Here is a 121,896-nt window from a genome sequence, read left to right as displayed (position 1 = left end):
TGGGCAAATTTAAATCCGAAAGATGAGAAAAGGAAAAATGGTGGGAGAGAGGGTGGAAGGGTTGTGGTAAACGTCTAGATAGGAGGAACAGCAGGAGTGAAACCCCGTGGCAAAAGATGGGAGCCTGAGACATTTTAAGTACGTCCCTGTTCCTGGAACATCCCCCCAAGGTACGATGACATAACAATGTACGCGAACGTATTACGAATACGTTGCTATATAAGTTACGATTAATAAACTCAGACTTGTGCCTAGTGATCACTCATGACCTGATAGTTTCTAATGTTCAAAGAAAAAGGAAAACATTTCAGAGGACTTCGAGTGAAGGCTTCTGAAAGATCCCAGGGCTTTATCCCCACCGCCTTACACTAGCTGGGTACACTCCCCGTTGTTGGACTGAGTTGGCGTGGTGAGGGGGCGGGCGCGTGTTGCCTTGACAACGGATCTCACGGCCTGTCAAAGTGAAACGGTTAGACGATTGGCTGCGAGGGTTTCCAGAGGCCCGCCCCCCGTCGCTGATTGGATGGGGCGGCCAAGCGCCACAACTTTCCCGCAGGGTCTTGTTGCTTAGCAACCGATTTGCGACCTCCCGGGAAGCGGGCGCCCGGCGACACCTGTGAGGCGTAGCCTAACCGCGCTCCCTAACATCAGCGGTGCGGCCCTGCGCTGCGCGGGCAGCCCCCGCGTCACGCACGAACCTCACGGGTTGGCCCAGGTGCTCCCCCACGTCTGCCTTGAGGCTGGGCTGTGGGCTGGCGCCGCGTGACACGCCGCCGTTGGGGAAGTTTGGTGGAGTCAGAGGAGAAAAGGAAAGTCACTGTTGTAAGTCCAGCTTAGAGCCGCTTCTCTCGGAAGGACAGCGTTCTGGTGCTCTAGAAAACAAGTCCTTGTGAGCTGGCCAGATGTGCCGGAGCGACCCAAAGTCTCAGGCATCTGTCTCCGAGTGAAGCCTAGGAGTGTGGGGACGGGTGCCAGAGCCTTATCATGCACTGCAGAGCTTACTTCTTGCTGGAGAGAGACATCCAAGAGTTGAAGGAGAACAATTTTAAGGTGAGTGTGGGAACCTGGAGAGGTGTATTTTGTTGGGAGTACGAGGTTGTTTTTTTTTTAAGATTTTATTTATTTGTTCACGAGAGACACAGAGGCAGAGACACAGGCAGAGGGAGAAGCAGGCTTCATGCAGGGAGCCCGACGCGGGACTCGATCCCAGACCCCAGGGTGACCACCTGAGGCAAAGGCAGAGCAGCTCAACCTCTGAGCCACCCAGGTGCCTCTGGGGTACAGGTTTTTAAAAGCATTTTTGATCCGTGTTTATTCTGTAAGGCATAATTTAGTTAGACCTAATTTGCCAGGCAGTATTAATGAATCGATTGCACTTTTTATAATAATAATAATTATTATTATTTTAAAGAATTTACTTATTTACTCATGAGAGACACAGAGAGAGAGAGGCAGGGACACAGGCAGAGGGAGAAGCAGGGTCCATGCAGGGAGCCCGATGTGGGACTCAATCCCAGGACTCCAGGATCACGCCCTGGGCTGAAGGCGGCGCTAAACCGCTGGGCCACCGGGGCTGCCCAGATCTACTTTTTAATAATAAGAATTATTACTTCATAATCATAATAGTTAAAAATATGGAGCACATTGTGATAATTTGTGTGTATTTAAACCTCGAATATCAGGTAGTGATCAGTAGAGACAGGGTGTGCTCATGAATTACATTATTAAATAAGTAGTGTTTGGTTTTATCTACCAGAAGCCTAAGTCCCAGAAAGAAAGGCTCAGTAAAAATTTGGCCCCAGGATCCCATCCCAGGGTTTTCTGATCCCAAAGCCCTTGCTCTTAAGTTCTGCTACTCGCTGTCTAAGGCACTTTTTTTTCCACCCAAGGCTATCAGATATAATGCCTAGGTGCATTTCCTTTATAATTACAACACAGAGGAAGGCTTTGCCGGGAATGCCACCACAGTGAGGTCCATAGGTGCGACAGGCTATGTGTGTTGCTTATGGTGTGGAGAATAAAAAAGGGAAGGCGGGGAGGGAGTGCTTAAGAGAACAGAAAGAAAGTCACCTTGGAGGGAGGGCTTCGAGGGCTACCAACACTTGCTTCAGGTGTAGGTAGTTCACGGCACTGTTCTATTTCCATCCCTGCTATAGAAGTGTTGTCTTCACTGGAGATGTTAGGAACAACTCTTGAGTCCAACAACAAACATCCAAGATGTTCAAACCTAATACTTAATGTTGTTTCTGCTCTACCTGAACTCTGTGGTTCTCTGGTAAAAGAGAATTTGCTGAAGGGAGAACGTGATATGTAACTATAAAAAATGTAGATAATAGAGATAAAATGTTTATCCAGACTAGCATTTAATATACTTTTAAAATTATTATTTATTCATGAGAGACACAGAGAGGCAGAGACACAGGCAGAGAGAGAAGCAGGCTCCATGCAGGAAGCCCGACGTGGAACTCGATCCCAGGACCTCAGGTTCACACCCTGAGCCAAAGGCAGACACTCAACCACTGATGATCCACCCAGACGTCCCCAGCATTTAACATACTTAATAACTATGTTGGTTGCTCAGAAATATTTGCTGACTGTATCTAACTGTATCCCTCAGCATAAATGATAAACTTTTCCATGAAATAGATTGTCATCCCTCCATTGGGACATTAACTCAAGCGAAGGAAAATTTTATTTTTATACACAAGAGTAATTTTGGAGTTGTATTTTTCTTTTTTTTTTTATTTTTTTTTTAAAGAAAGCTTTTTTTTTTTTAATTTTTATTTATTTTTGATAGTCACAGAGAGAGAGAGAGGCAGAGACATAGGCAGAGGGAGAAGCAGGCTCCATGCACCGGGAGCCCGACGTGGGATTCGATCCCGGGTCTCCAGGATCGCGCCCTGGGCCAAAGGCAGGCGCTAAACCGCTGCGCCACCCAGGGATCCCGGAGTTGTATTTTTCTTAACGAAACTTTTCTTCATGCCCTCCATAGAGCATCCATATGGTTTTTTGAAGCTTTGAAGATGCATCTTTCCAACTATTTCCTTCTTTTCTGTTTAGAATCTTCAGTTGGCTATTGATTTATATAAGCCACATCTCAATCTTGGCTTTGTAGTCCCAGTTGTGATTTTCATGCTTATGATTTATTATGAATTTATTGTTGTATACATTTCTTGGAATCTACCTTAACTTCTGCATAATCAGACAATATAAAATATATAACATCTTCCCAAATCAACAAATAAATTTATCAGGAAAAGAAAATGTGGAGTTTCTGGAATTCATTATAACTTGACATCTGATTTTCAAAGCTGCAAAATTTAACGTTTACTTCTACTTTGATTTTTTTTTTTAACTAAAGGGTATTACTGCCTTTCCTGTAAGTGAAGATCTGATGGAATGGGGAGCCGATATTGAAGGTCTACAGAATACATTTTGGCATGGTCTGTATTTTCAAAACCAATTTACTTTTTAAAAGTCTTTTTTTTTTTAAAGATTTTATTTATTTATGATAGATGGGGGCGGGGGGCAGAGACACAGGCAGAGAGAGAACCAGGTTCCCTGCCGGGAGCTCGACATGGGACTCGATCCCGGGACTCCAGGATCACACCCTGGACTGAAGGCAGGCGCTAAACCACTGAGCCACCCAGGGATCCCCTTAAAAGTCTTTATACCATTATTAGCCTATCTTCTTTACATGTATAATAAGATTACGGTATATAAATTCTCTAGATTTCCAGAGGAATTCACGTTATTTTTTCATCATGTGGCTTAATTTCTTGCCACTTGTCAATGTAGATGGGAATTTTAGGTTTGAATTTTCCCTTATGCCAAATTTTAATGTCATTACACTTTTTAAGAAGCAGATGCAATAAAGCATATCATTTGGGAATATAATGTAAGTCTTCCATGAAATCAAAGAATAGGTATAAAAATTTCTACTTGCATAAAAATCCCACCGTTATCTCTCATTTTTGTCCTTTATGATTTTTCCCAAAATTTTCATAAATCAAATTCTCAAGAAGACTGGGCCACTATAAACTTTAATGGCCATGCACTCTTTCTTTGTGGATTGACAAAATAGAGTTGTTGAGTGAAGTAGGGGAGAAAAATGTCAGTGGCTAATTACAGTACATCTAATATGTGCAATTAATGGGTCTTGAATGCTGAGAAGAAAGTGGATTAGTTAATTTTGCCTTGGAAAGTCAGGAACCGGCTGGCTTCTCAAGGCAGTAACATTTGAGTTGAGTCCTGAAGAACAGGTAAGAGTTTGTCAGATTTAGAAGGGAAAGGAAATTCAGTCTGAGTAAACAGCATGGCAAAAGCTTATAAACAAGAGACGGTTCTGGAAGAGTGAGTTCAGCAAATAAGAGCAATACAGTGAAAGGGGCGGGTGTTCAGGGATGGAGTTAGTGGATGAAAAGGCCTGGTGGGAAACAGGCTGAAAATACAGATTAGACTGTGAGGAGTCTATGAAATTATCTAGAGGACTCTATGTACCCTGTGATCCAATTTACTTATTAATAAAACTCTCGGGACCTCAGAGGCTAAACTATAGAGAATCTTCAGGTTTCAGTTAATCGGTACAACATGATGCTTTAGTGAAAATGTTTGTTTCTTTATTATAGGATTATTCTTCCAACTGACAATAAAATTTACATCACAGTACAATTTTGTCCCTCCAGTTGTGAAATTCATAACAATTCCTTTTCATCCAAATGGTAAGGACCAAATGAGATTTTTATCATTGGGGTTCTGTCCCTATTATCCTTGTTCCTTATTAGTGTTTAATAATGTTTCTTTTTGGGGCACCTGGATGGCTGAGTTGGTTAAGCATCTGCCTTGGGCTCAGGTCATGATCCCAGGGTTCTGGGATTGAGCCCTACTTGGGGCTCCCTGCTCAGTGGGAAGCCTGCTTCTCCCTCTCTCTCTCCCTCTGTTCCTCCCCACTCCATCTCTCAAATCAATAAATAAAATCTTTAAGAAATGTTTCTTTTTAACAACCTTGTTATGGTTATATTAGTAAGCATGGTTATTGGGGAAAATATAAAAAGACAGAAAAAAATTATCACCTTGAATCCAAATTCAGAGAGCTGTTCCTCTTAACCTTTAAACAATTTTTTTTTTTACTATGTATGTATTTCTTTTGGATAGTTTAAGTACTACATGTGAAGTTTATAAAGTGACATGTTTATTTCTGCATTACTAAACATTCTTCTATCAAAAGGTTATTTTTAATGACTAAATGATAAACTTAACTATTTTTGTATTCAGTATTCTCATTGGCTCTGATTTATCCAATGATAAAAAAAAATGCACTGACAAATTAACATTAGAAAGAAATTAGTTAGGTTGCTATTGAAGTTATACACAAAATGAATTCCTGATGTATCAAAAAGTCTAAAAGTTTTAGATACTAAAAAAGAAAATTGAATAAAATTTTTAATCAACTTGGTGAGGAAGGCTTTTCTAAATATGATAAAACCTAGAAACTATGAAAAAAAGCATGACAACTACTAAACTTTTAAAAAGTTCTACAGCCAACAATATTATAAACAGACAAAATACATCGATTTTTTCAAACCAAGGGACAATATTTGCAATGTGTAAAATAGAATACTTACAACATGTAAGGAATGCTTAAGAATCAATAAGAAAAAAATAAAGCGATAAAAAAGCAGGCAAAGATTATAAACAAACATTTGATAGAAGAAACATAACAAAAATAAACATAAAGATATTCAGCCTCACTAGTAAGAAAATGAATGCATATTAAAACAATTATGATTCATCGTTTATGTTTGCAAAATGTTAAAAACTCTGACATAATGATAACCTTAGTGTGACCTTTTTGGGAAGCAGTTTGGCAGCTTCTAATCAGCTGTAAAATGCAAATAGCCCTAAATCCCTGTAATCCTGTGTTTATAAATTATTCCATAGATAAACTAGCACAGTGTGGAAGAGTATGTTTCATATTTAAAGATGCTTGTTCCCAGTAAAAATTTTGAAAATAGGGAAAAGGGAAATAATCTCAGTGTCCATTAATATAGGAATTTTTAAGTAAAATATCTTAACAGCTATATACATAACAAGGTGGATATATAAAGCTAGACTTTTTGGTCACTGCTGTATTCCTAGTATATTCACTACCTGGCATAGAGCTGGTGCTCCAGTATTTTTTCATAAATATGTCTATAAAAATGCTGATGTTTATTGTTAGATGAAAAAAACTTCAGAGAATATGTAAGATATAATTCCATTTAATAAAAAATGAAAACAATACAGTTATACACGTCTATATGTATATTTGTATAGACCAACTGGTAAATTTATTTTTTTACAGATTTTATTTATTTATTTTGGAGAGAGAGAGTGCATGAATAGGGGGTAGGGGCAGAGGGGGAGTCTGATGCAAGGCTTGATCCCAAGGACCTGGGATCATAACCTGAGCTGAAACCAAGACTCAGATGCTTAACCGACGGAGCCACCTAGGCACCTCCAGGCCAACTGATAATAACTCACTCTAAAGAGTGGCATAATAGGCAAGGGAGGTTTCATATTTTACTTTATGTATATTTATATAATTTTTTTTCCAAGTACATTATTAGTTTGTAACTAAAACTTATTTTGGGCGCACCTGGGTGGCTTAGTGGTTGAGCATCTGCCTTCTGCTCAGGGCATGATCCTGGGGTCCTGGGATCGAGTGCTGCATCAGGCTCCCCGCAGGGAGCCTACTTCTCCCTCTGCCTGTGTCTCTGCCTCTCTCTCTGTGTGTGTCTTTCATGAATAAGTAAATAAAAATCTTAAAAAAAAAAAACACTTATTTTTAAGGGATAAAATTAAATTAATGGTACACAATTTACTGTGTACATTTGCTATTACTTGCTTACCATAAACACCTGTGGAGTTACCAGTTAAATGTAGTGAGAGGTCAGTGCTCTCATCCCTGAGTCCTTATACCTTCCATTTCCACAGAGTACAGAGAACCTCTGTCTCTAGAAGGGAAAGTACAGAAAACCTGTGATTTTTCTTCTTTCCCTCCCTCAGTCCTTGAGTGACTTACTTGTTGGGGAAATAGGAGAAAAAAGTGAACATTTGTGGCTCAGCACTTTCTTTCCTACCAGTCTTCCCTTAGAATGGGTGCCCTCTCTCTTTCTCCAGGCAGGACACAGGTAGGCCATCAGTTTGGGTGTTTAGTTCAAAGCGGCGGGGGTGGGGGGGTGGGGGGGGAGCTTTTGTGGAGCTCAATGAAGGCCACAGATCACATGCATTTTCCAATTCAGTCTTACCTACAGTAAAGCTGATATTTTTTCACTTCCATCTTTCAACACTTAGGTCTGTCTCCTTATCCATAAGCTTGAGAGGAGGGGAGTATTATTTATTAGCCCCCAAACTGCAAAGGATGGCTCTATATAGTTCTCTTTAGAGGCCTAAAGCCAAGTTCCCTTTCGGGATGTTTTTTACACTTCTACCAGTCACTGTGTCTAAAGTCCTCATTTTAGCACTCCAAATTTGAGCATTGAAACTTCAAAGACATTTTTTTTTGCCAATTTGATAAGAATCTCAGTGTTAATTTTAACAAGCTCATCTTTGAATACTTGTGAGTTAAACATTTTTTCATGTCGCAGGGAGCCCGACGTGGGACTCAGTCCCAGGCCTCCAGGATCAGGCCCTGGGCCGAAGGCAGTGCTAAACCCCTGAGCCACCCAGGCTGCCCTTGCAGTTACCTTTAAACTTAGATGATTGTTTCCCCCAAACACAATCAAATCATCATTTTAATATTCTTTTAGTTATTATATAGTCTTATTTTCCCATTTAACTCCATTTAAAAAAAATACTGATTTAATTAATTGTATTAGGGCATAGGCCAAGCTTCTATGTATCTTTCTGCTCTGTGTATAATAGAACAAAGCTGGCAGGGAGGTTTCACCATCCTCAATGTGCAGGTATCATTTTTGGATGTAATACTTTTACTCTGTGGCCATTTCCAGCCAGTGGGAAGAGGAAAAGACAAGGCAAAATAGTTTCCTTCAGGAAGTATGATCTAGAAATTGCACACTTTCCTTCCGCTGAAATCCCACGATTACAACATAGTTACATAGCCACATCTTGCTGGAGGAAAGGCTGGGGAAAATGTGGGCAACCACGTATTTATCTAAAACCACAGGGATTGAGACTGGGGGTGAGGGTGGGGGCAGGCATAGTGCTCCTTATTCCAGAAGAGATGGAAGAAAGGAAGCCTAACCTGAGGACAATGAGTAGTTTGCACAACACTTGTTGTTTTTAAAGATTATATTTTTCCATTCATGAGAGACAGAGAGAGAGAGAGGGAGAGACATAGGCAGAGGGAGAAGCAGGCTCCCTGTGGGGAGCCCGATGAAGGACTTGATCCCAGGACCCTGGGGTCACACCCTGAGCCAAAGGCAAATGCTCTACCACTTACTTAACCACCCAGGTGCCCTCACAGCACTTGTTAATGCCATTTGTTGATACTCTTCTTTTGCTGCTGAGTCATCATTGCACTTTGAACATACAACAATTTTATTTTATTTTTTAACATACAACAATTTTAATACATGCCAGGATTTTTTTTCTTTTTCCTTTTCTTTTTTCTTGGCCAGTATTTGTTTCTAAAGGCTCTTACCACATTGCTTAATCTCATGTCCCACGCTGCAGTTATCATTATTGTAGTTTTACAGTACAGTGTCAAATCCAACACCTCTCTTTTCACCTTCTCAAAATTTTCTTTTTAGTTCTTAACTTTTTATTGCAAGATTTTCCTATTAGAGTAGAAATGTGGGATGCCTGAGTGGCTCAGCGATTGAGCACCTACCTTTGGCTCAGGACGTGATCCTGGAGTTCCGGGATCAAGTCACACATCAGACTCCTGCATGGAGCCTGCTTCTCCTCCCTCTGCGTGTGTCTGTGCGCTCTCATGAATAAATAAAAAAAACTTTAAAAATATAGCAGAAATGTTTCCCTTATTCATTTGTTGAAGTTTTTTTATATATCAATAAGACAGTTATTAAAATGATACCTATCACTTGGGGGGAAGTTGCTACACATCAGGTATTCTATTAAATATTTTTAAGTTCTTTTCAGTGACGGAAGGTACTTTCATCATATCCCCATTTCACATATTAGGAAAGTTAGACCTAGAGAAGTGAAGTTAAATTGCTCAACATTGCAGAGCTGACAAGTCAGGGAGTCAACATTCGGATCTCTGTGTATCTTATACTGAAACCCATGCCTTTAATAGCTACACTATATCAGCTATCCGTCATCTTCACTGAAAATACTTTTCTGCTTTGTCTTTTGCTTTCTGATTTTGCCTATGATATTTTGATGTTCATAAATCTTAAATAATTTTATGACACGTGTCAATATTCATGTGTTATTTTAATGCAGTAGATCAAAATACTGGTCGAGTCTGTATAGATTTTTTGGATGACCCTGAAAAGTGGAATACAAACTATACATTGAGCAGCATCTTACTTACTCTCCAGGTAAGAAGAGATTAATATAACACTCTTTAATTCTGTCAATTATCTCAGTTACTCAAAATATAAGGAATAAGATGTGCAATGAATATTTAAATGTTTGAAGGATTTGTTTTTTTGTTTGTTTGTTTGAAGGATTTGAATAAGCTTTTTTAAATCAATAGAATTTTTATACCAAGGCTATAGAGTGGAACTTAGAAAGATTATTATTTTAAAGTGAAATTGATAGTTAAGGCCCTTTACAATGAAAGAATACATATTTTATTTAAAAAAAGAACTGGATAGGGGCAGCCCAGGTGGCTCAGTGGTTTAGTGCCACCTTCAGCTCAGGGCATGATCCTGGAGACAGACAGGAGACTCAGGATGGAGTCCCACGTCAGGCTCCCTGCATGGAGCCTGCTTCTCCCTCTGCCTGTGTCTCTGTCTCTGTCTCTCTCTCTCTATCTCTCTCTCATAAATAAATAAAATCTTTGGGGAAAAAAAAAGAACTGGATGGTTTCAATTTTAGAAATATAGTCTTAAGTTTTCTTTTGGCTTCTAACTTCATAATATTGGAAGTGGATCTTTCCTCATTCATGAGTGTTGCCTTCCTCAGAAAGGTGAATCAGATAGCTACAATTTAAAGTGTTCAGCTTTATCCTTTGCTACTTGCTCTTTTGTAAACTTTCATATCAAACCCAGTGAACAATTAAAGCAGGGATTGTGTCTTCCTCTCAGATTGATACTGTCTCTGGAATGCTCCTTTGCCCCCTGGATTCACACATTGTCCTTAGAAGCATGCCTCAGTGTTGTGTTATTTCTGACCCTCAATGAACCTCCTTTCTCATCTGGTCCTAAAATAAATTATTTTAATAGCACTTGCTTTGACCACCTATAATCCAGCTCAGTAATGTTTCCATGTACCTACTCATTAATATTATCTGAAGATAATCTATTAAATTTTGATTATCTAGAATACTTACATATTCTGGCTTAACTGAATTCTCTCAAACACATAAAATTATAATACAAATCCCACCTTTTTATTTCTGAAAAAAAATTTCTGTCTAGTCATCTTAGTGCACCGAGGAAAGCAGTCTTTTTTAAAGATTAAGTGTTCAAATGTATTCACTCATTCACTCTGCAAATATGTGCTGAGCACCTACATGTGCTAGGCCATGTTTGGGAAGAGACATTTGAGCAAAATCTAAAGTAAGTGAACATAATTTGCAAATATCTGGGGTTGATCTTTTGGATTCCTTCAACTTGAGTCCTATTTCTGTCTATTCCACCTAAATTAGAATCTGCCTTAAGAATAGTAAAACTGAAGGTTCCTGGTAGCTTAGTCAATTAAGTATCTGGCTCTATTCCAGCTCAGGCCATGATCTCAGGGTTGTGAGATCAAGCCTCAAGTCAGGCTCTGCACTGGGCATGGAGCCTGCTTGAGATTCTCTCTCTCCCTTTGCCCCTCCTTCCCTCTCTAAAATGCATAAATAAATCTCTTTTTTTTAACTTTTTTTTTTTTTTTAAGATTTTACCTGTTTATTCATGAAAGAGACAGAGACACAGGCAGAGGGAGAAGCAGGCCCCATGCAGGAAGCCCGACATGCGACCCAATCCCAGGACTCCAGGATCACGCCCTGAGCCAAAGGCAGACGCTTAACCGCTGAGCCACCCAGGCGTCCCACATAAATAAATCTTAAAAAAAAAAATAATAGTAAAACGTTGTTTCACAGCTCTGTGCTCAGCAGGGAGCCTGCTTAGACTTTTCTCTCTTCTTCCTTCTCGCTTTCCCCTCCCCACCCTCGTGCACTGGTTCATTCTCTCTCTCTCTCTCTCTCTCTAATTAAAAAAAAAAAATAGAAAGGAAAAGAAAATCACTGAAAGTTATAAAGAAAAACCCCAACCCTAATGTGATTAGCATTTCCCGCTAATATTTTCTCCCATATTTTTGTGTAATCTTTCAGTTGCCCATTCACTGCAAGGTTAATGTCAGTTCTATTTCCTGACACCTGGGCTTCAGACTCTCCCTAACAGCACAGTGCAGCCCCATTCCTATTATATCTTCATGCTTTTCTTTACTCACAGTGCTTGGTTCAATCCAGGTTAAAAACAGTATTTATAGAGTTCTCAATTCTAAAGTTACAAACCCAAGTGAGTCTTGCACCTTAAAAAGTGCTCAGTCCAGTTTCTGACTGGCAACTCATTTTCTCCTTCCCTTTTGCTCAATCTGTCCGGGAAGCAGCTGCCTACATTGGAAGAGTCAGGGCCAATGAGTCCTCCACTGGGATGCCTTTCCGGACTTTCTTCAGAGGTAGAATTGATGGCTTTGGTATTTGAGGGATTTCTTTTGTCTCCCACCCATTGCGTGGTACTCGAAGGAAATTTCTATCAGAGGGATATAATACTGTAGCGCACATACTGTTTTCTTACCTGTCTTCCCCTATTGGATTACAAGCTTCCCTTACTGGACTACAAACTCCTTGAGGTCAGGAAGCAGGTCCAGTTCATCTCCAATACCCAGGACAATGCTGACAGTAAATGCTAAATAACATTAATGAAAAAATGAACCTGAATTTTTTTTACTTTGTTCCAATTATGGTTTATATGTATAAGTTATTTAACCTATTTTTCACTGACCATTTTATGCCAAGTAATTTTCCTATTGTTGAATCTAATATTTTAATTGCTATCTAATAGCCCTCTCAAGGCCAGTGCTTCCCAGTAGAACTTTCTGTGCTGACAGAAATATCCAATATCTATGCTGTCCAATACACTAGGCACTAGTCACTTGATTATTGCGCCCTTGAAATGTTGCTAGTGTAACTGAAGAGAACTGTTTTTTTCATTTATTTTGTTTAATTTCAATTTAAATAGCCACATATGGCTGGTGCCCACTGTAATGGACAGTACACGAATAAACCATAATTTCTGAGTACTTTGCTTTGAATAATAGATGAGACATAGGGATGCCTGGGTGGCTCAGCGGTTGAGCATCTGCCTTTGGCTCAGGGCATGATCCTGGTCTCAGGATCAACTCCGACATCGGGCTCCCTGCGAGGAGCCTGCTTCTCCCTCTACCTGTGTCTCTGCCTCTCTCTGTATCTCTTTCATGAATAAAGAAACAAAATCTTAAAAAAGAAAATAGATGAGATTATGTATAATGATCACATTTTTTTTCAGGGGAGTGGCTTTTTGAAATGGTGTGTAAAAAATTTAAAGTCTAAATATACTAATCAGACTGGGGGGAGGGGCAAGATGGCGGCAGAGCAGGGTCTCCAGGTCACCTGTCCTCAACAAATTACCTAGAAAACCATCCAATCATCCTGAAAATCTACGAATTCGGCCTGAGATTTAAAGAGAGCCCAGCTGGAACGCTACAGTGAGAAGAGTCCGCGCTTCTATCAAGGTAGGAAGACGGGAAAAAAGAAATAAAGGAACAAAAGGCCTCCAAGGGGGAGGGGCCCCGCGAGGAGCCGGGCTGAGGCCGGGGCGAGTGTCCCCAGGACAGGAGAGCCCCGTCCCGGAGGAGCAGGAGCTGCACCGACCTTCCCGGGGAAAGGCCTCCCGGGGAATTGGCGCAGGATCCCCAGAAAGGCGGGGACGCCCTCGGGCTCCCTGGGACAGTAACAGAGGAACTGCGCCCCGGAGAGTGCGCCGAGCTCCCTAAGGGCTGCAGCGCTCGGCGGGACCCGGAGCAGCTCGGAGGGGCTCGGGCGGCGGCTCCGCGGAGGGGGCTGCGGGGCTCCGGGAACAGCTCAGCGGCGGCGGCTCGGGCGGAGGAAGAAGCTCCGCGGAGGGGGCGGCGCGGCTCCGGGAACAGCTCGGAGGGGCTCGGGCGGCAGCTCCGCGGAGGGGGCTGCGGGGCGGGAGCGAATCCAACAGCGCAGGCCCCGGAGCACAGGGCGCCGGGACACAGCCCAGGATCCGGCCTCCCCCCAGGGACAGGCAGAGGCTGGGAGGGTCCAGGACAGCGAGGACGCTCCTGCCTGGAACTGAGCAGATCAGCGGCCCCGCCCGGGAGCCCCCAGGCCCTGCAGACGGAGAGCCCCGGAGCTACTGCGGGGGCTGGATCCAGGGTCCCAGAGCTGCCCCCGCCACTGTGGCTTCCTCACGGGGCCTCACGGGGCGAACAACCCCCACTGAGCCCTGCACCAGGCAGGGGCAGAGCAGCTCCCCCAAGTGCTAACACCTGAGAATCAGCACAGCAGGCCCCTCCCCCAGAAGACCAGCAAAACGGACCAGTTCCAAGGGAAGTCAAGGGACTTAAGTACACAGAATCGGAAGATACTCCCCCGTGTTTTTTTTGTTTTTGTTTTTGTTTTTGTTTTTTTTTGGTTTTTTTTTGTGCTTTTTTTTTTCTCTCTTTCTTCTTGATTTCTGATTGCTTCCCCCACCCCCCCTTTTTTTTTCTTTTTTCTCCTTTTTTCTTTCTTTTTCTTCTCTTTTTCCCTTTTTTTTCTTCTTTCTCTTTTTTCTTTTTCTCTTTTCTTTCCTTCTCTCTCTTTTTCTCCTTTTCCCAATACAACTTGTTTTTGGCCACTCTGCACTGAGCAAAATGACTAGAAGGAAAACCTCACCTCAAAAAAAAGAATCAGAAACAGCCCACTCTCCCACAGAGTTACAAAATATGGATTACAATTCAATGTCAGAAAGCCAATTCAGAAGCACTATTTTACAGCTACTGGTGGCTCTAGAAAAAACCATAAAGGACTCAAGAGACTTCATGACTGCAGAATTTAGATCCAATCAGGCAGAAATTAAAAATCAATTAAATGAGATGCAATCCAAGCTAGAAGTCCTAACGACAAGGGTTAACGAGGTAGAAGAACGAGTGAGTGACATAGAAGACAAGTTTATGGCAAAGAGGGAAACTGAGGAAAAAAGAGACAAGCAATTAAAAGATCATGAGGATAGATTAAGGGAAATAAATGACAGTCTGAGGAAGAAAAACCTACGTTTAATTGGGGTTCCTGAGGGCGCCGAAAGGGACAGAGGGCCAGAATATGTATTTGAACAAATCCTAGCTGAAAACTTTCCTAATCTGGGAAGGGAAACAGGCATTCAGATCCAGGAAATAGATCCCCACCTAAAATCAACAAAAACCGTTCAACACCTCGACATTTAATAGTGAAGCTTGCAAATTCCAAAGATAAGGAGAAGATCCTTAAAGCAGCAAGAGAAAAAAAGTCCCTGACTTTTATGGGGAGGAATATTAGGGTAACAGCAGACCTCTCCACAGAGACCTGGCAGGCCAGAAAGGGCTGGCAGGATATATTCAGGGTCCTAAATGAAAAGAACATGCAACCAAGAATACTTTACCCAGCAAGGCTTTCATTCAAAATGGAAGGAGAGATAAAGAGCTTCCAAGACAGGCAGGAACTGAAAGAATATGTAACCTCCAAACCAGCTCTGCAAGAAATTTTAAGGGGGACTCTTAAAATTCCCCTTTAAGAAGAAGTTCAGTGGAACAATCCACAAAAACAAGGACTGATTAGATATGATGACACTAAACTCATATCTATCAATAGTAACTCTGAACGTGAACGGGCTTAATGACCCCATCAAAAGGCGCAGGGTTTCAGACTGGATAAAAAAGCAGGACCCATCTATTTGCTGTCTACAAGAGACTCATTTTAGACAGAAGGACACCTACAACCTGAAAATAAAAGGTTGGAGAACCATTTACCATTCAAATGGTCCTCAAAAGAAAGCAGGGGTTGCCATCCTTATATCAGATAAATTAAAATTTACCCCAAAGACTATAGTGAGAGATGAAGAGGGACACTATCTCATACTCAAAGGATCTATCCAACAAGAGGACTTAACACTCCTCAATATATATGCCCCGAATGTGGGAGCTGCCAAATATTTAAACCAATTAATAACCAAACTCAAGAAATACCTTGATAATGATACACTTATACTTGGTGACTTCAATCTAGCTCTTTCTACCCTGGATAGGTCTTCTAAGCACAACATCTCCAAAGAAACGAGAGCTTTAAATGATACACTGGACCAGATGGATTTCACAGATATCTACAGAACTTTACATCCAAACTCAACTGAATACACATTCTTCTCAAGTGCACATGGAAGTTTCTCCAGAATAGACCACATACTGGGTCACAAATCGGGTCTGAACCGATACCAAAAGATCGGGATAGTCCCCTGTATATTCTCAGACCATAATGCCTTGAAATTAGAACTTAATCACAACAAGAAGTATGGAAGGACCACAAACACGTGGAGGTTAAGGACCATCCTGCTAAAAGATGAAAAGGTCAACCAGGAAATTAAGGAAGAATTAAAAAGATCATGGAAACTAATGAGAATGAAGATACAACCGTTCAAAATCTTTGGGATGCAGCAAAAGCAGTCCTGAGGGGGAAATACATCGCAATACAAGCATCCATTCAAAAACTGGAAAGATCTCAAATTCAAAAGCTCACCTTACACATAAAGGAACTAGAGAAAAAGCAACAAATAGACCCCACCCCCAGCAGAAGAAGAGAGTTAATTAAAATTCGAGCAGAACTCAATGATACCGAGACCAAAAGAACTGTGGAACAGATCAACAGAACCAGGAGTTGGTTCTTTGAAAGAATTAATAAGATAGATAAACCATTAGCCAACCTTATTAAAAAGAAGAGAGAGAAGACTCAAATTAATAAAATCATGAATGAGAAAGGGGACATCACTACCAACACCAAGGAAATACAAACGATTTTAAAAACATATTATGAACAGCTGTACGCCAATAGATTAGGAAATCTAGAAGAAATGGACGGATTCCTGGAAAGCCACAAACTACCAAAACTGGAGCAGGAAGAAATAGAAAACCTGAACAGGCCAATAACCAGGGAGGAAATTGAAGCAGTCATCAAAAACCTCCCAAGACACAAGAGTCCAGGGCCAGATGGCTTCCCAGGGGAATTCTATCAAACGTTTAAAGAAGAAATCATACCTATTCTACTAAAGCTGTTTGGAAAGATAGAAAGAGATGGAGTACTTCCAAATTCGTTCTATGAGGCCAGCATCACCTTAATTCCGAAACCAGACAAAGACCCCACCAAAAAGGAGAATTACAGACCAATATCCCTGATGAACATGGATGCAAAAATTCTCAACAAGATACTAGCCAATAGGATCCAACAACACATTAAGAAAATTATTCACCATGACCAAGTAGGATTTATCCCTGGGTCACAAGGCTGGTTCAACACTCGTAAAACAATCAATGTGATTCATCATATCAGCAAGAGAAAAACCAAGAACCATATGATACTCTCTTTAGATGCAGAGAAAGCATTTGACAAAATACAGCATCCATTCCTGATCAAAACCCTTCAGAGTGTTGGGATAGAGGGAACTTTCCTCGACATCTTAAAAGCCATTTACGAAAAGCCCACAGCAAATATCATTCTCAATGGGGAAGCACTGGGAGCCTTTCCCCTAAGATCAGGAACAAGACAGGGATGTCCACTCTCACCACTGCTGTTCAACATAGTTCTGGAAGTCCTCGCCTCAGCAATCAGACAACAAAAAGACATTAAAGGCATTCAAATTGGCAAAGAAGAAGTCAAACTCTCCCTCTTCGCCGATGACATGATACTCTACATAGAAAACCCAAAAGCCTCCACCCCAAGATTGCTAGAACTCATACAGCAATTTGGTAGCGTGGCAGGATACAAAATCAATGCCCAGAAATCAATGGCATTTCTATACACTAACAATGAGACTGAAGAAAGAGAAATTAAGGAGTCAATCCCATTTACAATTGCACCCAAAAGCATAAGATACCTAGGAATAAACCTAACCAAAGAGGTAAAAGATCTATACCCTAAAAACTATAGAACACTTCTGAAAGAAATTGAGGAAGACACAAAGAGATGGAAAAATATTCCATGCTCATGGATTGGCAGAATTAATATTGTGAAAATGTCAGTGTTACCCAGGGCAATTTATACGTTTAATGCAATCCCTATCAAAATACCATGGACTTTCTTCAGAGAGTTAGAACAAATTATTTTAAGATTTGTGTGGAATCAGAAAAGACCCCGAATAGCCAGGGGAATTTTAAAAAAGAAAACCATAGCTGGGGGCATCACAATGCCAGATTTCAGGTTGTACTACAAAGCTGTGGTCATCAAGACAGTGTGGTACTGGCACAAAAACAGACACAGAGATCAATGGAACAGAATAGAGAACCCAGAAGTGGACCCTGAAATGTATGGTCAACTAATATTTGATAAAGGAGGAAAGACTATCCATTGGAAGAAAGACAGTCTCTTCAATAAATGGTGCTGGGAAAATTGGACATCCACATGCAGAAGAATGAAACTGGACCACTCTCTTTCACCATACACAAAGATAAACTCAAAATGGATGAGAGATCTAAATGTGAGACAAGATTCCATCAAAATCCTAGAGGAGAACACAGGCAACACCCTTTTTGAACTCAGCCACAGTAACTTCTTGCAAGATACATCCACAAAGGCAAAAGAAACAAAAGCAAAAATGAACTATTGGGACTTCATCAAGATAAGAAGCTTTTGCACAGCAAAGGATACAGTCAAAACTAAAAGACAACCTACAGAATGGGAGAAGATATTTGCAAATGACATATCAGATAAAGGGCTAGTTTCCAAAATCTATAAAGAACTTATTAAACTCAACACCAAAGAAACAAACAACCCAATCATGAAATGAGCAAAAGACATGAAGAGAAATCTCACAGAGGAAGACATGGACATGGCCAACATGCACATGAGAAAATGCTCTGCATCACTTGCCATCAGGGAAATACAAATCAAAACCACAATGAGATACCACCTCACACCAGTGAGAATGGGGAAAATTAACAAGGCAGGAAACAACAAATGTTGGAGAGGATGTGGAGAAAAGGGAACCCTCTTACACTGTTGGTGGGAATGTGAACTGGTGCAGCCACTCTGGAAAACTGTGTGGAGGTTCCTCAAAGAGTTAAAAATAGACCTGCCCTATGACCCAGCAATTGCACTGTTGGGGATTTACCCCAAAGATTCAGATGCAATGAAACGTCGGGACACCTGCACCCCGATGTTTCTATCAGCAATGGCCACAATAGCTAAACTGTGGAAGGAGCCTCGGTGTCCATCGAAAGATGAATGGATAAAGAAGATGTGGTTTATGTATACAATGGAATATTACTCAGCAATTAGAAACGACAAATACCCACCATTTGCTTCAACGTGGATGGAACTGGAGGGTATTATGCTGAGTGAAATAAGTCAATCGGAGAAGGACAAACAGTGTATGTTCTCATTCATTTGGGGAATATGAATAATAGTGAAAGGGAATGTAAAGGAAGGGAAAAGAAATGTTGGGAAATATCAGGAAGGGAGATAGAACATAAAGACTCCTAACTCGGGGAAATGAACTAGGGGTGGTGGAAGGGGAGGAGGGCGGGTGTTGGAGGGGAATGGGTGACGGGCACTGAGGTGGACACTTGACGGGATGAGCACTGGGTGTTTTTCTGTATGTTGGTAAATTGAACACCAATAAAAGTTAATTTAAAAAAAAATATACTAATCATCTCCTAAAACTTTTATAATCTTACAGAAGATTATAAGAACACTTGTACTTAATGCAAAGATAAATAGCAACACCATCCGTAAAAGGAATTCCAAATTCACAGGCCTTAACTAATTGGAAATTATAAATAGTACCTATTGTTGCCGTTGTTTACTAATGCTCCAGTTTTTTTGTACTTTTCCTCTGGAAAGCTGCTTTGTTGTTCCATACTATCACATGACATGGCTCATTTAAAAGTTGGACCTGGGACACCTGAGTGGCTCAGCGGTTTAGCGCCACCTGCAGCCCAGGGCATGATCCTGGAGTCCCTGGATTGAGTCTTGCATTGGGCTCCCTGCATGGAGCCTGCTTCTCCCTCAGCCTGTGTCTCTGCCTCTCTCTCTCTCTGTGTCTCTCATGAATAAATAAGTAAAATATTAAAAAAATAAAAGTTAGACCTTTTCTTTTTACTATTTTAGCAGGGTTTCTGACTCATACATTTTAATATATTCCAGTTATTAAAAATCATTAAGTATACTTAGTAGCTTGTGTACACATAATATCAAAAGGTCTTAGGCACAGTGTCAATGTGAAGACTATTGAATAAACTTTACCAGATGTGCCTCTCTGAGTAGGATTATCACTCCAGCTAAAGACCAAAAACTTGTTCTTGAAGATAGATTTCATCTGCTTCCTACCCACTTTGAAAAGTTTGGTGTAATCCACACTGAATCCTTATTTAAGCAACTTAGAATACTCTTGGAGATATAGCTCAAATGTGTTTTCCAAACAGAAAGCTCAAATAACAGCAGTAAATTCTTACTGCCTTTGAAATATCAGACAACAGATTATTGCTTTCATTAGTGATGAGTGTCATCATTTCCATGACACTTAAGTCACAGTTATCCATTTTGACCTTCATCTATGCTTAGGTGTTCTTGTAGTTATTATCTTGGCTGCATCTTATCTAATTTGCATGTTATATTCAGAATACTGAAATTATTGAATACATATTTGCAATTTGGGCAAATAATAATTTTGAGGTGTTAGATAAACAAGATCATGGTCTGGCCGAAAAGTTTTGGTTACTCCAGGACCCCTATTTAGTCTAGATGCACATGTACTATAGCAGGCAGAATTTTAAAGATATTGCTCCAAGACTTCCATCCTCTGGTTATTCAATCTAATCTACTTACTGCTGTTAAAGGGTTTTGCAGATGGAATTGCAGTTACTAATCAGCTGACCTTAAAATAGGAAGGTTATCCTGAATTATAGAGGCGGACCCAAAGTAATTATGTGACCCCCTTAACAATAGGAGAGGAAAGCAGAAGAGTCAGTCAGAGAAATAGAGTGGGAGGAGAATGTATGTGGCAGGAGGAAACATCAGAGAGATTCCAAGCATAAGAAGGATTTTTCATACCTTAATTGCTGTGAGATGTTGGGGTCCAAATGTAACCTGCGAGAGACCTCTTGGAGCTAAGAATGGCCCCAAGCTAATAGCCAGCAAGGAAACAGTGATCTCAGTCCTACAAAGATAAGGGACTGAATTCAGCTAAAAACAACTTGAGCTTGGAAACGTTCTTTCAGAACCTCTGATGAGAGTGTAACCAGCTGACACTTTGATTTTAGTCTTGTTAAATCTGGAAAAGAGAAACCAGACTAACCACCTTAGACTTCCTGCCTACCAAAATGTGAAATAATAAATTTGTATTGTGTTAAGCTGCTAAATTTGCACTAATTAGTTACAGCAGCAATAGAAAACTATAGATGCCAAATTAATCATTCAATAATCTGGAGGGATGTTGAAGTATACATAGCCTTACTACATATATTTGTTTATCCATGACCTAAATAATATGTTAAAAATTACACTTATTTTTTTAACGGAAATGTTTCAGTGTTGCCTAATGTCTAGTTTCCTTTATATGTAAATCAAATTTAAACTCATGTGATAAAAAAGAATAGGCTAGAGGAAGGAACTTGTAGCTTGCTTTGATCCTAATGTTTGGCTCTTGAATATACAACAGTATAAAGCCAAGATAGAAAACAAATTAAAAAATAAAAAATAAATAAAAAATAAAACCAAGATAGACCAAGAGTTCCCTGAGAGTAAGGGCCATGTCTCATTTGTCTTTGTATCTGTCTCCAGATGGATACAGAGTAGGCATGTAATAAACGCTTGTTACTGTTGGATGTGTTGGCTTGTCTTTTTGCTCTAGCAAAAGAGTTTAAGAATGTTTATATTTTTTCTTATAGGTTATGATTTCTAATCCAGTTCTAGAAAATCCAGTGAATTTGGAAGCAGCCCGAATGCTGATTAAAGATGAATCTCTGTACAAACAAATAGTTCTAAGACTTTTCAGCCAACCAATACAATGTAAGAACTGCCTACTTATTGTTTTTGCCAATTATTAATTATGCATTTATAGCAAATAAATGATCTAGCAAATAACTGTTATATAAAGTATTTTCTGTATCCATTTTCAGTAATGAAATCATCCTAAGATTTCTCCTACTGTACCTGTTTGTCAAGCCAATCAGTTATCAAAAAAAAAAAAATTAAAAAGTGGTTCTTTAGAGATTATCAGCAATCATAAGCTTAGTAGTTTTAAATGTTCTAATATGGATAGATGGTACTGACTAAAACTTATTTACCCATCATAAAGATATGACATCTGATTTTAACTCTTTGTTCTATGATGGATATTTCCCAGATTTCACCTGCAGTACCCCAGATCTTACTGAACTGGGACTCCTTTCCTCTTGATTAGCAAAGTGTTCAGCTTTTTGTTTGGAAGAGATCACCCCTGAAGGTATTCCTTCTAAGAGTCCATGTGGAAATGATACCTGAGGCTCTTCAATCTTTCTGCTTTCTTGACTGATGGTGGTGGAGTAGTTTTTTGATACCCTAGTTTTACCTCTTCATGATTTAACCCAGCATTTCTACTGCTTCTGTGTTCTCTTTGTAGTTAGCAGAATAATATTGTTGGCTCCTTATGCCAGAGGAGTTCATCACAAATGAGGATTGGGCCCCCAGTGACATAGTTCTTTCCTCTATATCCCGCCCAGCTGTGCACAGCAGCCAGGCATAGCGGCTGCTGTCATTATCTCCCTAATAGCAAGCCTTGCTGTTCAGACCCATTCTGCCAAAGGGATCTCTCACATGCTTTTTCTTTCAGATGTCCCGTTTCTTTTTCCAGTCCCCTTCCAGGGTCTGCCAGTCCATTAGCTGGGTCTGTACAATTGTGAGGAAGTTCAAGTGCTCCTCCACAGCACTTTGAGTCTGGTGCAAATCAAGCAATGTCGTTTAGGCATCCATTTTGGTGCCTTCAAACATTTCATGATTGTTGTGGAGTCTCTCAAACATTCCCTGAGTTTTGAAGCTGGTTAGTACACGGAGGAATCCTATTGCATCACTCTGACCACATTTCTGACCTACCAGAATACTGTAGCATCTACTACTGTATCTTTTCTGCTCAGTTACTATTTGTGCAATGAATGAATGAACAATTTATATTACTTAACCTTCCATTGAGCTCTGTGGTACTACCATTTTAAAGAAATATTCTGTAATAAAAGTATATCCAAAAAAAAAAACTATATCCATAGCCTGGTAAATGGAAATTTAAAAACTGGTTTTAAAGGCTTTTCTATGGCAAATGATTCTGTGCAACAAATTTTGGGTTTGCCTTGCCAAAAAGAATGATGAGAAAGAAACTGGAGAGAAGTCAGCCCTTCCTTTTGTCCACCTGCCCACTAGATGCCATCCTTCACTCTTTTGCTTCTCCAGCTGTACCATCAATCCAGGCAGAAAAGCTGCCCCAGTTGCCAAATCACCCTGCTGATGAGCAACAGCAAATAGTACTTTGGCAGGTTTTCACTATATTCTTTAGTTATGTTGGTGAAATATGTGGAAATCCAAGACAGTAAATAGTTATAAGTTTGCTTGTCATCTCAGCCAGACTAGGAGTGGTAGCCTTGGGTACCATGAAGAGAGTGACTTCCTGCAGCTTCCAAGGGAAAGAGTGTCCATGATATAGCAGAGACATCTGCTAAGGGGCAAGGAGTGGGAAAGAAGTTGCATAAAACTCATTCACCCTAAATTATATGGTAGTCTAGAACTATGTGGATGTCTGTGAAAAACTGCATCCAGTGAGAATTACTTGTAACTACTTGAAAAGTGTCACTAGAATGCTGCAAGAATCATCTTTCTTCGATTTCAAATGTTAATAAAGAGGTCTAGAAAAAGCATAAAGGGAATTGCCACATTTCTAAGTAACACAAAACTGGAACAGATAGTTTATTGTATAAGTGAGAAACTCAAGGGCCAGCGAATGGTGTCATCTCTGTAGGTGTTGATTATAGGCCAGAACTATATCCTCAGTATCCAGTGTAGGCTCTGGTTGTAGGTATTGAATAAAAATTTGTAGAATGAACAAATGAAAAAATATGTGTAAACTTAGATCTTAATTTTACTTCATAGTTTACAGAATGCTTTTACATATGTTTATTCATCTGATCCTCAGACTCTTCCTCAGTAGGAGCTGAGGATCATTGATGAAGTGGTTGGCTAAGGCCGCAGAGAGCAAGCTGCAGAGCCAGAGCTTCAAACTAGGCATTCCCCTTCCCTTGTGCCTACAAATTTAATGGAATGAGCATAAAGTCATTCACTTGGATCAAAGGATTAAAATTTCCAAGTAAAGAATGGGAGAGGCCTGACTTGATAGCAGAACTCTATAAAAAAATTCTTGGGGAGCTATTTGATCATAAACTTAATGTGAACCACTAATAGAAAGTGCCCTTCCACTAGGCATGTGTTGTATGATAACTCCACTCCACTCTGATGTGGTGGGCCCTTGTCTGGAATACCAGCATGCTCAATTTGGAGCAGCACATTTACTGAGCTGAAGAAACTGTATATATTTAGCTGATGGAAGAAATGACAAAAGGCAGTTGTAAAAGCTATTTTCAAATATTTGAAAGACTTTCATATAGAAAACGGCAGTTTCTTCTTTGTTGTTTCAAAAAACTAAAGTAGCTACACTCAGCTCTACCTTCCCCAGGCCTACTAGATTGTAGCTGCTATAGTTCAGAATCTGCCGGCTTGGCCCTGCCTTGTACCAGAACATACCTTGACTATATTGGGGACTTTCCCCTCATAATCAGTGGTCTGGAATTAATTTTTTATCCTAAGCCTAAGCCTGGTATTTGGCATGCAGACATGCAAATGCCTCTCATTCCCCAAACCTTACATAACGTGTTGCTTGCCTAGCCTGAGCAGCTAGGTCTTGAACTTGGTGTAATTGACAAGAACATGTTAAGCTCTGAGCCCAGACCCAGCTCAAGGTAGGGGTCTCAAAGACATTCCCCAATCCTGCCCTCCTCTTTTGGACCTGGGCCCTCTCTCCCTTACTGATAGTGAGTCCCAGACTGCCCAGGACAGTCCTGGTATAATTATTTCTAGCATCCCCTTTGACTTTGTGCTCCGGTTTGCACAACAAATTACATAGTCACTTGGATGCCTGACTGATCTCTCTTACCAGCAAATGCCATGGAAGTTGTAAGCACCCCTGGTGGTAACGCCCATCCAGATCCTGGCTGGCAGGAGGGAGAACTTTCTAAAAATTCACGTTGCTTAAGAATGGAAAAGGCTGCCATCACTAATAGCCTGCTTTGAGAACTCGTGTTCAGGTAGTAAAGTTTAAGAGCTCTTTTTTGTGGATGCTGTGAGAGAGCTTCTTACTCAGTGTTGAGAGTTGGACTAACAAAGGGGTTTTTCAAGTACTTTCCAACTTAGGCCTCAACTTGTTTATGAAAACTTGGAAGAGGGAGGAGAAGAGGTCTGGAAGGAGATAACGCATAACAGCTATCTTGCTTCCCAGCTTTTGTATTGCTACTTATTTACTAAAGTGTTACAAAGAGATATTATATAAGCCTGTATGTACTTTTTTCCCAAGCTGAGTGAATTTTTATTTCTATGTGGTTATATAGTCAAATAATATTTATCTTCTGTTTATCATGGTTTTTTAATTTTTTTAATTTTTTTTAAATTTTTTATTTATTTTATGATAGTCACAGAGAGAGAGAGAGAGAGGCAGAAACATAGGCAGAGGGAGAAGCAGGCTCCATGCACCGGGAGCCCGTTGTGGGATTTGATCCCAGATCTCCAGGATCGCGCCCTGGGCCAAAGGCAGGTGCCAAACCGCTGCGCCACCCAGGGATCCCTATCATGGTTTTTTTTTTAAAGCATCAAGTTTATATAATCTTTAAAAATCTTTGGTTGAAAGAAAATAGAAGAGTACAAAAATAGTAAAACTCACTATCAGTGGTCACACCTGACATAATTTTTCTTTTCGCCAGGCATATTCCTGTAACTTTTGCTAAGTAAAGGAGAGTCATACTAATAAGTTTCAGATATTTATCTGAATAAACTGTAATATAATAACTGCCAGATATTATGACAGTGATCATTAGAATAGAGAGGAATTATAGAAATATTAGGGAGATTATAATACTAATTTATATCCTACAGCTTTAAAAAAAACCTGGTCATTCTGCAAATCCATCCCATTCTTCTTGTGGTTAGGAAGATACTATGATAGGCATTTGATCCTTCTTCAGTTCATGCTCTGAATTAGTTCATTGACAGCTTTTTTTGTTTGTTTCATCCTCCTAACAGTAGAACAATTTTAAAGAAAATGGGTTCTGTGCTTAAAGTAGGTGATGTCTCATAGGACTTCTGGTTTGGTTTTTCTCTTTAGAGGGACTGTTTTTTACTGTTAGTTGCAGGAATACGCCTTCCTGGATGTCAGCAAAAAAGAAATTTAGTCCAATAGCATAGCTTGCTCACTAAAGAACATGAGCTTGGGGATCCCTGGGTGGCTCAGTGGTTTAGCGCCTGCCTTCGGCCCAGGGCCTGATTCTGGAGTCCCAGGATCAATTCCCACATCAGGCTCCCTGCATGGAGCCTGCTTCCTGATCTGCCTGTGTCTCTGCCTCTCTCTCTCTCTCTCTCTCTCTCTCTTTCTCTGTCTCTCATGAATAAATAAATAAAATCTTAAAAAAAAAAAAAAAAGAACATGAGCTTTAGCACCATTGTACAGACCTAGTGTGGTTGTTGATGATTACGTTGTTGTTATAGATAGCCTGTTATTCATAGATGTCAGGAGATACAGCGACCAAGTTTAACAGGATGGTGTGTGTGGATCTCCTTGGCAAAATTAGAAACTTCTTTTTTTCTTGTTTGTATTTCATTGTACCAGGTAGTCCAGTAACTTTCAGCAAAGTATCTAGTTGCTAGTTTTAACTAAAAATATTATTTATTTTCTATCAAAGAAATATGTTTATAGCTTCAAAGAACAAATTATATGAATCATTTTTTCCCCAAATGAATGGGGAATCAGCCCAGGGCCTGATCCTGGAGACCCGGGATCGAGTCCCACATCGGGCTCCCTGTGTTCAAGTTTTCTATTTCTTCCTGCTACAGTTTTGGGAGGTAGAAATTTATCTATTTCTTCTAGGTTTTTGGCATATGAATTTTTATAATATTCTCCTATAAACCTTTGTATTTCTATGATGTCACTTGTTATTTTTCCTCTTTCATTTCTGGTTTTTGAGTTCTCTCTCTCTCCCTTTTTTCTTTTTATGAGTCTGGCTAAAGTTTTATCAGTTTTGTTGATATTTTTAAAGAACCATCTCCTGATTTCATTGATTTGTTCTATTTTTTATTTTCTATTTTGTTTATTTATGCTCTAACCTTGATTATTTCCTTCCTTTTACTGGTTTTAAGTTTTGTTTGTTCTTCTTTTTCTAGCTCCTTTAGGTGTAAGGTTAGATTGAGATTTTTCTTGCTTCTTGAGGCCTGTATTCCTTTAAACTTCTTTCATTTTTTTTAAAAGATTTTATTTATTTATTTGAGAGAGTGACAGAGCAAGCATGAACAAGGTGGTGGGCAGAGGGAGAGGGAGAAGCAGACTCCCCTCTGAGGAGGGAGCTGATGCGGGGCTTGATCCCAGGACCCTGGGATCATGACCTGAGCCAAAGGCAGATGCTTAACCACCTGAGCCACCCAGGTGCCCCTAAACTTCTTTCAAAGAACAACTTTTGCTGCAACCCAAAGATTTTAGACCATTGTATTTTTGTTTTCATCTGTCTCCCTGTATTTTTTTATATGCTTTTTGATTTCCTGGTTGACCCATTCATTGTTAGTAGCATGTATTTGTGTTCTTTCCAGAGTTTTTCTTGCAGGTGATCTATAGTTTCATAGTGTTGTGGTTGGAAAAGATGTGTAGTGTGATTTCAGTCTTTCCGAATTGGTTCAGACTTGTTTTGTGGCCTAACGTGATCTAAAGAATGTTCTGTGTGATCTTGAAAAGAATGTGTATTCTGCTGTTTCAGGATAGAAAGCTGTGAATATGTCTGTTAGACCATCTGATCCAATGTATCCTTCAAAGCCACTGTTTCCTTATTGATTATCTGTTTGGATAATCTATCCAATGACATGAGTGGGGTGTTAAAGTCCCCTGCTATTACTGTATTTCTGTCAATTTCTTCTTTTATGCTTATTATTAGCTGCTTTATGAATTTGGGTGCATAAATATTTACAATTGTTATATTTTCTTGTTGGATTTTTCCCTTTATGATTGTATAGCGTCCCTTTTTCTCTTTGTTACAGTCTTGGTTTAAAATCTATTTTGTCCAATATTTGTATTGCTACGCCAGCTTTCTTTTTACTTCCGTTTGTATGATGATAAATGCTTTCCCATCCCTTCACTTTCAATATGCATGTATCTTTAGGTCTGAAATGAGTCTTTTTGAGGCAGCATATAGATGGGTCTTACTCCTTTATCCATTCTGTTATCTTGTGTCTTCTGATTGGAGTGTTTAGTCCATTTACATTCAAATTAACTATTGATAGGTTAGTACTTTGCATATGCGTTACTGGTTTTTGACTTGTGGTTATCATTAGGTTTATATATAGCATCATATGCATGTAACAGTTTATGTGAAGTTGATGGTCACTTAGGTTTGAACCCATTGATTACTCCTCTCCCCCTGTTTTAGGTATATTGTGTTATACTGTACATACTTTTAATTTATGAATCTGTTGACTGATTTTTATAGATATATTTAATTGTACTGCTTTTGTGCTTCCTCCTTTTCTTACTCATGTTTATAGTCTTTCTATTCCACTGAAAGACACTTTTAACACTTCTTGTAGGGCTGGTTTAGTGGTGATGAATTCCTTTAACTTTTGTTCGTCTGGAAAACTCTCTCTCTCCTTCTTTTCAGAATGATAGCCTTGCTGGATAGAATATTCTTGAGTGCAGGGTTTTTTTCTTTCAGCATTTTGAATATATCATGCCACTCTCTGGTCTGCAAAGTTTTCGCTGAAAAATCAGCTGGTAGCCTTACAAGGTTTCTCTTGTATGTAACTGTTTTCTTTTCTCTTGTTGCTTTAAAAATAATCTTTTTCACTACTTTTTACCATTTTAATTATAGTGTATCTCTATGTGGACCTCCTTGGGTTGATTTTCTTGGGGGCTCTCTGTGCCTCCTGAATTTGGATTTCTGTTTCCTTCCCCGGATTTGGGAAGTTTTCAGTTATTATTTCTTCAAATACATTTTCTACCCTCCTCCTCTCTCTCTTCTCCTGGGATCCCTATTATGCAAATGTTATTATGCTTGATAGTGTTACTGAGTTCCCTTAGTTTATTTTCATTTTTATTTTTTCTCTCTCCTATTCAGCTTGATTCCTTTCTGTTACTCTGTTTTCCACGGCACAGATCCATTTTTTTGCTTCCTCTAGGCTGCTCTTTATTCCATTTAGTGTATTTTTAATTTTAGTTATTGAGTTCTTCATTGCTGATTGGTTCTTTTTTATGTTTTTCCATATCTTTTTTGAGGGTCTCTTTGAGGTCCTCCATTCTTTTATAAAATACAGTGAATATCTTTGTGACCATTACTTTAAATTCTCTATCAGACATATTACTTATTTCCATTTTGTTTAGCTCTCTTGCTATGATTTTGCCCTGTTCTTTCATTTGAGGCATATTCCTCTGTCTCCTCATTTTGTCTAACTCTGTGTCTGTGTCTTTGTGTTAGGAAGGTCAGTAATGTCTCCTTCTATTGGAAGTAGTGACATATGAAGAAGAGTCCTGTAGTGCCCTACTGCGCATGTCTCCTGTTCACCAGAACCTGGTTATTCAGGGTTGCCTCCTGAGTGTGTTGTACATGCACCGCTATTGTAGATGACCTGTTTTTGCCTTCAGTCATCTTAGTGGCTCTCTTTTCCTGTCAGAAACAGGCTATTGTCCCTGTGTTGTTAGTGGATTGGTCTAGGGCCACTTCAGGCTTGAGTTGAGTCAGACCAGGTGTTTGCCAGAGATGCAGTAGAATCAAACTGTAGGGCACTTTCCAAGTGTTGTTTCCTACATTGTTTCTTAAGTTCTGAAGTGTAAATCTGCGTGCTTTTTATTGGTGTCCCTCATCATGTCATTAGGTTTCAAATTTCTGGCTAAGACAATTACCACTTGACATCTTTTATCTTGAAAGAAATTGTTTTAAAAGATTTATTTATTTTAGAGAGAAAGAGAGAGGATGTGTGAACAGAGGAAGGGGCAGAGGAAGAGGGAGAGGGAAAGAAGCAGACTTCCTGCTGACTGTGGAGCCCAACACAGGGCTCCACACAGAACTAGATGGAGAGCTCATCACTGGGCTTGATCTCATGACCTGAGATCATGATCTGAGTTGAAATCACAAGTTGGATGCTTAACTGACTGAGCCATTCAGGCACCTCTCACTGTGAAACTTTTTCTTACCTATTTTTCTTTTCCTCTTCTTGAGGTTTTATACTTTATTTTTATTCTTTTATTACCATTTTATTGAGACTTTGGAAAGAGTTTACATAAAGCTATGTATTCATTCTTCCAAGTCAACCAGAATCCTTTCATATTTTTCTTTACAGTGAGAGAGAACAGCCTTGAGTTTCCTAAAGATCCAGATAAACTTACCAGGTAAGTTTATACAGTTCCATGTCAATTTCTTTCTTTCTCTCTCTTGCTCTTTCTTTCTGTCTTTTTTCTTTCTTTCTCTTTCATCTCTACACCCAGCATGGGGCTCAAACTTACGAGTCTACTGATTAAACCCCTACAACTCTCTGGAGAGTTGTGTTTAGTTGTGTAATATCATGATTAAGAGTACAGGCTCTGGAATCATCTGGCCTGTGTTAAAATTCTCAGGTTCTGGGCAGCCTGGGTGGCTCAGCGGTTTAGCGCCACCTTCAGCCCAGGGCGTGATCCTAGAGACCCAGGATGGAGTCCCACATCGGGCTCCCTGCATGGAGCCTGCTTCTCCCTCTCCCTGTGTCTCTGCCTCTCTCTTCCTCTCTGTGTCTCTCATGAATAAATAAATAAAATCTTAAAAAAATAAAATAAAATTCTCAGGTACCACTACTTATTAGCTATGTGACTCTGGGCAGCTAACTATTTCACTCCTGTTTCTAGCAATATTTTAAACTTTTCATTATGGTATTAGTTATGATGATCTGTGATCAGTGTTGCTTCCATGAACTAGCACTACCCCATCTCTCTTCTTCCCTTAATGAATGTTCTTGTTTCCTTCACTGGCTCTTCTTAACTCTTAATTGGTTTCTGATCTTTCTTTTCTAAACACTTACTTACTCTTTCTGTGTTTGTTTTCCCTAATGGCATCATCTATCAACCTTTATGTTGATTTGACCCAAATCTCTTACTTCCAGTCTCAATTTCTCAGTCACACTCCTAAAGGTCATCACCTAAAACCCATGTTTAAATTTAAACTCATATTTTACTTCAGAATCTCTAGATGCTTTCTGTTAATAGTAAAATTAAATGGTCTTCTGGGCTTTAGAAGAATATTTGACCCGTAGATTCCTTCACCTTTCACACCCTATCAGAAAACCAGCCCAGTCATTTCATTAGCATGTCAGAGATTCATCTCCTCCCCTTCATAGTCTCTGCTCCCACCCTCTCTTAGCTCTGCATTTCTTGCCTGAATTACTGCATCTCTTTCCTAACTTGTCTCCCTGCATTTAATCTCTCATATACTCTACTCCGCATACTAATGCCAGAAAAAACTCTTACTCACACACTCGGTTCATAATTTACTTGCCTTATTCAAGAACTTCTGATTACTCTCTATCACCTAATAAATCAGATTACTGAGTCAACTCTAGCCCATTCTCTGCCTAAATCTGAAGACCTGAGTTGCCTATTTTCAGTTATTTTATCAAATTCTAATTCCTCTGAAATTGGAACTCTCCACTCTAGTCAATGATCTCGTTACTGTTGTCTCATCCCCCAACATGCTCTATCTGTGGAAGTGCACACACCATGCTCCTTCTCTTCTGAGCCATTATTAGTACTGCTCTCCTTGCCTGAAATGCCTCTCCCAACTGTTCCAGGTCCATATCCCAAGTGACTCCTTCCCTAAAGACTCCCAAGACAAAGTTACATCTCTCTCTTCCAACCTTTTTAGCTTAGTACCACTGCCAAAGAAGTATCTGTCATTGTCATTTCCAAATGTCTGTGTTAAATGATGAAACAGTTTATATGCTAATATATAAAGTTATTCTATTAGCCAATTTAGGTATATATCTTATTTTCCCAATAGGATAATAAGCTCTGATACTCAGTTTTAAATTATGTCTTCTACTTTTTCATATTCATAATGCCAATGATAATACTCAATAAACTCTTGTTAATGTTTCAAATTATAAACACATGTGTTTTTCATACTTCCCTGTAAACTTAGTAGCCTATCTGAATAATCATAACAAGTGTTCATGTTCTCTTATTTTAAGGCACTGTTTCTTTTACAGAATTGAAAATGCAATATTCTCAAATGTTTAAGACCTTCTGCTTTGTATATTCAAACTATACCAAAGTTATACCTTTTAGGGTAATATTTTTAATTATTCTGGGGAAGAAAAGAAAGCCCCTGAAGGCTAACAGTTTGAAATTGAACAGGACACTGCTGGGAAGGGAGAGGGTCAGGGGTCGTCTCGTCAAACAGACAAAAAAAACAATGGAGACGATTGTGCTTAAAGACGGTGTATTTTCTTTCACAAGACAGTGTGTTGACAGTTTCCTTCCTCTTGGGTCATTGTTGTCTGCTAAATGATCTGTGACAGCAAATTGATCACAAGCTTTTTCATGCAGGAGATATAATGCAGCCTTTCATTTTGTTACCTCTTTTGCCAAATGCTGAAACATTTCGTTGGCAAAATTAATGTTGGTTTAATATGTCATTTAGTGGTGTAAAGCTCCACAGGTAGCTCTGGAAACAATAATGGTAGTGATTAATTTATCTTTATCCAGTTTTAGATTTCTACTAAAGTGTGATTGCAAAAACAATAATATATTTGAAAAATGTTACTCTTAAAATTAGATATCTGTAATTATCACTTAAGTAAATGATGCAGTAAAGAATTTAGATATTGTCCCATGAATTTCCAAATCAAGGCCAATATTTACTTTAAAGTACCTACAATTCACCTATAAAAAAATTAATGCTGGTGTACTTGTTCTGACCGAAAAGTTGCTTCTTCCTTCAGAGAGCTGAGGACTTCAAATTCAAAACGGACGTAAATTAGATCTTTTACATCTGATGTTTCTGCATCTATTTAAGCCAGCTAATTGGTGATTTCACATGTCTGAAGAACATCCCAAAGGAATATTTTGTTTGTAGAGTGTTGAGAATCTCTGCAAGTAAAATATTTGCGGGGAGAAAAAATTAGAAGTGAACTTACTTAAGTGTTTCACAAATCCTGTTCAATATGTTATAACAACCTTTGCTCTCCCATTAAGGCTAAAGTAATATTAGCACAGGGAAGGAAACATGCCGGCAGGACTGTTAGAAAAGTGAGTTTTTCTCCCTCTGTGAAAATGGCCAGATTCTGTATGAAAATTAACTGATCTCAATTCTGGTGTTTTATTTCTCCTCATAATAAAAAGGAAACAAAGGTAGCTTTACTAAAATTTGGCATCAATATTTAAGAAAACTTTATTGTAGAAAGAGAAAATATGCAAGTGTGATGCTTTTCTTAAAATTCTTTTTTAACGTTAGTCGTGAAAGGCAGATATCTTAAACTTGTGTTTTTCTTTTTAAAATGAACACATGGGGATGCTTGGGTGGCTCAGCAGTTGAGTGTCTGCCTTCGGCTTAGGGCATGATCCTGAGTCCTGGGATCAAGTCCCACATCGGGTTCCCTGCACAGAGCCTACTTCTCCCTCTGCCTATGTCTCTGCCTCTCTCTCTCTCTCTCTCTCTCTCTCTCTGTCTCTCATGAATAAATAAATAAAATCTTTAAAAAAATGTACACATGGGTGTACACTTTTTGCATTTATTTTTGAAATATGTTTTAGATAGTTTTTCCTTTTTGTGATTTGTATGTATTAGTGGGGAAATTAATATATTAGATCATTTGTTAAAAATTGCAAATCAGTGTAATGTCTTATGGCCAGGTATTGTTATCTGAAACAATCTACTCTGATAAAATAATTTAAAAAAGAAACGTGCAAATATTCATTATCTGATTTTAATGTATATTTTCAGATCAATTAAAGCAGTCTCATTTAATGATTACTACAAGACATGGTCTGGAATAGCCACATCAAAAGCCACAGAACATTATAGAAGTTCATGTAAGGTGATCTAGCCTTATCTTCTGTCCTTTCAGTATATATTAATCTCTTAATTACTCTGAATTTGTCTTGCTTTCAAAGACTAATTGACATATATTTGTAATCTGAAGGTGATAAACTTCTCTGTTACCTTTATATACAAATCATTCAACAACTATTAATTTAGTTCCTCTTTTGTATAGAGCCCTGGGCTAAAGTCTCATTAAAAGCCAGAAGGAAATATAGACAATTAGAGGGATAAAAGATGAAGTACTCAAGCTTATGAGGTTTACTTTACTCCACCCGCAAAAGTGGAATCTTCATAGCTAGAGGAGCCTTTTTTTATTCTAAAAACAATTATCTTCAAAGCTAGAGAAAGTATTAAGTAGAAAGACAGCATGAAAACATATGAACCTATGGCTTTCAATTATATCAGTCTCAGGAAAATCACCTGTTGCCATCATACATTAGGAGCTAAAAAGACAGAAGGGGAGAACTAGACAACTTTCTAGTCCCATTTAATCAAAACTTAGAGTGTGCTGTTTTGTTATTTAGATCCAAATAGGTTATCCAGCCTGCTGCTCTGCTATCCTGCTGAAATGGCGCTTGCCAAAGTTACCCATGACTTCCTAATTCCCAGGCTCAGTGATAACTTTTTAGCCTTTGTCTTCCTTGTTTACTATGCCTATCTGTCAATAATCCCCAAAGCCTCATCTCTACTCAGGCTCTCCTCTGAATTCTGCATGCATATTTACTACTATGCATTGGATAACCACCAACATGGGTAATAGGCGTCTCCTACTCAAGATGTCCCAAAATGAATTTGTTATCTTGACCCCAAACTATCCTCTCCCCCTTATTGCCTCCCTTAGTGGTAGCTCACCACTATTACATTTACTTGCCTAAACCAAAATCAGATGTTTCCTAGAGCTCTTTACTTTCCAGATTAATCTTCGTTTACTTTATCTCCTACAACATTAGGAATGTTTCCCCTCTCCACTCCACCTAGTCTCATTGAATTTCATCTCATCATTGTGGTAATCTCATATTTGGTTTCAACAGAACAAAATATTACCAAAAAAGTTTATAATTTTATGGCACAAATTAGAGCAAAAAGTAATACTAAGTTTAACAAATATTAAAAAATAAATTGATCAGTTATTTCTAAGAAATTACATATTCTTTCAGGATGTTATTATTTTATGATCACACATTACCTTCCTCACTAATTATAGATTAGTAGTAGTTAGGAAAAATAATCATGGTGCTTAAAGGAACACAATCTTTGGCAACTCTACCAGTATAAATAATTTTATTACTTTCGATGCCAGAGTATGTGAATATTTACTTCATTTGAAAGATTTGTGGAAAAAAAAAAAAAAGAGATTTGTGGTTGGTGCTCACTAGTCAGCAAACACAACTTGAACACCTCGTATGTGGAGGCACTGAGGAACTCAGATGGGATCCAGAAGACAGGAACCCTTAACAAACAAGGTATCCAGAGACAGTTGGCATGCTTTAGGAAAAGATTCAGCATCCAGCTCTTTAACCATAAAACAAACCAACTGGCATAGAATGGTGCCTTATGGAATAACATGCAACTATATAGAAGTACTTGGAAACTCCAAACTGCTAAGAAAAAAAAAGAAAAGAAAAGCACCTGCCAGAACTTTGGGGAATATGGAAATGATTGTCTTGCAATAAAGAACAATTAAAAATAGAAGGAAATCATGAAGTACCACTGACTATAGTTTCTTCTTCAAAAGAATTGACACCAAAATGTTTAATTTGGTTCTCATGTCCATGCCTGTAGTATGTAAATTCATCCCTTTTTGTGAAGCCAATAGTTTTAGTGGCTGCCTCTAGCCCAGAAGAATTTCTGAGACTGATTCTAGCCCTTGATGCAAGATTTCACAATCACCCTGCCTGTTCTCCCCCAAGGGACTTGTTAAAAGAATGTTTCAGGAGCTTTCCTTCAATAATAACCAGCACTTAATTTTTAAAAATTAAATTTAAACCTTACATGTGCTGCTGGCCATTTTGTCTTTGGATAATTCAGCTGGATGAGATCCAGTACTATTTTTTAACAGCCTAATTTCCTGGCAATAATAAAGATGAAGCTTTGAGATTATAGAATGATTCTTCAGCTACTGAGAAATAAAAAGGGAAACTTCTAATAACTTCAGTTTCTACAGTTACATTCTTTTTTAAAATTTTAGTTTGTTTTTTAGAGAAGGAAAAGCATGGGGAGGGAGGATCTTAAGCAGGCTCCTTGGCCAGCACAGAGCCTGACGTGGGGCTCCATTTCACAATCCTGAGATCATGACCTGATCCAAAATCAAGAGTCCAACACTTAACTGACTGAGCCACCCAGCTGCCCCTCTACAGTTATATTCTTATCGCTGCAAAGATTATGAAACTCTTGTGCATATTTTTAAAAACTTTTTTATGAATATTGATGAGTGGTTATATTTTGATTTGGGGTATTAACTCTTTTCCATATCTTTGTGCTATAAATCTACCCATAGTTACGTGTGCCATAATAATAGTAAGTTTATTCATGTACAGTATGGTTTACAGAGTATATTCTTGTGTTTCTTAATCATCCCAGTCTTTGTCAACCAATGTTTATTGAATGCCTAATATATGTCATGCATAGTAGTATATCAAGCCTCTGAACCAGGCATTATTATTATTACTCTGTTTTACAGATGAGAAAACCAAGACCAAGAGAAGCTAAGTAATGGACCTAAGGTCACACAGGTAGGAGGGAATATTATATACTGGTAAAAAGTGTAAATTGCTGAGACTTAATCCCAACTCTGCTACTTACTAGCTGTGTGACTTTAGGTGAGTTTTCTCTTCAATGTCTCTGTGTCAGTTCCGTGTCTGTAAAATGAGAATAATTACAGCACATGCCTTATAGCATTGAAGCACTTATAGTAGTGCCTAGCACATAGTGAGTGCTCAATGAAGGTGGCTGTTATTAATTAGTACAAGTAGTCTGTGGCTCTAGGACTTGAACCAGCAACTCACATCTGTTGCTCTTTTTATCATGCTATCCTGCCTCCATAATGTGGTATCAAAATGCCATCTCTATATAGACTGAGATCTAAATTAAACTCTGAAGTATATGCAGTACATTTTTCAATAATTATAATTATTAGTTTATAATCATAGGCAATCATATGGGAACATGTACTGATAATCCACTGTTCTCTGTCCATCAGTATAGAATGGCAAATAAAAGTTTGGCAGAGAACAAACCAATACATATGGTTGTGGGCAACAGCACCTTAATGACAGAATATGATCCCCATAAGGAAATGTTTATGTTAAAGGAAAAGAATTCCTTCAGACCAGTGTACCCTGTAATACTGAGAGGAGGCTTTCTGGTGTTTGTTTGCTGTCATCAGACAGACTAGACACCCCAGAGCATAATGGGGATGCTTGCTTTTGCCTAAAAGACTTCCATTCTTTGAGTCTTTGAGCGGGAAATAAGGGCCAGTGTCCCTAGGATGCATTTAGATGGAAGAGGCAGCAGCATCTCATTCTAATGCAGTGGTTCTCAGTCTTGACTGCTCATTAGAACCACAAGAGGAACTTGTAAAAATTCCCATGTAAAAGGCACACCCTCAGATTAATTACATCAGGATCTCTGGGAGCAGGACCTAGCGGTAGTAGTTTTTAAAGCTCCCCAGGTGATTACAATGTGCAGCCAAGGTTGGAAAGGCTGCAGTGAGAAGAGCATGGTATTGGAAGTTGGGGACTCCAGAGCTCTGAACTGGTTTTGCCACATACAGTTAAGTGAATTTATGTTAGTCATTTAACTCTTTGTGCCTTATTTTTCATTTCTTTTCACTGACAGAAGCACTCTATGTTAAGTTGCTCTGTGATTAGTATGAGATCATATGTGTGAAAATAAAACAACTTGCTAAGGCAAGTTGATGCTATTGTATTTCTTTGGGTGTGACAGTACCAGGAGTGGAAAACAAAATTGAAATCAACCTATACAGATGTTGGATAAGAGATGTGTCATGGAAAAAAACAAAATAAAGGTGATGCACAGTTATCCTTAGAAGGAAGGGAAGGAAAGAAGTGGGTTACAGAACCAGTAGAAGATGATTTTCCATCACAGATACAAAACTGCCACAAAGATAAGATATGGTCATGATGGGGAATTTCAGCTTCAAAAACTTTGGACAAAATTTCACTGATCCTTTCCTCCTGCTTCCCCTCATGTGCCCGGTGCCCTGCATTATTTCCCTCCTGTCACCATCACTCATTGAGCATTTTCCATGTCTAAACAATGAGCTGTGTGTTGGAGATAACATACATATTATAATAAGTGTTTTAAGAAGTTTATGATCAAATGGCAGAATAGGTGAATGAAAAAACATAGGGATAAAATAGAAAGCATTAAAATAAAGTTAGTACAAATACTGTGGCATTTTCCAACTCTCAGCAGAGAAAGCAATGAAGAAAATGAGTCAGTGATAAAATATTAATGGAAATATTCAGGAAGGATGACCATAACATATGGGGTTTCATAATATATAAGGAAGAGACTAATGTACAAATTCAAATAGAAAATGTAGGGAAGGTAATTTCAAAAAAATTAAGAAAATATATGAATTATCTTTGAATACAAACCTCAAATTTAAATTCGTCTAAGTGATAATGAAGAGTCTCAATGAGAAGACATTACTCAAATTTTGTTTGTTCATCTGTGAAGTGTATATTGTAATGGTAACCACTGCTTTCCTACTTTACAAATGCCCAATGTGTAGGAAGAACTCTTGTTAATATTAGTTTTATAATCATCTAAAGGAAATAATGAGACCTCACTAAGAACCCTAGGGAGCTCAGATTTGCTTCCTTAATAAGGAAAGGAGGAGTATAAGTCTAAATACCAACAAAAATATTAATAAAGGCCATAAGAATATATATATATATATATAGGGGTGCTTGGATGGCTCATTTGATTAAGCGTCTGCTTTCAGCTCAGGTCATGATCCTGGAGTCCTAAGAGCAAGCCCTACATCAGGCTCCCTGCTCAGCAGGGAGTCTGCTTCTCTTCTCTCTGTCCCTCCCTCTGCTTGTGCTCTCTCAGTCTATCAAATAGAATAAAAAAAATCTTTTTTAAAAATATGTATATATGTATTTGTGTGTGTTTGAAGGAAGAAAAAAAAACTAAAGACAAGAACTGATGAAAATTATGTAATATTAATAGGCAAAAATGAGAACTATTCAGTTTAAATGTTTCTATCAATGACATATTTCATCAAGCTAGCAGAGGTTAATCAATCATTGTTTAGAAGGAAGCTCCAGAAAAAGGTAGGTAAGACTGGTGGAGAGCATCTAGTTGGTTAAATAGTGCAAGACTATAAACCCAGGACAATTACAAGAAACAGGGAGATGGATGGATAGGTAAAGTGTGTGTGTGTGTGTGTGTGTGTGTGTGTGTGTGTGTGTGTATGATCTGGCTGTCAATAAATTTTATGTTAATGTGATTGAAGGCATAAGGCATATAATTAACCACAAACATATGTGCCAGTAGTGTAATGTGATTTCCAGGAAATAATATAGCAGATCTGAGCTGAATTGATAGAAGTATAGCACACAGGTCAAGGGAGACAGTAACCCATTTACATCTTTGCTATTCAAAAGAAATCAAGATCCTGAGCCAGTTCTGTATGTAAACTTTCATAGGAACATTAACAAAGTTCACCACCGGGATGATGAGGATGGTTACGTCTCCAGAAACCATGTCCTTGGTTGAAGCTGACAGAACTGAGGTGGCTCTGAGAGCCATCGTGAAATATTAGAAGGGCCTTCTCCCATGGGAAAAGGATGAACCTAGCTAGTATTGCTCCAGAGCTCAGAACTGAGACGAGTGGAAACTCAGCACTCAGATTGAGAAACACTGTGACCTTACTGTCCGGCAATGGCAATAGGCAATTTCCCAACAATAGAGGGGAGTTTTCTGTCGTTGGCAAGGGATTCATTTGGAGGCTGGATTAGATGATCATCTGTTGACGACTCATGCTTTGTGAAAGATCAAGACACACCGTATCATTTCCAACTCCAAGATTTTATGTCTTCACTCATATTGCTGAACTAGAATATTGATAAACTGTGGTATCTTTAGTTTTTGTATGAGTTATTTTAACACCTTCATTACTACAAATGATATATAAACAAGTGTGATTATAATGAAAACTTTGAAGAAAAGTCTAATTGTTTCAAAGTTCAAGTCAAAGGAAGAAATTTGTTAAGTGACTGAACATTGTAGTATGACTTGAATGATATAGTGTACATCATTGCCATATATCAACTTAATGAAAAGTAAGTTATTTTAAACTTAGAACTATTATTAAAAAATGCATACACAACTCCTTTTTCAAAACTCTAATTTCAGTGCTTGAAGACCCAAATTTTATTGGAGAGTATTATAAACAGAAGAAAGTTGAATTAAAACATACTAAAGAATGGAATTTAAAGTAAGTAATTTGATTCTACTTTCTACTGTCTAACTGACTCATCAGAAGAAATCTTTGGAAATAACAATGGTTGCCCTTTTCTAAACATAAGAACAAGAATGAGAAGGTATCATTTTTTCCTTTCCTATGAACCCAGATGGGAAACATCTTTTGCTACTGTTAATCTTAGAAATGTCGGTTATTTGACCAGCAAAAAAGGGATTTATTCAGGAGTAGCAGAGAATTGCAATTTGGGATTTACAAACTAGGTCAAAACGACAGGGCAAGTCCAAGAAATGTTGGAAGAAGAATGACACTTTATAGAAAAGGAGGAAGTTGGGAAGAGTTGTTTTGAAAGGAAGTCCATTGGAGAAAAGCAAATGTTTGGAATGATGCCCATTTGTCATTGACTGAGTTACTGGAGTAGTCCATTTCTTATAGGAAATGCAATGAACATCTTTCCCGTTGGTATCTGTGATTGAGAATTCTTTCCTGTTGATGATTCTTCTGTTGGAGTCGGTAATGGACAGTTCTTGGAATTGATGCTAGGTAGTAGAGCTCCTCCTTCTGGCCCCAACTCCATTTTAGGAGGGTTCCCTTTATTAATTTTCACCTGTTGACTGCCAAAAATAGAGATGATCATGAGACGCAGTGAAGGACTCTCACGGTATCCTCCACATTAATTCTTTTACTACCATTCCCATTATCCTTATCATAATATGACTTAGAAATAGGAAGGGGGCACCTTGATGGCTCAATTGGTTAAGTGGCTGAGTCTTGATTTCAGCTCAGGTCATGATGTCGGGGTTGTGGGATGGAGGCCCACCTGGGGCTCCATGCTCAGTCAGCGGGGAGTTTGCTTGAGATTCTCTCTCTCCCGCTACCCCTCATACTTGCACACATGTGTGCACTCTCTCTCTCTCAAACAAATAAAATCTTTTTAAAAATAGGAAAAAACTCAAAATAGAACCCTCAAAATAGAGCTATCACCAGTTAGCATTTCATCCTTTTCATAGTTCCAAATATCTTTTTCCACAGATTTTTCACTCAGGAACCAAATTATTTCATCTAACAAAAAAGTATGTAGTAAAATATAAAACTGCAACATATTCAGAAATTATTGACTATTGGGACCACATTAACGAAGGAATCTTAATCTCATCTTTGGTCACTTGAGTCCTAAAGGCAGTTTTTCTTTTTCATCATGTTAAAGCAAAGATTACATCCCAGCTCTGTGATGTTGGTGAGGCTATAGTACTTATTTCAGTGTGCTTATTTCAAGGTACTTGGTAAATGTTCTACACAATGTAAGAGGAATTAAAGATCCTTCTCTTTTTTGGCATTTACCTGAGGTCATTTATCTCAGTTTTTAGCTCTTTGGCTTGTTAGCAATGTGGTTATTTCTAGATAGAAATACAGGAGTAATAAAAATAATGAGCTGTATTTTTAAAAAGATTTTATTTATTCATGAGAGACACAGAGAGAAGCAGAGACATAGGCAGAGGGAGAAGCAGGCTCCTCAGGGAGCCCCGTGTGGGACTCCATCCTGGTACTCTGGGATCATTCCCTGAGCCAAAGGTAAATGCTTAACCACTGAGCCACCCATGTGCTGTATTTTGAATTTGTGTAGAAATTGAAGTTCTTAAAAAAAATGTACTCTCCTACTGTTAACATCATAATTCAGATTAGGTTTTTCAGTTGGATATTCTTTTTTTAGTTGACTTCTGTGACAACTTCCCTTCAAGCCAAAGTGGAGAAAAGCTTTTGCATTCAATACTTTTCTGCTTTCAGAATAAATTACAGGCAGTAGAAAAGTCTTTTAAAGCAGAATTTGAAGGAGTACAAGCATGTTTTTTTCTTAAAGCCATGTTTCAATTTTTGTTTAGAGTTAAAGAAAGCTACTTGGAATATAAGGTTAATTTTGCTTTGACATGACTTCCTTTTTTATTTCCTTTAACAGAACTGCTTTGTTTTATTTGTTTGATCATTGATTCATTATGTAATGCCAGCATCCCACAGAACCTCAAATTTAGAAATAGTAGGGCCATGTCATTTTCAACTTATCCATCCACTTCTACATATGGCTGAAATAATTGTGAGCTGTTTGAGTGCTAGAACATTTTTCCACATACATTATTTGAAGTTACAGGTCAAATTATCATGTGCATGGCTGACCCTGTCAGAATAAAACTCTCACACCTCATGCCATCTGGTGGTTGATGAGAATATATTTAGATCAAATGATACTTGCTTCTTTTAAATTTTGGAGTTGTTTAAAAACACAAGTTTTTTTTCACTAAAGTTTTTTTTAAAGATATTACATTTAGCTGAATAATTTTGTGGTGGCATAAATATGTAACAATATGTTGCAAAAATCTAAAGTATGGTGAATTAGCCTCTTTTTCAAGTAATTATTAGGAGTCTCATGTTCTGCCAAAATACAATATAATAAAGTGGTCAATTCATAGAGACTCAAGTAGAAAATGTTTGGGCATCTTTATAAGTGAGTAATTGGTCTAAACATACATGTAACATAATACCATTATGCATGTCTCTGTTTTAATATTGAAAATGCTTTTTTTTGCACTGAAATTTCCTGTTAAAAAAAAAACAAACCAGAAAATGCAAATTAACAGCCTTTCATCTGCATAGTATTAAGGAAAAAGACCTATCTTTCCTGCTTCATACCCTCCTTCTAGTGTCCCCCACCCCATCTCCTCATCAATCAAGACTCCATTCTTAAGCCACACTAGGTTCTTTTTTCTCACTATTATTTCAGGACATAAGATCTCTTCACCACTTTGTGCCTTCTGCCTGGGATATCTTTCCCAGCAGGGTCTTTGCTGGTGGTCTAGCATTAGGCTTTGGTCTGAATGAAAAGGTGGAATGTGGAGTCCTTAAGCACAGGGACATGGGAGCCAGACTGTCTGAATTTCAGTCCTGGGTCTGCCAGTTACCAACTCCTTGACCAACTCAGGGCAAGTTATCAGATTTCTTTGTGCCTCAGTTTCCTTGTCTGTTAAATGGCAGTAATAACTGTATTTATCCCTCAAGGAGTTTGTGAGGATTGATACATAAATACAAGTAAAATTCTCCAAACTATCTGGTGCATAGTAAGTACTCACAAGGTCCACTGTTATTCATGCTTTTCCTACTGTGGCCCTAGTTCCATTTTCAGCTAGAACACCATTCTTTGGAGGTAGCAAAGGGGGGAAAAAGCATAGGCTTTCAGGTCAGACAGATCTTAGGAAATTCTTACCGACTCTCAGCTTGTTTTCTTATCTATTAAATAGAGATAACATCACTTACCTTGCAAAACTGTTTTACATTTGATCTCTTGAGGTCATAGATATGTAGGCAGGTAGTTTTGACTTAAAGACATTCAATAAATATTAGTTCCTGAGGAGAGGAGGCGATAAAAACCCACACCTCCCAACTTTTCAGAGAATAAAAATAGTCAGAAATGGGTTAAAATTGTAAAATTTTCTCTGGCTAGAACACAGGCAAGGCCATGTATCATGACCGCATTTATTTTAGTTCCATGATACATGTGGTTCTTTTCCCTTTTCTCCTTCCTGGAAAAATGCATCACATCAATGGATGGTGTGACGATCCAGCCCAACATACGTTTGTGAAAGTTTCCACATCTCCCCATGCTCTCCTTCTTCTTCTTCTTCTTCTTTTTTTTTTTTTTTTTTACAAAGAACAAGAAATTTTATTATCTCGAATGCTGGTGCATAACCAACGAGGAAGAAGCTACTTGAGGAGAGACCCGACATTCCACGGTCTTTTGGGCTCATTCCAGATAGATAGTAACGGTGCCAAGGAAAAGAGTCTATCTTCAAAGAAAATTTTTGTTGTGCAGAGTAGAATAGGGCAGTGACTGCGCTCTTATGAAAGCATTGTTGGAGAAGAAGAAACATATCAGGACTGTGGAAATCTGTTTTCAAGAATGTTCCTGAAACACCTGCCGCTTAGACTTTGTTACTGATCCTGATTATTTTCCTTGCATTGGGGAAAATACCTTTCATATTTCACTATAAGGAATGGTTTTGCTCTCCTTCAATAGCATTCTTTTCCTGTCTCTTTCAGCACCTGTGGTATAGAAATCTGGAGAGTGACTAGGGCGAAGCCATTATTGTAGCTTTATATTCTTGGCACTTAGCACAATACCTGGCACCTAGCAGGCACTTGGTCATGTTTGTTGAATGGTGCATACTTACCCTGTTTCTCCACTTAATAGGCGAATTAAATGTGAAGGCAGTTAGCTTTTAGAAAAATTAGAAAAATTAGAAAAACTTTTTAGAAAAATTAAATGTAGATGCTGACTTGTATTAAGGCCAATTCTAATAGAAAGATAATGATTCTATTTGGAGAATTCTAAGGGTATAGTTATAGAAGAATGATTGAAAACTGGAAATACAAATGACTTGTGAATATTTATGCAAATTCTTAAGTTGTACACATGTTTTTAGTTAGTATTAATAGGAACCCATTGTCATTATAAGCACCTCATAAATATTCATGAATTGATCATTTGGTGTGGTCATTTGATCATTTCTGAGGCCTTTTTTCCTCCTCTGTTGCCTTGCCTGTCTCTTGACTATTCATGTAAATGCCTTATTTCTACTAAGACATCGGAAAGAATATGAATCTAGAGGCTAATCAGTACTTTGTATTTATTTTCTCTGGAGAAATAGAGATACAAAATCAGAACATTGCAAGCTGTTCCTTTAAATATTCTCCCTTTTGCACAAGTAAAACTACTGATGTCATACTCTGTGGCTAATGAATGCTTATGTGGTCATGGAAGTAGCTGTGTAGGTAACCTAGGCTTTGTCAGACAGCAAGGTATCTAAATAAAAGTTATCAGTTCTGGAGTTTTACGTTCTTTGCAGCTTTAGAGGAGAATATTGCTCTTGTCTACACATAAGGGGTACAGAAGGAAGAGGAACCAAATGGTGAAGCACTTCCTATGTGCCAGGCATTCTTTTATTCCTTAATGTAATACTGGCCACTTAGAGTTGGCCTCTAAGTGTAACCCCACAGTAGTACCCATCAGCCTCCTGCAAAGCTGTAGCAAATCAGCTTGCATGCCAAGTCAAACCCCTTCTTAGTTATACAGACACAGCTTCAAGAGAAAATCCGTAGCCTTCCTCTGTATCTGGATTGTCAACCCCCTAAGTTCTCCACAGAAATTCTGGAAACATAGATGTAGATAATACCTACAGTTTACTAATGAGAGAAACATGAGATTAACCAGCTTGCCTGAAGTTATTAATAGACACATTTTGTATTTGAAAACTAAAACTAAATTATTTCCTAATTGCCTGTTAACATATTTGTATTAAAAGCTTAAATTTGGGGGCACCTGGGTGGCTCAGTCAGTTAAGCATCTGCCTTTGGCTCAGGTCACAATCCTGAGGTCCTGAGATCAAGTCTCACATCTAGCTATCTGCTCAGCAGGGAGCCTGCTACTCCCTCTCCCTTTGCCTGCCACTCCACCTGCTGCGCTCTTTCTGTCAAATAAATAAGTAAAATCTTTTTTAAAAATATGCTTAAATTTTTCAGGTAATGTTTAAATATGGTCCACCCAGTTGCAAGCACAAATCAAGTCTACCTTTTGCAGAAAAAGGGTTTTTTGGTCAATCTCAAATTCTATTATTAAACAATGTTAACTCCTTTCTCCTTCATAAAACTCTTCTATTTTTATAAAAAATACTATGGACATAGTTGTACTGTATTTTAAACTGAGGGGTTAATATATATTATTTCTAAGTTTCTGTATCTGATTTTGTGTTTTAACTTACATAATATGTGAGTTACTGATTTTGTGTGTTACTATTTGATTTCTTTTCTCCAGTTATATAGAAAACATTTATGATGAATACATTAATTTAATGTATGTTTGTGCTGTCTTTTCAGGGCTATTGATATTAAACATTGTTTTTATAGATTTGCATAATTATATACCTAATGCATTTCTAAGGAGGAATGCTGGCTTTAGTTTATTCCCCAAAGACTGAACCTTGAATGCCATCTTGTGGTTAAGGAGAGAATTAGCATTAGAATGAGCATTGGAAATATCCCTTTTAAAATAGAGACATGGAAAAGAAATATAGACAAAGGAAAAAAATCGCTTTAAAAAAATAATTTCTAAAAAAAAAAATTAAAAAATTAAAAAATAATTTCTGCCAAGCAACTACTTAGTATCTGCCTGGATGGTCTTAGACACAGGGAGCTCAGTACTTCAAGGACCATTCAAACAGCTGGAATCTCCTGTATTTCTAACTAAAATCTAATACCTTATGATATTCAACAACTCTAGGTAACAGGTAGCAACTTACAGTGCCAATAAAATTGTTAAGAATTTAAGATAAACGGGACATCTGGGTGGCTCAGTGGTTGAGCATCTGCCTTTGACTTGGCGTGATCCCAGGGTCTGGGATCGAGTCCTACATCGGGCTCCCTGCATGGAGCCTGCTTCTCTCTCTGCCTGTGTCTCTGCCTCTCTGTCTCTGTCTCTCATGAACAAATAAATAAAATCTTTAAAAAAAAAGAATTTAAGATGAACAAAGATTTGGGTTTCTAATTTTACTTTTTAACTTAATAATTATGACATCTTCCTTTACAGTCATTTAATTTGCATTTCTTTAGTGACGCTAAACATTTTTAAAATCATATATGTTTTCAGTTATATAAAGGCAAATGGGTGAATAAAAAGGAAAATGTTAATACTTGTGTAGTTTTTTGAAGACTGAGATTTATCAGAGAGGGATGAAAGGTATAAATCAAGTTATATTTTATGGGAGGGTGGAGGGTTAGAGAGAGAGAGTGAAAGAGAGAATTTTAAGCAGGCTCCATACCTAGGACAAAGCCTGATCTCATGGCCATGAGATCATGACCTGAGCTGAAATCAAGAGTTGGATGCTTAACCAACTGAGACATCAAGGCGCCCCAGTTACATTTTTTTTTCCAAAGTTATATTTATTCTGAGTAAGATTCCAATTTTTTTTGGTTGGTTTTGTTTTTTGTGTTTGCTTGTTTACTTGTTTTGGTGCTCACACAGAAGTTGCAGAGGGCTAAAAATTGTGTGTATTCTTGCTAGTTAGGAATGTAAGACCTCTTAATTCAAGGGGACAGTGAAGAAAGACTTCAGAAGGGTCATGCCTTAGCAATAGGGCTAGATTAGCACCCCCAGTAAAAGCTGTTCTAGACCCATAGGAAAGCTTAAATATCCTTGTATATGTCAAACTGATTTGTGAGATACTGACCTACATTTAAAACAACTATTATTCATCTTATAAAATGTACTCAAGGATCTAAAGAAAACCATGATTGTAATAAAGAGAAATTGAAGAGATGCAAAATGCCACTGGAACATCTACAGATAAAGTAAATTTAAAAATGTAAATATACACTGTTGGGAACAATAAATTACATATTATAGAAGAAATGACCCATGAGACTAAAAATGTAGCAATATAAACTCTTGAAAATAAGCATGGAGAGAAAAGAGACTGGGAAAAAAAAGAAAACCTCAATGAGCTGTATGGCAATATCAAGTGGTAGAAGTTACATGTGATTGGGCATCCCAGAAAGGAACTGACAGGAAAAAAATACATGAAGAAATAATTATGCCTAAAAATTTCCAGATTTGATGAAAGCTATAAACTTAGAAATTAAGAAACTCAATGAATCCCAAGGGACGTAAATATAAAGAAACCATACCAAGGCACATCGTAATCAAAGCACTGAAAGTCAGTGATAAAGAGAAAAATCTTCAAAGCAGCAAAGGATAGGGACGCCTGGGTGGCTCAGTGGTTGGGCCTCTGCCTTTGGCTCAGGGCCTGGTCCCGGAGTCCCAGGATCGAGTCCCACATCGGGCTCCCTGCATGGAGCCTGCTCATCCCTCTGCCTGTGTCTCTTATGAATGAATAAATAAAATCTTAAAAACAACAACAAAACAGCAAAAGATGGATAAACACACACACGTACACACCCAGACTGCATGTAGAGTAACCAAAGATAAGAACAATCAATAACTATATGTGAGAAACTTTACAATCAAAAGATAATGACAGTTTTATAGTTCCTGAAAGAAATTACTGACCTACAATTCTATAGTCAGTGACAATCTCTCTCCAAAATGAAAGTGAAATACATTTTTCAGGCCAATAGATCCAACTACATAGATGAAGTGAACAAATTTCTTAAAAGACAATATTTACCAAGATTCTCTTAAAAAGAAATGGAAATTTTGAATAATTTTATGTCTACTAAAGAAATTGAATTGATAGTTAAAAGCCTTCATACAAAGACAAAGCTAAACCCAAATGGCTTCATTGGGAATTTTTCTAGGCATTCAAGAAAACATATCAATATATAGAAATTATTCTTGAAAATAGAGCACTTCCCAATACATGTTATAAAGTCAACATTACTCCTTATTGCAATCCCTATCAAAATACCAGCAGCATTTTTCACAGAACTAGAACAAATAATCCTAAAATTTGTATGGAATCACAAATGACTCCAAAGAGCCAAAGCAGTCTTGAAAAAGAAGAACCAAACTGGAGGTATCACAGTCCCAGATTTCAAGATATATTACAAAGCTATAGTAATCAAAACAGTATGATACAGGCATAAAAACAGATGCACAGATCAATGGAACAGAATAAAGAACCCAGAAATAAACCCCCAATTATATGGCCAATTAATCTATGACAAAAGTGGCAAGAATATGCAATGGAAAAAAGGCGATCTCTCCAACAAATGATGTGGGAAAACTGGACAGCTACATGCAAAAGTATGAAACTGGATCACTTTCTTACACCATACGAAAAAATAAGCCCAAATGGATTAAGAACCTAAATGTGAGACCTGAAGCCATAAAAATTGTAGAAGAGATCACAGACAATAATTTCTCTGAATGGTCATAGCATTTTTCTAGATATGTTTCCTGGGGCAAGGGGAATAAAAGTAAAAAAATATTGGGACTACATGGAAATAAAAAGCTTCTGAAAAGGAAGGAAACAACTAACAAAACTAAAAGACAACCTACTGAATAGAAGAAGATATTTTCAAATGACAAATCCAATAAAGGGTTAGTATCCAAAATATATATAAAAAAGCTTGTACAACTCAACACCAAAAAGCCAAATAATCCAATTTAAAAAAATGGATGGGGCGCCTGGGTGGTACAATTAAGTGTCCGACTTTTGGTTTCAGCTCAGGTCATGATCTCAGGGTTATGAGATTGAACCCCACATCAGGCTTCGTGCTTAGCACAGTCTGCTTAGGAGACTTTCCCTCTGCCCCTTCCCCCTGCATGCTTTCTTTCTCTTTCACTCTCTCTCTCTACCTCTCTCTCTCTCTCTCTCTCTAAAGTAAAGAAATAGTTGGGAATTTAAAAAAATTTAATAAAAAGAAACAAAATAAAATCGGCATTACTTCAATACAAAACCAAAGACAGTACCAAAAAGAAAGAAAATAAATCCATTATAGATAAATACACCCCATATACATTGATGCAAAGATTTTAGATAATTGAATCCCATATATATAATTATAGTAAATAACATAGATGTAATAATAATATAAATTAATTATACATGACCAAGTGTGGTTTATGCCAGGAATGTAACCTTGGTTTAATATTTGAAAAATTTGGACAATGTAAAATAGAGTAAGCAAGAAGAATCATATGATCATCTCAATAGGTGAAGAAAATGTCAACACTAGTTTCTAAGTGTCTGCCTTCACTCAGGTCATGATCCCAGGGTCCTATCAGGCTCCTGGCTCAACAGAGAGCCTGCTTCTCCCTCTGTCTTTCACTCCTACTCATGCTCTCTTTCTCTCTCTCACTATCTCTCTCTCTGTTATGTAAGCTCTAGGAAACAAATGTGCCTTACCTTACCAGTTGATGCTTTTATTACTTTTATGGTATTAATCTTACACCACATTTGTTTGCTTTTCTAATGACTACTCTGCTAGGAAACATACTGGAATAATTTCTGTTTACCATCACGCTAGTGAACACTCAGAACGTCAGCACAATCATACCCCGTTGCTCTGCTTGACTGTCTGATTTGATATGTTTGTCTTCTCTTTCTCAAAAGTAATGTACACTTCCCAGAATTCATTTGGAAATTCAGATGACTTCTTTTTCTTATTCTAGGTATGCTGCTGCTGTGGCTGGGCTGGCTAGAGAAAGTAGAAGGCTTTCCAAAGCCAATTATCCAACTGAAAGAAATCAGCTCTGCCCAACTCCAAGTAAGTTGAGTTCAGCTTATTTGTTTTGCTTTGTTTTTAGCACTAGAATATTAGTCATAATAATAAATGTAAATCCTTTTTAAATTCAGATAAGTATAAATCAGTGAGACCTAATCTTGTGTTCTCCTTTTAAGGTTGCTTTAACTCTTTCTAACAAAATAAATTCAGTAAATTACTTATATGGGAATTGAAGCTTTGAAAAAATTCATTTATTTACATTTTGAAGCTTACCACCCTTTAATAAGTTAATGTACAATTTGAAAATCTAAGGGTAAGTTTCAAGGTGTATAAAAGCATTCAAAACAAAAAAAACTCCAAATAAACTGATCCCTAAAGATCATTGTAGACTCAGAGATATATGCAATATGGCTGAAAATAAAGGACTAATGTTGGTTGAGTTGTTTTTGGTGATCTTTTTTAAAATTAATGTTTTAAAAAATATTTGGAGGGCTCCTGGGTGGCTGAGCCCCTTAAGTATTTGCCTTTGTCTCAGGCCATGATCCTGGGGTCCTGGGATCGAGCCTCGCATCAGGGGGAGCCTGCTTCTCCCTCTTCCTCTGCTACTCTCTCTGCTTGTGCTCTCTTGCTCTCTCTGTCTCTCTCAAATAAATAAAAGCTTTTAAAAAAAAAAAACCATTTGGGATAAGTTGAGGGGGTTTCTTGAGCAAGAAGAGAATTGGTAACCTATAATAGAAATCAACTATGGAGGGGAAAGCATTGGGTTTAGATACCAGGCCTATGCAATTATGAGAAAGGCACCAGTTTCTGCATCCTCACCAGTACTGAGTACATAGAAAGTGCTCAGTAAATACTTGTTTCTAATATCCTGCCCTAACATGGGATTCTTGTGACTAAGTGACTCTATATATGTAAACATTCTTTGTAAACAGGAAAGTACTAGAAGTCTTAGTTATTGCATTTCCCTGATACCTGTCCTGCAAACACAACAGCATAGGCATGCCAGGCACAGACAACAGCCTTCTATTCAGTGGTTTTTCAAGAGCCCTGTTGCCTTATCTCTGACTTGCATTTCCCTGGCTCAGATTCTTCTTCTCTTCCTCCTTCTTGTTTTGATGTACCACTCAGATTTCCTTATCTGACCTATCAGCCTCAATCTTCTCTATTCCATTCTCCAAGAAACTTGCCTTTTCCAGCTGTACTGTGCTTCTTCCATGAACTCTCTGCCCTCTGCCATCCCTGTGCTCCCGACATGCTCACATCTGCACCAGAGGGAGAGATCTTTTGGTTCAGTTGATGATTACAATAATTCCTGTTCATGCTTTGTCAGACTTCTTTCTACAGCTCCCATCTGCTTGTGTTTTTCTGAGTCTAAAATCTTTTGTTCTCCATTTCGTTTGGGATAAAATTTATACTCTTTGACATGGCAAAGTCCTTAATGCTCTCATCTCTGTCTGCCTTTTCAGTGACATCTCTTCACACTCTCGGACTCTCACCCTAAACACAATACTGACCTAGTGGCTCATGACTATTTTCCTTCCTCATGTCAAAAAAATTTGACAAGTGTGCTGTGTTTTTTCATATTCCCACTTGAAACACCCTTTCTTCCTTTCCTTTCTTGTACCCATCCATCCTTTGAGATTCAGCTAAGGTACTTGCCTTCTCAAGGAAATTTTCCCTGTGGGCTATTAGTGTACTTTTGTCATGCCATCTCATGGCTCCCACAGAATGGGGAGCCCGATGCAGGTCTTGATCCCAGGACCCCCGGGACCCAACCAACTGGGCCACCCAGGTACCTCTAGTTTTCTATTTCTATGTAACAAATCACCACACACTTAATAGCTTAAAAAACACATGTTTATTGTTTCACAGTTTCTGTGCGCCCAGAGTCCAGGTATGATGTAGCTGGATTCTCTGCTTGGCATCCCATAAGCTATGATCAAGGTGTGAGCTGGGCTGCAGTGTCATCTGGGGGCTTGCATGGGGAAGGGTTGCCTCTAAGCTCACTAAGGATGTTAATGGAATTCATTTTCTTCTGTCCTTAGGACTGAGTCCCCAGCTTCTTTCTAGCTGTATGCCAAAGAGCTCCTTTAGGTCCTAGTGGCTGCCTGAAGTTTATTGCCATGTGGGCTTTTCCAACATGGCCTCCTACCTCATCTAGCCAGCAAGGAGAGTCTTTAGGGCAAGTCTGATGGGAAAATGGAGTCTTATATAATGTAACATAATCATGGGAGTGAGATTCCATCACCTCTTCCATATTTTATTGATTATAAATAAGTAATAGGTGCCATCCACACTTAAAATGTAGGAGTTTACATAAAGATGTGAACACTGGAATGTGGGGATCATGATGAGCCACCTTAGAGTTTGTCCTCCATACATGCTATGTTCTGTAAGTCTCTTTACTGCCAATCTCCTTAGAAAATGACCTCCTGAGGAGAGAGGCCTACCTCTCAATCTGCCACCGCACAGCACTTCATCTAGTAGCCATTCAGTGCTCATGAATGAGTGAATGAATACTAGAATGAAGTAGAGTTGTTATGCTTTTATCATCTCTGATCCTGGAAGAAGATAAATAAACCCTTGATGAGTGAGCAAAGTATGAACGGTGAGCTGGAAGAGAGACACTTTACGGAATGTTGAAAAACTGATTAGATCTCCATGCTGAGCCTGCCATCTTTGAAAAAGAAATAAACTATATTTAGTGTCTAATCTTACTGCCAAGAGGAGAAACTATATGTAAGAGGTTGTGGTAAGTTAGATTATTGTTCAGAAATATTCACTATCTGCGAGGCCCCTGGGTGGCTCAGTCAGTTAAGCATCTGACTCTTGATTTCAGCTCAGGTCATGATCTGAGGGTTGTGAGATCGAGCCCTGTCTGCTTGAGTTTCTCTCTCTCCCTCTGCTCCTCACCCCACTGTCACCCTCTCCCCAAAATAAATAAATATTTTTAAAGGTTTTATTTATTTATTCATGAGAGACACAGAGAGGCAGAGACATAGGCAGAGGGAGAATTAGGCTCCCCACGGGGAGCCTGATGCAGACTTGATCCCAGGACCCTGGGATCACAACCTGAGCCAAAGGCAGATGGTCAACCACTGAGCCACCCATTTGTCCCAATAAATCTTTTTTTAAAAATAAATAATCATTATCCTGTTCCATTTCCATAGGCAAAATGTACTCTCTTGACCCCTGACTTTGAATTTTGCCATGTGACTTGTTTTGATCAGTAGAATATTGGTGGGTATGGTATGCCAAGTTTGGGAAGGGTTTGTGCAATTTGGCTTGCTCTTTTTCACTTCTGCCACCGTCACAAGAACATGCCTGTGTGGTCGCAGAGAAAGATTAGAGCCACAGAGCTGACCTTCCCCAGACAACCTTCCCAGCTATTCCCAGCCCAGATAAGCCAATCTCTGGCAGATCTGCAGACATGTGATCTGAACAAATGCTTATTGTTGTATGCCACTGAGATTTTGTGGTTCTTTTTTTTTTTGTGGTTCTTTATCACGTAGCAATAGTGAACTTATACAGCATTTGAAAGGGAGGCATGACTGTTGAAAAAGGAATGAATTCTGTGCTCCTCTTTTGTAGAGGGGCTTAGCATGCCAGAGTTTGCTACTGAGAAAAATTCACCAGACATTGAGGAGGTGGGAGGAAAGAAGAGGTCTTTATTCCTGAGAAATTGATAGTTTCCTTAGACTGAAATTCCATGCAATTCCACAAACTCTTACTTTACAGATATGGTGGATTCACAGATATCTCCATCAATTCTTAATTTTTGTCCCATTTTGGGTGGCGAGATATGTACAGCTCCTTGTACTACCCCAGGAAATCCTGGTTTTCCCACATCAGGCTAAAGTAGGTAGTGACTACTTTTCCAGTCCTCCAACTATAGCCTTCCAGACCTTCACTCTCTCACATCTACCCACACCTGTGTAATCTCTATTTTCTATATTAAACTCCTCATTCTTGTATTAGCTATAGGGCCTCTGTTTTCCTACCTGAACCCAGACACAGAAGTGAATGGAAATAAATCATTTGGCAATAATCAGAACTCATCAGTCAGAACAAATGTTAATATCTTTACCAATTAAATTATTTTTCAGGTTAAAAAATATATATATATAAGCAGAGTTTCCAGGATCCATCCCCAGAAAGGCATACAAACTATATGGCAATTAGTGTTTATGCTTTTATAAGTTATTTTGTTAACATAGTAACAGAGTTCTCACCTTTGTATTGATTCCAACCAGTATATACAACGTTTCTTGGAGGGATTTATAATACTTAAAATTTTTTGGAAGAAGGAAGTTCAAAATAATATTTTTTCTGTGTCATAAGGAAACATTTTTATATTTGTTTTACATTATGCTCAGCTACTCAAACCAGAATTTCTTTTTATTGTTCTGAGGAGGGTTTTTTGTGTGTGTGTGTGTGTGTGTGTGTGTGTGTGTGTGTTAGGTTTTGTTTTTTAGCAGAGCAGGAGCTAGAAGGCAAATGGTCAAAGTGATTGACTCTCAACATTTATTCCTGGCCAACAACTGGTGTCAGCCCATCACGGTAATCCCATTTCCCTTGCCAGGAACTAGCTTAGGAGCAGTATGTGACACAATTCTGCCTGAGAGGAAGTATGCTAAAGGCTTCAGGAGAAGGTTTTCCTACTCTTAAAAATGAGACTCTGAAGAGAAAAATTGCTTTTTTTCTCTCTGGATGTTGCCATGTCTGATGTGGATACTAGAACAGCTGCAGCTCTCTTGCTGTGACTCCCAAGGTTGAGAACACCACCAAAGATGGGAAAGCAGAGCAGTGGAAAGAACTGGTCCTTCATGATATTGTTGAGTCACTGGATCATTCAATCCTGCCCTACCTCTGACTTTCCTCTTCTGTAAGATAAGACATTTGCCTATTGTTTAAACTGGTGTGAATTGGGCTCTGCATCTCTTGTACCCAAAAACATGTAAATTCAGAACAGCCTACACATGGTTAGAAAGAGCTGGAATTAGTTGATCAATGATGTGTTCATAGAAAATAAAGTAGATTTTCTCAAGGGAAAGACAGAATTTACATTTAAGTTAATGAAAGCTAGAAATTAATATTAAAATAGAAAACTAAAAATTCAATCATTGGAGACCTCAAGATTCTCCCAGGATAATGGCTATTGTCTAAGCTCATAGCTCTCTATAAATCTATCTATAAAACAAAGAGACCAGGAGAACAATTCACTCATCACCCTTGTCCATAGCATGACTAGAAGGCAATGAATATTATAAGGTTTATTTGATAGGTAATTAGGGAAATGAATGCATGAGACAACAAAATTTGTCCTGGATCCCTTAGTAGGCAATGAATTTGGTGGTAATTGTGCAGAAGGGAGGAAAATGCAACAAGGTCATTGAGGTAGCAAAACAAATAGTGCCAATTAGGGTTAAACATTCCTAGAAAACAAGTTCCCCATGTTGAGTAGAAATATTGAGCAATATGGATATGGTATCTATATTCTCCCCTTAAAATATAATTAGTTTATTTCCCTGTTTACAAGACCTATATAAAAAAGATGAATCTTCTTTGTATGATATAGGAGGCTTCCTTAATCCTGCCTCAGTTTAACTAGCCAACCCCACCAAACTCTCCAGTTTAACAAAGGGATTTGGGATCTGATGAACCTGTGATGAATTCTTAGTAGCTAAATGTCCTTGGACAAGTTACTGTAGGTCACTGGGTCTCAATTTCCTCATCTGTAAAATAAGGATAGCAATACCTGCCTGTCACAAGGATCATATCTAGGTTAAATAATATTATCCAAATAGACTACTTAGCACAGCAGCTGGCACAGCATAAATGCTGATGTGTCAACTCCAATTACTTCCAAATCTGTCAAGTCCTCTTCTACCTTTGTGCCTTAGTAGATGCTGTGTCCTTAGTGTAGACTGCTCATACCTTCCCTCTTTACCCTTCTCTGTTCAGCAAACTGCCCCTCCTTTGTCAAAATCTAAGCCTGTTTTCACTTAGACCCAACGATTCCACTCTTGTGCTGCTGAAGCACTCACAGACACTGTTTCCCTTATATGCTTACTGGCACTTAGTGGGGACTCAGTAAATAATGTTAAATGAATGAACTAACAAAGCATAAAAAGATAGACCATAATGGAAAGAATGATTTATGACAAATTAATTGCAAAATGTGCAATTTAGAGAGTTGTAAAGGTTGCTTGCATTCACTACACAATCTTAGGCACTAGAATAAATGCAGGAATGCATCTTTTTTTTATTGTGTTCCCTGCCATGTCTGTTAATTTCTTTTATATTTCCTCTTATAGTTGAAAATTTTGCTGATACACAAACTGAAATGGATAGTGTCATGAAGACTGGTAGAACAAAGGAGAGGTGGAAGAGTGTAGCTTTACCAGATGGTGGTAATGAGAGTGAGTCATGGGAAGAAGAAGTGGAAGACCTGGTCACCTGGACCAACACTCTTAATACAAACATTTTAGAAGACTAAGACTGATGCTGCAGGATTTAAAAAATAAACAGCCTCAACCACAGCTCAACTTGTTAAAGCAACTTTGGAACTTGGATTCCATTTTTTTCAAGTTGGTCTCATGCTTTCACTTTAAGTACAAATTAGAAATATAAGTACAAATCAGTGAATGTTTCTTTGAATTTTTTGAGCTCTATTTCATTGTTTGAAGATAAGTTAACCAAATTAGGGGTATTCATTGTGGCATTTCAATCACTGGTATTACACCCACAGTTATTAGGCTATGGGATGCAAGTTTTTGCAGGAGGGGCAGGAAATGAGTCGGAAAGAGGCTAGGATAGGAGGAGAGCACTAAGGAGCTTCAGAGGCTGGACATTAACCAAGGAGAAGAAGGATCTTTACAGTTATCTACGATCTTTACAGTTATCTACATCTGCCTGGTTTAGTGTCATGTTTCCTCCATATTTAAGGGATGAGATGTCATCCATCCACCAGTGTTCCTCTTCTGTTTTCTCCCAAGAAAACACATTGTTTCCTCTCTGACCTTATCCCCTCATAATCTCGTATCTTTATTTTCTCCCTCTCTTTTTGCTGCATTGCCTCAATCTGCAACTGTCCTCAGGTCTCTCCTATTTTAAAATACGTCTCCACCTTTGACCCTATACTTCCTACTTCCCTCAGTACTATGTTATTCAGGGAAATCTGGCCGGGTTAGTTGGTGGAGTATGGGACTCTTGACCTCAGGGTTGTAAGTTTAAGCCCCAAATTGGGTGTAGAGAAAAATAAAATCTTTAAAAAACAAAAACAAATGCTATATTATTCATATTTTCTCAGTTACGTTTACTGGCAATAGTCTGTCATTTGCCATCGTTTTTTTTTTCACTTGCTATTTTTAATATAAAAATTATATATACTCATTTTAAAAGTTGAGATATAAAAATATACAAAATAGTGGCTTTAAACTTTCCTCTTCAAGCAGAGGCACAAATGTCAACCTCATGAAAGGTCACAATTTGTGGCCCAGCCCATGGTCATGGAGTTGGGTTCTTAGGACACTTTCGGAATTTACTCTGGAGGAAAATCCCTTAGCACACACAGGCCTTCTTTTTTGTTCACCGTCTCACAAAAGACATACTCATTCACCACTTCTTTTTTTTTTTTTTAAGATTTTATTTATTCATGTGAGAGAGAGAGAAAGGCAGGCAGAGACACAGGCAGAGGGAGAAGCAGGCTCCAGGCAGAGAGCCTGACATGGGACTCGATCCAGGGTGTCCAGGATCAGGCCCTGGGCCAAAGGTGTTGCTAAACCACTGAGCCACCCGGGCTGCCCTCATTCACCACTTCTTCATAATCTGTGTCCGTAAAGAGCCGAGCCAGGAATTCATCAGTAAAAAAATATGATCTTATTCCATCTTGTCTAGCATAAAAGTTTTCCCCAAGTTTGCTGCCAGCTTTAAACCTAAAGCATGGTGTGATCATACAGCCCATAGTCACGAAACAAGACACTTTTGCCTGGTTTCAATACCTGGTAAATATTTTGTAAGACAAGGTGCATCTTATCAGGGTGAACAGCAGAGAGTACAAATATCAACATGACAACATCCATAGATTCTGGGGGCACATGTTCCGGAAGGTCATCTTTGGTTAGATCACACTGGAACACCTTGTGTCTTTCTGAGTCATATAAAGGATTTTGCTTGACATATTCAACTGCTCTCGGAAAAAAATCACAGGCATAAGCAAAGATATTCTGATCTTCCAAAAATGGGAATAAACAGTTCCCAACACCGCAGCCAGCTTCAAGTATAGTCAATTTTTGATCTTCAAATTCTCTACATGATCTGAGATCCTCAAACTCTCGGGTGGTCCAGTGTCTATCTTTGAAGAAGTTAGTACTATTTCTTTTGTAAAAAAAGGTCCCAGTTCTTCTGAGCCTCTTTTTCCAGTTTTTGCTGCTTAAAATCGGACACCAAAGCTTGATCTCTTTTCAATTTCTCCTCTTCTTCAGAGCTGAGAATCCTTGCCTGCAGCCCTTTTCTTTGCAAAGAAGCCATCTCCTCAACTGACGGCATTACTGTTAACAGTGCTGAAGACTCTCCATCCCCGAATAACCCGAGGGATCCAAGCGGATATTGCAGACATACATAGGCAGGGTTTTTTTTCAGATGCAGTTTCTCAGGATTGGATTAATCCTGATTGGATTTCTCAGGCAGCATTGGGCCCTTTTGCAGGAGAAAGGAGATTCCGTTAGTGGTTTCAGAACAGTTTTTAAGACGCTGGGTTAGTGGTTCTAGAACAGTTCTTTGACCAAACAGTTCAGACGCTGACTCGACACAAAACCTGGCCCACTACACAAGAGGTCGGTCACAACGACCAAGACGCAGTCCCTACCTTCAGACGGCTGACGTTCAGTGGCCAGGACTCTCACGCACCGAACCACAAGTCAACTATTAGAAACTGCTTTGGTTTTAAAAAAGGACAGGCCCAAGCATTGACTGAGACACCTTGGGGAGAAAACGCTCATCGGTGTTCGGTGCCGCGACAAGGGGCGACTTAACCATGAGAGCTTCAGCTGTGGCGACCGCGGTCACGTGGGGTCACCGTCGCCCAAGGATCCGAGACTCGCTTTGGGGGAGGGGGGGGATTTGGAGCCAAGCCCGGCGGCCTGAGTCTCTGATCGCACTCCGGGGAAGCTGTCTCACGAACCAGTGGGGGCGTCGCTTTCCCGGGGCTGAGGCTCCGGCTCCTCCGCTAACGTGTGAGGGAGCAGAGGCCGACGACGCGCGGGGCCGGGGTCGTCCGGCTGAGGGCGCTCGGGGGAAACCAGGCCGCCGCGGCCGCCAGGGCGTGAGGAGAGCCGGCCACGCTGGCTACCGGCCCGGCCCGCGTTGCCCTAGTGCGCCGCGCTCTCGGGCTCACCGTCGTCGGTTCTTACATTCGCCTGGACGGGGACGGCCTCAGCCCTCAGCCCTCAGCCCGGCTTGGGGAGCCGCCACGCGGGGACAAACGCGCCTCAGGTACCTCTCCCGGCGGAACCCTCAGCCATGGCGCCCCCCGCCGCCGCCACCTCCCTCATTTGCCACCTTTATTTCTTTGGTTCACCTCACATTTGCATTCCAGATGATAAAATCTATCTTCTTTGTTTAAAATTCACTAGGATCACTAGAGACTTCTGTATTGTGAAAACTCAAGGGCAGTCTTATCTTACAGGACCTCTAAGCTATAGTCAATATTATTGATCACTTCTGTCTCTCTTTGTTAATGTTTATTGCTTCACCTTTGAAGAGGCTCATTTTGATGCCCACAAACAGCTCTTCCCACAAACACCCTACATGTGTAGACATATAAATATGTATATCTATATAGAGACATAGATGCCTGACCCTGGATCTAGTTGTTAAATAGATCTCGCCCTCATTTCTAAGGAAATGGATTTTGCTTCCTGTGAAAAAGAAAGAAGTTGTTATATGTGTCTGGGCTACCCTGGCTAGCTAGATGTTTTCAAGTCTGCCTGGCGTAGTTCAGACAATAAGGCCCTAAGTGATCGTAGTGCCTGACATTTTTATTATCCTCCCCAACCACAACCACAAAATTCTAGCAGCTATTTCAGATTTTCCCCTCCTTTTGTCAATGCCAAAATACAGTGAAGAGCTTCACGATCCCATCCAACTTGATAACAATTAGAGTTATTTTTATACCCAATAAAAAGTGCCATTGTGAATGGCCCATCCCATAACTCAGCGAAATCATAGAATGTAGTCAAAAGATGCATTTTGCTGATAGTCATACTGATGGAGGCTGGGCCTCTGACCCTTCTCTCGTGGTTTTATAGGAGGACAAACATAACAATGTAGATTGTCAACAGATATATAGCAATCACCAAGAAATTAAACCCAAAAGGACCATGACAGTCAACTAAAAATATTTCCTTGAGATCAGCTGTCATATATTGTATTTTATTCTTTCCATTTAATCCTTTTCTTTCAGGACAAAGAAGTTTGTTGCTTTCTTTTCCTGCAACCAGAAGACCTGGGGGTAAAAGTGGATGAGGGGTGAAGGAGGGGTAGGGAGCAAATTTTTGAAATAGAGACATTCATCAGTAGAACAGGATAGTTTGTTTACTTAGCTTTACTATACCTCTGGCCATTCATTCTGGGTCCTCAATAGGAATTTCCCTTCCGCCTCTGACCCTTGGTAAAAGGCTCTTTTGGGTTCCAGCTCAATGCCTTTCTCTACATATTTTTCTTGGAAAATGTTGCCATTGTCAGAGTTTTACCTCCCACACATATTGTCATCCTTGGACCTTTTATCTCCCTGCCTTAAAAAGCATCTTCACTTCCATGTCCCCATGCATCTGAAACTCAACATGCCTGGTTTATTTATTTTATTTATTTATTTTTTTATGAGCGGGCCGCAGCTGCCCTGGGACCATGGACCAGCTGCCGCCCAGGGCACACGGTCCGCCCAACATGCCTGGTTTATTTATTTATTTATTTATTTATTTATTTATTTATTTTTAATAAATTTTTATTTATTTATGATAGTCACAGAGAGAGAGAGAGTGAGGCAGAGACACAGGCAGAGGGGAGAAGCAGGCTCCACGCACCGGGAGCCCGACGTGGGACTCGATCCCGGGTCCTCAGGTTCGCGCCCTGGGCCAAAGGCAGGCGCCAAACCGCTGCACCACCCAGGGATCCCCAACATGCCTGGTTTAAACTCATTTCTCCGTTTCCACCTTCTGCCTCTGTGTTTCTTTTTCAGTTAATGAAATGATCACAAGATAAAAACTTGGGGATTGCTATAGACTTCTCTCCTTCACTTATGACCAGTTGATCACCAGAAGGTCTTATGGTCTTATGACCAGAAGACTTGCAATATTACCTTTTAGATGTCTCAAATCCATCTTCTCATTCCTGTTCTTACTATTACTTTGTATTATGAAGCCCTTTTAATCAACAGATGGGATTATACTTTTCTTTAATGACATCATTCACTTTCCTAAAATTCTTCAGAGAATCTCTGCCTAATAGATAATGTCCAGGTCATCGTGCCCTTCATGTCAGCCCTCACTCACACTCTCCAACCGCATCCACCACAACTTCCCACATTGTGTCTAATGTTACCAAACTCCGTTTACCTCTCCACATGTTACCTTGGCTTTTGCCACTTTCTCTGTCTAGAATGCCTTTTCCCTTCCTCGCTTGGCAAACTCCTATTCATCTCCTAAAACTCTATTCATGATTTCCACAAAACCTTCTCTGTGTGCCACAGACTCACCCCAGGGTGAGCTAAGTCTCAGCCTCTCTCTCTCTCTCTCTCTCTTCCTCTCTCTTCATATGTGTATATGTATATGCAGTTATATTATATTGAAATTTTCTGTTTGCCCATCTGACTCTTCCACAAAACCTTGAAAGTATAATCCAATCAGACTACATCTTAGAGATATTTCATAATGTAGGACTCACATTCCAACAGTTGCCACAATTTCTCCACCTTATACAAATGCTCCTGTAATACATAGTCGTAGAAGATATGTGGAAGGAGAACTTTCAAAAGCCAGGAAATGTGAAGAATTCACCTGGAAATAAGTAGAATGCTCCATGCTCTGCCCATTTTAATCAGTTATAGGTAAACATTGGAAAATCCATGCATTTTCTACAGAAAAATGGCAGAGAAGTCAGTACTGAATGTAGTAAATTGGCTTTCTTCTTCAGGAAAAACTATACCAGGCTTCTTTGTTATCTTGGGTGATACCATACTACCAGTGGACTAATCGGAAATCCTTTCACCTAGAGATAATGTCCAGCATTAGAACTCCTGGTTCTCATGTTGCTATTTATGTACATAATTAAAATTCTGAATTAAAAAAATGCTCCTGTATTACTGTCATAGAATCTGCTGTTAAAAAATAAACTTGAAAAATTTGCACATCAATGAATTCAAAATTAATAAAAAGGGAAGCTTTTATTAACAAGCAGGAATATCTTGAAAGAGTTGATTCTGGAAGAAGATGCTAGCTTTTTAAAAACAGGTTTAGTGAGGTATGATTGACATACAGTAAATTGAAATATTTAAAGGGTACAATTTGGTAAGTTCTGACACTCATGTAATTATCACTAATATTAAGAATGTGAACCAATCTGCCACTCCTCAAAGTTTTCTCATACCTCTTTGTGGCACTTCCTGCCTTCACTTCTCATTCCCAGGCAATCACTGATATGCTCTCTGTCATTATAGATTATTGTGAATTTTTTACATTTTTATGTAAATGGCATCATACTGTAAATACTTGGTTTTGCCCAGTTTCTTTCACTCAGCATTATTTTGAAATTGATTCGTGTTTTGTATATATCATTCATTTATCTTTATTGCCATGTATTCCACTGTACAAATATACCACAATTTGCTTATCAATTCACCTGTTGATGAGCATTTGAGTTATTTCCAACTTGAGATATTACAAATATAAAAGCTGGTGTGGCAGATCCACCTGCAGATGACTAACAGTGAATCATGCCCTTGTATGATCCCCTCCCCATGATTTCTTTTTAGCCAATGGAATATGACAAAGGTGATTTGATAGTCACTCCTGTCATTATGTTACATTATCTAAGATTCCATCTTAGCAGACAGAGATTCTTCTGATGGCTTTGAGGACATAAGCTGTCATATTCTAAAAAAGGCTGCATGGCCAGGAACTGCCTGCAACCTCTAGGAGCTGAGAGTGACCTGCGTGACCGCCAGCCCCTACGTGACCACCAGCAAAAAAAAAGGGGGGGGGGACCTTGCAGTTGTAGGCAACTGCAAGAAATTGAATCTTTTGAACACCAATAAAAAATGAATTTATAAAAAAAAAAAAAAAAAAGAAAGAAATTGAATCTTCAGGAACTGTGTGAGTTTGGAAAAGGCCTGACTCCCAGAAAGGAGTGCAGCATGGCCAATGCCTTGACTTCAGCTTTGTGAGATCCTGAGTACCTAGCTAGGCCATGCCTGGACTACAAGATAATAAATGTGTTTTTTTTTTTTAATGTGTGTTGTTTTTAAGTTGTTAAATTTGTGGCAATTTATTATGCAACAATGGAAGATTAATATAGATGATATGAGCATTCGTGTATACATCTTTGTATGGACATGTGCTTTATTTCCTCTTGGGCAAATACCTAGAATTGAAATGACTGGATCATATGGTGCATAAATTTTTTTTTAAGATTTTATTTATTTATTCATGAGAGACACAGAGAGAGAGAGGCAGAGACACAGGCAGAGAGTGAAGCAGGGTCCATGCAGGGAGCCCAACGTGGGACTCGATCCAATCTGGGGTCTCCAGGATCAGTTTCTGGGCTGAAGATGGTGCTAAACTACTGAGCCACCCGGGCTGCGCCAGGTGCATAAGTTTTTAAGAGGTTGCCAGACTGTTTTCCAAAGGAATTTTATAATTTTACATTCCCACCAGTGGTGTATGAGAATTCCAGTTCCTTTACATTCTGGCCAACACTTGGTATGATCAGTCTTTAAAGTGTTGGTCATTCTAAAGGATGTGTAGTGGTATCTCACTTTAATTTTCAATTCCCTGAAGCCTATGATGATGAGCATATTATCATGTGCTTATTTGTCATCCTTCTGTCTTTTCTGATGAAATATCTGTTCAAATCTTTTGTCCATTTGTTATTGGGCTGGTTGTTTTTGTATTATTAAGTTTTGAGATTTTTTTTCTGTACTCTGGATATAAATCCTTTATCAGATAAATGACCTACAGATACAAAATTTGCAAACTAGCAACTAGTCTGCCACTTTTCATTGTCTTAACAGTGTTTGCAAAAAATAGAAGTTTTTAATTTTGATAAAATCCAACTTATCAATTTTTTTCTTGTATAGATTGTGGTTTTGGTGCTATATCTGAGAAATTCTTGCCTAATCCAAAATTAAAAATTTTTCTTTTATTGTTTCTTGTAGAAATTTTACAATTTTATATTATCTATGTCTATGATACATTTTGAGTTAATGTTTGTATATGGTAAAATGTAAAAGGAACGGATCAAAGTTTGTGTGTGTTTCTCTTTCAGCATCCCTCCTTCCTTCCTTCTTTCCTTTCTCTGTTCCTTCCTCCATTCTTCCTTTCTTTTTCGTCCATCCATTCCTCCCTTTCTTGCTCCCTCCCCTTCTTCCTTCCTCCCTCCCCTTCTTCCTTCCTCCCTCCCCTTCCTGCCTTCATGTCTTTCCATATGGATAATTAATTGTTCCAGCAGCATTTGTTGAAAAGACTATCCTTCCTCCAGTGAATAATCTTACTACCTTTGTCAAAAATCAGTGATCATATATGTATGGACCTATTTCTTGGCTCTCTGTTTTGCTGATCTGTGTATCTTTACACCAATATCATATTGTCTTGACTACTAGAGCTTTATTATATCTTAAGATAATGTTAGCTTTCTAGTTTTGTTATTCTTTTTCAATTGTTTTTACTCTTCTAGGTCCCTTACATTTTAATATGAATTTTGGAATCAGCCCATCAATTTCTACAAAAAAATTGTGTGGGGATTTTGATTGGGATTGCATTGAATCTATGGTTCACTTTGAAGAGAATGTCTTAACTATATTAAGTCTTCCCACACATGAATTCCTTATTTATTTGGGCCTTCTTTAATATCTTTTAGCAATACTTCATAATTTTGAATATCGTGTGTTGAATATCTTTTGCCAGGTTTTTCTTTAAGTATTTAATAATTTTAGTGCTATTGTATATAGCATTACTTTTTAAAAAGATTTTATTTTATTTTATTCATGAGACAGAGAGAGGCAGAGGGAGAAGCAGGTTCCTCACAGGGAGACCGATGTGAGACCCCATCCCTGGACTGGGATCATGCCCTGAGCCGAAGGCAGACAGACGCTCAACCACTGAGTCACCAAGGCGTCCCAATAGCATTATTTTTTAACGTTCAATTGTTCTTTGCTGGAATATTGAAATACAACTGATTTCTGCATATCAATCATATATCTTGATACATAGTTAATCTCATTTATTACTTCTAGGAGCTATTTTGTAGATTCCCTCAGATTTTCTGCATAGAAATCTGCTATTTTCAAATGAAAACAGTTTTGCTTCCTCCTTTTTAATCTAGATGTTACTTCTTTTTCTTGCTTAGTGTGCTGGTTCAGAACTCCCATTACAATACTGAAAAGAAGTGGTATAAGTGGACACCCTTTTTTTCTTATTCCTAAACATAGGAGGAAAGCAATCAGTCTTGTCAGTGAGTATAATGTTAGCTAATATTTTTAAAAGATACCCCTTACCCGACTAAATTCCTGCCATTCCCAATTTGCTATGAGTTTTTCATCAGAAATAGAAGTTAGATTTTATCAGATGCTTTTTCTGTGTCTATTGAAATAAGCATATGATTTTTCTGCCTTTATTTGTTAATATGGTAAATTATTTTTTATCATATTACATTGACTTATTTACTTTTAATATTAAATCAACTTTGCATTCCTAGGACAAAACCAACTTGTTCATGGTATATTATCCTTTTATATGCTGTTAATTAGATTCATTAATATTTTGTTTAGAATTTTGACATCAATGTTCATGAAGGAAATCAGCTATAGTTTTCTTCTAGTGTCTTTATCTAGATTTGGTATCAGAATAATGGTAGCCTTATAGAATGAATTGGGAAAAATCTCCTCTTTATAATTTTCTGGAAGAATTTTTGTAGAATTGGTATTATTACCTCTTTACATGTTTGATAGAATTTACCAGTGTAACCATTTGGGCCTAGAGTTTCCTTTGCAGGATGGCATTAAATTACACTTTTCCATATTTTAAATGCCGTTATGGTTTTTAGCTTATCTATTTCTTCTTTAGTGATCTGTGGCAATTTACATCTCTAAAAAAGATTTTATTTATTTATTTATTTGAGAGGACAGAGTGAGAAAGAGATAGAGCACATGAGCAGGGGCAGAGGGAGAAGAAGAAGGCGGCTCTCTGCTGAGAAGGGAGCCCCATGCAGGGCTTGATCCCAGGACCCTGGGATCATGACCTGAGGTGAAGGAAGATGCTTAACTGACTGAGCCACCCAGATGCCCCTAATTTACATCTTTCAAGTAATTTGTTCACTTTGTTTAAGTGGTCTAATTTTTTGGCATAAAGTAATTAATAATTTCTTTATTATCCTTTTAATACCTATAAATTCTGTAGTTATACCACCTATATATTCTCTTGCTTTTCCTGATGAGTCTGGCTAGATGTTTATCAATTTTATTAGTTTCAAAGAATGGGCTTTTAGGTTGATTTATGTTCTTTGTTGTTTTTTGTTTCCTATTTTACTGATTTCTACCATAATATTTATCGGTTCGTGTCTTTTGCCTACTTTGGGTTTAATTTACCTTCTTTCTCCCTTAATTTGTTAAAATGCAAGCTAAAGTCACAGCTTTGAGACTTTTCTTCTTTTCTAATAAAAGAATTTAGTAGGAATGCCTGGATGGTTCAGTGGTTTAGCACTTGCCTTCAGCTCAGGGCGTGATCCTGGAGTCTGGGGATACAGTCCCACATGGAGCTACCCACAGGGAGCCTGCTTCTCCCTCTGCCTGTGTCTCTGCCTCTCTGTGTCATAACTAACTAACTTAAAAAAAAAAAAAAAGAATTTAGTCCTGCCAGTTTCCTTCAAAATACCACTCAGGCAGATTGCCACTAATTACAATGTGTTATGTTTTAATTTTTATTCAACTCAAAATGCTTCTATTTTCCTTTTTGATTCTTCTTTGATTCACATGTTATCTAATTTCCTTTGATTTTATATATTTTCACAGTAGTTATCTTTTTTTTTAAAGCTATTCCAGAGCTTTTCATTTTTTTTCTTAAAGATTTTATTTATTCATGAGAGACACAAAGAGAGAGAGAGGCAGAGACAGGCAGAGGGAGTAGCAGGCTCCATGCAGGGAGCCCGATGTGGGACTCGATCCTGGGTCTCCAGGATCAAGCCTTGGGCTGAAGGCGGTGCTAAACCACTGAGCCACCCAGACTGCCCAGTAGTTATCTTTCTATTGTTGATTTCTACTATAGTTCCATGTGGAAAGAGAATATGCTATGTATGATTTTAATTCTTTTAAACTTATTGATACATGTTTAATGGTTCATAGTATAATCTAGCCAAGCAAATATTCCATATACATTTGAAAAACATGTATATTCTGCTACTGTTGAATGGGTAGTTCTATTATGTCAATTAGGTCAAGCTGGTTGATTGTATTATTCAAGTTTTCTGTTCTTCACTGGTTTTCTGTCTGCTTGTTCTATCAATTATTGAGAGAGATGTGTTGACCTCTTTGAAACTGTAGGTTAACCTATTTCTCCCATCAATTCAGTCAGTTTTTGCTTCATGTATTTTGAATCTTTGTTGTTAGGTTTGAAAACATTTAAAGTTATTGAATCTTCTTGATGAATGGGCGTATTTATCATTATAAAATGACCTTCTTTACTTTGAAATCTACTTTGTCTGATTATCATATAGACAAGCTAGTTTTCTTTTGATTAATATTAACATGGCATATCTTTTTCTATTCTTTTGCTTTTTTAAAAAAAAATATTTTATTTGTTTGACAGAGAGAGTGAGAGAGCACAAAAAGGGGGAGCTGCAAAAGGAGAGGGAGAAGCAGGCTCCCTGCTCAGCAGGGAGCCCAAAGTGGGGCTCTATCCCAGGACCCTGGGATCATGACCTGAGCCAAAGGCAGCCACTTAACTGAGGCATCCAGGTACCCTTATTATTTTGTTTTTAACCTATTTTTTTTTACAGTTTTAAGAGCATATAGTAAATATTTAGTATCTCTTAATTACTGTGACTCTTTTGCTCTTTCTCTTTATTCAAAGCAATGAGGACATTTCCTAATATATCAGACCACATTCATTACCTAGCTATAGTTATATTCATATTTTCTATTTTTGGATGTAAACAGGAAAAATATACTAAAAATACATAAAAGCCAAAATGGAAGTGTTTTCTTTATTTTTTTAAAGATCCTATTTATTTATTCATGAGAGACAGTGGCAGAGACACAGGCAGAGGGAGAAGCAGGCCCCATGCAGAGAGCCCAATGTGGGACTCCATCCTGGGTCTCTAGGATCATGCCCTGGGCAGAAGGCTGCGCTAAACTGCTGAGCCACCCAGGCTGCCCAGAAGTGTTTTCTATAAACAAACAAAGAAAAACACCTGAATCAGTCATATGCTTACTAGCCTTGTAACTTTGGGCCAATTACTTAACCTTCCTGCATCTTGGTTTCCTAATCAGTCAAGGATGGATAATAATGACACCTAGGTTCCTAGAGTTGTTGAGAAGACCTAATACATCAGTACATTAATATTTGTTAAGTGCTTAGAACAGTGCCTAACCCATAATGGTGCCATATATATGTTGGATAAAATAAAAAACACGTTTTACTTCCTCCCAGTAATAATTCTAATGAAGTGTGAAAGAAATTCATTTTCAGAAAGCCTAATACATCTGCAGTTTTATGAAATGCCCAGGTGATTTTGGTGGAAATTATCAGTGGTTCTTTACACGAGTGAGAATAGCTACAATTAACAAGACAGAAAACAACAAATGTTTGTAAGGATGCAGAGAAAGGGGAACCCTCTTGCACTGTTGGTGGGAATGCAAGCAGGTGCAGCCAATCTGGAAAACAGTGTGGAGGTTCCTCAAGAAGTTAAAAATAGAGCTACCCTGCGACCCAACAATTGCACTACTGGGTATTTACCCCAAAGATACTGATGTGGTGAAACACTGGGACATCTGTACCCCAATGTTCATAGCAACAATGTCCATAACAGCCAAACTCTGGAAGGAGCTGAAATATCCTTTGACAGATGAATGGATAAAGAAGATGTGGAGTATTACTCAGCCATCAGAAAGGATGAATACCTACCATTTACTTCAATGTGGTTGGAACTGGAAGGTATTTTTTTTTTATCAGATCTTTATTTAAAATTAGCTGTCCAAAATGATTGACTTTTATAGAATAAACAAATATAAGTTTTTAGGCAGCAGGCTTCTTCTCTTCCATGGTAGGTTTCTTTTCGGCAGGTTTCTTGTCAGCTGCTGGTTTGTTGGTAGCTGCAGCCTTTTTTCCTACCAAAGGTTTCTTTGGCTTTTTCACACCAACAGCCTTCTTTCCTTTCTTCCCTTCCATGGACTTCTTGCCTGGAACCCCCTTCTCATCTGATTTGGCTTCTAAGGCTGCTACCATCTTATCCATCCAGAGTTTGTGATTCTTGGCCTGGCGAAGAATGGTGTTCCGGTGCATGGTCTTTGCATACGGGTTTAGCTTCAACATGATTCTTAGGTTCTTCAGTGGATTCTTCTTCAGGACTCTATGATGAATCTTCTTGCATGGTGCTCAGAGGGCCCTTTGGATCTCTGGGCTTTTCAAGATTCTGCTAAGGTCTATATTAAGCATCTTATGCATTGGAAGGTTGTAGTTACTCTTGAGGGAGGCAGCCTTACGCCAAGTGCCATACAGATCATCTAACTTGCGGAAGGCACTTTCAGTCCAAATGCAGAAACGTCCCACATGCCCACCAGGAGCAAGTTTCAGAATGTTCAGTTTGCTTACATTAAGTAAAGTAATTCCAGGGATGTTTCTGAAGGCCTTGATGATACCATTGTCTTCATTGTAGATGATGCAGGGTCCCCTGCTCTAGATACAATGACGGTTTCTCATTTTGCCTTTGCCAGCTCTCATTCGCTGAGAGGCATAGACCTTTTTGATATCATTCCAGGCTTTAAGTTTCTTAAGAAGCAAAACTGCCTCCTTGGGAATTCGAGCCACGGCTCTGCCAGTACCCAAGACTCAGCACTGGTTTGATGACCTGCTAATTCACTGACAGCATATGGCTGTCTGTTGTTTTTGCGCAAGTTGGTGTGAACAAAATTCACGATATCAGGTTGAATGGGAGCTTTAAACACAGCAGGCAAGGTAACATCTTTGCCAGATGATTCCCCCTTTTCGGAGTACACAGATATCAACGGATGAGCACACGCCATCACGGGGAGAGGAGAGGGCCAGAACTGGAAGGTATTATGCTGAGTGAAATAAGTCAGTTGGAGAAAGATAATTATCATATGGTCTCACTCATATGTGGAATATAAGAAATAGTGCAAGGGACCATAAGGGAAGGAGGGAAACTGAGTGATGAAAAATTAGAGAGGAAGACAAACCAGAGAGATTCCTAACTCAGAGGACCAAAGAGTTGCATAAGGGGAGGTGGGGGGGGGATGGGGTAACTGAGTGACAGGCATTAAGGAAGCACATGATGAGATGAGTACTGGGTGTTTATACTATATATTGGCAAATTGAATTTAAATATTTTTAAAAAGAAATTATCAGTGGCTGACACTTTGTGACACAATATAATCCCAATATTTATTTCAAATATGATTAACATGGCACAGGTGGTGCCAATTGGTGGTGAGAGTGACACTTTACAATAAAGTCCCATGACTGAGTGCATAGCCTAAATGGGAGAGAGATGTCAAGTCTAAGTTTGAGGTCCTGTGTGAACATGAGTCCCAGCCTCCTTATGATAAGCCCAGGTGCTTTCAGAGAAGGCAGGAGAAAAGGAGCAGGAAATTCCATTTTTTTGGAAAATGTCCTATAATGTTTAGATTTATGTCTCTAGAACCTTATAGTTAGGTTTTCAAATTGTGCTTTTTGGTTCAGATGCCTCTTTCCCTCCAGATGGCGCCAGTTAGCTGCCATATTCTATACTCTAGTCCAGGTGCACTGACGTCCACTGGAACCCAGGCACTCTTATGCTTTTAAAGACTTGCGTGGCACATGAACATTTTATAAGAGAAGGAATATTTTGCTTTCCTTTCCCAGGAAGATGTTTGCTCTGGAAAAGGTTTGTCCTGGGAAAGGTTTACTTAGAGGAAAATAACCTAGAGCTTACACCTTATGCACATTGATGAAATCATAGAACCAACCTCCTAGAGAAATTTGTCAGTCCTCACCACTGCCTTTGGGCAGGACCACACAGACTTCATCCTCTTGTAGATGAGAATGAGTACAAAGAGAGAACAGTAAAGCTCGGGTTTTTGTTTAATGAATTCCAGACATCGTCATCCACTGGGAGCTGCTTTGCCTCCTACCTGAGGTAAGGAGGAAGGTCTCTAGGGGCTGGCAGAAAGCCAAAAGGCTCCAGGCCTGTCCTCTACCTACAGAGACTTTGGCCTTCTGGCTTCTCGCCTACGGCCATGGTTGTCCCTAAAGAGTAAATGACAAGCATTGTTGGGTGGGGTGGGGGACCACAGGAGACCCCATCCTGTGCATATCTGTTTATTTGTTTATTAACAAAGGATATAAGGAGACTCAGAATTTAATTATCTTTTTTTGTTTTGTTTTGTTTCTGGAGTCCCAGAATTAAATTTAAGCCACTGCCTCCAGAGAGTGAGATCTAAATCTTACCCAAATATTCAATCCCAGAAGGAATATTCAATATTCACCTTCCAAGAGGGAGTTCTTTTTAGCTAATCTGATTCCCAGATGCAAAAGCATAAGCCCACTTGATTTGAGGTTTTCATCATAAGAGATGGAGAACAGCTGGCTTTCATTTTCTCAACAGTATCCTTTAATAGATCTGAAGGCTAGTTTTAAGTGTTCCATACTCTCCTATCAGTACTAACCAACCCCAGCCTTTTTTGCTTTTTGTCATGCATGGCCTGATTGTCCAAACCCTCTTTCTGACTCTTCATCTCACTTTTAAGTCCTAGAGACCAGACTAGACTTGAAATGAAAAATGATCATTCTAACAACCAAGGATAATTATATTTGCAAGTTGAATTCTGTTTCAGCAATATAATTGCGATATCCAATCTGATCTCCGGAGGCTTTTTATGTGTCTCAACGACTAGCTCATGTTAACGATGCTCTACTGATAGAGATGAATGTTTTCTCTAGAGAAAAGGTCATACATAGCGGATGTGTCCACAAGCTGCTATCCATTTTGAAGTCAAACTACATAATTAAGTTATTGTCCTAGCTAAGTGTATATATAATAGTTTATAATAAGTCTAAAATAAACTTCAGTCTATGTCACCAATAAAGGCTATTAATGTATTACTTTAACATTCAAAATGTTCAGGAATAACTTTGAGTTCTAATATCATGTGACCACTAGAAGTAAACTTTTTTCCACATTCACCTATGACGCACAGAAGACCTAATAGAGGATTAAAGAAATAGAGGTTTATTTTTCTCACAAAACAAGGAGCCCTGAGGTGGGAAGTTACTGGCACTGATCCAGCTAGTTATGTAATGATGCCATCAAAGACCAAGCCTTTTTTTGTATTTCCACTCTGACATTTTTAGACTGTTGGCTTTACCCTCAGATCTTTTGCTTCATAAGTACAACATAGCTGCTAACGCTCCAGACTTCGCCCTTGTGTTTCACCTTTATGTGGAAGAAGGAGAGAACAGGAAAGGGGAGTGATGCTGGCTGCCATTCCTTTGTCCCAGAGCAAATGCCTACCTCAAAGAGATTCAGTGTCTTCAGTGTTAGAAACCAAAACTGATAGCAAATTTAAAGTCAGTCTTGTTAATAATTTATCCATACATTCATTGTTTTTATTCATTACTGATTAAATAGGTAGTTTTCAATATCTTTTTTTTAAAAAATTTTATTTATTTAATTATGAGAGACACACAGAGAGAGAGGCAGAGACACAGGCAGAGGGAGAAGCAGGCTTCATGCAGGGAGCCCGACGCAGGACTCGATCCCAGGTCTCTAGGATCAATGCCCTGGGCCAAAGGCAGGCACCCAACTGCTGAGCCACCCAGGCATCCCTTCAATATCTTTTTGCTACATTTTAAAATGCATTTAATAACTAATAAGGGGGACGCCTGGGTGGCTCAACGGTTGAGCATCTGCCTTTGGCTCAGGGTGTGATCCCGGGGTCCTAGGATCAAGTCCCACATTGGGTTCCTTGCGGGGAGCCTGCTTCTCCCTCTGCCTATGTCTCTGCCTCTCTTTCTGTGTCTCTCATGAATAAATAAATAAAATCTTTAAAAAAATAACTGATAAGGGAGAAAATGGGTAATTTTATATATGTGATAATTATATATATATATATATATATATATATATATATATCAATTTGTACTTTGTATTTTTATATTTTTGTACTTGCAAAAATGTCCAGGTCTCTTTGATACAGATGGGAGACAGGGAATTGAGACTATAGGAATTCTAGCAATTTACATCTTGGTTGGGTTACCAAATATCCTGGCTGGCTTAGGGCACAAGCTTTTAACATCTCCCATGAGACTGGTAGATGTAAAAAGAGTCATGATATGGAGCCCTCTGTGAAGTAATTTCTTTTGAATCATAAAATAACTTAGAATGAATCAATAATGGGATGATTAGGCCCATTCTTATCTCAGGATTTGTAGACTTCAATGATGTAGACAGTCTGTTGACATGTCATAAACTAAGGTGTGCTTAGACCACAGCACACTAGCACACAGTAGCATCAAGGCTGGTGAGGCCCAGGGTGGCCCCAGAAAGTGAAGACTTGATGTCAGCATCCAGTACAAGTTGCAGGTCTAGATCCAAGAGATTTTGATGGGAGAACGAGGTACTCCAAGATCCAGAGAAATTTAGATCATTATCTAAGAGTAGTAAAGTGCCGTGTCCTAGAGCTAGGGAGTTGGTGGGGAGGACTTCCATTCAAGACCAACCCTGGCAGAAAAACTCTGAGTTGCAAAACTGCTTTCACTCTTAAATAAGAACATTTTGAGGCTTTCATCTAAGTTTCCCAGACTTGGGCCCTCTGTTGATTGCCTTAGTGATAAAATAAGTCCAGTGCCATAGTCCCCATATTAAGGAGTCTGATCTGTACAAAGAGAGAAACAGAGAATCTTAATAATTCTTTTTTTACCTTTAATTATTTGAATTTTGCCCAAAAAAAGTTAGCAGAATCTTTTCAAAGAATAAAGAATGTTCAGACTCTCAAGATAGCTACATGCAAGTGAACATTTACTTACAAAGAAGTAAACCTCCAGAACATGCTATCTTGTTTTGGTCAGAGCAACTAAAAGGTATCCTATCTCACTTTGCCAAAAATAATAAACACACAAGTACTACTAAAGTAAAAGATTTAGAAATGGGGGGAAAAAAGTCTGAATTTCATCAAGAAGCTTGGGAAATTTAGATCCAAATAGATACAATGTTCCAAACTGATTTTACCTTCCAATTTAAAAAGAGATATGTAAACTAAGAAAAATATGACTTTCTGCACTTTAAAACACCAGCTCATGATTTTACCAAAGTCTATTAGTCCAGTTTGTTCTAAAGTCAAATCATAGGTACAATCTTTCTGTGAACTAGTTATCTATCTTCGTGTATTTATGGTATCCCTGTTGTGTGTATCTTAGCATCCATTAAGATGTGGTAGTTGATTTGTTGCTCACAAAAGGAAGGGATCAAATAGTGTATCAGTTAGCTTTTGCTGTGTAACAAACTACCTTAAAACATTGTGTCTCAGGGGTTGTAAGTGGCTCAGTCAGTTAAGCATCTGCCTTTGGCTCACAATCTCAGGGTCCTGGGATTGAACCTTGCAGTGGGCTCCCTGCTCAGTGGGGAGTCTGCTTCTCCATCTCCCTCTGCCCTTCCCTCCCACTCATGCTCTCTCTCTCTCAAATAAATAAAATATTTTTTTAAAAAATGTTAAAATAAAGGTGGATGGCCCAATAGCTGGTCCAAGTAAGTGTTCAGTAAATGTTAGCCATTGTTACAGGGTTGGAGGAGAAGCTGGAGAGTCAGGCCAGTGTTGCCTCAGGCCTGTGAGCCCTGCATTGAAGCATTGTCCAAACATGGTGGGTAATTAGAAAGGTCCAGTCATCCTGTGTACCCTGTTCTGGGGTTGGAGGAGGTAACAAAAGCAGTCCTTATCAGTTACTGGGCATTATTTCATTTAAGTTCACAATTCACAGAGTAGGTATTTTTCTCATTTAGGGATTAGGTCACTGAGGCTCAGAAGTTAAGGAACTCTGTTGAGATTAGAACCCAAGATTCTATAAAGGTCCTAACATTTTATTCTGTTGGGGAAAAGCTATAAGTAGATCAGATTTCAGTTGAAATGTAGTTGGGAGCCCAAAAACGTCCGGAATCCACAAATGGTACCCCCTAGACAACCTGGGAATTAAAGCAAGGAGAAGACCAAAACTCTGGTGTTGTAGGTGAAATCACATGGAAGCTCTTTTGTATGCCTGGCTGTTGCATCCCCAGCCCCCTGCAGTGCCCCCAGCCTGGCTTGAGTCTGGCCTGGAAGATCACATCACAGGTCTCCTTTCCACCAACACAGCTGATTTGGCAGGCTGCCAGCCTAACAGCCAGGGCATTTGCAGAGGTCTGATTTTCATAAATTTCTATTTCCTGTAGAAAACCGGTTTTCTCAGTGGCTTTGTAACTCAGCCATTCTTGATCACATCAGGACTAAACCTGGCAGCCGGCTTGGCACCTTGTGTGCAAATTGTACACAATGGCAGATTGTTTGGCTTTTATTTTAACCCAAAGCAACTTAAGGAAAAGGGAGGGAAGGATAAGAAAGAAAAGAAAGAAATCCAAACCTCATGCATAATTACATGATACAGTGAAGTCCCAATTCTCTTTAAGGACAATACAGAATTAATGAGTCAGTTTCTCTCCCTCTCTCTCTCTCTCTCTCTCTCTCTCACACACACACACACACACACACACACACACACACACACACACACAACTACAAAACAAATACATTCTTTGTTGAAGTCTTTCCCCCTCTTTTTTTTTAAATGTCTTTCTCTCTTCTCTCCCCTTTTTTTTTAGAGAGAGAGCACACATGCACAAGAGAGAGAGCAGGGAAGGGGCAGAGGGAGAGGGGGAGAGGATCCCAAGCAGACTCCACACTCAATGCAGAACCTGATCCCATGACCCTGAGCTCTTGATCTGAGCCAAAGTCAAGAGTCTGTTGCTTTACTGTCTGAGCCCCGCAGGTGCCCCCGGTTTTCCACTTCTTTACCAACACCCCTTACATTTGAAGAGAACTGAAGAATGAAAATCAAGGCCTGAGGGAAAATAGCGTGTTAGAGGATCTTAGAGACAGGAAGTGAAACGAGAATGAGACAGAGGGCAAATGAGAGAATGAGAACACCAAATAAGTAATGAGTATCAGCCTATTAATATCATGTTGAGGGAGGATTATGAGGTTAGAAATTACATGAACTGAGAGATCACAGTATCCTATTTCATTCCTATGTTTTCAAAGTGTTACACGATGAGTTTCCATCTTCATCAAGCATCTTTGCCCTTGTCAATATCTGTCTTGCATCACAAATACATGAATCTCATAGAGCCTTAGTAGAGTCCCTTAGCCCTGAATCCTAGACAGACTAGCCCTTCTCCTCTCCCGTCTATCAAAGCTGACTCCACCCATGCTCTACTCTAACAGTCTTTTTCTGAGCTAACTAAACAAATTATTGAGGTTTATGGGTGTTAATATGCCTTCTTATTATGTTTGCATTGTTCCAATGGTCAGAAATTATATAGTGACATGATTAAATTATTTTATTTATTTATTTATTTTTAAGTATTTTATTTATTTATTTGAGAGAGAGTGAGAAAGAGAGGACAAGCAAGGGGAGGGGCCCCACTGAACAGGGAGCCCAACATGGGACTCAATCCCAGGATCATAAGATCATGGCCTGAGCCAAAGGCAGACGCTCAACCCACTGAGACACTCAGGATAGATTTTGAAGTAGCTTAAATGGATTCCAACATAAGAAGATACCTAAATTGATAAATGAAAAGACACAACAAATTCAATCAAAAGTAGGTTTGGAGGGACGCCTGGGTGGCCCAGCAGTTGAACGTCTACCTTCGGCTCAGGGTGTGATCCCAGAGTACTGGGATCGAGCTCCGCATTGGGTTCCCTGCATGGAGCCTGCTTCTCCCTCTGCCTATTCTTTGCCTCTCTGTGTGTGTCTCTCATGAATAAATAAATAAAATCTTTAAAAAAGTAGGTTGGACACATGGTAGAGTCTAAAGAAAGTTAGGTGGGAGACAGGCTTTGGGTAGAGAATGGATAGAACTTTTAATTCAAATGAATAATTTTTCGTTGAAGACCATTATGTCCTTGGCATTGTGGTGGATTAAAAGTTATAGGACATGATGCTTACCACCAATATTTTAGTTTCTTTTGTGGTTGGGGTGGGGATTGCAGATCACACTGCACAGGAAGCAAAAAAAAAAAAAAATGGGTTCTTAACTGAAGTGGAGATGATAAAGGAAAACATAACAATCACCTAAGAAGCTTTTCTAAAAATATTCTAGATCTCATGAATCAGACTCTCTGAGACAGGTTAAGGTGAAAATAGCTTTGCTTCCTTTGAAAGCTTCCTAGGAGATTTCAGGTGTATACCTTGCTTACCAACCATTGAATTAGACCAGTATTTCCCAGCCTTACCTGACCCTAACAACCACCTGGGGGAGCTTGTTAAACTATATAATTTCCTGGCTCCACCCACCACCAGAGTTACCAATTTAGCAGGTCCAGCATAGGGCACAGAAATGTATTTTTAACAATTGCTCCAAGTGATTCATATAAATAGGTTTGAAGAATAGTAAAGTAGGTAATACTTATTCAAGAAGTATTCACTGAGCAACATCTATTGTGCTGAATGCTGAAAAACATAGGAATTAGATCCTTGTAGCCTGCAGAAGCCCACAGAGGGCACAAATACATAGTAGGTGCAATCCAGGGCTAGGTGAGATTTGCTGATGAGAAATGGATAGAGGTTTTAATGGGTTCTGCAGGCAAGGGAGATTTGCTGCAAGGGGTGGGAGTTGAACTGTGCAGGGAAGGATTTGGCTCTGTGTAAGGGAAAAAAGGAGAGATTGTATGGCAGGAGTACGTATAAGTGTGGCATGTTCTGAAACACCGAGAAGGGAGAACTGGCATGGAAGCCCGAATGGATGCCCTTTTGTTAGGATCAGCCTATCATCCTGTGTGACAGTAGGGCTGCACAGTGGGGGAAAGCATGAGCTGTAGGGCCATACAGCCTGTGTTGGACTCTCAGCTCTGCTAGGGGCTCCTGTGTGACTAGGATGTGTTGGTTAACCCATGGGTAAAGTGGAAACTATCATAGGCTTTCTAGGTGCTGTGAGACCTGATTAGTACACTACCTAGCATTTCACACAACTTTTCAATCAATGTGCTCTTACTCAGTTTTATAATGTTTATTGCTTACAAAGTGTTTTCACAAGCATTCATTCATTTGATCCCTGCAACAATTTTGGGAGGTATGTATTATTATTAGTTCCATTCTACAAATGAGAAATTTGAAGCTAACAGAGGTCAAGGAATCCAAACGAGCTAGTCAGTTTGAAGTCCAACCCAAGTCTCTTAAAACCACATAATCTATTCTTTCTCTTACGGCAAAAGGAGAGAATCAGATTACTGAGGAGTCCTTGAATACCAATTTAAGAAGGGCTTGATACTACACATAGTAGGAAGCATTTAAGCAGAGGATGGACATGTCAAAAATAGTGCTACGGAAAGCTGAATGTTTTGGTTGAGACGGAAAATGGACATAAGTGAGGGCGGGAAGAGAGAGAGAGAGGTGACTACAGTATGGTGTGGGCCAACAGAGCATCAGCTCAGTGAGGTGGGGGTGTGAAGGAGGACCAAGGGTACAGACACTGAGAAGAAAAGGAAAGGTGCCCTAACAAGTAATGACAATTGACAGAGAAAATGCTTAGAAGGGGACAGTCCAACATTCAAAATTGTAGCCGCTGTTTTTACTTCTAATTGCTAGGATCAAAAGCTGGGAGCATTAACATTCTGTTTCACTTGTTCATTCCACATCCTTGAACATTCTTTCTATGACTTTGCACAGAGCCTTAGATTTCCCAAGAGCTGCAGTCATTATTATTTATCATTTCTCACATCAAGGGTCCAAGGTCTCAGCACTTAACTCTAGAAAGTGTATTAGAATGCCCTGTGGACCTGACTGTGGGGAAAGCTTTTCAGCATCCTAAACGTAAATATCTTCCAAGTAAAAGCATTGATTGGGAAGCCTAGGTGGATAAAATTAACTCCCACAATCTTAAAGACGTCTGGTTCACATCCCGGGTAAAAAGGGGAAAAAGCTTTATGGAGCCCATTAATGTCAATATTAAATGACATGAAGCAGCATTATGCAAACCTCTTCCCCAAATCCCATCTATTCCGTTATCTACTGCTCCTTAGTGTAGTTCTGTGTCCGAGAAGTTCTCCATCACACAGCCAGGTGGGAGTCATATATGCTGCCTGCTTTGACAAATAATGGGTTTGATTTCTAAAAAGATTAAAGTGATCTCTGAAGGTCACATAGCTAGTAAATTGCAGAGCCAATATTCAAACAAGTCTTCATATCTATCTTCATTGCTCTTTTAGGCTTTCTGAGAAATGTGGCTTTTAAAAATAATTTTTTAAAGTAGCACAGAAATATGTAAATAAGCAAAGTCACCTTACCACTCCCCCTCAGAGATAATCACAGCTCCTGTTTGATGACATCCTGCTGGGTACCCACTAATGCACATATACATGTATACATGTAAATCTGTATCATGCCTTCTTTAAGAAAGTAAGCTGGCTCATTCTATTCATACACTCTGTAACCTACCTTTTCCCTCCACCCTTCATTGGTACCTCCCAGGCACCTTTAACATTTGGGTCTTCCTTGTTTGTTTTCAAAGCTGTTTTCCAAGGCACCAAAACCTATTTAACAAATTCCCCACTGATGGTCATGAAGGTTGTTTTTATTTTATTTAAAAAATACTTCTTAAGCTATTTTTGGCATGTATCTTTGTGAACTAGTCCTGTCATGGGAGAAGTTCCTAGAAATTGAGTTGCTGGAGCAAAAGAAGTATTTATTTTTTATTTTGATTCAAATAGGCATTTGAAAATGATTGTCTCAATTTATTGCCCCCTGCCCCGCAAACAGAATAGGATGCTATTGCTCCATATCTTCTTCACCACCACTAAGTATTACTAATCTTTTCAGTTTTTCCAGTGTGATTCATTCATCTGCTCATACATTCAATCATTGCATATGTACATATGGCCCACCATGTGTTAGGTGCCATTCTAGTTCTTGGAAATACTTCAGTATAAGACATGAAGTTTATGTCCATACAACAATTAACTTTGTTTTAGAGGTAAAAGAGGTAAAAATGGAATAAGTTTGTTAGCTTGTGCTATGTATACAATAGGCCAGGTGATAATAAGTATGGAGAAAAATACAGCTGGGTGAGGGTGTTAGTGTAGGAGAGAGGGTTAGAATTTAGTATGGTATACACATGAAAGGCCTCTCTTATCAGAGGTGCTTTAGCAGAAACCTGAATGAAATAAGAGATTAAGCCAAGCATTTGTCTAAGGGAAGAGTCTCTCTGGCTCAGAGTAGAGAAAATGCTACCAAGGGCCTTAGGGCAAGAGCATACTTGGTGTGTTTCAGAAAAGAGAGCAGGGGCAGCCCCCATGGCCCAGTGATTTAACGCCACCTTCAGCCTGGGGTATGATCCTGAAGACCCGGGATCGAGTCCTACTTCGGGCTCCCTGCATGGAGCCTGCTTCTCCCTCTGCCTGTGTCTCTGCCTCTCTCTCGCTCTCTGTGTGTCTGTCATGAATGAATAAATAAAATCTTGAAAAAAAAAATAAAGAAAAGAGAGCAGGCCCATGTGCTGGAAGCAGAGCGAGTGCTGTGGGGCCAGTCATGTAAAAGCCCCGTTATGTCTTTGGTTTTAATTCTGAGTGAAATGAAACCCCTTGGGTTGTTTTGAGCCTATGTGGGGGTGTTTTAAAGGATCCCCCACCAGCTGCTGGGTGGTGACTAAACTATAAAAACAAAGAGAGAGCTGTGAGATGAGTTTAGGAGACTAGTACAGAGCTCTAAGGGGAGGATGGGGTGGCAGAGAGCAGGGCGGGTAACAGGGAAGGAGGGGCCAACTGACCCATAATTTTGGATATAGAGTTTATAGGATTTGCTGATGGTTTAGATGTAGGATGTGAGAAAACAAGGCAAGTCAAGAAGGCACACAAGTTTTTCAGCCTGAACAACTTAAAAAAAACAAAACTGCCATTTACTGAATTAGAGGTGATTGTGAAGAGACAAGATGATCCACTAGGTGACCTCAGGGGTTCTCTTTGAGGTGCCTGGAGATGAGCTAGCTGGAATGGGCAGCTCTCCATCCCCCTATCAGGTGGGTCAGGGCTCCAGGTGCTAGTAAAACACTCCTTTTCTCATTGAAGCAGGAAACAATAAAAGGAAAAGAAAGTGTTGATCAGCCATCTAGAAGAGTGGAAGAGTAGCTGGAGTGAGAGATGTGGTAGTAGGATAGCGCGGTCTTACCTTTATTTGCATTAGTAGTGAAGTTCAGTTTTGTGTACGTGTAATGATTCCACATTAGTGCAGGCCTAGACAATCCTCTGGGTTCCATCTACCTCTAATGATCTGCTTCTAGGAATAAAGCATCTTTGAGTCAAACTTTACATTATTATTGCTCTCTTTTAATAAAAGTATAATTCACTTATTTGAACATTTTAAGCTATCTTAGTTGTATCCTCTTAATTAAAAAGTTTTACTGTATTTTACCCTTAGTATAGCCTCTAGACTAGGCTAAGAAGCACTGTGAACAGGCCAGTGCTGACCAGGGACCAACTTATCTACTCACCTACCAGGGGCATCCTAGAGAATGTGAGAGAAGGCACCTCCCGTAGACCTGATGGTTTGTGCTGAGCCACATTGCAGGGACAATTATGTATTAAATAAATTCAGTCACTCGCAGACCTCATTTATTAAGCACTTTCTATGTATTAGGCACCAGAGAAGAATAATATCTAGTTCCCGTACTCACTGGGCTCACACTTCAATAGAGGAGAAAGGCTCATGAACATAACAATAATAAAATGAGGAAAATGCAACTAAGGATACTGTAGGAACACAGAGAATGAAAACCGAACTGATTTTGATGGAGTTTGCAGAACTTCCAATGAGAAGTAGAATAGCCAAGTCATAAAGGTGATAGGAGGCTGTTGGGTTAAATGGGGAGAAAGTCTATTCCAGGTAGAGGAGACCACTTGGGCAGAGATGAGAAACCACATGAGTGCATGGGGAACTAACTACAGGTGCCACTGTGTTGGGAGTTCAAGGCCAAAAACTGCAAACAATGAGGCTGAAGGCTCCAGCAAAAGCCATGGGCAATGAAGGGTCTCCTATACCAGGTCCAGGAGCTTGGACTTCATATACCAGGTTCAGGGCTTGGGAAGCCAGTGAAGGATTTGGATATGACATGAGCAGGTCAGCCTTTCCTGAAAATTATTGGACTTAACATTATTTAAAGAGAACATGCTAATGGCTCATCTGTTCATATTATATATGAAAAGCAGAATAATAATGCCAATCAAGCAAAGAACTTAGAGCCTGACACCTTTCCTATTTGCCATATGACCTTGGGCTATTCAACAACTCTGAGCCACAATTTCTTCATCTTTAAAACTGGGATAATAATCTTCATATACTTTTATGGAATTTTTGTGGGATCCAAATGAATAATAATGTACACAGAAGCCTTTTGTAAACCACAAAAGTACAATTCAAATGAAAGTTATTATATTTCCTCAATACACAGTACTCTATAATAGCAGCTTTCATACAATTCCATATATCAATGTGTATATGCCTTTGTATTCTCTGTTATGTTATGAGATCCCAGGAGCATTTATTCATCTTTATGTCCTCATAATGTGTTGCCTTTTGTTTGTATTAAGCACCTGTGGAGGTGCTTAAATAATGTTTATTGAATTGAATTTATATTAGTGGTCACTTATCTTCCTTGTGGATAAATGTTATAATATCCTTCCATACACCTACTATATGGAAGGATAAATCTAAGTAGTAGTATATGAGACAGTTCTCAGACATTTTCAGGGGAAATGAGTACTATGCATTTGTTTGTTTGGTTTTCTGTTTAGAAGTAACTCTTTCCCTCCCTCCTTTCAAAAAACACATGAGGCATCTTCCAGAATTAAGCAAAATGTTAAAGGACAAAGAACATCGAAACAAAATTAATCCCATTAAAATGAACAAAGGAATTTAGAAAGCAGAGGAGTATTACAAGCACCTGGAATGAGTTAGTTACTGCGTTTAAGGCAATTAGTGCTGAAAGCTTCAATGTCTCTTTGTTTCATTTCTTCCTTGGTGGACAGTAATTTTCAGGGAGTGGGAGAACATTATTTCATTTCACAAGCCAGAATCTCAGAGTTTTGTGCTAAGCACTCATCATTCAATCTTCGTCTTCCACAACAACTGTGTGGAGAGTATTTTGGGGACCTGCCCATCACTGGCCCTGAAAGTGTCATCTCCTTGTATTGAGCTGCATCCATTCTTTTTTTTTTTAAAGATTTTATTTATTTATTCATGAGAGACACACACAGAGAGAGAGAGAGAGAGAGAGAGAGAGAGAGGCAGAGACACAGGCAGAGGGAGAAGCAGGCTCCATGCAGGGAGCCTGACATGGGACTTGATCCCGGTTCTCCAGGATCACGCCCTGGGCTGAAGGCGGCACTAAACTGCTGAACCACCCAGGGATCCCCAAGCTGCATCCATTTTTGAGGCAATTATGCCCTAAAATCATGGTACACTAATTGTTTCAGCAGAATTCCCTCAGAAAAGCATATTACAGCCTCATTAAAACCACATCAGTTTATCATGATTTACAGTGAGAGGTCTAGGAAATGAATTATTGAGGAACTTCTTATTAACATGAAGTCTGTCACACTAAATCACATACTATAGTTTAAGGCATCAATTACTGACTTCAGAAGCAGAGTAGACAAAGATGCTCTTCAAGCCACATACCCCCACCACCCAAGAATGGTCATTGGCTTCCTGCACAAAGATGTGCTTCTTCGTCAGGCTCCTCACAAATAATTGATACATATATGGGACTTAACTACACAAAATTGGTGCAAGAAATAATGTGTGTAGGGCCTGGTACATTGCTATGAAAGGGAAACAATTAGGTTCCAGTCTGCCTAATATTTCCAAGTATCAAGTTCCTATTGACATAACTGGAAACCCCATGAAAAGTAGAAGTCAACAGCTACAAAATACCTGCTAGCTGTCGGCACAGCATACACATCTAATTTACTCTTCACAACTACTTGCTCAGCAAACCCATTTTTACAGATGAAGAAACTGAGTCTCAGTAGGATTAAAGAATTTGTCTGAGTCGTTTAGGGAAAGTTGAGATTAAATCTGATCTGATTCTAAAGCACATACTTTTTCCACTTCACCATATAGCTTTTGTACTGCAATACCTCATTCATCAAGCATGTTTGGGAATAGAGGTACACAAGATAACTAGAGTTTTCACTTCAGGCATAGAGAATTTAAAATGGAAATACATTTCTTTTTTTTTTAATTTTTTTTATTTATTTATGATAGTCACAGAGAGAGAGAGAGAGAGGCAGAGACACAGGCAGAGGGAGAAGCAGGCTCCATGCACCGGGAGCCCGATGTGGGATTTGATCCCAGGTCTCCAGGATCGCGCCCTGGGCCAAAGGCAGGCACCAAACTGCTGCGCCACCCAGGGATCCCTGGAAATACATTTCTAAAATATGTTGCTTTGCTACCTTAAAATAAACCCAAGATATTCTGGTATAGCTTAAATTGAGGAAATTGAGGACTATTATATAATAATTCACTTATTTTGCTATAGATATAGCTTGACTGGAATTTACATGATGCCTTCCCAGTGGCTGTAATACAGACCTAATGGTGAGCCATAGTGTAGTATGCAGACAGGATCAACATCTAGGGAAAGTCAAATGATGAGATGGGAGGCTCCTGGGCTCCTGAAGGCCTCACAGAGCAGAGCCATCATAACTGCTCATATATTTACATGAAAGAGAAATTGTGATAGCAGGGATTGGCAAGCTGTTTTTTTTTTTTTCCCTGTAAAGAATCAGATATTTAGGGGCACTTGACTGGCTCAGTCAGAAAAGCATGTGACTCTTGATCTCTGGGTCATGATTTTGAGCCCCATGTTCGGTGTTGAGGTTACTTAAATAAAAAGCATTTTTAAAATTAAAAATAAAAAGGATCAGATGGTAAATATTTTAGACTTCACAGGCTATGTGATCCATACCACAACTACTAACTCTGTTTTGTAGCTTGAAAGCAGCTACGGACAATTCATAAATGAATGGATATGTCCATGTTCCAATAAAACTTTATTTACAAAAATGGGCAATGGGGCTGATTTTACCCCAAGGCCATAGTTTGAGGACTCCCGATCTATATAATTAAAAACATGTTATTTTAAGTCTGTCAGAACAGCTGAACGTACATTCTAAGTTATTTAAGTGCTAACCTGAAATTTGTTAAACCCTATTTCCTTACCATCTGGTTGCTATCTTTCTGTTTTTCTTTTTTCTCGTGGAAGTAAAGAGAAAATATTTCAGTTGCGTGACCTCTTGAGTAGAGTAATATGACCATCTTTCTATAAAATTATTCACTGCATGAAAGATCAAAGTAGCAGTCTCTTCACTCAAAAGAACCATCATCTTCACAGTCTTTATCAATTTCTTGTTTTATTTTGGTAGAACTCAAGCATGATGTTTTTTCAGTAAAAGAATCCCCTTTACAACCTTGTCAGCTTCTTTTATTTATTTTATAAATATTCTCATATTTATAACGTATGTCTCAGACACATATGTCTCAGGCACAGAGCCAATTTTCTTATTGCTTTGTAAAGTGGGAAGTTTAATTTACATGGGTAAAAATTTACCTCTTAGGGACTTTTTAAAAGACTTATGATAAAGCCATAGAACCATTTTTGGAACTATGTCACTCATAGATTTCCCATTATGGTTTCCATTTATAAGCCTAATTTCTTCAAGCCTCTATGGTTACATCCAAGTTCATTGTAGTAACCTTAGAGTCTATGAGTTTTATATGTATAATAGATTTTATTACAAAACACAACTAATAATGGACCTTATGAGAAAATATATGAGTTCTATACACGAGATCATGTTATATTTAAAAGTAAATAATTAACGGTGGTTATGCTGGAGTAACTTGCAGCAGAACAATGAGGTAAGTAGAAAAGCTAGATAAAACACAACAATGAAGCAGGCAACAAAAATCTGCAGGAAGCCACAAGGATACAGAGGCAGCCAGGATGTGAGGGATCAAGATTTTAGAAGGAAGGAAATGTTACTGATTTGAGCCTGACAAATGGATCATGACTTTCTCCTCTGGAGCATTTATTAAATATTAAAAAGTGAGAGGAGAGGCTGAGAAGATGGGTGGAAGACAGCTGATGGTAGAAAGAAGACAACAGAGCTTTCGGGAAATTAATGAGACTGAGGAGGCAAAAGTTGGGTTTGGATGTGTTATGGCTGCCATGAATCAAGGGGTCAAACTCCAGAAAGAAAAGATGCAAAGAACTAAAACTAACACTTTATTTGAGTTTTACTTCAAGAAATTTGTTGTTTCATAGATCAGATGAAATGAGAGACTAAAAAAGTGAGAAGAATATGGCTGGAAATCTAAGAACAATTTGGGAAGTTCTGTGATGCTGAGGAGCTAGAATTTAGAATTAGCCAAGGGCAGGCACCCTGGTAGGTACTCCAGTCTCTTGGTTGAGACTCCACATTAGAGCTTGGGACAAATCAAAGGGGGAGCAAATCACTAAAATTCTGCAACTGAGCCTTACAAAGGATGTACTTCAAGTGAGCTCAATCACTGATTAGATTAAAACAGTTTGCCTCCATCCTAGCTGCCTGCCAGAGGATAGGATAAATTTTCTCTGGAGAAATATAACCTCATCCAGAGCCTCATAGTTTTTCTGATAGCTCCCAGCATTCAAAATTAACAGGCACATCAAGAAATAAAACAAAGAGAAAAAGAGGATCAAAACAGACTCATAGGCAATATAAACATTAGTATTATTAAGCACAGAGATTTAAATTGCTAATAATTATGGTCCAAGAAATTGATGACAATATGGAGAATTTTATTTTTAAAATGTTCCATTTAAAAATGCATGCAGATGTAAACTGAAAGCAAGCTGCTTTAATCATAGTAATATCAGGAGACATACAGACTTTTAGTTGAGAAGACTTACCACAGAAGAGGAAGATATTTCATAAGGATAAAGTCAATCATTCAGGATGATATAATAATTCTAAATTTGTACGCATTATTAACATAGTTTCAAAACTAAAGAAGCAAAAATTGGCAGGTCTACAAGAAATAGGCAAACCCATAATCATAGGATGGATGGGTATGTATTTGTGTGAGAGTGTGGCTTTAAAATACCACTCTGGGGGGCGGGGCAGGATGGCGGAGGAATAGGGTCCCCAACTCACCCCGCCCCCCCAACTTACCTAGGTAACTTTCAAATCATCCTGAGCACCTGAATTCGGCCTGAGATTTAGAGAACAGCTGGAACGCTACAGAGAGAAAGGTTTTCGCTTCTAACAAGGTAAGAAGATGGAAAAAACATAAATAAATAAAAAAGAACCAAGTGGGGGAGGGGCCTTGCGAGGAGCCGGGCTAAGGGGGGCGGCGAGAGCCCCCAGGACAGGAAAGCCCAGGCCCGGAGATGCGGGAACCTTAAAAATCTGCACCGGATTCTTCCCAGACGGAAAGGCTCTCGCAGGGAACTCGGGCAGGGTCACAGGAGGGGCATTGGAGCCTCCAGATTCCCGGGGTCACTAGGAGAGGAGGAGCGCCCCACACCCCGCGGGCGGAGCTGGGTAAAGGGCTGCAGCGCGCACCCCGCGGGGCCTCGGGAGCAGCTTAGGCGGCGGCTCCGCGTGGAGGGGGCTGCGCGGACCCGGGAGCGCGATTCCAGCGGCGCAGGACCCGGAGCCGAGGGCGCTGGCGGACACAGCCCAGGATCCTATGCTTCCCCCCACCCACACCCCACAGGCAGAGGCCGGGAAGACACAGGACAGCGAGGATGCTCCTGCCCCCGGCACCCCTGAGCTGTGCAGGTCAGCGCCTCCCGTCCCAGGAGCATCCAGGCCAGTGCGGACTGGGAGCTGCTGCAGTTCCTGCGGGAGCTGCCTCCAGAGCTGGGGACCTGGCCACTGCCAGTGGTGCTGCTCCTCCTGGTGTCACTTTGTACCAGGAACAGATTGGGACCACCAGGGAGCAGAGGCCTCACAGGATAAACAGCTCCCACTGAGCCGTGCACCTGGTAGGAGGCGGGGCAGCTCCCCCAGGTGCAGACACTTGAGAATCAGCACAGCAGGCCCCTCCCCCAGAAGACCAGCTGGAAGGACAGGGGAAGAGCAAGTTCTTGACCAAGCAGCGCTGGAAAGCTCCAGGGGAAGTCTAGGGATTTACAGTATTTAGAACCAGAGGATACCCCTCCTTGTTTTTTCTGTTGTTGTTGTTGTTGTTTTTCTTTTTTTTCCTTTTTTTCCAGTACAACTCGTTTTTAGCCACTCTGCACTGAGCAAAATGACTAGAAGGATGAACTCACCACAAAAGAAAGAATCAGAAACAGTTACTCTCTGCCACAGAGTTTCAGAATTTGGATTACAATTCGATATCAGAAAGCCAATTCAGAAGCACAATTATAAAGCTACTGGTGGCTCTGGAAAAAAAGCATAAAGGATTCAAGAGACTTCATGACTGCAGAATTTAGATCTAATCAGGCCGAAATTAAAAATCAATGAAATGAGATACAATCCAAACTGGATGTCCTAACGACAAGAGTTAATGAGGTAGAAGAACAAGTGAGTGACATAGAAGACAAGTTGATGGCAAGGAAGGAAGCTGAGGGAAAAAGAGAAAAGTAAAAGACCATGAGGAAAGGTTAAGGGAAATAAATGACAGCCTCAGAAGGAAAAATCTACGTTTAATTGGGGTTCCAGAGGGCGCCGAGAGGGACAGAGGACAAGAAAGCATATTTCAACAAATCATAGCTGAGAACTTCCCTAACTTGGGGAGGGAAACAGGCATTCAGATCCAGGAGATAGAGAGATCCCCCCACACACACACCTAAAATAAATAAAAACCGTTCAACACCTTGACATTTAATAATGAAACTTGCAAATTCCAAAGATAAAGAGAAAATCCTTAAAGAAGCAAGAGACAAGAGATCCCTAACTTATATCGGGAGAAATATTAGATTAACAGCAGACCTCTCCACAGAGACCTGGCAGGCCAGAAAGGGCTGGCAGGATATATTCAGGGTCCTAAATGAGAAGAACATGGAGCCAAGAATACTTTATCCAGCAAGGCTGTCATTAAGAATAGAAGGAGAGATAAAGAGCTTCCAAGATAGGCAGAAACTGAAAGAATATGTGACCACCAAACCAGCTCTGCAAGAAATATGAAGGGGGACTCTGTAAAAGAAAGAGGAAGCCCAAAGAAGTAAGCCACAAAAACAGAGACTGAATAGGTATTATGATGACATTAAATTCATATTTTTCAATAGTAACTCTGAATGTGAATGGGCTTAATGATCCCATCAAAAGACGCAGGGCTTCAGACTGGATAAAAAAAGGAAGACCCATCTATTTTCTGTCTACAAGGGACTCATTTTAGACCTAAGGACACCTACAGCCTGAAAATGAAAGGTTGAAGAACTGTTTACCATTCAAATGGTCCTCGAAAGAAAGCAGGGGTAGCAATCCTCATATCAGATAAATTAAATTTTATCCCAGAGACTGTAGTAAGAGATGAAGAGGGACACTATATCATATTTAAAGGATCTATCCAACAAGAGGACCTAACAATCATGAATATTTATGCCCCTAATGTGGGAGCTGCCAGGTATATCAATCAATTAATAACCAAAGTAAAGACATACTTAGATAATAATACACTTATACTGGGAGACTTCAACATGGCGCTTTCTGCAAATGACAGATTTTCTAAGCACAACATCTCCAAAGAAACAAGAGCTTTAAATGATACACTGGACCAGATTTCACAGATACTTACAAAACTTTACATCCAAACGCAACTGAATACACATTCTTCTCAAGTGCACATGGAACTTTTTCCAGAATAGACCACATACTGGGTGACAAATCAGGTCTTAACCAATACCAAAAGATTGGGATTGTCCTCTGCATATTTCCAGACCATAATGCTTTGAAACTTGAACTCAATCACAAGAAGAAATTTGGAAGAAATTCAAACACGTGGAGGTTAAAGACCATCCTACTAAAAGATGAAAGGGTCAACCAGGAAATTGGAGAAGAATTAAAAAGATTCATGGAAGCTGATGAGAATGAAGATACAACTGTTCAAAATCTTTGGGATACAGCAAAAACAGTCTTGAGCGGGAAATATGTCACAATACAAGCATCCCTCAAAAAATTGGAAAGAACTCAAATACACAAGCTAACCTTGCACCTAGAGGAACTGGAGAAAGAACAGCGAATAAAACCTACACCCAGCAGAAGAGAGTTAATAAAGATTCGAGCAGAACTCAATGAAATAGAGACCAGAAGAACTGTAGAACAGATCAACAAAACCAGGAGCTGGTTCTTTGAAAGAATTAATAAGATAGATAAAGCATTAGCCAGCCTTATTAAAAACAAAAGAGAAAATACCTAAGTAATAAAATCACAAATGAAAAAGGAGAGATAACAACCAATACCAAGGAAATACAAGCTATTTTAAAAACATATTATGAGCAGCTATATGCCAATAAATTAGGCAATCTAGAAGAAATGGACACATTTCTGGAAAGCCACAAACTACCAAAACTGGAACAGGAAGAAATAGAAAACCTGAACAGGCCAATAACCAGGGAGGAAATTGAAGCAGTCATCAAAAACCTCCCAAGACACAAAAGTCCAGGGCCAGATGGCTTCCCAGGGGAATTCTATCAAATGTTCAAAGAAGAAACAATACCTATTCTACTAAAGCTGTTCCGAAAGATAGAAAGGGATGTAAGGCTTCCAAACTCGTTCTATGAGGCCAGCATCACCTTAATTCCAAAACCAGATAAAGACCCCACCAAAAAGGAGAATTATAGGCCAATATCCCTGATGAACACAGATGCAAAAATTCTCAACAAGATACTAGCCAATAGGATCCAACAGTACATTAAGAAGATTATTCACCATGACCAAGTGGGATTTATCCCTGGGATGCAAGGATTTATCCCTGGGATGCAGGGGTACTCATAAAGCAATCAACATGATAGATCATATCAACAAGAGAAAAAACAAGAACCATATGATCCTCTCAATAGATGCAGAGAAAGCATTTGACAAAATACAACATCCATTCCTGATCAAAACTCTTCAGACTGTAGGGATAGAGGGAACATTCCTCAGCATCTTCAAAGCCATCTACAAAAAGCCCACAGCAAATATCATTCTCAATGGGGAAACACTCGGAGCCTTTCCCCTAAGATCAGGAACATGACAGGGATGTCCACTCTCACCACTGCTATTCAACATAGTACTAGAAGTCCTAACCTCAGCAATCAGGCAACAAAAAGAAATAAAAGGCATTCAAATTGGCAAAGAATTCAAACTCTCCCTCCTTGCAGATGACATGATACTGTACATAGAAAACCCAAAAGACTCCACCCCAAGATTGCTAGAACTCATAAAGCAATTTGGTGGTGTGGTAGGATACAAAACCAATGCCCGGAAATCAGTGGCATTTCTATATACTAACAATGAGACTGAAGAAAGAGAAGTTAAGGAGTCAATCCCATTTACAATTGCACCCAAAAGCATCAGATACCTAGGAATAAACCTAACAAAGAGGTAAAGGATCTATACCCTAAACACTACGGAACACTTCTGAAAGAAATTGAGGAAGACACAAAGAGATGGAAAAATATTCCATGCTCATGGATTTGAAGAATTAATATTGTGAAAATGTCAATGCTACCCAGGGCAATTTACACATTTAATGCAATCCCTATCAAAAGACCATGGACTTTCTTCAGAGAGTTGGAACAAATAATCTTAAGATTTGTGTGGAATCAGAAAAGACCCCAAATGGCGAGGAAAATATTGAAGAAAAAAAACAGAGCTGGGGGCATCATAATGCCAGATTTCAGGTTGTACTACAAAGCTGTGACCATCAAGACAGTGTGATACTGGCACAAAAACAGAAACAGAGATCAATGGAACAGAATAGAGAATCCAGAAATGGGCCCTCAATCTCTGGTCAACTAATATTCGACAAAGCAGGAAAGACTATCCACTGGAAAAAGGACAGTCTCTTCAATAAATGGTACTGGGAAAATTGGACAGCCATGTGCAGAAGAATAATACTAGACCATTCTCTTACACCATACACAAAGATAAACTCAAAATGGGTGAAAGATCTAAATGTGAGACAAGATTCCATCAAAATCCTAGAGGAGAACACAGGCAACACCCTTTTTGAACTTGGCCACAGCAACTTCTTGCAAGATACATCTATGAAGGCAAGGGAAACAAAAGCAAAAATGAATTATTGAGACTTAATCAAGATAAAAAGCTTCTGCACACCAAAGGAAACCATCAACAAAACTAAAAGATAACCTACAGAATGCGAGAAGATATTTGCAAATGACGTATCAGATAAAGGGCTAGTATCTAAGATCTATAAAGAACTTATAAAACTCAACAGCAAAGAGACAAACAATCCAGTCATGAAATGGGCAAAAGACACGAACAGAAATCTCACAGAGGAAGACATAGACATGGCCAACACGCACATGAGAAAATGCTCTGCATCACTTGCCATCAGGGAAATACAAATCAAAACCACAATGAGATACCACCTCACACCAGTGAGAATGGGGAAAATTAACAAGGCAGGAAACAACAAATGTTGGAGAGGATGTGGAGAAAGGGGAACCCTCCTGCACTGTTGGTGGGAATGTGAACTGGTGCAGCCACTCTGGAAAACTGTGGAGGTTCCTCAAAGAGTTAAAAATAGACCTGCCCTACGACCCAGCAATTGCACTGCTGGGGATTTACCCCAAAGATTCAGATGCAATGAAACGTTGGGACACCTGCACCCCGATGTTTCTATCAGCAATGGCCACAATAGCCAAACTGTGGAAGGAGCCTCGGTGTCCGTCGAAAGATGAGTGGATAAATAAGATGTGGTCTATGTATACAATGGAATATTACTCAGCCATTAGAAACGACGAATACCCACCATTTGCTTCAACGTGGATGGAACTGGAGGGTATTATGCTAAGTGAAGTAAGTCGATCGGAGAAGGACAAACATTATATGATTTCATTCATTTGGGAAATATAAAAAATAATGAAAGGGAATAAAGGGGAAAAGAGAAAAAATGAGTGGGAAATATCAGAGAGGGTGACAGATCATCAGACTCCTAACTCTGGGAAACAAACAAGGGGTAGTGGAAGGGGAGGTGGGCAGGGGGTTGGGGTAACTGGATGACAGGCACTGAGGCACTTGACGGGATGAGCACTGGGTGTTATACTATATGTTGGCAAATTGAACTCCAATTTAAAAATATACAACAAATAAAAAATTTAAAAAAAAATACCACTCTCAGGATGTTTGGGTGGCTCAGTCGGTTAAACATCTACCTTTGGCTTGGGTCATGATCCCAGGGTCCTGAGATAGAGAGCCCTGAATTGGGCTCCTGGGAGGGAGCTTGGCAGGGAGCCTGCTTCTTGTTTTCCCTCTGCCTGCTGCTCCCCCTGCTTGTACTCACTTGCTCTGTCAAAAAAATAAGTCTTCAAAAAAAAAAAAAAAAAGACTTGAAAAACTAAAATAAAATAAAATACCACTCTCAGGAACTGACAAAATAACATACAAAAACCAAAATCAATAAAGCCATAGAAAATCTGACCAACACAGTAAAATAATTTGACCTAACTGACATATATGAAACACTGCAGCAAGGACAATATAAACATTATTTTCAGATGCACATGAAACCTTACCAAAATTGACCATATGTAGGGCCATAAAACAAATTACAGTGAATTCCAAAGAATGTGATTTATTCATTATATGTCTTTTGACCACAGTAGAATTAACCTAAAAAACACTCTAATCACAGCAGAGTTAAACTAGAAAACAGTTGAATTATCCAAATGTTGGGAAATTAAGCAATATATTTCTAAATAAAGAGTCAAAGAATAAACTCAAATAAAATGAGAATATATTTTAAACTAAGTGATAATGAAAGTGTGATCTATTAAAACTTGTTGGATGCAGCTGTAGTTGAGATATTAGAGCCTTAAGTGCATATTTAGAAATAAAGAAAATCAATTATCTTAAGTGTCACTTTCAAGAATATAAAAAGACACAAAATGAACCTAAGGAAAATAGAACAATAATGTCATAAGAGAGAAAAAAAATAATGTCATAAGAGAATAAACAAAATAGAAAATAAATGCAAAATAGAGAAAATCAAGAGTTGGCTCTTTGAAAATCTTTAGCAATAAAATTAAGGGGAAAAAAATGCCAAAATCCAAAATGAAAATGGGATCATTACACATCCAAAAGACATTAAAAAGATAATAAGAGGGATCCCTGGGTGGCGCAGCGGTTTAGCGCCTGCCTTTGGCCCAGGGCGCGATCCTGAAGACCCGGAATCGAGTCCCATGTCGGGCTCCCGGTGCATGGAGCCTGCTTCTCCCTCTGCCTGTGTCTCTGCCTCTCTCTCTCTCTCTCTCTCTCTCTCTCTGTGACTATCATAAATAAATAAAAATTTTTAAAAAAGATAATAAGATATTGTAAGTAAATTGATGCCAACAAAGTTGAAACTTCAAATTAAATGGCCAGTCTTTGGGAAACCTAACTTAGCAAACTGACACAAGAGAAAATAAAAAATCTGAATTGTTCTCTTTCTAAGAAAAAAAAAATTTCTAACAGGAAACAACTATTGTATTTCAACTAATAGAAAAATAATTTTTAAAAGAATTAATTTTCTAGTTAGAAATCTTCCCATAATGAAATCTCCAGCCCAGGTGATTTCACTGGAGAATTCTCCAGTCTAAAGGAAGGAATTATACCTATCTTGCACAAACTCTCCTATATATATGTATTTTTAAAATGGATGGTAGCATAGTCTTGAGGTTAAAAACTGACAAGAAGATTATAAGACAAAATTCAGGCCTATCATTCTCATGAACTTAATGTAAAATATCCTACAGTATTAGCAAATCAAATCTAGCAATATATTAAAAGGATATTATTCCCGAATTGGATTTGTTCCAGGATGGTAAAGGTGGTTTAATATTGAAAATCAATGAGTAAAATTACAACATTAGCAAAATGAAGGAGGGAAATCATGTTCATAAAGGAAAGAAAGAAGCATTTGACAATTCTACATCCCTTCACAATTAAATATATATTGATGAATATAAAAGAATTTCCTTAATCTCATATAGTTTTACAAAAAAAAAAATAGAAACAAGACTCCCCAAAACCATCTCCTGCAATATTTAAATTTTACTCTGAGGTTTTACCATGAGACAAGGATGTCTGCTTTTCCTACTTCTAGTCAATATTCCCATGTCAGAAGCAAAGGTCTAGAAGAAAAAGAAAGTAACAAAATCTCTAGAATCATGAGTGACATAATCATTTTCTATCCCTACTTTATGCCCCCCAGTGTTATCTCATACGTCTACCACAGCACCTGAAACATGTAATTATGCTAGTATTTATTTGCAAGTCAGCTTCTATTAAGTTATCTATAAATTCTTTGAGAATAGGGATCTCTTTGACTCTTTGCTATAATCTCTAGAACCTTGTACAGTTCATCACACATAGAAGACCATAGCTGGTTATTTTATTAAATTGTAACATTTCCCCAAAGCTCCTTGTCCAAGTTACTATTGGTGTGGAACAATGTACTTCAAAACTTAGATGATGAAAACACTAACCATTTTATTATATGTCATGAATTCTGTGGGCAAAGAATTTCAGTATGGTTTAGTCAGGTGATTGTTATGTTCTTTAACTGTGGTACTCAGCTGGCAAATGGGCTAGTATGGAGAGTCTGAAACTGTTTCATCAACATATCTGTGTCTTAGTGGAGATGGCTGGAAGATTTGGTACGTCTATGACTATCAACCGAATGTCCCCATGTGGCATCCCAACATAGAGATTCTAGGTGATTGAGCTCTTGTCTAGGTGGCTGGCTCAACCTCTCATTCTCCCTAGAAAGAGAGACCCAAGAAAGCCAGCTGGAAGATATAGCACATTTTCTAACTTAGCCTCAGAAATTATACAGTAGCACTTCTGCTTCATTCTTTGGTTATCAGTGACTCCTAGGACAGTTTCAGATTCAAAGTGAGAGAAATTACCCTCTACCTCTTGATGGGGGGCATGGCAAGGTCACTTTGTAAAATAGCATGTGGAATGGGAGATATTGTTAGGGCTATCTTCAGAAATCTGCTATCCCCATCTTGTCTCAAGTGGTTTCCCCAACAACTGACCAAGGTTTATGACATCCCATCATTAAAATAAATTTAAATAGGGGCACCTGGGTGGCTCAGTGGGTTAAGCATCTGTCTTTGGCTCAGGTCATGATCTCAGGGTCCTGGAATCAGCCCCACATTGGGCTCTCCACTCAGTGAGAGTCTGCTTCTTCCTCTTCTTCTCCCTCTGTGCTCTTGAAAGAAAGAAAGAAAGAAAGAAAGAAAGAAAGAAAGAAAGAAAGAAAGAATTAGAAGTTCTGTGAAAGCCTAATTCCTTTCTTTGCTTTTTTCATATCAGTCTCCTGTTGTACCTGATGTCCAGCTGGGAACCTGGAAATTTTGGTTTTGACTCAACACAGTAGAGACTGAACTCCTACGGATTTCCCCAACTGTAAAAAAGTTGTTCAATCTGATTGGACAATCAAAATTATGAGTGAGGATGTTCATTGCATAGAATTAGGATCTTAACCATTTTTCTGCCACATATTTTGAAAATACTTTCCTAGTTTGCCTTTTCCCTTTTCCCTTTATATCGCATTCATTTGTTAGTTTGGTTTTTTTTACCTGAAGAAATTTATATCTTTCTCTAGTCCTATTTACTTACTATTTCTTTGTGGTTTCTGACTGAGGAAATTTAGATTCTGTTTGAATTCCTAAGTGGTCTATCTACAGAGAGAAAGCACCTCATCATGGGAGTATTCTGACCCATATTCCCCAGTGTTTTCCTTCCAGTGGTTAGCACCATACTGATATGCCGTTGCTGTTGCTCAGTGTGTGGACACAAATCACAAACTTAAAATCTTTGTTTCAGTTTTCGTTAAAATTAAATGGAAGCATAGACCATAGGTACAGGGTATTTAATTGGAAGACCTGAGAAGAAATAATCTCATTGACATAAGTACTTTGACAACTCAGAGCATGAGGCTAGTCATTTCTTTCCTCATAAGGTAAGAAAAGGAAGCTGGGAAACCGTTACATATCTGTGTTCTTGTATTGATATTCAAGTTTTTAAAAAAAATTCTTCCAGAACTATTCAATTCAGACTTCCTGTTTAATCTCATGGGAATGTAACCTTCAGCTGTAAAACAAGGGATGACCACAAAAGCTTATAAATACCTTATTGTTCATTTAACCTCTAGCGTATTTGTTATAGGAAAGAGAAAATATTCTCTTAAATTGCAAATCAACAATCTAGTCTTATGTTAAACTCACCCATCCCTATATAAATTAGGTAAACCATCCTGCTCATCAGAAGAAATGTAAGACTCTTGGGCTAAATTTTCTCCTTTTTTTTTTAAGATTTTATTTATTTGACAGAGAGACCACAAGCAAGGGCGATGGCAGGCAGAGGGAGAGGCAGAAGCAGACTCCCCACTGAGTAAGGAGCCCAGTGCAGGGCTCGGTCTTGGGACCCTGGGACTATAACCTGAGCCAAAGGCAGACACCCAACAGACTGAGCCACCCAAGTGCCCTCTCCTATTTTTTTGGGAAACAACTGAGGCAGTTATATATATCTCATTCAAAAACCTGATTCTTGGATTTGTATTTCAGCCTTCCTTGAGTTTGGCTATCCCAAATAAATTCCTAAAATATATACATACATATATATATATATATATATATATATATATATATATATATTTATATAAATTCCTGAGACACTGAAAATGTCATCCTGGTACTTGGCAGCTGGACAATCAGGGCCTTCTTGTGTCAAAAATTTTGTCAAAAAGTTTATATGTAAGTAAACTATTCCTTCACTTATATAAAAATTTAGACATCTACAGATGGGCTAACAAGGGCTAAGAGAAATATGATAATGATCTTAATAGCTATCATTAATTGACAACATACTCTGTGCCAAGCATCACACAAAGACCTTTTTTTTTTTGAAAGATTTTATTTATTTATTTATTTGAGAAAGAGAGAAGGAATGAGAGAGAGACCATAAGGGGTTGAGGGAGAAGGAGAAGCAGGAAGCCCAATGTGAGGCTCGATCTCAGGACCCTGGGATCATGACCTGAGCCAAAGACAGATGCTTAACCCACTGAGCCACCCAGGTGCCCCCACAAGGACCTTTAAACATATTTTCTCATTTCTAAACAAAATTAAGCAGGAATTGTCACTTTTTAGGTAAGGAAAAGGAGGTTTGGAAAGGTTGTAGAATTGGCCCCTGGTCAGAGAGCTAGCAGGTGGCAGAGCTGGGATTCAAACCTGTGCCTGTCCAAAAACTATAATCTCAACCAATAACTACTTCTAATAGCAAATAACAGGTTAGAAGAAAGGATTTGTAGGACACTTTTTGCTCTTTAGAAAGACCTTGAAGTTTTTGGGGTGGAGAGGAGCAGAAGCAGAAGGAGAGAGAGAGAATCTTAAGCAGGTTCCCAGTACTGGGCTCAACCTCACAATGCTGAGATCTTGATCTCAGCCAAAATCAAGAGTTGGATGCTTAACCATTTGAGCCACCCAGGTGCCCCTGCAAATTTTTTTTAAGATTTTATTTATTTATTCATGAGAGACAGAGAGAGAGAGAGACAGAGAGAGAGAGAGAGAGGCAGAGACACAGGCAGAGGGAGAAGCAGGCTCCATGCAGGGAGCCTGATGTGGGACAGGATCCCAGGTCTCCAGGATCACGCCCTGGGCCGAAGGTAGACACTCAACTGCTGAGCCACCCGGACTGCCCCCTGCAAATGTTTTAAGCATATTTTCAAGTTTGAAATTCAAAAGGAAAGAAATATATTCTGCTAGGCTCCTGGTAGAACTGTAAATGCAGGAACTGTAATAGATGATTACACCCAGCTCTTCTGGTAACTGTCGCCATCAGAAACCAGGGTGGGGCCTCTAAGGGTCTGAAAGCCCCATGAGATCTCCACTGAAATGAGAGGTGAAGAAAGAGGCCCAGAGCATGGGACCATACTGGAATGGCTGCATCTAGAGGACTTCTGCACCCATGGGGGACAGATGAGGAAGGAGAAATTAGGTAACACAGCAATCAAATTGCAGCCTTCAGGAGTGTGAGTCAGTGAGCGCTGCTTCTCTCCAGGCCACCCCCATTCCCCAGGGCATAACATGCTGCCCGAGCAAGGGTGGCCACAGCCCAGCAGCATCAGGCCAGCCAAAAAGAAGCAGCTTTGAGGTCTGTCCATACCTGCAGCTGGGGTCTCTGGACTCAGGGTATTTTTTCTTTCATTCTTCCAGGGATTAAGTATTTTTTAAAAAAGATTTTATTTATTCATTCATGAGAGACACAGAAAGAGAGAGGCAGAGACACAGGCAGAGGGAGAAGCAGGCTCCATCCAGGGAGCCCGACGTGGGACTCTATCCCGGAACTCCGGGATCACGCCCTGAGCCAAAGGCAGACGCTCAACCGCTGAGCCACCCAGGCGTCCCTAAATATTTTATATTATGAGAAATTTCAAAACATACAGCAAAGTGATGTAATGCTATATAGTGAACACCCGCATCCCCCTGCCACCTACATTCTGTCCTATACATGTTGCTCTACTCGCTTATTACCTATATATTCATCCTTCTATTCATCCCTGATTGACCCTTGGTTCTGGAAGTTGAGGATGGAGCAGAAGAGGAGCATTCTCAGGGATGAAGCAGCCTCCAGGAGGACCATTTTGCGGTGTAATCTGCCAGATTACTTGCTTGTCTTGGGGTTTATATCCCCTTCCTAGGTCTCTAGCTTTAGCTACTCTGTCTTCCTTCTCTCACCATCAGCAGAAGTTCCCTGCATCCTCATAAGATGTTGGCTCCACAAAATCTTAAGTAGGGAAAGGGATTTTAAAAGTGAATGCGGTCGAACTACTACAGAGTAAGTAAACCTCCCCCTTGGGCATTTACATCCTCAGAGGGATACTTTCTTTCTTTTTTTTTTTTTTAGAATTTTATTTTATTTTATTTATGATAGTCACAGAGAGAGAGAGAGGCAGAGACACAGGCAGAGGGAGGAGAAGCAGGCTCCATGCACCGGGAGCCCGACGTGGGATTCGATCCCGGGTCTCCAGGATCGCGCCCTGGGCCAACGGAAGGCGCCAAACCGCTGCGCCACCCAGGGATCCCAGAGGGATACTTTCTGTATAATAATAACGGCTTTCATTTGCATGGTGGCTTGGGGGTTAGAAAAAGGCTTTCTTGTACAACCTGGTCATGGAGCAAAGAGATATCTATGAAGTACATGGGGTAAACCAAGAAGTCCACAAGTTTAGGCACCCTAAATCCTGCTTGCTGTCCTTGGTTTGAGGGAGCTGGTACCTCAGGATACCACAATCTGTTCCAGGCATTGTTGGAAAGTTCCCATGCCCTGGGAATTAATGACACAAACCACTTCCTAATCAAGGAAGTTGCTCAACATGCCTCCAGCACAATTTTCAGCCCAGAAAAAAATGAGTTTATTGCTATAACCTACCTTATTTTATTTTATTTTAAAGATTTTGTTCATTCATTTGATAGAGCAAGAGGGCACAAGCAAGGGGAGCAACAGAGAAAGGGAAAAGCAGGCTCTCTGCTGAGCAAGCACCCTGATGCGGGGCTTGATCCCAGGACCCTGGAGTCATGACTTGAGCTAAAGGCAGATGCTTAACTGACTGAGTTACCCAGGCACCCCCATCTACCTCATTTTTTAAAAAGATTTATCCATTAATTTTATAGAAAGAGAGTGCACATACTCAGGAGTCAGGCTGAGGTAGAGACAAAGAGAGATAGACTCCCTGCTAAGTAAAAGCCCAAGGCCAGGCTTGATCCCTTGACCCTGAGATCATGACCTCAGTCCAAATCAAGAGTTGGACACTCAACCAATGGAGCCCCCAGGTGCCTCAATGTTCTCTACCTCAAAGAATTATTGTGAAAAACAAATTCAGATAATTCATTGAGCACTTTGCCATCTGATTTATTTCTCTTGTATTATTTAATCCTCTCATTAACCTGCTTGTGGTGGGTACTGTTAACTTCCCATTGTAAAGATAAGAAAACTGAGGACCAAAAATATTAAAAATAACTTTCCTAAGGTGACACAGTAGAGTCCGTGCCAGCAATGTGGTTTAGAGTGGTTTTGGGGTTGGTGTCTGGAGCCAATGCCAGAAAGAATTCTTGAGACGTCTTTGATGCAAAATAGTGGTTTTATTTAAGCACAGGGACAGGACCTATGGGCAGAAGGGGCCGCTGCCTTGGGATTGTGAGGGGCAACTGATTATATACTTTGGAGTTGAGGGAAGTAAAAATAAGGGAGATTCCCAAAGGATTTTCATATGCTAGAGAAGACTCACAGGATACTGGAGGCCTTGCTATTGTCAGGCTAAAATTGCTTTTCCCTCTAGCAGAGCATTAATATCAAGACAGTTGGGAGTTTGCTGGAAGAAATTTATACTCAACTATTTGTCAATGGGCTGTGGGTTATAAGGACATTTTATCTACATTTCCTTCTGCTTTTGTTTCCTACATCATGAGGACTTCAATCAGGTTGGTCTGGCTACAATGCTTACCTTTTTAATCTCTATGTCAGTGGTTCTCATTCAGGGATGATTTGGCCCTCCTCCCCAGGAATATCTGGCAGTATCTAGAGATATCTCTGGTTGTTACAACTGAGGGGGATGCTACTGGCTTCTAGTGGGTAGAGACCAGCGATGCTTCTAAATATTCCATAATGCAGGGACGTGGTCGGCTCAGTCAGTTGAGCATCTGACTCTTGGTTTCAGCTCAGGCTGTGATCTCATGGCTCATGGGATGAAGCCCCTCGTGGGGCTCCCCACTCTTCAGGGAGTCTGATTGAAGATTCTCTCCCTCTGTCCCCACCTCCCCCTGCCGTGCTTGTATGCTGTCTCTTATAAACAAACAAATCTTTAAATAAATATTCTACAATTGTACATGATAGCCCTTTAAGACAAAGTATTATCCAGCCTAAATGTCACTAGTGCCCAAGTTGAGAAAACATGTTCTACATTTAATGCCTCCAACTAGAGGAAAAACAAGTCTAAAGATGAAGCATAGGTTTGTAAGCATTGATTGTTGTTTTAGGATAAACCACTGAGGAGCGGTGGGGCAGGTTCCCATCAGGATGAACATTCCAGTGGGGACGCTAGTGGCAGGCCCACCCATTGGACATCATCCCTGTGAATCAGGCACCATCCCTGTTGTCTGAGAAGCCACAAGTTTCATTTGGCAAGAGTCTAATGGATCCACAGCCACATTCAACTTTTCTATAGTGTCTGTGCCAAAAATCCTAAAGCTCCCTTGACAAATTATTTGAAGCATGGCATCCTCTCAGTCACAGCCTTGCTCAGAAGAAGCTCTAGGTGCTAGATAATTAAAGACAAAACCAACAATTCTGTAAGGACGAATGAGAGGAGCCAGTCAAAGAGCCAAAAGAATTCTCTGTCGCCCCTTTCTTTCAGCATGATTTCCTCAGCAGCTGCTCTTTCCAAAGCCTCAGCGGGAAGGTTGCGCCTGAGCAGAGTGGCCTCCGGGCCGGGGCGGCAGCCGCCATGCTCGGCCTTCAGTCAGCCGAGGCCTTTGTTCAATTATTGATGTCCGGGGAGGGAAGCCGGCCCCAGGCCCGGCTCGCTGGGCTGAGATGGCTGCCGAAATCCAGATGAAGCAGGGAAAGCTCCAGGAAGGGAGGAGAGGGGGCCTCGTAAGGTTGGTCCATGTTTATCGTCATGAAAACATGTCCGGGAGAGGTGATTTTATGAAAAGCAGTTTACAGCGAGGCTCAGAGGATGCAAAAAAGTGAGTGATGATTACTTCTGAGAGCTAGGATTTTGAATAATTCCTATTTTCTTTAGGCTTTCCGGATTTCCTTACTAATAAGTAATTATTGGTGGTGTTTAGAACCCGAAACACCAGTTGTGTCTGTGGTGGCGGGGGGGACCAAAGGAGGCATCGCAAGGGTGTGCAGAGCAGCAGGAGTCAGTCATCAGGCTTTCAGACACTGCCTGAGTTTTAATTGCAGTTCAGGGGCTCTATGCCTGGGGCCTTCACCAGAGAGAGGCTCATTAAAGAGCGGAGGAGCTGGCTGGCCCATCGGGGCAGGTGAGGGGAAGAAACATTGTTTATGGAGACAAGAAAGGCCCTGGCTCCTGCCTCACCCTTCAGGGCGTAGGGGCTTAGGACGCCAGCTGTCTCATCCCAGCAGCTCTCCTGCTGAAACAAATGTTCCCTGAGGTGGCTGGTACAACTGTGTTCTAAACCCAGAATGCCTCCTCACAGAAACCAAGTCCTGACAGAAACACATCTAGGCCCCAATCCAGAGTCACAGAATCACAAATTACAGAGTGGAAGGGACCCCAGAAATCATCGCCCCTTCCAAGTCCTGTCCCTCCCGATGTTCGCATTCCCTCTGTCATGTGGTGGATTATTCTGGGCTTGGGCCACCCAAGTGCCGACCCCACTTCAGGGTTCACACTGCTTTGTTTTCAGACCATGTTAATGTTAGGAAGTCCTTCATTCTCCTGAGCTCAAATCGATCTCCCTTGAACCTCTGCACCTTGGTACAGACAGACCAATTCTACTCCCACTTCCTCTTCTCTGTTCTTAAGTTGTTCTGAGCTTTTCCATCACCTTCAAATAAGTTCAAACTTTTTTTTCTTGGTTGTACGAAATCCCTCAGACCTCGGGTTTTAAGTACCATGGGTTGATGGGCTCTGGCAGAAGCAGGAAATGGTGGATGTGGGGGAACCTGTCAGACCAAAAGAGCAGGATGGGTGCAAAACGTTCCTGGGACAGAGGCCAGAGATTCAGCTCGAGGACCAGCCAGACATCTTGTCTGCTCATGCTTGCATCTAGAATTCCTCTTCCTCAGTGTTTCAAGGACACATGGTCCGCAGAACTTGCCTTCACCCCCACTGCGAGCTCCTGAGTTTGCTGCTTCCAGGTACAACATTGAAGTCCAGATCAACCCGGCATCTCTCAGGCCCATTTTCAAACTCTTGCAAAATTATTTTTGGCCCAGACTGGATCCAGTTCAACCAACTAGAGTCAGGAGAATGGGGTAAAATGCATTCATACCTAGCTCCTGACAGTGTCTGGTTTGGAAGAAGTGCTTGAGAAGGTTATGTGACCTGTACAGATACCCCTACTTTGTTACATAAGATTTGTTATGATCTGGGCCCTGCAGACCTCTCTTACATCATCCCTTAGCTCCTTTCCTCTTGTGGCCTCTACTCCATCTCTTGTTCCTTGCTCTACCACATCCTTTTCTTAGAAAGTTAGTGAAGTATAATAGTTAGTGATATAGGAAAAGACATTAGAGTTTGAAGCCAAGGGCCAAGCAAGAATTCTTGAGGCATCTTTGGTGCAAAGTATGGGTATAGGATCCATGGGCAGAAAGAGCTTCACCAGGGTCATGAAGATTTGCTCATTGTAGACTTTAAAGTTGGGAGGGCATTAAGGAGAGTGTAATTCTCTGAGGAATTTTGGAAGCAAAGTTTCCAGGACCTTGAAGGGACTAGCTATTGTTGGGAAAAGGTCATTTATTACCATCTAATAAAACCTTAGTCATGAGACCCTTCAGATGTATATCAGTGGGCCATATGCTTGGGGGATGATAGCCAACATGTATCTTGGGGGAGTTAGAGATAAAGGAAAGTTCTAAAGGAATTTTTATATGTTAAAGTAGATTTACAGGATCCTGGGGGTCAAGCTCAGATTGCCTTTTACCCTTAGCAAAGTATTAACATCGAGGCAGTTGAGTCCCTGAGGAATGTCATTCTGCCTGTTTCAAGGACTTGTCAATGGGTTGTAGGTAGTAAGGAAATGTAATAATTTCTTTCTGCCTTTGTTTCCCACATCAGTTAGGTTACAAGTTCTACAGCCAGACTGCCTGGTTGCAAACCCAGTCCTGTCATTGGTGGCTGTGTGTCCTTGGGCAAGTTACTTACTTTCTCCATATCTCCTATTTACCATTTATAAATGAGTACAATAAAAATGTCTATTTCATAGGATTGCTATGATAATTAAATGAGTTAATAAAAATAAAGCACTTCGAACATTACCTGGAGTATAACAGTCACTTGATCAGTGTTACATATGATGTATGATGATGATTCCCCATACCCATCCCACAACTCCAGGAATACTGGTTATATTTAGTCAGTATTCTCCAGAGAAACAAGAACCAATAAGAGACATGGAGATACAGATAAATGTTTGAAAATTTATATTTATAAAGAGATTTCTTGTTAGGAATTGGCACACACAATTATGAAAGCTGAGAAGTACAAAGTCTTCAGTTGGCATGCTTGAGACCCAGGGGAGCTGGTAGTGAGGTTCTAGTCCCACTCCAAAGACCCAAGAACTAGTGAACTGAGGGAAGGGGAAGACCAATGTCCGAGCTCAAGTGATCAGATAGAACCCCTCTTACCCAATTTTTTTTTCCATATAGGTCTTCAATAGATTGGATGAAGCCCACCCATATACGGGAGGCAACCAACTTTACTCAGTTTACCAATTATATCAAATTAAATGTTACTTTCATCAGATATACCATTACAGACACATTACAGACATCATACATCATACATACAGGTGTACGATGTATGATGAACATCTGTATGATGTTCAACAGAATATATGGGCATTCTTTGGGTTAGTCAAGTTGACACATTAAATTGTCCATCACACTGGGACGGTAAGCAGTCCCCTAAGCATGCATGAAATGCTTCCATAAAACAATGCTTACTTCATATTATTGACTTTCAGAATGGCCACATGTTTTTCAGTTCCTATTAATGTAGTTTTGAATATATGTAAGATTCTGTGGGGTCCAGAGCTGATGGCCAAGAAAGAATTCTTGAGTTGTAGGTCTTAGGTACAAAATGGCAGATTTATTAAAGCATGGCCCAGGTGTCCTGTTCCAGCTCATCATCGGATATGTGGCTGGGCCATCAGTGCTCCTCCAGGGCTAGTCCAGCCAGCCCAGATCAGAAAACCCATCTAGCCAAACCACAGAAACGTAAAGAATAAAAAAGGAAAAGATAAAAAAGCTTTTTTTTTTAAGCTAGTAAGTTTTCTGGGTGGTTTGTTGCACAACATTAGTTAACTGGCGCATAAATTGGAACCAGAAGTGGGGTAGTTGTAACCATAACTTAGGAGAACAAAGTTAGGTCTTGGTGGTAGGAGTGGCTGAGAAGATACTGGAAAAGTGGTGAGGAAACTGTTAGCAAAGACCAGGGAAATGATAAATACATCCGTAGTGGAGACTAGGCTGGTGAGCTCCAAGAATGATGACCCATGTTATCAGTAGCAAAACAACTAACAAAGCATTGTCTATAGTAACTGAAAAGATGGCAAATAGCTAGCAAACTTCTGAACCTGGCTAAGATTTCCCAACATGTGTTGGAAAAGTTCATTGGTGCTTTCAGCGGCCACAGTGAGTAAGATGAGCCAAAGAAAGAACAGTGGTGCTTGCAAGCACAATTTAGAAGAAATTTAGAGGATCAGGGACTTGCTAGATTGGAAAATAACACTGTTTCACATCTTAGTCTCTTCAAAGGGCCAAAGGGTCTTAAGAAATAGCTCAAATCAAAGATCTGTCTGTAAGACCCTTTGTTAAGACTTTCAAAACGGGGAGGCCTGGGTGGCAGTTGAGCATCTGCCTTCTACTCAGGGCATGATACGGGGGTCTGGGATCAATTCCTATATTCAGGTCCTTATGGGGATCCTGCTTCTCCCTCAGCCTATGTCTCTGCCTCTTTCTGTGTATCTCTCATGAATAAGTTTTTTTTAATCTAAAAAAAAAAGGCTTTCAAAACGTTTAAGATGATACTAGTGTGAAATAATAGAGAACATACATATATTGGCATCTACCCCTCATTCTTGGCACAGAGCTCCTAAAACCCTTGTGATTTCCTAAGTGGTAAGAGCACTAGAAGCATCTTTTGTTCTAATATTTGGTCTCTGATCCCAGTTCCTGACGAAGAATTCCTAACTCCCTTGGAATTTTATGGGTGACAGTAGGGTCTTTTGTTCTAATGAGGTGATTTTGGTGGGCTCCTAGATGTGGGCTGGTCACCAAAAAGACCAAGCCAGGATTAGAAGCTTAGAAGTGTCAGCCCTACCTCTTAACCTCCAGAGAGGAAAGATGGGCTGGAAATGAAAGTAATGTTCCATCATGCCTACATAATGAAGTCTCCATAAAAATCCCTGAAGTGTGGGGTTCAGAGAGCTTCTGGGTGGTGAGCATATCCACATACTGAGAGGTCTAAGTACCTCAATTCCACAGAGACTGTGCACAGCTGAGCAGCTGTGCTCAGGTCCTGTGCTCAGGGCCCTTCCATACCTTATCCTATGGATCATCTGGCTGTTCATCTGTATCCTTTATCACATCCTTTAATAAACCAGTAATTGTAAGGAGGTGTTCCCCTGAGGTCTGTAAGCAAATACTTGGATCCAAGGGGAGGAGGTCATGAGAACCTCCAATTTGTGCCCAGTCAGATGGAACTTGTGGGTACTCTTGTGATTGGCATCTGAAGTATGTTGTGTTGGAGGGTTGAGGGGATAGTCTTGTGGGACTGAGCCCTTAACCTGTGGGATATGATGCTGTCTCCAGAAAAATAGTGCTAGAAGTGACTTAAATTGTAGGACACCCAGCTGGTGTCACAGAATTGCTTGATGTGGGAAACCCCCACAGTTCTGGTGTTGGAAGTGCTGGCATGTGATGGTCATGTGAATTGAGGCAGGGGGAAGATTGAGGTTTTTCTTTAAGCCTCATAAACCAGCCCAGCTAGACAAAAGAACTTTATGGATCTGTAGGTTGCCATCCCACAGAAAGCCAAACCTGTGAATGAGTCAGGAAGGAAAGGCCTATCTGGAAAAGAAGGATGGGTGTAGCTTTTGTCTGGTGGAGCAGACTGTAATCCAGTACAAAGACTTTCAGGGGGATGGATGAGCTAAAACAGATTGAGATAATTCAAAATGAAAAGAAGTCTCTTTGCCTTTGAGTGTTTGGGAGTGGGAAGCAGGATGAGAAAGCCACTCAGCCAAAAACATGGCTATTTCCTCAAAGGAAAGAACATCTCAGAGGGTTCTGTTATAAACACAGGGTCAGCATCTGAGGTGAGAGCTTTCTTAAATCAAGCTTCCTTGCCCTAGTCCTGGCCTTGTGTTCTAGTACCACCTCTGCCACTCACTACAGCATGTCCCCAGGTAGGTGGCTGAATACCTGGGTCTCTGCTTCATCCATGGTAAAATGAGGAACTTGGCCTAAATTTCTGAGAAACATTTTAAATGACAGGGTCCTCTTTGCCACAGGCTGACTCAAGAGCTCCGATGGTAGAAAATTAGACGTACACTAAGGAGAACAAAGCATGTGTCCACAAAGCAGGAGGAAATGGCTAAACAGTCTTTTCTAAGCAAGAGTGGAGAGAGGCCCTCTGCAATACTTGATGCCAGCTGTGAGTAGAAAACAAATAATTTCTCTGATAACAGAGTTGGGATTATGTCAAGCAAAATGCCCCCAGTCTTGATGTACAGGTATATGAAGTCATGGACCAAGCATCAGAATTTTATGATGTGAGTCTCCTCTGGAAGCAAGGCCTGGTACAGACAGGGGTCTGAAGGATGAAAATGAAGGACCAGTCTTGGATGTGGTGCCCTTCACTTCTGCTGCCTCGTGTTGGTCAGAACTCAGTCAAAGGGTTACTCAGAAGTGCAAGGAGGACTCAGAAAGGTGATTTAGCTGAATGTCAAGGAGGAAGGGGAAATCGGAGGAAGGGTGGTAGAAAAAGACAATTGGAGGAAGTTTTGAATGGCAGTGGAGTTCAGTGTATTTCAAATTATTGTGCCTTTAGTGTTAGAGGGTTTTATTTCCAAAATAATATATTGCTTAGAACCCAAATATATACAGCATATAAAAGCAGAGTGCTCTCTTTGAAGTGCAGGCTTTGGAACAAGGCAAAATCGGATTCATGTCCAGTATCCACCACGTGGTGTCCAATCCAGGCTTAGGAGACCCCAAGATGATTAAGAGCTTGCACTCTGCAGCCAACCAGATCTGGGTTGTATGTCAGTTCTGTTCTTTGTTAGCTATGGGATGTTACTACTTTTCTGAGCCTCCATAGTACCAGCTCTAAAAAGGAAAGATTATATTACCTATCTCATAGGATTTGGAGAATTAGATGACTAGTATTGTGTATGTTTACTTTCTGCCTGACCCATTGTAGGGTAATCAATCAATGATAGTGTGTTTATCATTACTCGTCTCCAGGGAACGCTCCCCAGGGATGAAAGCAGAAAGCCTAGGTCAGGTTTTACACAAACACTAACACTAGCAAGTCAACCAAGAGCATGGCCTAGGCCAGTAAAAGAAATAAAAGGCATTCCTGCCAGTTTAACTGCAGAGGGCCACTCATGTGGGTGCCCAAGGCAGCCAGTGACTAGAGTTCTCTGGGAAACTCCAGCCAGAGCCCCAGACTCCTCCCAGGTGGCCTCAAGAGCAGAGCCTGGTGCTTCTCATTAAAGACACAGCCAGGAGGCACTTTGTGAGCCTTCTTCTTTTTGTTGAGAACTTCCTTGTTCCTCTACTCTCCCTGCTTCCATGTGAAATGCATTTTTGACAGAGAAGATGAGATCCAGTGTGTTGTGGTTTTTTTAAAGTGCAGCATCTTATTTGCCATATCACAATTCAAAGCTAAAATTGGGAAGGAGATGGAAATAATTAGCAAGAAGCCCTGGGATGTGGGAGTTTTTGAAAACACAATGATATCAATATTCTTGGACTGGTGATATTAGGAGCAGAAGGATCCTTAGCAACCTTCTGGTTGGGTGCTGGTATTTTCAAACCAGAATAATTAAGTATGAATTCTGACTCCACTACTTAATAGCTATGTGACCTTGGGCTAGCCTCATTTTCCTCAATTATAAGATGGAGGGAATAATAATACAGCTCAGAGTTGTTGTGAGGGTCAGATGAGATCACATGTGGGAAAACTATGATGTAAGGTGTAAAGATCTACGTGGACATTAGATGTTGGTTTTATTATATGTCACCTCACTTCCACAAACCCTGTGAATCCTTGAGATCCTCTGTTGGCCAAGGGAATGCAAAGAAGTATGAGGAACTCATGGTCTGGTATGGGAGAGATGTAACTCTTTGACCCAATGCCAGGAAAGGATGAGTATGGCTTTCCCATCCTGCCCTTACCATGCCCCTGCCTGAGGAGCGGAACTGGCTTCCACTGTAGAATCATTACTCATAGCTGGTAAGGTCAAGGAACATTCCCTGACCACAGCTGGACCAGTCAGATTTCCTTCCTTGGAATTAGGCACAAATTTAGTTACTGGGCTGTAGGGCCTATGCCTGTGAGGTCCTGGAAACTCAGGAGCCAAAGTAGGCATTTTGGTGGGGGGTGTACATTTTGGGGTTTTGTGTGCTAAAGAGCAAGTAGAGAACTTGTTGGCAAAGATAAATAAGAGAAGGGAGCAGATGTGTAGCACGAAAAGGACAAACAAGCGAGAGAGAGAGAGAGAGAATTCCCCTTTGGTATTTACTGTCACGAAGCCTGAATGCCTTCCTACTCTTGGGTCAAAGTGAGGCATTCCTAGAGTCTTATATTCCTCTCCTACCTTTCTATCTCCCCTCTAAATGATTGGGTTTCTCTTAAAATCTACAATCCAAAATGAAACAAGATAACTGTACAAAATGTCCTGGGCTCATGTGAACAGAGCACTGCATTCTTCCAGGACAAGTAGATGTAGAGAGGAGCTTTATGGAGCCTAATTCCCTTGTTTCAGAGAACTGGAGACCAAAATCCAAATTGACATGAAGAATGTCCCCAAGCTTACACAACTACTAAGTATAGAGCCAGGACTTCAACCTAAGTCTGACCTCCTAATTCCAGAGAAAAATCTGATGGTAAACCATGAGGATAAATGCAAACAAGAAGTCCCCCTTCTCCTATCAGCTTATCAAGTCTCAATTTAAGCCTAGTTGAAGCCTCCCCTCATCCCTTCTTTTCTTCTGATTTGGCTACTTAGTGCATACTTCCTTTCATTGCTCTTTTATATTTCACTCATTTCCCTGACCTGCCTGTCTGCCTAGTCTGAAGCTTTTACGCAGCTGAGAAGCAGAGTTCTAGAGTGAAAAGGGCAGAGGACTGTTGAGTCTTACCTGGGGTCAAATCTTGACTCTGCCTTCTATGAATTTGACCTTGGGACTAATGCTAGTTAATGACGATGACAATTATGTATTGAGTTCTCACTATGTGCCCAATACAGCTCTGTGTGTCTTACGGTACATATTTAATTGTCTCAACAATGCCAGGAATAGGGATGGTTAATCTGTGTTTACAGAAGAAACTGCGGTTGACATAAGTGACAACGATAACCGAAGTGCATGGTTAATAAGAGGCAGAGCTATAGTTAACAGCACCAGTGCCACAGTTTCTATTCAGGATGAGGATTTGCAGTGTGGCTGCACAGAGGTACTTGCAGACTTGATCTAAATCAAACTTTGCAGAGCAGTACTTTAGAATGTGTTAGATATTAATAGAAATAGCAAAAAAATTCTAAAAATGCTTTGACTTATCTTTATAGATTGAGAAAAGAGCAGATGTCCATATGAAAAACTAAAGGCCCCTGAAATGTTAGCTTTGCGGGGGACTAATGACCAAGGAACATCTTTCTTGAGAATGTAGCCATGAATTCCTGCTCTCCTCATGGTAGCACAGTACCTCTCCAAAACTGACTGAGCTGTGCGGCATGGAGCTGCTGTCCCCAAAGGAAAGGATAGGAACAGAGATGTCTATGAAGGTCTGAGCATGCCTCCTGCAGTATCAGTAAAGGGAAAAATCATAAAATCAGTTGAATAGTTCATCTGTGATTAATTTCTGCGTAAAAAAAAAAATCCCCAAATAATTAGACTAAGTTAATGGGTACAGCAAAGCCCACAGCCTCTGCTCTTCATCTGTTTGTTATAAATGGAACCACAGAACCCTCAGAGGCTGGTATGAGGCCTAATTTACATTTTCTGTTTTAATATTTGGCAAAAAAAAAAAAAGGCATCTCGATCCATGGTCATCATTTATAGGCTTTATAGATCCTTAGTACTTACTACTTTCCTATCCCCCAGTTTAAACAGAACTATTAGAAAAAGACTATTGACAAGATGGTGGGTATGCCAACTCCAAACCCAGCATTCCTTCCAACTGGAGTCACCCCTCCAGCTACTCCCCGTCCCCTCCTGACCCTGGTCTCCCTCATCTGCATCCAGGGCTTTCCTGTTGCCTTCTGGACCCTCTCCTGAATTAACATCTCCCACTCTTTCCTCTCTCCCTCATCCTGTGTCCCTTTTTAACTGGGTTTGGCCTATGAGGTCACATGTGTTGAGGTATTTTGTAAATAGTAGTGTATTATATTAGATCTGAATAGCTCCCAGTTTGTAAGTATCTACTGGGTTCCCAGCCTTGTGCTGAGTACTTTGTATGTTTAGCTTCATTTAATCTTTACAACAAGCCTATGAGGGAGAGTCTATTATCCCCATCCTACAGATGAGAAACTGAGAAGTTGAAAGGTTCAATGATGTCCTCAAGGTCACAGATTAGATACTGACACAGGGTCTTAGAATTCTGAAACCCATACCCATAATGACTCTGCTGTTATAGCCATTATGGACAATAATTACTGCTCCTAGTTAATGCCATTGAAGTTAAGACTAGTATTTCTTTTTCAGACTTCAGCTGTCTATCTCTTGAGTCATCATCCTTCCAAAGAACACTGCATAATAGTAAGCAGATGCCATTGCCCCTGAAGATGGGCCATAACCATCTGAAAGCAATGACGCCTACACCAGATAATGTCTTTTGATGCCCAGTACATGCCCCACCCTTTCTAACTCCCCTTTGTACCACAGAGGTTGAAAACCTAGAAATTACATTTCCCAGAGCCCCTTGTCAGCAAGGGTTTGGCTAGACTCTGTCAGTGAGAGATCTGGAAGATGGATGACAAGGAGAGACATTGTTTTCTGAAGTAGCTGTGGAGTTGCCAAGGCCCTCTGATGCCACCAGCATTGGGATCCTGGTGGTAGCTTTACTGGGATCCCTACACATACAGATTCCTTGACAATGAGCAGCCACCTTCCCTATCCTTGCCCCTAGCCCTTCCAATGGTTTTGTAGGCCTCTATCTCCCTTTATCAAGTTTAATTCCAACCTGAAATACCTAGAGTAGCTTGTTTTCTTGACAGAACCCTGGCTGGTACATTACCCTGACTGGTAATGAAACTTTAATAATAAAATTAAAACTACAGATACACTAATATATATTATATACATTCAAGACATTGTATATCCATGTATACACACACACACATACATTCAAGACTGTTTTTGAATTTGGAATAACAACATAAATAAGAAATAATCCTTTCCCTTGAAGAATGTATGCTGTTATATTTTGTAAACATTCATTAAAAAATGAATACAAATAATAAGAAAAAGAGAGAAATTTAGGAACAATAGATAGAACAGTAGAATGAGTTTGAATTAGAGGGCAAGATGTACCTGGGCTCTGCAATCCCCTTACTGCTCAACCAAGGACAGTCACTGCAAAGCCTCCTTTTAATTTTGTTTTTAAGATTTTATGTATGTATGTATGTACATATTTGAGAGAGCATGCATGCACACAAGTGGGTGAGGGGAGAAGCAGAGGGAGAGAACTTGAAGCAGATTTCACTCTGAGTATGGAGCCCAGTGTGGGGCTCAATCTCATGACTGTAAGATTGTGACCTAAACTGAAATCAAGAGTCAGAAGCCCCTTTGCAGAACCCCAACACATCTTCCGAACTTGAGTTTTGGATTTGGGTAGGCCAAGATGACTATTGACCTAGGGTAATACTTTGCATTGTAAAATGGGGTTTTTAAGTACCAAAATTAGCACATACAGCCAGGACTCAAAACTGTTCAGTTACTGCCTGAGACACAACACATTTAATGAATATGGCCCAGAGTGGAATTTTTCATCTTTTCTTCATGTCTTCCTCAAACATAAAAGGATGTCTGCAGTATCAGGGTCTCCAAGATGGCCTCCAGTGATTTTCCAGTTTTCATGCCATTGGGGAGGCCCTTCCTACTCCAAATAGGGAGGGCCTACCTGTGTAACTAACGAGATACTGCTGAAATGACTTGTGTGGGGGACACATTGCAAAGTCCATTCTTTCCTTGTTGGATCACTCATCTTGGGGGAAGCCAGTTACCATGTCATGAGGACACACAGTGGAGAGGTCCATGTAGTGAGGAACCTCCTGCCCACAGCTTTGTGCATGCGCCAATGCAAGAGTGGCTCTTCTAGGCCTTGTCATGGCTTTAGCTGACACTTTGACTGACACTTCATGATGGACCGTGAGCCAGAACCATCCTACTAAGCCACTCCCAAATTCCTGACCCACTGAAATTGTGTGAAATCAGTGTTTATTTTTGTTTTAGGTCACTAAGGTTTGAGCTAGTTTATTGAGTTACACAACAGTAATTAATATAGAGCACTAAAATTCAAGATTCAAAAATTCAAGATTCATTGAAATGCATCAAATCTCTTGCCCTCTCCTCTCTTCTAATAATCCAGCCTTCTGGGACTCTCTTCCCTTTTTACTTTAATGGAAACCTCTTGCCAGCCTTCCCTGTTCCATCAGGTTACACCCCCATCCGCTTTCTCCTTACCACGACCCCCCACCCCCATGACATGTTCTTGACATGTCATGTCTTTGCATAGAGAGCAGGGATTCTACTTCTTCGGTTCTCATTATCCACCATTTTTTGAAATCTTTTCTATCTTCAGAGATGAGGGGAAGAGGAAGTGGAGGGATGCTAAGTGGAAAAAGAGGAAGGATGGTGGACTGTAAGTAAGTTTATCTCATCATAGAACATACAGGGTTAATGTTAGAATTAATTAAGGTGATGGATGTGCAATGCTCAGTTTAGTGGATGATAGAATAGATAAACAGTCTTAGTCTCCTCCTTTCTCTTCCATGCCCCACTCTGCCACTCTTCCAACCTTGCAGAGCTCCTTGAGGTTCACCTCAGCCCTTCACATCTATTTGCATTCACATTTTCTCTTCTGTTGGATAGGAATACCATGTGTCTTCTTGACTCTTTGGTAACCTTTTATTCAATCCACTAAGTCAGCTTATGTTTTAACAGTTCTGGAAAACTTTCTATGTCATCCTCAGGTCAATAGCACCATCCATGTTCTTCCTCTATGTTCCCATCTCTATATTACTAGCATTTGTCCACTGCTATAATTATTGCTCTCATTTATCACTCCCTGACCTGTCTTCAAGGGCCTCAAGAGCAGGAAGTATGTTCTCATGTTTTTGCCCCTGCCCTGGTACAGAATTTGCCATAGAGAAGAGAAGAAAAGAAGGTGAGAATGGAAAGGAAAGAAGGGAAAGAGTCATAAACATTGACTGGAACATCCATTTGTCATTCTTCTGACTTCCTGTGAGGGAACCACCCCTCTCAGTGCTCAGTCTTGGTATTGGGGTATGATTGACTCCACCCTGAATAGTGGGCTTGATTGATCCATAGAAATCACAGAATTCCAATTCCCTGACTACAGATTGGTTCAGAGAGTGTATAACCCAATCAGAGACATTCCCTGCATCTTCAGAGGAGGACAAGCCTCCTTCCTCTATAAGAGATATCAAAGATCCTCTTCTCTTCCTGATTGACACAAGGAAGTGTGCAGCCTTGGGATCTCCTGGCACCCTCTTGTACTTCAGAAGGAAAATCTGTCTGAGAATGAAGCAAACACTTAGAGAGAGGCCAGAAATGGGGAGAGGAAAACAAAAACAAACAAACAAAAAAAACTACATCCTGATTGCATTGTCTGAGCCCTGGATCAAGCCACAGCTGAAAGTGTGAAACCCTGGTTTTCAGATCAGAAAATTCTATTATCAAAGTCAATTTCAATTCTTCCACTGGCAATATGAAGAGTAATAACTACTAGGAGAAGAAAGGAAAGGAAGAAGTTAAATTTTCTCATCTAAATTGTCTAAGATAAATACAATTTGATATTCAAAGGAATGTTTCATTTATCTAGAAAATGCATCTAGAATTTTTTTACTCCCCATTGATGTCAGGTGAGAAAGACATTGCTGTGCCTATCTGCCCAACTAGATGACAGGCTCATTAAAGACAGAAACTATTTTTTCATTTGTTTAGTCATTCATTTGACAAAATTGAGCATCTTCCAAGTCAGGCACTGTGCTAACACAGGGAGAAGATAAGGTCCTTATCAAGTGGAGGAGACAGACACATCTGTTTATCCTCTACAGTATCTAGCACAGAGCCCTGAATATCAAGGGTGGGCAATAAAAATCAATGAATTATTTCATGACTTCTCGAGTGCAGCTGCACAGCAGCTGAGAGCTGGTTACCAGGGATAAGAAAAGAATAGGAAATTGGAGCCTGGAAAGAATGCTAATTTGGTCCAGGTTGAAGGAACTGGAAAGGGAGTTATAAAAGAGAATGCCATTTGAGAGACTAGGTCAATCAGAAAAGATTTGAGTTCAGGGACTAGCTGAAGACAAGCTGACCAGTTTCAGACTTGCTGGCAACCGGGAGGAGCCCGGGAGAAAGCATGTGAGTTCCCTGGGGCCAGATGAGGTACAACGGGAGCCAACCTAGGGAGGAGAGAGCCAGGAGTATACAACCCCGACCATCCTGATAAGCCAAGTCCAGTGAAGTAGTGTATCTGCACTCCCTCCCCACCTCTCCTCAAAGTGCCCTCCTGGCCCCTGGCTGCCAGCAAGCTCTTCTGCAGAGCCCTCCCTGAAAGCTTCCTGTGCTTGCTCCTGCCTACAGAATAAAGTCTTCGATCTAGCAGAAGTGCTTCCCCACACCAGTCTGCAACCAATTTCTAGACTTGTGTTGTACCTTTAATCCATGTGGAACTTGGACACTTACATTATTATACCTTGTTTACATTTTTCCCTTATCCCTGTCTTCTGGGCAGACTATATTGTATTCATCCCTGCAGCCCCAGCACCTGGCTCAGGTCCTGGCTTCTAAGCTCTCGCGAAGTGATGGGTGAGGCACTGTGGTCAAATGATCAAGCAGTTAAGCAAGGCTCACTGTTAGGTACCCGGTTTCCACACTTAACTCAGGAATCTGGGGCAAGTTATCTGACTTCTCTGCACTCTGAATTTCTCATCCCAACACAGCAATTGTAGTTACAGGTACTTCGGGTCATTAAGAGGTTTACGTGAACTAACACATGAAAAGTAGAGAGACCAGTACCTCGCACAAAGGGCTAAATTTAAAGCTAGGTATTATCACTGCCCAAACTTGGGAAATTCAAGGTTAAACCTGACATCTTCTAAAATCACAGCCCAACTTTAAAAGTCAGATTCTAAGAAATCAATCATCATAGGAGCTAATGATATGCATTTGTATGTAGAGCACTTTGTGGTTAACAAGGCATGCTTTCTCCTTTCTTAACATCCTTAGCCCAGCACCAGCAAGCAGGGAGTACGCTTAATAAATGCCCACACAACAGGATGCAGGAAGCTACTGGCCTGCTCTCAGTGTAGGTGCTCACCAGGTGTTAGCTTCCTAGGGCTGTTGGAACAAATTACTGCCAACGAGGTGGCGTAAAATAGCAGAAATTTTTCCCTCATGATTCTGGGGACCAGACATTGTAAATCAAGCTGTTAACAGGTCCACCACTTCTCCTAAGGCTCTGAAAGAAATCCCCCATGCCTCTTCCACCTTCTGGTTGCTCCAGGTATTTCAAACTGGTGGTGGCATAACTTTTATCTCTTCTTCTGAACTCCCATGGCCGCCTCCTCTCTGTGTCTGTGTCTTCCTCTCTTCTGTCTCTTATAGAACATTTAGGGTCCATTCAGGTAATCAGGATGATTTCATCTTAAAATCCTCAAATTAATTACTGTTACAAAGACCTTTATTCAGATAAGATCTCAGATGGACATATATGTGGGGTGTGCCACCCTCCACCCACTCCCCCAGGCATGACTTCAGAGTAGACCACACCTGCTCTGTCAAGAGCCAATGGGTCTTCTCAGATACATACACAAGAGGGGCAGGCACAACTTGCCCCAGGGAAATATGTACCCAGGCCATCCCTCCCTGACAGATTTTGCCTGCTGGGTTGAGGGGTAAGAAAACTGCTGTAAACCCAAACCTATATCCCTGAGAGTCAAAGTTAGAGCTCTGACCAAGGCCAGCAGGCAGGAGAGCACAGCAAGGGTTCTCATCAAGAGCACAGAGGGTATCTGGGTTCAACACAAAGGCTCTGGTTTTCTTGGGGCTGGGCTGGCCCCTGCACAGCCTGGACTTGAGGCTGGAAGACTGTAGACCCTGCCTTCCAGCACGGGGTTCTGATTTGAGAAGCTTTGTGAGTGTGAACTGAGAGAGTTCAGCTCTAGAGCCAAGCCAAGGGACACTGCTGGAGGACTGACAAGGGCATTACTAGAGTGGACAAGCCTTTGAGTGACGGTACCAGGCCAGGCACCATCTGCTGAGAGTGGGAAGTAAAAGCAACTAAAGCCTAGTCAGCTTCTCTTATTTGTTCTGGTGTTGGGCATCTGGAAGCAGGCTGGCCTGAGGAAATTCTGAGCTTGTTGGCCAACTTGACCAAGAGTCAGTTGGGATAGCATGAGTTAGGTGGGGCCCATGAGGTAGAAAACAGACTCTTGCAAATGAGGGCACATAAGAATTTAAGGTGGAAAAAACTTACCCTCTAAGCTAATTATCATAAGAGCTGGCATTTAATTGAGCACATAGTATTAGACTCTGTTCTAAACCTACCGATGGATTAATTCTTTAAATCTTTGGTCTTAATCTTATGCAGTAATATCATCCCCGTTTTATAGATGAGGAAAGCGAGGTCAGAGAGACTAAGTTAGGCCCAAGGTGATGCAGCTAGTAGGTAAGCATTTGAGCTATATTTGAACCCAGGCAGTCTGACTTCAGAGTGCTGGCCTGGCTCTCCCCCACACTGACTGCCAATCATGCTGGTTATGTTGGAGAGAATGAAGGGACCTCGTTTAATCTCGAGACCATCCCTGCAAAGTAGGCAAGGCAGGGGTTCTGGTTTATTTTGCTGATTAGAAAACTGTTCTCCAGAGAGAGTGAGTGGCTTGGTTAATTTCAACCAGCTAGACCTTGGCAGAGCCACTTTGTAATCTAGATCCTCTGACCCAGTCCACTGCCATTTCTACTTCTCCCTGCTGACTTCAGCAGAAGGGCTTCTGCATCCTCGGTGACCACATGAGCAAATATTCCTGAGATATGGGGCATGCCCAGGAAAAAGAGAGTAGCCGGGGTTTAAAGTATTGCTATATTTAGTGCTGAAACCCTGACATCTTCTTAGGGACATCCAAAGTCATTGGATTTATCCAGCATTTATCCAGCACTTACTGAGCTCCTGCTCTACACCAGGAATGTGAAGCTTCATCTTTTGGGGTGTCCTGGTCACTAGACCTCCTTCCCAGCCCCCTCTCAAAAGCCTGCAAATGTTCAGTCCTGGCTATGGCCTTACCACCAATGAAGAATGACACCTGGATGAATAAGAAAGTCCAGGGACACTGGATTCCAGCTGCAGCCCTGACCTTATAAGCGGTGTAATCTTTCTGGGCCTCAATTTCCTTCCTTGTAAAAAGAGAAAATTGGGCTGAACATTTCTTAGATCTCACCATACACTAACTTTCTAGGAGCCTGTGATTTCCTAAAGTTGCATCCATGCCTTCATCTGTGATGGGAATTGATCTGTTCTGATAATCACACCTGCATGACTGTGATGCAAGTCTTATTCATGCATTCTCACCATCACACCCTGAGATAGGAATGACTCTCCCCATTTTGCAGGGGAGGGAATCGAGGTGTGGAGGGTTAAGTTCTGGCTCTAGAACCCAACAGCTAGCAAGATTTGAACTCAGGTCTCATGGGCACCACAGGCCTTGCCCTGGCTCAGAACAATCCCATTCTGTCCATCCACCTCTGAGAACCCACAGCAGCCTTGCTGGGCTCAGACTGCCTCCTCACTGAGCTAGGAAAACAAGACAGCTCTGTGGTCACTTGTCAGGACTGTGGCAGCTCAGATTGCTGAGAGAGAGAGCTCACTACATTATAAAAGTAAGAGCTTCCGTTCCTAACTTTTGCTGGGCTAGAGCCCCACTCCTAATGGGGTCTGGCCTAATGGCTGTCTGGCTGTCAGGTCCTTGGCAGCTGCTGGCTCCAGGGGGCAACCCACCACCAGGTTTTTGAGGTTTGCTCAGCTTTCAAGTCTAGCCGCATTGAAACATTTGCTAGGCCTAGGCGGAAATGCCTCTGGCAGTTGTAGCTGCATCCAAACAAAAATAACTCCACGATGACCAGCAAAGGCCTGTTCTACATGGTGAGGCTCTAGAGGTGCAGAGGGATCTAGACCCCTTAGAAGCCCTACAGCCCAAGGTGCAGCTCATCAGTGAGATCGCTGACAGGCAGGCTCACACCAGTCTAAAAAAGACTCAGATCCAGCTGGAATCATGCACACACATGGAACTGGAACCACATACTGTCCTGTGACCCCCTCCTTCACCGTTTACCA

At 40.0% G+C, this 121,896-nt stretch overlaps 1 protein-coding gene and 2 pseudogenes across 2 annotated transcripts; 1 reads left to right on the top strand and 2 right to left on the bottom strand.

Annotated features, from left to right (window-relative positions):
* The first annotated feature begins 604 nt into the window (after positions 1–604).
* On the top strand, positions 605–56,998 carry UBE2U (ubiquitin conjugating enzyme E2 U). Of its 2 annotated transcripts, XM_041772082.1 has the most exons (10): positions 605–1,050; positions 3,362–3,443; positions 4,629–4,721; positions 9,409–9,506; positions 21,292–21,412; positions 30,002–30,050; positions 33,631–33,719; positions 40,120–40,201; positions 50,361–50,455; positions 56,731–56,998. In XM_041772082.1, the coding sequence occupies exons 1-10, from the start codon at positions 985–987 to the stop codon at positions 56,910–56,912; spliced, it is 957 nt and encodes a 318-aa protein (XP_041628016.1). In that variant the 5' UTR covers positions 605–984; the 3' UTR covers positions 56,913–56,998. The 2 variants fall into 2 exon arrangements, with proteins under 2 accessions (XP_041628016.1, XP_041628015.1); XM_041772081.1 differs by lacking the exons at positions 33,631–33,719; positions 40,120–40,201.
* Positions 56,999–57,823: 825 nt separating this feature from the next.
* Positions 57,824–58,947, bottom strand: LOC121500500 (annotated as a pseudogene).
* A 10,968-nt stretch (positions 58,948–69,915) lies between these two features.
* Positions 69,916–70,922, bottom strand: LOC121500924 (annotated as a pseudogene).
* Between the last annotated feature and the right edge of the window lie 50,974 nt (positions 70,923–121,896).

This window comes from Vulpes lagopus, chromosome 10, assembly GCF_018345385.1.
Source record: "Vulpes lagopus strain Blue_001 chromosome 10, ASM1834538v1, whole genome shotgun sequence".
NCBI lineage: Eukaryota > Metazoa > Chordata > Mammalia > Carnivora > Canidae > Vulpes > Vulpes lagopus.
This window is presented reverse-complemented; position numbering and strand designations above follow the sequence as displayed.

Coding starts and splice junctions, on each gene's coding strand:
- UBE2U (XM_041772082.1), top strand. CDS start 985: ATGCACTGCAGAGCTTACTTCTTGCTGGAGAGAGACATCCAAGAGTTG. Junction 3,444..4,628: donor ACAGAATACATTTTGGCATG/GTCTGTATTTTC, acceptor TCTTTATTATAG/GATTATTCTTCCAACTGACA. Junction 9,507..21,291: donor GCATCTTACTTACTCTCCAG/GTAAGAAGAGAT, acceptor TTTTTCTTATAG/GTTATGATTTCTAATCCAGT.